The sequence below is a fragment of the Oncorhynchus gorbuscha genome, linkage group LG17, assembly GCF_021184085.1.
Source record: "Oncorhynchus gorbuscha isolate QuinsamMale2020 ecotype Even-year linkage group LG17, OgorEven_v1.0, whole genome shotgun sequence".
Classification (NCBI taxonomy): domain Eukaryota; kingdom Metazoa; phylum Chordata; class Actinopteri; order Salmoniformes; family Salmonidae; genus Oncorhynchus; species Oncorhynchus gorbuscha.
Window position 1 is genome coordinate 30,927,197 of NC_060189.1, and position 115,863 is coordinate 31,043,059.

Sequence of the window (115,863 nt, forward strand, 5' to 3'; positions counted from 1 at the left end):
AAGTGAGCAATACATTGATAAATATATAAAAATACATTTCTGGTCTAGTTAATTATCATTATTGTGTAACAATAATCAAAATACATATTGGTCAATACTTTGTACTGTAAATCTCCATGGCAATACAGTGTCCAGAACAGGAATGGGCATTTACAAAAAGTATGAAATATACAGCTTCCATTTATAAAACACATTCGAGATTCAAAAACCTCAATATCAAGTTGGTCGTAGCGAAAATAGCATCCGATGACTTCAAAGCTCATTAAACTAATCCTTAAAATACAAATAAAATCAGAACTCATCATCACTGAAAGAGGTTGGAGTGTTTATATTCTCAGTGACTCCTGGCGCTGGGAAATCAGATGCATTGGACACGTGGAAAGACTCTTCCAGCTCTTTGGACAGTCCACCACGATTGTCTTCTAGGTTGATTGTGATCCTCCTCAAGGGGCAGAGGGGTATTTTCACCAAGTGAAAGACAACAACCTTTTTCCCTGTCATAATCCTGCTCATCAAGGCCCTCTGTACCTTCATCAGCATCAGGTGAACTAATAGACAGACACAGAGTCAGTCCTCTCAGGAGGAGGGCTACCATGTAACGGTGTGGATACTGACAATGGAACGACATTCTCCAGCCCACCACTGTCCTTGTTACTAAACAATGCATAGGGAAAAAGGCAATTGTCCTCTTTGGTTTCTGATGGTGATCCTCTGTCTAGAGATTCCATACCATGCAGATGACTATGAAGAAGGTCAATCTCTGTCTCTTCACCAGTCTCAGGCTCTGCACCACAGGTAGGTGTGTTCGCTGGACTTTACAAGTCATTGCGCAAAGTTTCCAGAAGATGGCGCATTTTGTCCTTAAAAATAACTTATTGAAAAAATGTCACTGTGTGACACTGAGTAATTCTCTGACAGATCTCTAATTTCACGTACAGAATGTATCAGCTTGTTTGATTTCCTTTTTGCCATTTTGTATGTAGCATGAGTGTAAAAAAACAACAACACAATAAGGCTGCCAGTGCAGAATGCCCATGTAGAGTTGAGACACTCACCTCATCTCGTCAACGTTTGTTCTTGTCCACATGACGTTCAAACAACTGCTCTAAGACCCATTGGAAGAAGAAGAAATTAGTATCGATACCTACACGTGGTAACAACACATTCATATTCACAGGGACACAGAGACCAGTTAATCAACATCATTAATGCCCCTTTTTGAAGACCTATTACAGGTTTCATGAGGTGGGATTATTACGAGTAACATCACTTGGGATTTATAGCCCAGCATTAATACCATATGAGGTGCTGTCGATAAGGTCTCTCATGACCTGAGAAAAACAGTTAATATAAAAGTGGCATACACTATACAGAGCATTCAGAAAGTATTCAGAACTCTTCCCCTTTCCCACATTTTGTTACAGCCTTATCCTAAAATTGATTCAAGAAAAAAAATTCTCAGCAATCTACACACAATATCCCATAATGACAAAGCGGAAAACAGGTTTTTAGAAATGTTTAAAAAACAGAATTACCTTACTTACATAAGTATTCAGACCCTTTGCGATGAGACTCGGAATTGAGAATGGATGCATCCTGTTTCCAGATGTTTCTACAACTTCATTTGAGTCCACTTGTGATAGATTCTATTGATTGGACATGATTTGGAAAGGCACACAACTGTCTATAGTCAGGTCCCACAGTTGGCATTGCATGTCATTGCACAGTGACAGGATGCCACCTTTCCAATAAGTCAGTTTGTAACATTTCTGCTCTGCTAGACTTGCCCCGGTCAACTGTAAGTGCTGTTATTGTGAAGTGGAAACATCTAGGAGCAACAATGGCTCAGCCCCGAATTGGTAGGCCACACTGTGAAGTGGTAGGCCACACAAGCTCACAGAACGGGCCGCAGAGTGCTGAATTGAGCAGTGCCTACAAATGCAACAGTTCAAAACTGCTTCTGGAAGTAACGTCAGCACAAAAACTGTTCGTCGGGAGCTTCATGAAATGGGTTTTCATGGCCGAGAAGCCGCACACAAGCCTAAGATCACCATGCGCCATGCCAAGCGTCGGCTGGAGGGGTGTAAAGCTCGCTGCTGTTGGACTCTGGAGCAGCGGATGCCAGGAGAACGCTACCTGCCCCAATGCATAGTGCCAACTGTAAAATTTGGTGGAGGAGGAATAATGGTTTGGGGCTGTTTTACATGTTTGGACTAAGCCCCTTAGTTCCAGTGAAGGGAAATCTTAACGCTACAGCATATAATGACATTAGACTATTCTATGCTTCCAACTTTGTGACAACAGTTTGGGGAAGGCCCTTTCCTGTTTCAGCATGACAATGCCCCCATGCACAAAGTAAAGTCCATAGAGAAATGGTTTGTAGAGATCGGTGTGGAAGAACTTAACTGGCCTGCACAGAGACCTGAACTAAACCCCATCGAACACATTTGGGAAGAATTGGAAAGCTGACTGCATGCCAGGCCTAATCGCCCCACAAAATCAGTGCCCAACCTCACTAATCCTCTTGTGGCTGAATGGAAGCAAGTCACCGCAGCAATGTTCCAACATCTAGGGGAAAGCCCAGAAGAGAGGTGGCTGTTATAGCAGCAAAGGGGGGACCAACTCCATATTAATGCCCATGACTTTGGAATGTGATTTCTTTGACGAGCAGCTGTCCACATACTTTTGGTCATGTAGTGTAACTTTCAGAGTACAGGCACCTGGACAATATTTCATTTGTTACATTAGCAATACATTCAAGGTACATTAATTATTTCTCCCTGTAGAGAAAATAATGGAAAGCCGGAATGGTTACTTTACAGGGGAACTATGTACTGTAGGTGAGACTGCTAGGAGCTGCTAGGGCTCTGAAGTGATCTTGAATGTATTAAATCTAGCAGACTATTTCACACTTTACCATCTTCTCCTATATTTATAAAAGCTTTTAAAGCAGTAATTAAAAGTTTAGAAAAATCATTCTTACTCTGCAAAAAAGCCCTCTTCATGATAGGAGGTTTCATTATTTCTGGTGAAACCCTAGAAGACAACAATCAAGACAAAATACATACTTTTCCCCAGAAAGCACAGCATTAAAAACACAACAAATACAGTCTGAAACCAGTATAAACAGTACCTGTACGAGAAAATGAAGTGATCGCTGCTTCTGCTCCTGTTTCTCTTGCTTCGTTGTCCAAATGCTGACAGATTCATTGTATGGGACTCATCGTCTGTGTCCGAGCGCTCACGCTCTGTACCATGTCCATATAATAACAGAGTGAACAATTCATTCTGCTTTAATTAGTCTCCATGTGTTTAATTAAGCTTTCTAAACATTTACAAGTATAATTTGCTCAAAACTTGTTCGTTGTTAATGAGCTTTGGCGTCCCCCCCCCCCTTATTTAGACCAGAGTTGTTTACTCTACGTCTAAAATATTTGTGACTTCAATAATATTGACCTTGCATGCAGCACAGCTAGTGTAGTTCACCTCTCTCAATTTGAATTATTATGTTTATTGGATTCTCTTTCTTGCTACTCTCAGACAAACCAGGCTGTCAATATGATGGATGCTGCCTTAGTCATCTCCCCCTTTACTATTACCTTATGGCAAGACCTTGGCACTGCGTCCAGATTGATCACATTTGTCTCTATTCTAGCCAATCCTACTTCTTGTCCATCATATTCTTAGCATACCATACACCTCTTCAACCTTCTAATTCTAATGGATGCTGATCTTGCATTGTCTTTCCTTTGTGGTAGTTGCTATTAAATGATTTATTTTTTTGATTTCCTCTATTCATACTACTTCATACTCTATTTACCAGCAACACAACTCTATGAATTCTACCACACTTTTTCCCTAACTATATTGTATAATACTGCAATATGTTCCTCCAGTATTGAAGGGTTTAATCCAACCTCTGTGAATGTGAGCGGGATGACTGAGGACTTCTCTCAGAGCTGGCATCTTTCCTCAACTGTTACCGCCGTAACGAGTCATTGTCTGTGAATGTACACAACGATGATTAACCAAATCAGGTCATAACGCCTATGTGTGATTTTTTTCTTCTTGAATTTTGTGATCGATTTCAGGCCACTCTGGTAGGCCTACATTATGATCAAATATCCACAGTAGCCTACTTGGCCACGGATAATACTGTTAACCTATAGCGGGTACAGCCTCAGCATTCACAGTAAACATGTGCTGGAAGTTGCGCAGAATTTTCACAACTTTAAAGTTTGCGCTCAGCAGACCTGAAATTTGCTCAGTGCCAAACAAAATTAGAGGGAACATTGGCCAGTACATCTCTGGAGCCGAGCTCCATGCCATCCAGGTCCTCTATACCAGGCGGTGTCAGAGGAAGGCCCTAAAAATGTTTAAAGACTCCAGACACGCAAGTCATAGACTGTTCTCTCTGCTACCGCACGGCAAGCAGTACCGACGCACCAAGTCTGGAACCAACAGGACACTAAAACAGCTTCTACACCCAACCCATAAGACAGCTAAATAGTTAGTTAAATAGTTAACCAAATAGAATTAATTGTGGTTGAATTAATTGTTTGTGTGCTCTGATTGGTTGCAGCAGTTATGACTCTGAAGAATGCACCTCCAACGGTTTCCTACAAGATGGTGGTGCTTTACTGCGTTTCCTGCCACAGGACATAGAGGGAAAGACATGGCAGCGCTGTAATTGTCTCCAGACAGCTAGCAAGGTCATTCGTGAGAAGTGAAAATTGCATGTAAGTGGTAATCACTGAATTATTGTAGCAGTCCTGTTGTACTGAGTATTTTGAGACTAAACCTTTAAATAACCGGCCTGCTGTGGCAGTCCAAGCCCACCAGCATACATCCCTGATTATAAAGGGTAGGTAGTATAAACATAACCACTTGTAACATATGGATTTGCATTAGTATACGCATCAAAAGTCCCAAAACAAAGTTACACCTCACTTTTTGATTTTGGGGGTTATTACATAAAACAGATCTGAATTCTGAAGAATGCCGAAGTTATGTCTGAAAATGTTTTTCCTGGTGTGATGTAATATGGAGGACCCTGCAAGCCAGCTTATTCACTACAATATAAACAGGCTGAGTTAGCTACCAAAGCGAGGGGGAGGCAGGCGCTTCACCGGGCTGAGGGAGAGTCAGGGAAATCCAATAGCTACAGTGCATTCGGAAAGTATTCAGACCCCTTGACTTTTTCCACATTTTGTTACGTTACAGCCTTATTTTAAAATGGATTAAATATGTTTAAAAATCCTCATCAAACTACACACAATATGCAATAATGACAAGGCAAAAAAAGGTTTAGGAATTTTAGAAAATGTATTAAAAATAAAAAACAGATACCTTATTTCAAAAAAGTATTCAAACCCTTTGCTATGAGGCTCGCAATTGAGCTCAGGTGCATCCTGTTTCCATTGATCATCTTGCTCAGGTATTTCAACATGAGGCCAATGGTGACATTAAACCAGTTACAGAGTTTAATGGCTGTGTAGTTACTCCACAATACAAACCCAATTGACAGAGGGAAAAGAAGGAAGCCTGTACATAATAAAAAAAGATTCCAAAACATGCATCCTGTTTGCAACAAGGCACTAAAGTAACACTGCAAAAAGTTGGCAAAGCAATTCACTTTTTGTTCTGAATACCGAAGTGTTATGTTTGGGGTAAGTCCAACACAACACATTACTGAGTACCATTCTCCATATTTTCAAGCATAGTGTTGCCTGCATCATGTTATGGGTATTCTGTAATCGTTACGGACTGGGGACTTTTTCAGGATAAAAAATAAACAGAATGGAGCTAATGTAACAGCTGTCCAGTGAAGGCAAGTACGCTGGTCTCGGCACCAGTGTAACAGATGTAATCGTACTTCGTAACTTATTGCGTTGTGTTTTTAAAGAAAGGATTGTCAATCCAGCGATCCCAGTTGATTGGTGTTTTTTCTGACAATAGACACAAGGAAGCACATTAGATGTGCAGGACAACAGTATGTGGATGGTTGTAGATTCGTGATACAGTGCCTTGCGAAAGTATTCGGCCCCCTTTAACTCTGCGACCTTTTGCCACATTTCAGGCTTCAAACATAAAGATATAAAACTGTATTTTTTGTGAAGAATCAACAACAAGTGGGACACAATCATGAAGTGGAACGACATTTATTGGATATTTCAAACTTTTTTAACAAATCAAAAACTAAAAAATTGGGCGTGCAAAATTATTCAGCCCCCTTAAGTTAATACTGTAGCGCCACCTTTTGCTGCGATTACAGCTGTAAGTCGCTTTGGGTATGTCTCTATCAGTTTTGCACATCGAGAGACTGACATTTTTTCCCATTCCTCCTTGCAAAACAGCTCGAGCTCAGTGAGGTTGGATGGAGAGCATTTGTGAACAGCAGTTTTCAGTTCTTTCCACAGATTCTCGATTGGATTCAGGTCTGGACTTTGACTTGGCCATTCTAACACCTGGATATGTTTATTTTTGAACCATTCCATTGTAGATTTTGCTTTATGTTTTGGATCATTGTCTTGTTGGAAGACAAATCTCCGTCCCAGTCTCAGGTCTTTTGCAGACTCCATCAGGTTTTCTTCCAGAATGGTCCTGTATTTGGCTCCATCCATCTTCCCATCAATTTTAACCATCTTCCCTGTCCCTGCTGAAGAAAAGCAGGCCCAAACCATGATGCTGCCACCACCATGTTTGACAGTGGGGATGGTGTGTTCAGGGTGATGGGCTGTGTTGCTTTTACGCCAAACATAACATTTTGTATTGTTGCCAAAAAGTTCAATTTTGGTTTCATCTGACCAGAGCACCTTCTTCCACATGTTTGGTGTGTCTCCCAGGTGGCTTGTGGCAAACTTTAAACAACACTTTTTATGGATATCTATGAAATGGCTTTCTTCTTGCCACTCTTCCATAAAGGCCAGATTTGTGCAATATACGACTGATTGTTGTCCTATGGACAGAGTCTCCCACCTCAGCTGTAGATCTCTGCAGTTCATCCAGAGTGATCATGGGCCTCTTGGCTGCATCTCTGATCAGTCTTCTCCTTGTATGAGCTGAAAGTTTAGAGGGACGGCCAGGTCTTGGTAGATTTGCAGTGGTCTGATACTCCTTCCATTTCAATATTATCGCTTGCACAGTGCTCCTTGGGATGTTTAAAGCTTGGGAAATCTTTTTGTATCCAAATCCGGCTTTAAACTTCTTCACAGCAGTATCTCGGACCTGCCTGGTGTGTTCCTTGTTCTTCATGATGCTCTCTGCGCTTTTAACGGACCTCTGAGACTATCACAGTGCAGGTGCATTTATACGGAGACTTGATTACACACAGGTGGATTGTATTTATCATCATTAGTCATTTAGGTCAACATTGGATCATTCAGAGATCCTCACTGAACTTCTGGAGAGAGTTTGCTGCACTGAAAGTAAAGGGGCTGAATAATTTTGCACGCCCAATTTTTCAGTTTTTGATTTGTTAAAAAAGTTTGAAATATCCAATAAATGTCGTTCCACTTCATGATTGTGTCCCACTTGTTGTTGATTCTTCACAAAAAAATACAGTTTTATATCTTTATGTTTGAAGCCTGAAATGTGGCAAAAGGTCGCAAAGTTCAAGGGGGCCGAATACTTTCGCAAGGCACTGTAAATCTGGAAATAACTGTGAATTAGCAGGGAGCTAATGTGTCCATTACAATTAGAGCATGTTAGCTAACTCATCTCTTCCAGCAATAATTGTACAAAGCACATCCCAGAATGCCTCCAATATCTAACAGGTACCGTACACATATATAGACACATCAGGGCATGTACATAGTGAACTCATGCACATTGTAAATATGAAAATAGAATACAGTATTTCAGTATGTGACCTACCGCTTGCATGTCAAAATCAGACTGGACGCTTGCGATTTCCCCCTATCTGCAAGCATGACCAATGACATAACACCTTATTGACATCTGACTTGAACCAACCAATTAGAATACATAAACATAAAATACATATTTATGCAGTGTCAAGTGGAAAGATAACCAACCCTGTTACACTAAGCACAGTCAAAATCCAAGAGGAAAACCTGGTTCAGTCTGCTCTTCACCAGACACTGGGAGAGTAATTCACCTTTCAGCAGGCTTACCAAGCAGGCTTACCAAGAAGACAGTGAATGTTCTCGAGTGGCTGAGTTACAGTTGACTTAAGTCTACTTGAAAATCGATGGCAAGACCTGAAAATGGTTGTCTAGGAATGATCAACAACCAATTTGACAGAGCTTGAAGAATTTAAAAAACATTTATGGGCAAATGTTGCACAATCCATGTGTGGAAAGCTCTTAGAGACTTACCTAGAAAGACTCACAGCTGTAATCGCTGCCAGAGGTGCTTCCACAAAGTATTGACTCAGGGGTGTGAATACTTATGTAAATGAGATATTTCTGTATTTCATTTTCAATAAATAAGCAAACATTTCTAAAAGGATGTTTTATTTTGAATTCAGGCTGTAACACAACAAAATGTGGAATAAGTCAAGGGGTATGAATACTTTCTGAATGCACTGTAAGTACATGTTGATTTCAGAAAGCAATTACCCCATACCATTAACGGTATAGGCCTACACCAGTAGTCAATAGATGGGGTCATGCCAGACATGACATCACACACTTACAGTAAATGGTCTCGCTCAACAGCAACGGCCAATCAAAGATAAGGTGATAAATACCCCTTCTCCAAACACAAAGAAAAAAAGAAAATCTGATGAACACTATTTTGAGTACTCTTTGGTCAAAGGAACATGCTGTCAACAGCATATTGCTATTGCTGCCATGTTCCTTGTTTTGTTTAAGGGACCTTTTGACCCAGTAACGCCCATTATGAGCAAAGTATTATGATTTATTTTACAGCTGTGTGGTGAAGTACACAAGTGGGACAGATAACTCTCCCTCAAGGCTGGAGTGTTGGCAGTGTTGGGCAGCCCACTTACATCATAAACCAATGTTCTCTACTTTTACCAATTTGCTCGATATTTCCTCTCAGATTCCTGAGTAGTGGTTAAGTACATGAACCATAGGGACAAGGGTCATGTCAGCCATACATTTGTATTAATGACAACTTTGTGTACAACAATCTATCCTCAATGTGTACATGTCATTGACAAACGGTAGGCTATATGCAGGCAGAAACCCTCTTGTTAACCTCTTAAATGCAGATGTATTAATTCTGAATATTGTCCTCTGACATGCCCTAGTAGTTGTTCACCTCTAATTTTGCAGTGGGGTTTTGTACTGTGTATTTGAATATTGTTTTCTTACACATATTGTATTTCTACTACTGTACATTGTTTATTAGTTGGGCTTAGGCCTACACTGTTTATACACACCACATTGTATGTATATACTGGATTCTTGACGTAGCTCACTGTAATATATCTACTGCTGTCATTCTTCCTTTATCTTGTGTAAATTCATCCTGTCTGTATATGTGTAGATTGCATTTGGATTACTGTTAGTGCTATTTGGGTTGTTAATTTAATTCGTTATGACATTTCTTGATTTATTTTTATGTTTAAAAAAATATATATTTGTGCACTTGTTTGACGTTTTACTGCTTTGTTTGGGAGCTAGTAACATACGCTTTTCGCTGCACACGGTACAACATCTGCTAAACGGCGTGAGCGACCAACAAACTTTGATTTGATTTATTCACAAATCTATGCCCACAATAGGATGACTACGATAGTATATCACCAACCAATGGCTTGCTTTCCTTGCAGACAGTTTTTACACTTGGTATGCCAATTCTATTTCAGTTTAAAGTCAGACAGTTTAAAGTCAGACAGCTGTCTATCATAATTACTGGTTGAAGGTTCTTGGGGAAGCATTGTCTATAGCTACAGCCGCTCAGTGTTTCAGTGTTTCTGGGGGTGCACTTTTCTCATTGTGGAATACCATTGTAATGGTTTCTCTGGATAATTATACATTTGTTAAACAACAGTGAGATGTTCAATGAACTGTATCAAAATTAAATTAAATGATGATTTATCAATTTGTTTGTTTAATTTATTTTTATTTTTTAAGTATCCACTAGTGGTTGAATGATATGCAATTATACTACTCAAATGCATAATCCAACACATAATATGCAAATCATAGGACATTTTGATGTTATTAACATCACGGCAAGGTGCTTCGTTCAGCAAGGCCGATCCACTGCAAAAATAACAATAATTTGATTTAATTTCAGTAAAAAAAAAAAAAAATGTAGCCTGCTGAATGAAAGCGCGTGTTGTATCTTAAATGCATTCCAAGCATCCCTATGAAACAAGTGCTGTTTATCTTGAACCTCAAAATAACAGCGCAAGATTTAATGGCATATTTTTAAGGGGCACAGTGACAGTATTGCAGACATTACTGGTCTCGGTGTAGGCTATTGATTTCGATACATTATGTATGATTTCTCCAACATCGGATGATGTAATGTTTTTTTTAGTTGTCTATGCTTGAATACATCATTTATGACTTTTACTCCCGCGCCATGTGCCTACACGCCGGTACCCAATCGTGATTGGAGTGGAGTGGGAATTAACTGAAAAAGGAGGATAGACGCTATCCCTCCCTGTCACAAAATAGTAAGTAAACCATTTAGACATTTATTAATTAGCATGTATATAATGAGCCTACAGTATTAGTGGTAATATCATTAGTACTTTTAGAAAATCGTCCATTGATGGAGAGATAGACTACTATCCAAGAAGCGTCGTTCTTCCTTTGTTGGGGTTACATCCACATCCTTGTGTGAAGTTCGTTGTTCTAAATGCGTTCGTTGTCCACTTCTGTTCGGAGCCTTCTTCAAGTGGTCTGGCGTGCGAAATGTCTTGTAGCCCATAGGGTGGTCCTGAGTGGTGCGACAGACAGTACACATACATAAACCTCATTACTATCAACCGCTGGGGTGCACCCACCCATGTCAAGCTGAGAAGGGATAGGCAACATCTATGGCTTCAGACCCTGTCATTGCTCCAGACACATTTTCGCCTTACTTTTCGGGTATATTTTATCATGCCATTCGAAGCAACAATAATACATATTTGTGACAAGGGCGCTGGCACATTTGTTTTATTTTTATACATTTTCTCAAGCGCTATTGAGCAGATCTATGGTCTTTGTGTTTATTGAGAAGAACAATAGCTATGAAATTTCCACTGGAAAACCCTAGAAAACAAGTCAATTTGGACCCGGAACAACAAGGTTAGTAAATGTACATTTTCCTCTAAAAGTGGAGTTTGTGTAATGATAGCTTTGTGCAAGGATGTTCTATGTTGACTGAAGAACCTGGGTATACAGTTGTCTCAGCATCTTTACTGTGTGACTTGGACAAAATTAGTTACAATGTGAATATGTGCTATAGCTTTTCTTTCAAATAATTTATGTTGTGTTTATTTAATCTAAAATAGGAGCTTTAATGCCATTTACAATCATGCAATGTGCTTTTTATGACGCCAGGCGGTTGGGAGTGGATCTCTTTCTTCTCCATCCCTTATGTGCTCAGCTGTGTGGTAGGCTACAGTGTGCTCTTCGTTAGGGATAGATAGAGGCGGGGATAGGACAGCTGCTGGGGAGATGTCGTTCAGGCCAATTGGGAATTACTGGGCAGAGACAGAGCCTTTCTACTTACATTCCGCATGCTATTATCTGATTCAGTATTTGAATGTGGTCCTCCACTCTTAATCTCCATACTGAACCCACACAGACAGACTCCTTTCATGTGATGTTTCCCCATCTACAGCTGCTAGGCTGGATAAATCAATATTCTGGCCTCCCACTGTGCCACTTGCCTGGCTTCCCAGACTCCTTGTTCCAGCCAAACGCTACGCCACGCCCACGGATGTTAGCTTCTTCTCCACAATGAGTCTGGATCATAGATTTATGATAGACATCGCATCATTGTATCTGTCCAAGTATGGCGTATATGAGAGCATGGGCAGCGCCATTGAGGCCATCTCCATTTTGAAGTAGTACATTTTCTTCTTCTACTACTTCAATGACTTTGCAACGAAACTGAAAGGGTGAACACTGCCACCTGTGTATTGTGTTGTTTGAACAGGTATAAAGCCAAGGTTGGTGATTTACTGCCACATGCAGTTCTGGATTGTTTGCTCACGAGTATAATTAATTGGCCGATCCAAAGACAGTACAGTTTGAAGATAGGCATAAACTGCTTCCCCAATAGAACTGCCCAATCATGCTTGTAGGCGATGCCATGGCAACGCTGGCTAGCTAAGCTCATGCGCAGAAACACAAATTGGGTCTAACAGTCATCTCGTGCTGAACTGCACATGTACAGGCTATCAAATCAAAGGGAATTATTCAATATAAAGTTGGTTTTGACAAAAATGAAAACTTGTCAATTTTTCACTTTTCCAAAGGTTGGAGTAATAACACATTCAACTACCATTATCCCAGAAAACCTAGACCCACTCCAATTTGGATACCGTCTCTACAGATCCACAGATGATTTAATCTCTAATGCATTTCACACTGCCCTTTTCCACCTGGACAAAAGGAACACCTATGTGAGAATGCTATTCATTGACTACAGCTGAGCGATCAACACCATAGTGCCCTCAAAGCTCATCACTAAGCTAAGGAACCCTGGGACTAAACACCTCCCTCTGCAACTGGATCCTGGATATCCTGATGGGCCGCCCCCAGGTGGTAAGGGTAGGTAACACATCTGCCACGCTGATTCTCAACACAGGGGCCCCTCAGAGGTGCGTGCGCAGTCCCCTCCTATACTCCCTGTTCACCCATGGCTGCATGGCCACGCACAACTCCAACACCATCATTACGTTTGCCGACGACACAAAGGTGGTAGACCTGATCACTGACCTGAGCACTGACAATGATGAGACAGCCTACAGGGAGTAGGGAGGTCAGAGACCTGGTAGTGTGGTGCCAGGATAACAACCTCTCCCTCAACGAGATCAAGACAACGGAGATGATTGTGGACTACAGAAAAAGGAGGACCGAGGACGCCTCCATTCTCATCGATGGGGATGTAGTGGAACAGGTTGAGTTCCTTAGTGTCCTCATCACTAACAAACTATCATGGTTCAAACACACCAAGACAATCGTGAAGAGGGCACGACAATACCTATTCCCCCTCAGGAGACGGAAAAGATTTGGCATGGGTCCTCAGATCCTCAAAATGTAATACAGCTGCACCATCAAGAGCATCCTGACTGGTTGCATCACTGCCTGGTATGGCAACTGCTCTGCCTCAGACCGCAAGGCACTACAGAGGGTAGTGCATACGGCCCAGTACATCACTGGGGCCAAGCTTCCTGCCATCCAGGACCTCTATAAAAGGCGGTGTCAGTGCATGTGATGAATACAATTTTATTTTAAAGGGATACTTCAGGATTCTGGCAATGAGGCCTTTTATCTACTCCCCCAAAATCAGATGAACTCATTGATACCATTTTTATGTCTCCGTATCCACTATTTAGGAAGTTAGAGGTAGGTTTCGTGATCCAATGCTAATTAATGATTGGAAGTCTGTGGGTATCTGCTAGCATGCAATCAGATACCCATAGACTCCCAGTTATTACGCTAATGCAAATTAGCAATTGCGCTGGTGCAACTTCCTTCAAACAACATGCAGAGACATAAAAATGGTATCCACGAGTTCCTCTGACTCTGTGTAGGTAGATAAAAGGTATCATTGCCAAAATCCCGAAGTATCCCTTTAAGACATTGACTCGAACATATGTTGAGCAACTGGATGCATCCGGTTTTCAGAGGAAATGGAAGGAGAACCAGTGACACGACTTCCACTTTTGGGCATTAATAAAGCTACACTCTGTCATAATTCCTCCTCCACATTTACTGGATCGGTTCGTCAAGATCAGAAGTAATTAAATGCCGCTCAGGCGTTTCTTTTACACCTGCTATGTTAGGTTATGGAACGAATGCGTACACATTCGGGGATATCTGATTGGTCCAGAAACCGATGGGTTGGGCCAGTGCAAGAACACGTGGGTAAAGCGCTGGTTTGAAAATTCGTCATTGGCTTTGATTTTCTGATGGTTTAGAGATAATCCAATTGCTGATGACTTTGTTTTGTATAATGTCTCTAGTCACCACAAACGACTTCAATGATGGCAGTCTCAGACTAAAGTATGTAACGCATAGAGAATGATAGAGGCCTCTAGTGGCCAAAAGGCCGATTTAGCATGGGCAACGCCATTGAGGGCTTCCACCATTTTAATGTAGTTAACTGGGTGCAACTTCCAACTTTATTGGCTGATCCCTCTGAATGACCCCGTTGGAGTCATGTCCAACTGGCTCATCAGGAGGGATCAGCCAATCGTGAAGAAAACAATGGACTACTTCAAAATGGAGTTTGTCTCAATGGAGATGCCCCCTGTACTCACAGACGTCATAATGGGAACTATATAGGGATGCTCTACTATTCTTTGAGCTAACGACAGAGCGGCGGAATAATTGAGTTTGAGTAGTCAATTTGTAAGTCGCTCTGGATAAGAGCGTCTGCTAAATGACTTAAATGTAAATGTAAATGTAAATGTAGTCAGGCTACTGTGCCCCAACAGTATACAAAAAGTTTAGGTGTCAGATTTAACACTTGCACTTTGTGTGGCTTGGAATAAGATATTTCTGTTGTAAACATGGACAGGAGGTAGGAAATGATCATATCATGATCTCCGATCATCATCATAATGGCTTGTGGATGGCATCATCATATCCAGGATTTACCAGCCAATACCAGCCAATCAATCAAGAAAAAAAAAATCTTTATCATCCATGCAGTTTAATTTTGCTTTTCTTTGAAGATCCTCCAGTGCATCACATCACACTTATTTTTGTCCTGTCAGCTTTGTATTCCTCTGGTAATGTCTGGATGAGAGACAGAGAGCGGTGGAAGATGGGGAGGAGGAATGTATTGGATAAAAGCATTAGCCTACTCTCCTGCATAATCAAATCTTGTGAAACTATGGAACTCAACAGGAGGCGGGTTCAGTGCTTTGAAAACTATTATATATTTTGTGAAAGCTGAACTTGGAGCATAATATTAATTTCAAAGCCACAGTAGGTTTCAAATCTAGATCGCCATTACAACCAGGAGTTATGCTAATAATGATGGAACCATTTGTGATTGGAATTGAATGGCTATTTTTAGACGGATGCAGATTTAATGGTAGAGAAATAGCCCAACCCCTTTCATAGGGTACTCGTCCAAGTATGATAAACTGTAGTGCCCATTTATTCCATTCCACTCGTTTATCCCAAACGATGCAAACCAATTCATGGTTTTGTCAGAGGAGTCAAGACACTTGAATGGGTGGGCTGTAGAGTTGGATGTTCTATAATATCCATCAGCAGGCCCCTTTCTGTAGCTTGCAGGTCTGAAAATATTACACAGAATGTCTTCCTAAAAATAACCCCACCCACCTTAAGAAGTTAATTGTGAATTCCTTAATTGTGAAGTTACTCTTTTTGGGCCAGTTTCCCAAACTCCTAGTCTTGGACTAAAAAGCAAGCTCAATGGGGAATCTTCATCGAAAGTAGTTTTAAGTCCAGGAACATGCTTCATCTGTGTCTGGCAAAATGCCCTTATTGTCTTAAAAATAGCTTGAAAATGTTTTCCTAGGCACCGGTAATGTGGTAACTCAATGTGGCCACGTTGGTGTTGATGTTGGTGAATCTCCGGCTGTGTGTTCCCATCCTGATGACAGTTTGTTTTGATCAATTTAAACTGTGATCCATGCCAAAGGATGGACTAACATGATTCCGATCCCTGTAAGTGAGTGAAACTTCCTTGATGTCCTTGAGTCTTCATGACAGGTTGTGTTGGTGTTCATACTAAAGGATGCTAGACAGTTGTTACAGGAACATAGTATGTGGTAGTGTAGTAAATGTATAACACAGTAAAATACACAAAAAGTACAGTTTAAATAGAAAAATACAATTCTTCACAAATTACGCATATTATCCCAGATATGTATTAAATTAATACATTACATATAGTATGCAAAGTATGACATATCCTGCAAACAAGGCTTCTTGTTGCAATTACACAAACACATTTTTAGTACAATAAGATATTTGCTTCTAGAATACTGACAGGGGCATTTTAGATTGTGTCACACACAAAAATAAATACAAAATGGGCTAGCATGTTATATAGCCATATGGCCAGTCAATCTCTCAAATTAAACAAAGAAGCACCTCCCTATGAACAATGAGCTCTTTTTTAAAAACAGAGTGTTAGGTATTGCATCATGGTGAAACCCTGCCAGGCCCCTCCCACCCTCCCTGGGGCTCAGTCAGAACAATCTCCCATAGGAGGAGATCTAAATATGGATGCCTCCTTGACAAAGTCCCCCACCTTGGGTGACCCCACCCCCCTCCCCATTCACATGCATTTATTGCACACCCCATTCACAAAGCAATGACCCAGTGGCAGTTATCCCCCTCTCTTACTGGCCAAGCTTGTCTATTAGAGAGATTGAATCCGGCTTTCGGAGAGGAAAGCGTATACATTTTTTAAGCACACTCTTGTCAATGTTCTTAGTGACTCTGTGTGTCAACAACAACTTGTCCTTCCCTTGATATCAAAACACCCACCGCATAATGCCATTTAGATATGGCTGTGGAAATTAGAATCGAGGGTTGAATACAAAACAATTGTCACTGTGGTAACATTATTACATATCGCAATGGCCTGCTGGGATCTCAGAGAGAGAGAGAGAGAGATGAAACGCTATTCTACCCTAGGGTGGAATGGGGCATCAGTCCAGGGCTGCAGGCTGAGTACTACACTAATGGCTTCTATCATTAGTCTGCTCCGATAGATGAATACAGTTATCCCATCTGCCTCTCCGTTAATGTCTTGAACTGCAGAGGACAATGCAACATACTTGAACTTTGACTGTTTTGGGATATTATTCAGGGCAGGTAAGGTCAATGTCAACATTGTCAAAATGCCCTGTAATAACAACCTAAAATGCCATATTCCTAGAGGTTAATTAAAACAATAGTTTGCTAACACTATAACTCTCTCTCCTCCTGTTAGTGGCAGTCCAAACCAACTTGGTCCCTCCCAAGAAGGTCCAGTCAGGGATGGTCCAATCCAGCCCTGTCCAGGCCAGTGTGGCAGCCATGCAGAACCCGATGGGCTGTGATCCCAAGGGGGCCAACGGCCACTGCCCCTTACCCCGGCTCTCCGTCTCCTCCCGTTCCGCCAGCGTGGTGGCTAGCATGGACACCACCGGTGACCTCTTGGCCCTCCACTCTGTGATGAAGTGGAAGACGGTGGTGGCGGTATTTGTGGTGGTGGTGGCCTACTTGGTGGGTGGCGGCTTGGCCTTCCGGGCCCTGGAGCAGCCTTTCGAGAGCAACCAGAAGGACAGCATCACCCTGGAGAAAGCTTTGTTCCTGCAGAGGCACCGCTGTGTAATGCCTGCTGAACTGGAGGCACTCATCAAGGTGAGTGTTGGTGGTGGTGATGGTTCACTACATGTGGACACCTTCTTGTCAAACATCTCATTCCAAAGTCATGGGCATAAATATGGAGTTGGTCCCCCCTTTGCTGCTATAACAGCCTCCACTCTTCTAGGAAGGCTTTCCACTAGATGTTGGTACATTGCTGCGGGGACTTACATACATTCAGCTACAAGAGCATTATTGAGGTTGGACACTGATGTTGCACGATTAGACCTAGCTTGCAGTTTGCGATTAAACCAAAGGTGTTTGATGGGTTTGACTGTGCAGGCCAGTCAAGGCCAGTCTTCCCCACCGATCTCGAAAAAAACATTTCTGTATGGACCTCGCTTTGTGCACGGGGGCATTGCCATGCTGAAACAGGAAAGGGCTCTCCCCAAACTGTTGCCACAAAGTTAGAAGGACAGAAGCATCTAAAATGTCATTGTATGCTGTAGGGTTAAGATTCCCCTTCACTGGAACTAAGGGGCCTAACCCGAACCATGAAAAACAGCCCCAGACCATTATTCCTTCTCCACCCAACTTTACACTTGGCATTATGCATTCGGGCAGGTAGCATTCCCTGGCATCTGCCAAACCCAGATTTATCCGTCGGACTGCTAGATGGTGAAGTGTGATTCATCCCTCCAGAGAACGCATTTCCACTGCTCCAGAGTCCAATGGTGGCGAGCTTTACACCACTCCAGCCAACGCTTGGCATTGCGCATTATGATCTTAGGCTTGCGTGCGGCTACTCGTCCATGGAAACACATTTCATGAAGCTACCGACAAACAGTTATTGTGTGGAAGTTGCTTCCAGAGGCAGTTTGGAACTCTGTACTGAGTGTTGCAACCAAGGACAGACCATTTTTACGTCCCACGCGCCACAGCACTTGGCAGTCCCATTCTTTGAGCTTTTGTGGCTTAACACTTCGCAGTTGACCTACTGTGTAAATTGTTCCCTTACCTCAGTTCTTTTGAAGTCTTTCATAATAAACAAAGTTAAGTCTTGTTGTTGAAATCACAGCTAATATTGCGGAGAGGCTTGACATTTCTTTTGAAAGACTATGCTAAAAGAATTATGTTAGGACAGTGAGTGGATCTCTCTAGCTAACTGACACTGAAATTCATATATTCCTGCCCCAACGTGAGTAGTACTAGCCAGTTGGTCGATGTGTACTGACGTTTCCTCTTTCCAAGGGTTATCACTAGTTACCACAGCCACAAATGGAAAAACCCTGCCTTTTTCTAAAAGTTTTCTTAAATCTGACTTTAAACAACCTTAATCACACAGCTAACCTTATGTCTAAATCTAACCTTAAATTGAGACTAAAAAGCAGAACATGTTCAAGAAATGTTTACAATATAGTTAATTTTGACTTTGTGGCTGTGGTAACTAGTGACAACCCTTTGCAAGCGTGAGTGTCATGCAGTTTACACATCCGAAAATGTCATTATGTTAATGACTAATAATGAGTATATGATCCCAGAAATCCTTGTTAATGTGTAATCGAGAATATACGATCCCGGAAATACTTATTTTCATGCAGTGCATGGGAACACACCCTGCTGACTACCCCCTGGTCGGCTGTGTGTTCTGTCACGAACCGGCTCGTAGCCCTTAACAAAAAGGGAGACAACGCAGAGATCAAGGGATTACAAAAATATATTTTATACCTATATACAATTAATGATGACGTGTGTAGTCAGTAATGTAAATGAATGGTTTTGTGTATAGATGATGATAATGAGGGGTGCTAAGAGGTGCCAAAACAAAGGTATTTATCCCCGGGGACACACCCGAGCCCAGTTGTGTCCCGTTTAGCTGACGACCCGGCCAGCGCTGCCCACCGACATCCTATTAAGGAAAACAAGATCACAGAGAAAGAATTTGGCAGACTGAGTGCATCCACCCACAAGTTGAATGACAAATCCACGAGAGCAGCAGCCAGCACCGGAGTTGAGGTAAGCAACCTCTTTGCATCCCCAACAGCCTGTTGACAGAGGAGACCAGACGAGACCACCTTAGCATTCAGCAAGTCTGTCATCAGAGTGATTACGGTAGAGAAGTTCCTACAGAAACTACAGTAATAACCAATCATTCCCAAGAAACCCATCAGTTCCTTTTTAGTAGTTGGCGGTGGGAAAGCATCAATAGCTACCACTTTAGCCCGAACAGGATGCACTTCACCCTGCCCGACCACCTTACCAAGGTACGTAACAGTCGCCTGAGCCAACAAACATGAATCCAGATTGATAGTGAGGCAACCAGTAGCCAGGCGGTTGAACAAGGCTTGACTAAGAGACAGATGCTCCTCCCAGGTATCTGCATAAACCACTACATCATCGAGATAAACAGCACAACCGACCAGACTGGAGACAACCCTGTTCACAAGGCTCTGAAAAGTGGCAGGTTCATTACGCAGGCCGAAACTCATAACCAAATTAAAGTACAGACTGGAGGGTGTAATAATGGCAGAGATGCCCTCACATGCCCTACTAGTCAGTGGCACCTGGCAATAGCCCTTTAACAGGTCAAACTTGCTCACAAACTTAGATGCTCCGACCTGATCAATGCAGTCCTCCATCCGAGGAAGAGGAAATTAATCTGTTTTAGTGACACGGTTTACCTTACAATCGTCCGTACACAATCTGTTTGCCCAGAAGCCCAGCTGAAGAAAGAAGACTGCAATATCAATCTCAGCATCCAGACAATGCTGTTTCGCTCAAGAAACTACAGAACCGCTGACGGATGGAGTCAGCATCCCCAATGTCAATATCGTGTTCTATTAAGTTTGTACTTGTAGGTGTTACAGAAAACAACTGGAAAACTCAATCAGACCCACCAACTCGTCCCGCCTATCAGCAGGTAGATGAGCGAGAAGGCTATCCAAAACATCCAGTGACTGAATTTCTCAATCTACCCTGCAGTACGGAATCGTCAGGACCAGGGACATCCTCCTCACCATGCACGGATCTAGCATGACAAAAAGAAGAACCCAGCAATCCAACAGTACCAGCCAAAATAACAGGTTTACTGTTCTCTGTGGACTCTCAGTTCGGCCCCAGAGGAATGAGCATCATAGGGCTTTAGCAGATTTACAGTTGGCACAGTTGGTGCGCAGATGGCACAGTTGGTGCGTTTTCCTCCATTCCGGGAAAACTAGATAGTTTTGCTCAGTGCACTGGTGCACAATCGTATATGGACCTTGAAACATGACTTGAAAAGGAGAACGAACAATTGGCAGCAGAGCAAGAACCTGGTCACCTGGACTAAAGTGACGAGGCTCAGGTCACCGATCAAATATTCCTTTCATCCTCCCCTGTAAAGATGATAGCCATCTAACCAGCGGTGTACAGGCGTCGCCAGAAATCACACACAAGATATCAAGGACTGAGGTGGCTCAGGAGACTTCCAGTCATCCTGGAGGACCGCTCCTCCATCTCCGTACAATAAGCTCTCAACAAAGTGTTTGATGGAAACATTCCAGCGGTCCTTGACTCTGCGCCAAATTGTCTTTAATATGGAGCTTTTGGAGAACCTGAGCAAACAGGTTAGAGGTGAAATTAGAACCTTGGTCACTCGGAATGACCTTGGGGATTCCAAACAGCGAGAAACTGTGCCAAAGCTTTTAGCACAGACTTAGTCGTGATAGACCAGAGAGGATAGGCAGCAGGAAACCCAGTGGTCTGACACATCACAGTGAACAAGTAACTACTACCATTCTTAGAGTGAGGTAGAGCTCCAACACAGTCAATAATCAGATACTCAAAAGGCTGGCTGAGTACGGGAATAGGAAACAGCAGTACCTGCTTAATAGCTTGATTAGGTTTACCCATTAATTGACTGGTGTTACAGGTTGATGAAGGCAGAAACATCCCTCTTTAACCTAAGCATGTCTCAGTATGTAATTATAGGTTTTCCTCACACCCAGATGTACAACCACATCGTCGTGGGAAGTTAACGCCACCTCAGGAAGCTTAGCTGGAAAAACAACCAGACTAATAACCTCCACCAAATCTACTATAAGGCACCCACGTTCTCATCAGAACATTGTTCTGGAGAAAATAGCCATGCAACATCTCCCAACTGTTCCACAGCCACAGTTTGGTAATGAACTCTTCTCATGTAGAGTCAGCCTGTTGCTCCGTGTTTAGATCAGAGCGGGGCACAGATAACGGAATAACAGGGAAAGTAGTGACAGATTTCTTTGTAATGGTATCATTAGCCGACACAGTGACCAGGTGGCCACGGCTCATGGAACCCGTCACGTGCACGCAGAGAACACCTCTGCGTGGCTTAGTGGAAACCATCGGAAATGAAGACACGACAGGCCAGACACGCTCACCAGCCAAGTTATTCCCATGGATAACGTCGATTCCCTCAACAGGCAACGAAGGACACATCCCTAAAACAACCTCACCTTTCACCAGTTAAGAATCCAACATCAGTTTATGCAAGGGAATTGACAGCGTGTTCAAACCGATTCCCACAATTAAAACACTATTCCCCGAATGAAAACACTATTCCCCGAATCAGTCTCAGCAGATTGTACTAACCTCCTCGGACCACTGTCCCAACAGCAAGTACTAGATAGTGCCTTTTTGGATCATACAGCTGTAACACAGAAAATGTAACAGAAACATAATGGGGATATCGTATGTCAGATCATGTCAGGTTATTCGTCTTAGACAGCTCTTTTTCACTTTCAACTGATGAAACTGCAAATGTCACACTGTTTTGATGAGAGTCTGCTGAGATCTTTGTTATTATCTTGGAAACAGATGGTCGTTACGGTAATTTGAGACAGAGTCAAGGTTCTATGTGTGTTGACCCTACCCTCAACACAAGCTATGGCTGCGTGTTGATGTGAATCCAACCAAACCCCAACATACAGTTGAAGTCTGAAGTTTACATACACTTAGGTTGGAGTCATTAAAACTAATTTTCAAGCACTCCACAAATATATTGTTAACAACTATAGTTTTGACAAGTCGGTTAGGACATCTACTTTGTGCATGACACAGGTAGTTTTCCAACAGTTGTTATTTCACTTATCACAATTCCACTATCACAATTCCAGCAGGTCAGAAGTTGACATACACTAAGTTGACTGTGCCTTTAAACAGCTTGGAAAATTCCAGAAAATGTCATGGCTTTAGAAGCATCTGATAGGCTAATTTACATAATTTGAGTCAATTTGGAAGTGTACCTGTGGATGTATTTCAAGGCCTAACTTCAAACTCAGTGTCTCTTTGCTTGACATCATGGGGAAATCAAAAGAAATCAGCCAAGACCTCAGAATTTTTTTTGTAGATATCCACAAGTCTGGTTCATCCTTGGGAGCAATTTCCAAATGCCTGATGTTACCACGTTCATCGGTACAAACAATAGTACGCAAGTATAAACACCATGGGACCACGCAGCCGTCATACCGCTCAGGAAGGAGACGCATTCTGTCTCCTAGAGATGAACGTACTTTGGTGTGAAAAGTGCAAATCAATCCCAGAACAGCAGCAAAGGACCTTGTGAAGATTCTGGTGTAAACAGATACAAAAGTATCTATATCCACAGTATAACGAGTCCTATATCGACATAACCTGAAAGGCCGCTCAGCAAGGAAGAAGCCACTGCTCCAAAACCACTGTTTAAAAGCCAGACTACGGTTTGTAACTGCACATGGGGACTAAGATCATACTTTTTGGAGAAATGTCCTCTTGTCTGATGAAACAAAAATATAACTGTTTGGCCATAATGACCATCATTATATTTGGAGGAAAAAGGGGGAGGCTTGCAAGCCGAAGAACACCATCCCAACCATGAAGCACAGGGGTGACAGCATCATGTTGTGGGGGTGCTTTGCTGCAGGAGGGACTGGTGCACTTCCCAATATAGATGGCATCATGAGGTAGGAAAATTATGTAAATATATTGAAGCAACATCTCAAGACATCAGTCAGGAAGTTAAAGCTTGGTCGCAAATGGGTCTTCCAAATGGACAATGACCCCAAGCATACTTCCAAAGTTGTGGCAAAATGGCTTAAGGACAACAAACTCAAGGTATTGGAGTGGCCATCACAAAGTCAATCATATGGAAAATTTGTGGGCAGAACTGAAAAGGCGTGTGCGAGCAAGGAGGCCTAGAAACCTGACTCAGTTACACCAGCTCTGTCAGGAGGAATGGGCCAAAATTCCCCCAACTTGTTGTGGGAATGTTGTGGAAAGCTACCCGAAATGTTCGACCCAAGTTAAACAATTGAAAGGCAATGCTACCAAATACTAATTGAATGTATGAAAACTTCTGACCCACTTGGAATGTAATGAAAGAAATCAAAGCTGAAATAAATCATTCTCTCTACTATTATTCTGACATTTTACATTCTTACAATAAAGTGGTGATCCTAAATGACCTAAAACAGGGAATTCTTACTTGGATTAAATGTGAGGAATTGTGAAAAACTGAGTTTAAATGTAAGGTGTATGTAAACTTCCAACTTCAACTGTACATATGACATACCCACCAAGCAAGCCCAGGAGCCATGCTCTGTAATTCACGTGATGAATGAGAATAGCAGAGGCAAGCTTCACTTTTCTCTTCCTGAATAGGTTCTTCATTAGTCTCAGCTTTTAGGTAGTAAATGACCCCAAAGACAGAATCAACGCTGCTCCAGTGAGTATCGAGGTGCCTGTCTTTCTTTTGCCCGCTTTATTTATATTATTTCCACACCCAGTTACATTCAAATTAGTGGATCATCTTTTTCATTATCTCTGCAGTGGCTGATTTGAAAACAGGCGAACTAACCAACTGCTGTGTTTGTAGAAATCAATGGCAGTATTTCCTGAAGGAGGTGTTGACATAAAAAACATTTAGCATGGTGTGACTAGAGGCTCCATTGGGAATCTATTATTCATTGCATGGGCCGCCAGTCACAGACCTTCCCCATAAGCAGCAGCAGCAGCATCAGCCAGCTGCATCCACATCTGACCCAGCGGAGAGCATTGGGAATCTATTATTCATTGCATGGGCTGCCAATCACAGACCTTCGCAATAAGCAGCAGCAGCATCAGCCAGCAGCATCCACAGCTGACCCAGCAGAGAGCATTTCTTCAGCATTACCTGTGGTTTATAATGGTATTGAGCAACTATAGAGATTATTTGTGAGTGCCATAGTATCCAAATGATATCAAGGATTTGGAAGAAGTGATATTTTGCTTTTTTTGCTTCAGTATAAAGGAATACATTGGAAATATGAGGTTGAGTCAGGGCTGTTGCGGTGACCGTATTTTTAAAACATTTTTATTTCACCTTTATTTAACCAGGTAGGCCAGTTGAGAACAAGTTCTCATTTACAACTGCGACCTGGCTAAGATAAAGCAAAACAGTGCAAAAAAAACAACAGAGTTTCACATGGGATAAACAAACGTACAGTCAATAACACAATTGAAAATCTGTATACAATGTGTGCAAATTAAGCAAGGCAATAAACAGGCCATAGTGGCGAAGGAAATACAGTTTAGCAATTAACACTGGAGTGATAGATGTGCAGATGAGGATGTGCAAGTAGAAATACTGGTGTGCAAAAGAGCAAAAAAAAAAAAAAAAAATATGTGGATGAGGTAGGTAGTAGGTTGGATGGGCTAATTTACAGATGGGCTGTGTACAGCTGCAGCGATCGGTAAGCTGCTCTGACAGGTGATGCTTGAAGTTAATGAGGGAGATATAAGTCTCCAACTTCAGTGATTTTTGCAATTCATTCCAGTCATTGGCTGCAGAGAACTGGAAGGAAAGGGGGCCAAAGGGGTGTTGGCTTTGGGGATGGCCAGTGAAATATACCTGCTGGAGCGCCTGCTGCTGGTGGGTGTTGTTATGGTGACTAGTGAGCTGAGATAAGACGGAGCTTTACCTAGCAAATACTTATAGATAACCTGGAGCCAGTGGGTTTGGTGGCGAATATGTAGTGAGGACCAGGCAATGAGAGCATACAGGTCGCAATGGTGGGTAGTATATGGGGCTTTGGTGACAAAACGGATGGCACTGTGATAGACTGCATACAATTTGCTGAGTAGAGTGTTGGAGGCTATTTTGTATTACCACCACACCAGCAGGTGTCATATTACCACCACACCAGCAGTCATGAGTCATGACCGCAGTCTAATTCCAAGTGACCGTTGGCGTCATGGTAATCTCCTCCTCCTATGCGAATCACTCTGACGTCAATGCAAATGATATGTGGATCTTGTATCAAAGTTAAACACAACACAATGGCCAATTATTATCAAAGCATTTAAGACCTTGCATGTAGAACACGCATACGCATGTTGGAACTTATGCATACTGTATGCATAGGCCAATGAGCCCAAGCCTGAAAAAAAGCCTGAATTAAAATAATGATTGTGCCGTTATACAACACATAGCCTAATAGCCTACCACTTAATACGCACGGCAGAAAGACACTTTGGTACATAATTGGTCCAGCCTATACTCCAAAATTGATTAAACTGTAGTGATTGCTTTTGTGTGGACTGTATTATTATGTATACTGGATGGGCTGGTTACCTTATGCTACGCTCCAAACGTTCTATCCATATGGCTGGGATAGAATGTAGACCTTACAGGCCTTGGTGATGCTGTTGGTTCATTGATTGTGCAGGCCGGCATACTGAATTAGCCTACAACTATAGTGAATTTGTATTTGATTTTAAATTGACTAGTACTATTTTCTAAATGAATAGGCTGACATTTAGCTACAGAATATCTCACCGCCGTGCGTTTCCATCTCCTCCTCTCTCTCCTTCATTCCTTTATCGAGTGCACAGTTAGAGGGGCTGTAAAGAGTTTAATGAAAAATGTTTTGTTGTAAAAAAAAATTTATACTATCGATGTTCCTGAACTGATTACACTTAATTTACCAAATTAAGCGCTGGGTAGGTTGGCGAGCCCATGGCATACAGAGTTTTGGTGAAATATCACCTGTCACGTAGCAAAGGCTACTACTCAAACAGTGGTTGATGCGTGGTGTGAAATAAGGGTTCTCATAAGCCCAGACATTTCTATATGCAATCTGGTGTGAACGTTTTAATGGTAGCCACGAGAAAGAGGAGGATCCCAGCTGCTACTATATTTATTTCTCAGCTGCTAATATTAAGCACATTGCCTACCTGGCATGAGTGAAAAAGGAAGCATGGGAAAGTGCAGCCTCCATTCGCTATTCGAGTGCATACTGATGATGTCATGCTGGTGAAAGAGGACCCAAAAGCGACTTAACAGAAACAGAGTTTATTCAAGTCCAAACAGGGAATAACAGAAATCCTCTAGTCTGTAGAGGGGAATAACAAGAGAAGCGGCCACAGACTGCAGGTCGCTTCAGGTAGGCGCAGGCCGTAGTTGACAGAGACACCTGCTCACACGCAGCATCTGATGAAGGCAAAAAACACGACAGGACAGGGCGAAACACAATCACAGCACGGTGAATACTAAACAAGGAACCGACGGGACAGGAACGGAACACAAAGGAATAAATAGGGACTCTAATCAGGGGAAAGGATCGGGAACAGGTGTGGGAAGACTAAATGATGATTAGGGGAATAGGAACAGCTGGGAGCAGGAACGGAACGACAGAGAGAAGAGAGAGCGAGAGAGTGAGAGAGGGAGGGGGAGAGAGAGGGATAGAAAGAGGGAAAGAACCTAACAAGACCAGTAGAGGGAAACGAACAGAATGGGGAGCACAGGGACAAGACATGATAATAAATGACAAACATGACAGTACCCCCCCACTCACCGAGCGCCTCCTGGCGCACTCGAGGAGGAATCCTGGCGGCAACGGAGGAAATCATCGATGAGTGAACGGTCCAGCACGTCCCGAGACGGAACCCAACTCCTCTCCTCAGGACCGTAACCCTCCCAATCCACTAAGTATTGGTGACCCCGTCCCCGAGAACGCATGTCCATGATCTTATGTACCTTGTAAATAGGTGCGCTCTCGACAAGGACGGGAGGGGGGGAGGGAAGACGAACGGGGTGCGAAGAAAGGGCTTAACACAGGAGACATGGAAGACAGGATGGACGCGACGAAGATGTCGCGGAAGAAGCTAGCAGTCGCACAGCGACAGGATTGACGACCTGGGAGACACGGAACGGACCAATGAACCGCGGAGTCAACTTACGAGAAGCTGTCGTAAGAGGAAGGTTGCGAGTGGAAAGCCACACTCTCTGGCCGCAACAATACCTTGGACTCTTAATCCTGCGTTTATTGGCGGCTCTCACAGTCTTCCCCGCAGACAAAGGCAGACCGGTAATGAAGTCTAAGGCGATGTGAGACCATGGTCGAGAAGGAATGGGGAGCGGTCTGAGACGACCGGCAGGAGGAGAGTTACCCGACTTAGTCTGCGCGCAGTCCGAACAAGCAGCCACGAAACGGCGCGTGTCACGCTCCTGAGTCGGCCACCAAAAGCGCTGGCGAATAGACGCAAGAGTGCCTCGAACACCGGGATGACCAGCTAACTTGGCAGAGTGAGCCCACTGAAGAACAGCCAGACGAGTGGAAACAGGAACGAAAAGGAGGTTACTAGGACAAGCGCGGCGACGCAGTGTGCGTGAGTGCTTGCTTAACCTGTCTTTCAATTCCCCAGACTGTTAACCCGACAACACGCCCATAAGGAAGAATCCCCTCGGGATCAGTAGAAGCCACAGAAGAACTAAACAGACGGGATAAGGCATCAGGCTTGGTGTTCTTGCTACCCGGACGGTAAGAAATCACAAACTCGAAACGAGCGAAAAACAACGCCCAACGAGCTTGACGGGCATTAAGTCGTTTGGCAGAACGGATGTACTCAAGGTTCTTATGGTCTGTCCAAACGACAAAAGGAACGGTCGCCCCCTCCAACCACTGTCGCCATTCGCCTAGGGCTAAGCGGATGGCGAGCAGTTCACGGTTACCCACATCATAGTTGCGCTCAGATGGCGACAGGCGATGAGAAAAATAAGCGCAAGGATGAACCTTATCGTCAGACTGGAAGCGCTGGGATAGAATGGCTCCCACGCCTACCTCTGAAGCGTCAACCTCGACAATGAATTGTCTAGTGACGTCAGGAGTAACGAGGATAGGAGCGGACGTAAAACGTTCTTTTAGAAGATCAAAAGCTCCCTGGGCGGAACCGGACCACTTAAAACACGTCTTGACAGAAGTAAGAGCTGTGAGAGGGGCAGCAACTTGACCGAAATTACGAATGAAACGCCGATAGAAATTAGCGAAACCTAAAAGCGCTGCAACTCGACACGTGACCTTGGAACGGGCCAATCACTGACAGCTTGGACCTTAGCGGAATCCATCTGAATGCCTTCAGCGGAAATAACGGAACCGAGAAAAGTAACGGAGGAGACATGAAAAGAGCACTTCTCAGCCTTTACGTAGAGACAATTCTCTAAAAGGCGCTGTAGAACACGTCGAACGTGCTGAACATGAATCTCGAGTGACGGAGAAAAAATCAGGATATCGTCAAGATAGACAAAAACAAAGATGTTCAGCATGTCTCTCAGAACATCATTAACTAATGCCTGAAAAACAGCTGGCGCATTGGCGAGACCGAACGGCAGAACCCGGTACTCAAAATGCCCTAACGGAGTGTTAAACGCCGTTTTCCACTCGTCCCCCTCTCTGATGCGCACGAGATGGTAAGCGTTACGAAGGTCCAACTTAGTAAAGCACCTGGCTCCCTGCAGAATCTCGAAGGCTGATGACATAAGGGGAAGCGGATAACGATTCTTAACCGTTATGTCATTCAGCCCTCGATAATCCACGCAGGGGCGCAGAGTACCGTCCTTCTTCTTAACAAAAAAGAACCCCGCCCCGGCCGGAGAAGAAGAAGGCACTATGGTACCGGCGTCAAGAGACACAGACAAATAATCCTCGAGAGCCTTACGTTCGGGAGCCGACAGAGAGTATAGTCTACCTCGAGGAGGAGTGGTCCCCGGAAGGAGATCAATACTACAATCATACGACCGGTGAGGAGGAAGGGAGTTGGCTCGGGACCGACTGAAGACCGTGCGCAGATCATGATATTCCTCCGGCACTCCTGTCAAATCGCCAGGTTCCTCCTGAGAAGTAGGGACAGAAGAAACGGGAGGGATGGCAGACATTAAACACTTCACATGACAAGAAACGTTCCAGGATAGGATAGAATTACTAGACCAATTAATAGAAGGATTATGACATACTAGCCAGGGATGACCCAAAACAACAGGTGTAAACGGTGAACGGAAAATCAAAAAAGAAATAGTCTCACTGTGGTTACCAGATACTGTGAGAGTTAAAGGTAGTGTCTCAAATTTGATACTGGGAAGATGACTACCATCTAAGGCAAACATGGGCGTAGGCTTGTCTAACGGTCTGAAAGGAATGTTATGTTTCCGAACCCATGCTTCGTCCATGAAACAACCCTCAGCCCCAGAGTCAATCAAGGCACTGCATGTAGCACCCGAACCGGTCCAGCGTAGATGGACCGACATAGTAGTACAAGATCTAGATGAAGAGACCTGAGTAGTAGCGCTCACCAGTAGCCCTCCGCTTACTGATGGGCTCTGGCCTCTTACTGGACATGAATTAACAAAATGTCCAGCAACTCCGCAATAGAGGCACAGGCGGTTGGTGATCCTCCGTTCCCTCTCCTTAGTCGAGATGCGAATCCCTCCCAGCTGCATGGGCTCAGTCTCAAAGCCAGAGGAGGGAGATGGTTGCGATGCGGAGCAGGGAAACACCGTTGATGCGAGCTCTCTTCCACGAGCCCGGTGACGAAGATCTACCCGTCGTTCTATGCGGATGGCGAGAGCAATCAAAGAGTCCACATCTGAAGGAACCTCCCGGGAGAGAATCTCATCCTTAACCACTGCGTGGAGTCCCTCCAGAAAACGAGCGAGCAGCGCCGGCTCGTTCCACTCACTAGAGGCAGCAAGAGTGCGAAACTCAATAGAATAATCCGTTATGGACCGTTCACCTTGGCATAAGGAAGCCAGGGCCCTAGAAGCCTCCTACCAAAAACTGAACGGTCAAAAACCCGAATCATCTCCTCTTTAAAGTTCTGGAACTTGTTAGAGCAATCAGCCCTTGCCTCCCAGATAGCTGTGCCCCATTCTCGAGCCCGGCCAGTAAGGAGTGAAATGACGTAAGCAACCCGAGCTCTCTCTCTAGAGTATGTGTTGGGTTGGAGAGAGAACACAATCTCACACTGCGTGAGAAAGGAGCGGCACTCAGTGGGCTGCCCGGAGTAGCAAGGTGGGTTATTAACCCTAGGTTCTGGAGGCTCGGCAGGCCAGGAAGTAACAGGTGGCACGAGACGTAGACTCTGGAACTGTCCAGAGAGGTCGGAAACCTGAGCGGCCAGGTTCTCCACGGCATGGCGAGCAGCAGACAATTCCTGCTCGTGTCTGCCGAGCATGGCTCCTTGGATCTTGACGGCAGTGTAACGAGCGTCTGAAGTCGCTGGGTCCATTCCTTGGTCGGTTCCTTCTGTCATGCTGGTGAAAGAGGACCCAAAAGCGACTTAACAGAAACAGAGTTTATTCAAGTCCAAACAGGGAATAACAGAAATCCTCTAGTCTGTAGAGGGGAATAACAAGAGAAGCGGCCACAGACTGCAGGTCGCTTCAGGTAGGCGCAGGCCGTAGTTGACAGAGACACCTGCTCACACGCAGCATCTGATGAAGGCAAAAAACACGACAGGACAGGGCGAAACACAATCACAGCACGGTGAATACTAAACAAGGAACCGACGGGACAGGAACGGAACACAAAGGAATAAATAGGGACTCTAATCAGGGGAAAGGATCGGGAACAGGTGTGGGAAGACTAAATGATGATTAGGGGAATAGGAACAGCTGGGAGCAGGAACGGAACGACAGAGAGAAGAGAGAGCGAGAGAGTGAGAGAGGGAGGGGGAGAGAGAGGGATAGAAAGAGGGAAAGAACCTAACAAGACCAGTAGAGGGAAACGAACAGAATGGGGAGCACAGGGACAAGACATGATAATAAATGACAAACATGACAGATGACATGTCTTTTCCCCCTGCCCATTGCCCTGTCCATTTGATAATGGCCCATTCTAAATCCAAACTAATTTCACATATTAGTAAAGACAAGATTCAATTCAGAATAGTCTCATGGGTGAGAGTATTATTACTTGATGAGAGAACAGCGTGTGCAGCCTGACTGACGCAAGGAACAGAGCGCAAGCTTTTTTTGTGACTTTTTAAATGAATCAATATAGACACATCATGCAACCCATATGTGTTTTGATTTTTAAGACATTCTAAGGTTTGTCATTCACTCCTAAAGTTGCCTAATAGACTAATTGTAAATCTAGCGTATAGGACCTGTTTCAAATGATCACCTTTATGCTCAACATAGCCACCTCACTAAGGAATGTGAAGAATATCCTTTCTGTTTTAGTCATCAAAGTTGAATTATATTCTTCCCACTATAAAGTTATATAATATAAAATAATGGCTTGGGATTTATAAGCATATCTTGTCTGCTAAATGAACTAGCCTACAGCCTAGGCTGCCAATGGCATGGCAAATAGCCAGATAACATACATGTACTCACTGACTCAAAATATGCTATTTTGTTCTTCTGAAATACATTTTCTCCACATCATAATGTTTCTTTATACCTGCCTAAAATAAATAATGGATTTATTGTGATGGTGTATAAAAAAATATATTTAAAAAAAAAATCAAAATGCACACATCAGTGGCTCGTATATGTGGAGGCCTGGAGATGCTAAACGTGTTTATGTGAATTAACGGTCAATTAATGTGGGACCGGCAGTCATTTGCATGACAGTTACCGGCTGACAAAATTTCAAGACCGACACAGCCCTAGGTTGAGTCACTCCTTAATTGATGACGGAGCAAACAAAATGCATTGATTTCCAGTACATGTTGTCATGACGTGCCCCTTTTGGGTGAGGATCCTAGCCCCCCCCCCTCTCCCACCACAGGTTTATGATGGTTGTAAATACCGAAACTCCTTTCCCCACAAAGAGAGACACTTGGACATCAAAAGAATAAATAATTGAACAGTATTTCCGTAGTCCAAGCAGTTGGAGTGGTCCGTGGACACTTAAGGAACAGTTATGTCGAGTTTGTTTCATTTGGTGACCTCATGAAGGACAGGAAACACACATTACTGTTTCTTTTTTTGTATACACTTCTCAATTATCGAGTTTGCATCTGAATGTTGTATAAAATAAACTATTGTGTTATAGGAATACATTTGGAAAGATGTCATGTGATGTTAGTCTTCTAAATGAGAATTGTTTTTCATAGTAACTTATGATCAGTCAGTGGCCACGCCCCCGTGAGCACAGACATTTACATCGGTGTCATGGAACACCCCCTTTTGTACTCCAGTATCAAAAACACTTATGACAAAATTTACATTAGACAAGAAAACATGGAGCTGTCGCTACATGTTGAAATGGTTGGCAACTCTACCAAAGGACAAGACCAGAGAACGTGGAGATCATTCCCACTTTGAAATGGCTAAGAAATCGACAAACTACAGAACAATTATTCAGGCTGCAGCTGTTTAAGTACTTTAGTCTGGTAAACGCAACCAGTCAAACTGCTTAATGGTACTTTGATGTATCCATTATAACAAGCTAAAACTCCGAAAGACTTTGATCTCTGATGGACAAACCAGAGATTTCTGTCAACAGTTTATCCAGCAGACGGAATGGCAATCGCAGAGAGGGATAACAAAGGCATACACTCGTAAATATGTCAATTGCAATTTCTTTTCGAATGAGCGGTTGTTCATGTTCAAAGTATAAGCATTTCCATGACTGCAGTGTATGTACGGGGTTCCACTCTGAGTTTTCCGCTCCTGAGCTGGCCCCAACCCTTTCCTTTGTCTACCAAGCTGTCATAAAGGCTTAGCCCACTAGGGACTTTTCAGTGTATTATGTCCGTAATCAATGTAGAAGTATTGTGTGTATGTTTATGTAATTCTGTGATTAATTAGTTCGTTAGTAAATAAATAATTAAGCCAATTTGTATATCGCTGATTCATGCTTTGATGCTAGGGTTCGTGCAGATATCCAATGGTTTACAACATTCAGGAATGAGATTGATGATGTAATAATACATTGATAGAAGACTGTAATTGATAAGATATGAATATTAATTCAGGAAATAGAGACTCTAAACATTTTCCTGTGGTTCCCCGACATCCTAGTTAATTAAAGTTACATGATTAGTTTAATCACACAAGGAATAATTACACATAGAGAATTGATTTGATAATATAACAGTCTTGACATTTAATGATAGTCAACGCTACGACAATGTCCATCTTCTATAACAAGTCACATCTAGACATTAGCCTTCATTTGACAGATACATCCAAGTCTGAAGCTCAGCAAAAGGAGGCTACAGTAAAAGCAGTAACTCTGCCCACTTGAGAGATGTCCTGTGGGGCGTGGACTCTTAAAACAAGCACTCCATCAATATGACTGGGATTTATCTGTTCCCCTAACAGGTTCTATAGCCCGGCCATTAGTGCTGTGTCAAACATGTCATTCAGCCATCATTCATCCTGATGGCCATGGGCAGTAGCCCAGCTTTCGGTGTCTCACTGTTGTCATGCTGTTTGACAGGGGCGTCGGTTGCGAGATGGCAATTTCGAGAAGAGTGTGTGTGCATGCGTGCATGCATCAAATCAAATCGTATTTATCACATACACATGATTTGGAGATGTTATTGTGGGTGTAGTGAAATGCTTGTGCTTCTCGCTCCGACAGTGCAGTAATATCTAACAAGTAATATCTAAGAAATTACACAACATATACCCAATACACACAAATCTAGGTAGGAATGAATTAAGACTATATACATATGGACGAGCGATGTCAGAGCGGAACGGACTAAGTTACAGTAGAATAGTATAGAAAACAGTATATACATATGAGGTGAGTAATGCCAGATATGTAAACATTAAGTGACTAAGATACCGTAGAATAGTATAGAATACAGTATATACATATGAGATGAGTAATGCAAGATATGTAAAAATCAAGTGACTAAGATATCGTAGAACAGTATAGAATATGTGTGTGCGTGTGTTTGTATGTATAATAATAATAATAATATATGCCATTTAGCAGTGTGTCTCTGAAGTGTGTCTGCTGCCCACCCACTGTGTGCCCACCGGGACGTTGGGCCTAATTGGCAGTGCCTGGCAGGGTTGGTATGACTCAGTGTGTGTGGCACAATGGGACTTCATGGTGTCATCCACTCCAATCAAGACTTGTTGTTTTTCTTATCTAAGAGCTTTAGCTCTGAAATAGAGCTTTTGAATGTTATACTGTCCACAGGCAGTTGTTTTTTTATAGTAAATATATTATTTGCCCTAAACTGTCTTTACCGGGTGGAAAAGCTATAATTTACAGCACTGCTATAATGGTTTGTATTACCATATAATATAATGGGTTGTATTATATAATGGGTTGTTATAATGGGTTGTATTACCAGTTACTCAAGTGTTTCCTCCTGCAGGCATGCACCAACACACTCCTGCAACATTACAATGCCCTTGGTAAAGTTGCAGTCACTACCTGTTTGTGGCACTAGTCACTGATTAATTTGATTAGCAAAATAAGCAATTGATTAAACCCATGTTCAAGGTTAAATCCAGGTGGAATGATTGGTTACCTTATCTCTAATGATATGTAGGTTTAATGTAGGGTTAAAACCAGTGCTAACTAAGCATGCAGAGAAGCACATGTCTTAACAGTAAGGATATTCTTTTGTCACACTAATGTATTCCTTTCATCATACAAACATCAAGCCATACAGCTTGAATGATGTAGCTAGCGGGTTGATTAATCCAGGTGAGGTTTTGTGAGAACTAAAATGAATCAGGAAGACAGAGAGGAAAAGTGAATCATTTATATACTGATTGTATGTATCACTGTGTTAACTAACCTCCAGACGAGCTTCATTGCCGTACAACTCTCCTTCCGTGGCCTCCAACTGCTCTTAAATGCAAGTAAAACTAAATGCATTCTCTTCAACCGATCACTGCCCACACCTGCCCGCACGTCCAGCATCACTACTCTGGACGGTTCTGACTTAGAATATGTGGACAACTACAAATACCTAGGTGTCTGGTTAGACTGTAAACTCTCCTTCCAGATTCACATTAAGCTTCTCCAATCCAATGTTAAATCTAGAACCTGTTTCCTATTTCACAACAAAGCATCCTTCACTCATGCTGCCAAACATACCCTCGTAAAACGGACTATCCTACCGATCCTAGACTTCAGTGATGTAATTTACAAAATAGCCTCCAACACCCTACTCAGCAAATTGGATGCAGTCTATCACAGTGCCACCCGTTTTGTCACCAAAGCACCATATACTACACACCACTGCGACCTGTATGCTCTCGTTGACTGGCCCTTGCTTCATATGTTGACAAAACCACTGGCTCCAGGTCATCTATAAGTCTTTGCTAGGTAAAGCCCCGCTGTATCTCAGCTCACTGGTCACCATAGCAGCACCCACCCGTAGCATGTGCTTCAGCAGATATATTTCACTGGTCACCCCCAAAGCCAATTCCTCATTTGGCCGCCTTTCCTTCCAGTTCTCTGCTGCCAATGACTGGAACGAACTGCAAAAATCACTGAAAAAAATCAATCTCCCTCACTAACTTTAAGCACCAGCTGTCAGAGCAGCTCACAGATCACTGCACCTGCATCCAACTACGTCATCCCCATAGTGTTATTTATTTTATTTATCTCCTTTGCACCCCAGTATCTCTACTTGCACACTCATCTATCACTCCAGTGTTTAATTGCTATATTGTAATTATTTTGCCACCAAGGCCTATTTATTGCCTTTACCTCCCTTATCCTACCTCATTTGCACACACTGTATATAGACTTTTTCTATTGTATTATTGACTATGTTTGTTTATTCCATGTGTAACTCTGTTGTTTGTGTCGCACTGCTTTGCTTTATCTTGGCCAGGTCGCAGTTGTAAATTAGAACTTGTTCTCAACTAGCCTACCTGGTTAGATAAAGGTGAAATTATTTTATTTATTTAAAAATAAATACAATTTAGTCCTGAGGTACTCAGGCTGTGCTGACAAAGCTAAAACCAGACATTTCATGTCTAACCTTTTGTGCCTCTATAATATAGAGTGCCTCTCACTGATGCACTACCCTAAATGTAATGATGTGGAGATTGTAATGCACATTTAAGGAGAGAGGGAACTCATGCTTTCAATATGTGGTTCCACCTATAACAATAATATATGTTAGTAAAACCTGGACAGAGATTATATTCCAGACTGTGCCGCTAACAACAAGGGATATGCTCTCAAGGAATCCATTTCCTCTATGCTTCCTCTGTGTCACGGCTGTTGGAAGGAGCGGACCAAGGTGCAGCGTGGTGAGCGTACATTTCCTTTATTAATCCAAATGACTCCAAACAAAACAATACGCACTACAAAAACAAACCGTGAAGCTCACAAGCGAAGTGCTCTAAACAAAGTCAACCTTCCACAAACACAGGTGGGAAAAAGGGTACCTAAGTATGGTTCCCAATCAGAGACAACGATAGACGGCTGTCCCTGATTGAGAACCATACCCGGCCTACCACAAAGAAATAGAAAACATAGAACACAAAACATAGAATGCCCACCCCAACTCACGCCCTGACCAAACCAAAATAGAGACATTAAAAGGATCTCTAAGGTCAGGGCGTGACACTCTGTCTATTATCAGTTCTTTTGTTGCTCATATTGTAGATGTTTTTCTTCATACCTCTATTTATCGATGACAGGTGATTGAGAATACATTCTCCTTTACAATAACCTAGTGTATATATTCAACTGCTCAAGTGTGAAGTTGATATTGGCTTAGTCAAGAGAAGTAGGGAAATAGACAACTAAACTTACCTGGGCAGTGGAGCCTACTACTGTTTTAGCCTGGACAGCACCGGTATCATTGGTCACACTGAGAGTCTAAACCTCAGCGTCAGCGTTGCCTTATGCTTTATCCCTAATAAGGCTGCATTGCGTAAATCTGAACATGACATATTCAGACATACTGGGAGAAAATGTAGTTGTCGCGTTTGGTCTTGAAACATATGCATTTCTATCCTATATTGTGATGTTTGGGTGATGTCCAGATTCATTGGAGTACAGTACAAGTTATCTCAAAAACTGCATGTTCAATCATATGCTATCAAGGGAGGTGTTTCAGTCCCAGGGTCCCGAGCTTGGTGAAGAGCTTGAAGGGCACTTTGGTGTTGAACGCTGACTTGTAGTCGATGAACAGCATTCTCACGTAGGTATTCCTCTTGTCCAGGTGGGAGAAGGCAGTGTGGAGTGCACTTGAGATTGCGTTGTCTGTAGATCTGTTTGGGCGGTATGTCAGTTGGAGAGGGTTTAGGGTGTCTGGCATGATGGAGGTGATGTGTGCCATGACCAGCCTTTTAAAGCACTTCATGATTACAGATGTTAGTGCTAAAGGGCGGTAGTAGCAATCCAGGTAATCAGGTTTATAGAATACACTGGGTATTTATGTTTTCAATACTGAAAGCATCCCAATTAGATACACACCATACTTAATGTTCTGCGTCTTACTTCCAACACATGCATATATATTAGAGGGCATGTGCAATGATGTGTATAAAGTAGTGCTCCTCTGCTGAAGATGTGCTGTTGACTCCGTCTCTCTCTGTATATGTGACAGCAGGGTAGATAGATCCATATTCACGAGGGAGTACTCATCACTACCACCTGACAGCATGGAGGAGAAGTGAGGAGGTGTTTACTAGGCAGGCATGGGTTGGTCTTGTGTTTGTATATTCCCATCAAGAAGGCTACAAGTGCTGAGGAAATTTCATTCTAATCTACGATTCCCTCTTCTGAAATAGCTTTACTTCAGCAGAAGTGGAGAATTTAAAGGATCTTTGAGGTGGCAGGGTAGCCTAGTGGTTAGAGCGTTGGACAAGTAACCGGAAGGTTGCAAGTTCAAACCCCCGAGTTGACAAGGTACAAATCTGTCATTCTGCCCCTGAACAGGCAATTAACCCACTGTTCCTAGGCTGTCACCGAAAATAAAAATGTGTTCTTAACTTGCCTAGTTAAATAAAGGTACAATTAAAATTTGTTACGGCTCTCGTTGGTGGTAGAAAGAGTAGACCAAGGCGCAGTGTACATCTTCTTTATATTAGATGAAAACCCCAAAAAACAACAAAAGATCAATTAATGTAAAGTTGTACAGGGCTAGACAGCTACTGTGCAAAAACAAGATCCCACAAACTCAGGTGGAAAACAGGCTGCCTAAGTATGATTCCCAATCAGAGACAACGATAGACAGCTGCCTCTGATTGGGAACCATACCCGGCCAACAAAGAAATAGAAAACTAGAATGCCCACCCAAATCACACCCTGACCTAACCAAATAGAGAAATAAACAGGCTCTCTAAGGTCAGGGAAATATAAAAATATTTTAACATTTCTACCTTATTGTATAACGCACATAAACATTGTGATTATATAATGGAGAAAATGGAGATAATATACTACTTTGTTTGGATACTTGCTACAGTACAGAATAAGGAGACAATGAGAGGTAGCAGGAGACTGTAATTCTCTAACGTTAATGATCTGCCTCTGACAGAGCAGGAGAAATAAGTCAGGGACTTAATAAGACCTGAGATCGGAGAGAAAAAAAAAAAAAGTCTTCCTGTAGGTGACTGTCTCCGCGGACGTTTGCCGAGTGTAGGAGGAAATGCCAAAACACTAGTATTTTAAGCTTGGCCACACACACACAACAAGCCACCAGACACTTTGAACAGTATTTATGCATTCCTGTAATAATGTGCTAAGTATGGGGTTGTATGGTGTGAGCATCGACTGTGATACATTAATGTTGTTGATATTATGGGCTAATCCAACATTTGCTATGCAGCCATCTTTCATCCACCACTCAGTAAATACAAAAACATGCCCTGATAGTAATTATTACAAAGCAAGTGTTCCTTATGGATGTGCCCTGTGCCCGGACAGTGGCTATCCAACCCTTCAGATATACTGACTCTGACTCTCACACACCTGGCCAGTTCAGCAGTGCAGAAGTGCTGGGGCGGACCACGACTGCTGCCTGCCTTGCACGCCACAAGCACACAGCTAGCCATCTGGACAGTGGAAAACCCTGAACACCACCCCACCCTGCCCTGCCTGTCTCCTCAGTGCCCCCCCCCTCCATCCGTCTATCCGGCCCTCCCTCCCTCCCCACCATACATCCTCCTGCTACTGGTGACCTTTAAGTTTCATCTGAAGAGGTCGGCACAATCATCAGTCATTCGCTCTCAAGTACATTGCATAACCCATGCTGTGTATGGCACACACAGGGGGCGGCCGTTTATAGTGGCAATTAAATGCAGTCAAGACACATGTTAGGCCTATGGTTTTGTCTTTCCACCAGCTGAGGGCTTAGTGTGGCATGGTACTGTCCTCTTTACTGTATGTAGCATGTGTTGACAGACCAAAGACAACACCGGTTATTCCATTGGTGCCAAGATGTCAAAGGGCTTGACTGTGGTTGGTTCTGGGTTCATTTTGTTCACCATTTGTCTGTTTAAGCAGATGAACTGCACATTGAACTGTGTGGAATCGCTATGTAGCCTACCAGTTAAAATAACCAACCCTATACCCTGCCTGTTTCTCTCTTTGTTAGCATTCCATCGACGCTGTCAGTGCAGGAGTCAGTCCGATCGGAGACACATCTTACAACTCCAGTCACTGGGATCTGGGCAGTGCTTTCTTCTTTGCTGGAACCGTGATCACAACGATAGGTACTCTCCATCACCAACCTACGAACTCATTACTTGCTCCTCTTAACTGAGTAGAATAAAGCAATATCACTTTAACGTGAACGTTTATGAGGTAACCTACGGGTGCTGTGACTCGCTAATTCAAGTGCAGTTCTGTCAGCATTACACTACTGTAATGTACTGTGTGCTATTTATCATGAGCTTGCTGGGAAATGGATAAAACAAACGTCATTCACAGGATGTACTTTATGCTAATGTCTGTGTGTGTGTGTGTGTGTCTTCACAGTGCATTATTTACTGATGATAATAGCATCCTATCGGGAGGTGGGAATGAACAGTGCACCAGGGTGCCTTTTTAGCATAACATATGAATACCATTTCATCTGTTTACACAATTTGGAGAGGAACACACATCCCACCGTGCTGGTTTAGATGAAGCCGTGCCTTAGTCATCCCTGCCCTGTTTTGTCTCTCCATTCACTGCAAGTTGTAATTCATGTCATGTTCTCTGAGCCCAACCTGATTATTTCCTCTCTTAGTGCTTGTTTACCTCCGACCTCCAACTGCAGGAATATAACACAGGCTTTACCTAACAAAACACCACTGTGACAGGTTACGGGAACATAGCACCCAGCACGGAGGGAGGGAAGATCTTCTGCATCCTGTACGCCATATTTGGCATCCCGCTGTTTGGGTTCCTCCTGGCTGGCATCGGAGACCAGCTAGGAACCATATTTGTCAAGAGCGTCTTGAGGGTGGAGAAGATATACAGGGTAAATTGGATTACTTGAGAACTTTGGGTTTTGTTATGTGCGGGGGATTTACTGGAAACTGCATAAGCACATGATGCTTTCAGAGATAAGTCGGTTATAGTTAACTTTCAATACGTTTATTCAAATTAATTTAGACACACCATGTTTGATTACTTATTTTGTGAAGAAAGGGGTCTTTGAAAACGAGTATTTGGGGCATGTTATATACAGATGTAGGATCTTAATTTGAAGATCAGTTTGCTACATCAGGAAAATAATCCTGGAGCAACAGGACATTTGAAAATATTATATTATAATAGACAGTTTTGTAGGGCTTGATACATTTTTCATACACCAATATGCTACCCACAGTGAAAACCAGGCATATTACCTCCAACCTATAAATCACCCCATTCACCGTGAACAGCACAGCAAATAGGGTGATGACAGCGTGATACAGTCATCCCTGTAAAAGCTATGTCTGTTATCCAGGTATTATGCCAGGCTCAGTGAATGGTTGTGGACTCTTGTAGTGAGGGCAGAGGTGTTTGATGTAGTGTGGGAGCAGTGGAGGTAGAGGGCCAGGACCTGATTGAGATTCTGTGAGCAGGCTGTATGTATCAAGCATCTCAGAGTAGGAGTGCTGATCCCTGTCCATGTAATCTTGTTTATTGGGAGCTAAAAGCCAAAATGTAGAGCTAAGCCCCTCTTCAGACTACTGAAAGCCCCAGGGAACTTGAGTTTCTGTGACATAGGGGGAGTTTGGGAATTAGGATTTTCCTGCTGGATGAATGGAAGGGTGGTTTTGTATGGTTTTCTTTCTTGGTGCCTGGGGTGCTCTGGAGTGTTTTGGCTTAATGGGTATTGATACATGAAGTAATTGGTGAAACTGCATCTCTTCAAGCTGGAAATGTACTGTGTATAGCTAACTTAAAAAAAAATGTTTTGTTGTTGTTGACAACTTTGTTTTTGTTGACTTACTGTCGTCCTCTGACCATGTCTTGTTTGTACTGCAGCAAAAACATAAACAGATCAGCCAGACCAAAATCAGAGTCACCTCCACCATACTCTTCATCATAGCTGGGTGCATAGTCTTCGTTGGCATCCCGGCAGTCATTTTCAAACACATCGAGGGATGGACGACTCTGGATGCCATCTACTTTGTCATCATCACGCTATCAACGATTGGCATAGGGGACTATGTGGCAGGTATGATAGTGTTACGGTATAACAGGTTTATTATGTACTGTGACTCTAGTTATCTGAAATTATCCATTGGATTCTCCATCAACTCAAGGTTTTATTTGCGTGTGTTTTGTCGTGTCTGCATTACATTGACAATCCCTTGAATAATGATGCTAAAAGTGACTGCAGGTAATTATATCTCAGGAGGATTTATCTAGGGGAATATTATGGCAAGAATCATCCAAAATCATACTGATATAACATACATTCTCTTCAAATCCCAATTACAAATGTTGTGTTTGTCAAACTGAACCTTTCCACCTCCCTTGTCATACTAATCTGTCTGTAATGAAAATATTTTTTGGTTGGCAAATGTTTTATTGTTGACGATAACTTGGTGGTAACAGGCACATACATACACACACACATACACACACACACACACACACGCACGCACACATACATACACACACACGCACGCACGCACACATACATACATACACGCATACATGAAATGTAACAACTCTTCCTCTGTTGCTCCAGGTGGGGATCGGAAGATCGAGTACATGAAGTGGTACAAGCCTCTGGTCTGGTTCTGGATCCTGGTGGGCCTGGCCTACTTCGCTGCTGTCCTGAGCATGATTGGAGACTGGCTCAGAGTGCTGTCCAAAAAGACCAAAGAGGAGGTGGGTGCTGCTCATTAAATTACACTGCCTGTCATTACATTACCTAAAGCAGTGGAAACTAATAGGTCAGTCCTTACTACTCATCTCTTACCCTACCCACCTTTCTTCTGTGTCTGTTTTGCTATTATGCCTTGTCGATGCCCCTGTCTGGAGCCCTTGAGACACTCCCGACAGACAGCTGTGTGTGAGAAGTGGTTAGAGATGCAGTCATTAAATGTTCAGGCTGACGTGTTAACAGTGAGCTTACTAAAGCTATTTATTTGTACATACAGTATGGATGGATACTGTGGTATTGGCTTTCCATGGAAGGAGCTAGGCTTTTGTCTGAAGGGGAATTTGTAGAAGATCCTTTTGATGTAATGCACCCCTTCCACCCTCCTGTCTCTAATGACTCTCCATCTTTGTGTAATTGCAGGTGGGGGAGTTCAAGGTCCATGCGGCGGAGTGGAAAGCCAACGTGCGGGCCGAGTTCCGAGAGACGCGGAGGCGGCTGAGTGTGGAGATCCACGACAAGTTGCAGCGGGCCGCCACCATCCGCAGCATGGAGCGCAGGCAGCTGGGCCTGGAGCAGAGGGCCCACTCCCTGGACATGCTCTCCCTAGAGAGGAGGGCTGTGTTTGCCAGCCTGGACCAGGGCCGCTTCAAAACCTCCTCCCAGGAGAGCATCGACACCAAGCTGAATAACTTGAGGTCGAAAGGGGCAGGGGATCTTTGTTATGACCAGCGGAGAGGCAGCGAGCAGACACAGCAGGCCTCGTCAGAGGATAATCTCTTCAACCTCCGCTTCCGCTCCCTCACCAAGCTGGCCAAGAGACACAAGAACCGCGACCTGAAGAGGAACATTCCTGAGGACGTGCGGAGGGCCTGTGAGGCGATGGAGAGGAGGAAGGAGGAGGAGGGAGTGGAGAAGGAGGAAGAGGTGGAGGAGATGGAGGTGGAGGAGGAAGGGGGAGAGAGGAAAGAGGGCAATACCAGCTCAACAAATTTAGAGTATGCAGACGAATGCTGAGGCCAAAGAAAGAGAGAACGATAGAATGTTGAAAGAAAGAGAGCTTGAGCCGCAGAAAAGTCCCTATTTTGTTGTCTCAAATTGTGCCTGGTTGTTTTTTCTTTTCAGAGCACCCTACTTCCTATCCAACCCCACCCCACCCCCAACCGACAAAAAAGCAGACGCAATGTGGGATAGCTTCTCTTTTTTACCCAAGGCTTATGTGAGCAAGTAACCCAGTGAACTAGTGCAGAGCTTCCTAAACCCGGTCCTGGACCGAATCTACTCTTACTGATGAGGTTTTGATGGCCATTGGACCCAGTTCATTCTGCACATCATAGGAACGATTTATTAGTGTGACATTTCGTTACTTTATTCTGTCATTTTCGATTGATTATGAATTTCAGGTATTTTATTAATTGTATTTTACACAGCATGTCTGTGTTACAGTATCTATGTAATATCAATTTCTGCAATTCATTTTTTTTCACAGTAAAAGAGAATACAATTATATTTGTCCACCATACGCTACATGTATGTGTTCGTGTTTTTCCCTCACACAATCCGATCAAGTACTGCATTTACCTATACTGAGGCAGGAACTTTACCATATGGGTTGTAGCCACTTTACAGTTGGCTAATTAATGGTTTTGGTCCTTTGCTATGTTTTTGTCATTGATGTGCTTCCTAAAGCTTTACCTACTGGGCAAAAACGAGTTGAATTCATGATGTTTCCATGTCACTTCAACCCAAGAAAATCTACGTGATGTCATTGAATGAACGAGAAAAACCTGTTGGATTTGCAACAGTCATCAACGAAAGGGAATTACATATTTTTTCACTCAGCTTTGAACCTAAATCCGATGAAATGGTGACACTTGTTGTTGATTTTGAAACTAAACGTTGAACTGACGTCTGTAATCAAAAACACTAATTATGTGAATGGTGGTAACAACCTTTACTCTATCAAATACAATTACATGATGGTTTTTGGTGTGAATGAGCTAGCCTCTCCATTATTTAATAAGGGAACACATGATTATTGTATTTTTGGTAGTCTAGTTATGTTCCTCTACGGTGGAACATTGAATTCTGTCTTTGGTCCCTCTGGTCTTCTGCATAGTCAAAAGAAGGAACAGATGCTGTCGGGACTTGGGCTCACTCATCATATCAACAACAACAATACATATTAGATAGACTGAAAAGCTTGTAGTCCTGATAATGAATAGTGTAGGTACTGGTTGTAACCTCTATTTCTTGAATTCTATCATAAAAATGGCTTACCGTGATAATGACCTTTCTAAGAACCAGAATGGATTTTCCTTGCTCAGTCTTTTTTGTGCAAACATTATATCAAATGAAGTGAGTGGCTTTCTGGGAATAAATATCACTTAAGGAAAATTAAGCTGATGTTGTGAAATGGCTTCTTATCACTCGTGTCATGTGAGACTCCCAGAAGTATCTTAAAGTCCCCAAACTTGTAATTAACAGACTTAAAGAGACCATAATTCGATTTTCTGCTGAAGGAAATGATCAGATTTGACCATAGCCTATGCCTGATGTAAGTATACTGCTGTGTGTGAGGACTTTTTAAAGACACACAGACATGCTGTGTTTAGGGGGTGTTCCTGAAACACATTATTAATTGCAGTCTATAATCACTCGCATGCTGTACTGCATGTGAAAGATGCTGCAGAACAACATCTGCAAACCGAAAGGAGGGTCAAGTGAGGAACCAGAGAGAAAAAGTAGAGAAGATGGTTTGAAATGAATTCGCTCAGTAGCTTACGTTATACAAGTTCAGCCTTTACAAAACAAATGATAAGGGATCTACAAGATACCAGTTAAAAGAAACAGCTTAATGCTAAAGAAATGACAACATAATAATGTATAATATGTGACATAGGTAACGACAGAAAGAATATCTCCTGATATTGTGCAGAACGTCGCTAACTGCTGATAATACTCTGGACCCCAGGGCTCTGACGGTGTCTCTTACAAGCAGCTTGGGTCACGCGTGGCATCTCATGCTGGATCCAGTAAAACCGGTTGACTGCAACAGAAAGGGAATAGAATCGGGGGAGAAAGCCATACCTGGGGCAGCAGGTAGCCTAGTGGTTCGAGCGTTGGATTAGTAACCGAAAGGTTGCAAGATCGAATCCCCGAGCTGACAAGGTAAAAATCTGTCGTTCTGCCCCTGAACAAGGCAGTTAACCCACCGTTCCTAGGCCGTCATTGAAAATAAGAATTTGTTCTTAACGGACTTGCCTAGTTAAATAAAATACATTCTATCTAATAGAAGGGGTTGGGTTGTCAGAGAGGTGGGGGCTGCTGCTGCCTTCAAGTTTGAAGCGTCCTCCACTTGCCTGCCTTCCCTTGTCTCTGTCCCTCCACTGATAAACCAAGATGAATTGGCTGGTGCTCTTACAACATTTATTTTGTGTATTTATTTACGTCTTGAAACCGGTAATCAATGGTAACAATGAAGCAGTAGCAGGTGCCCCGACTACCCGGGGAAAAGTCAATGTGCTGACAGAACACAATCACCTTGTGGAGATTGCGGAGGCACCTTGGGGAGGCATTTGCTGATGTTATTGGCTGGATAAATAATCTATGGGTGTTAGATCCATTGTAATTATCTGATCATTACTGGTAGTAGTTGGCATATAGATAAATTTGATTATCAATGTCTGTCTGTTGTTTTGTCTGCCAATCTAACATTATCTTCTGGTCAGTTCCCTTTCCCTATCAGTTCCTTTGCTTTATCTAGGCTGTAGGCTTAGCTGCTGAGCATAAAGAAACCCCAGTGGTTCATGCTGGTATATTTAAGCAATAAGGCCCCAAGGGGTGTGGTATATGGCCAATATACCACGGCTAAGGGCTGTTCTTAAGCATGACACAACATGGAGTGCCTGGATACAGCCCTTAGTCATGGTATATTGGCTATACACAACAAACCCCCGGATGCAATTAAAGCAGTAAAAATAAACGTTTTTAAAATAAAAGGCCAAAGCCTCTGCATGTGATAAGCATACTGTGGCAGACTGGAAACAATGACAAATGAACTATTTAACTATTTCTTGAGACACAGAAAGTGCTTCAGACACAAAAAGCATAGCAACAAAGTCTTGGGGGTGGAATTGTGATTTTACAGTACCTGATTTTACAGTACCTGATTTTACAGTACAGTGCCTTCGACACAATCCCATCTCAGAGCTCTACTGACAATTCCTTGGACCTCATGGATTGTTTTTTGCTCTGACATGCACTGTCAACTGTGGGACCTATACAGTACCAGTAAAGGTTAGGACACACCTACTCATTCAAGTTTTTAGTGTTTTGTTCTTCTTCATTGCATAATAATAGTGAAGACATCAAAACTTTGAAATAACACATGTGGAATCATGTAGTAACCACCTCCACACTCTTGGTATTCTCTCAACCAGCTTCACGAGGAATGCATTTCAATTAACAGGTGTGCCTTGTTAAAAGTGCATTATTGGAATTAATTTTCTTGTTAATCCGTTTGAGCCAATCAGTTGTGTTGTGACAAGGTAGGCGTGGTATACAGAAGATAGCCCTATTTGGTAAAAGACAAAAGTCCATATTATGGCAAGAACAGCTCAAAAAAGCAAAGGGAAACAACAGTCCATCATTACTTAAAGACATGAACGTCAGTCAATGCGGAACATTTCAAGAATTTGAGCGTTTCTTCAAGTGCAGTCGCAAAAACCGTCAAGCGCTACGGTGAAACTGCATGAGGACCGCCACAGGAAAGGAAGACCCAGAGTTACCTCTGCTGCAGAGGATAACTTCATTAGAGTTACCAGCCTGAGAAATTGCAGCCCAAATAAATGCTTCACAGAGTTCAAGTGACAGACACATCTCAACATCAACTGTTAAGAAGAGACTGCCTGATTCACGCATTCATAGTCTAATTTCTGCAAAGAGACCACTACTAAAGGACACCAATACGAATAAGAGACTTGCTTGGGCAAAGAAACACAAGCAATGGACACTAGACCGGTGGAAAGCTGTCCTTTGGTCTGATGAGTCCAAATTAGATTTTTGGTTCCAACCGCCATGTTTTTGTGAAACGGAGAGTACGTGAATGAATGATCTCTGCATGTATGGTTCCCACCGTGAAGCATGTAAGAGGAGGTGTGATGGTGCTTTGCTGGTGACACTGTCAGTGATCTATTTAGAATTCAAGGCACACTTAACCAGCATGGCTACCACAGCATTCTGCAGCGATACGCCATCCCATCTGGATTGCGCTTAGTGGGAATGTATTTCGTTTTTCAACAGGACAATGACCCAACACACCTCCAGGCTGTGTAAGGGCTATTTGACCAGAAAGAAGAGTGATTGAGTGCTGCATTAGATGACCTGGCCTACAAAATCACCTGACCTTAACCCAATTGAGATGGTTTGGGATGAGTTGGACCGCAGCGTCAAGGGAAAGCAGCCAACAAGTGCTCAGCATATGTGGGAACTCCTTCAAGACTGTTGGAAAAGCATTCAAGGTGAAGCTGGTTGAGAGAATGCCAAGACTGTGCAAAGCTGTCACCAAGGCAAAGGGTACTTTGAAGAATCTCAAATATAAAATATATTTTGACGGTATTTTTAGTTTTTTAATAATAAAAGTTCTACATTTGCTTTATGAGTAGTGAGTGATCCTAGGGTGGCAACACATACAGTGCCTTGCGAAAGTATTCGTCCCCCTTGAACTTTGCGACCTTTTGCCACATTTCAGGCTTCAAACATAAAGATATAAAACTGTATTTTTTTGTGAAGAATCAACAACAAGTGGGACACAATCATGAAGTGGAACGACATTTATTGGATATTTCAAACTTTTTTAACAAATCAAAAACTGAAAAATTGGGCGTGCAAAATTATTCAGCCCCTTTACTTTCAGTGCAGCAAACTCTCTCCAGAAGTTCAGTGAGGATCTCTGAATGATCCAAAGTTGACCTAAATGACTAATGATGATAAATACAATCCACCTGTGTGTAATCAAGTCTCCGTATAAATGCACCTGCACTGTGATAGTCTCAGAGGTCCGTTAAAAGCGCAGACAGCATCATGAAGAACAAGGAACACACCAGGCAGGTCCGAGATACTGTTGTGAAGAAGTTTAAAGCCGGATTTGGATACAAAAAGATTTCCCAAGCTTTAAACATCCCAAGGAGCACTGTGCAAGCGATAATATTGAAATGGAAGGAGTATCAGACCACTGCAAATCTACCAGGACCTGGCTGTCCCTCTAAACTTTCAGCTCATACAAGGAGAAGACTGATCAGAGATGCAGCCAAGAGGCCCATGATCACTCTGGATGAACTGCAGAGATCTACAGCTGAGGTGGGAGACTCTGTCCATAGGACAACAATCAGTCGTATATTGCACAAATCTGGCCTTTATGGAAGAGTGGCAAGAAGAAAGCCATTTCTAAAAGATATCCATAAAAAGTGTTGTTTAAAGTTTGCCACAAGCCACCTGGGAGACACACCAAACATGTGGAAGAAGGTGCTCTGGTCAGATGAAACCAAAATTGAACTTTTTGGCAACAATGCAAAATGTTATGTTTGGCGTAAAAGCAACACAGCTCATCACCCTGAACACACCATCCCCACTGTCAAACATGGTGGTGGCAGCATCAAGGTTTGGGCCTGCTTTTCTTCAGCAGGGACAGGGAAGATGGTTAAAATTGATGGGAAGATGGATGGAGCCAAATACAGGACCATTCTGGAAGAAAACCTAATGGAGTCTGCAAAAGACCTGAGACTGGGACGGAGATTTGTCTTCCAACAAGACATTGATCCAAAACATAAAGCAAAATCTACAATGGAATGGTTAAAAAATTAACATATCCAGGTGTTAGAATGGCCAAGTCAAAGTCCAGACCTGAATCCAATCGAGAATCTGTGGAAAGAACTGAAAACTGCTGTTCACAAATGCTCTCCATCCAACCTCACTGAGCTCGAGCTGTTTTGCAAGGAGGAATGGGAAAAAAATTCAGTCTCTTAATGTGCAAAACTGATAGAGACATACCCCAAGCGACTTACAGCTGTAATCGCAGCAAAAGGTGGCGCTACAAAGTATTAACTTAAGGGGGCTGAATAATTTTGCACGCCCAATTTTTCAGTTTTTGATTTGTTAAAAAAGTTTGAAATATCCAATAAATGTATTTCCACTTCATGATTTTGTCCCACTTGTTGTTGATTCTTCACAAAAAAATACAGTTTTATATCTTTATGTTTGAAGCCTGAAATGTGGCAAAAGGTCGCAAAGTTCAAGGGGGCCGAATACTTTCGCAAGGCACTGTACATTCTAAGTGATTTCAATTAGGCTTTCTCAATTCTGATTTTTTTATACTGTTCAATTCAACTTCAACCGTAACAAATTTCAGCAGTTTATAATTTCTGCATTTTCTGCACACAACTGCAGTGGTGGAAAAAGTACCCAATTGTCATACTTGAGTAAAAGTTAAGATACCTTAAAAGAAAATTACTCAAGGAAAAGTGAAAGTCACCCAGTAAAATACTACTTGAGTAAAAGTATTGTTTTAAATATACTTAAGTATCAAAGGTAAATGTAATTGATCAAATGTACTTAAGTAGCAAAAGTAAAAGTATAAATAATTTCAAATTCCTTATATTAAGCAAACCAGATGGCCCAATTGTTTTTTTTTTTTAAAACATTTATTTACGGATAGCCAGGGGCACCCTCCAACACTCAGACATGATTTACAAACAAAGCATTTGTGTTTAGTGAGGCCTCCAGATCAGAGGCAGTAGATGACCAGGGATGTTCTCTGGATAAGTGCGTGAATTGGGCCATTTCCCTGTCCTGCTAAGCATTCCTGTCATGCTAAACTCGAGTACTTTATGGTGTCAGGGAAAATGTATGGTGTAAAAAGTACAGTATTTTCTTTAGGAATGTAGTGAAGTAAAAGTTGTCAAAAATCTAAATAGTAATGTACAGATACCAACAAAATAAAAAAGACTTAAGTAGTACTTTAAAGTATTTTTACTTAAGTAATTTACACCAATGCTCAATTGAGATAATTTCCACACTGCCACGTAGAGCTGCACGATATGGGCAAATAATCTAGGACTTATTTTTAACTAAATGCCGGGGTAGCCTAGTGGTTAGAGCATTGGACTAATAACCAAAAGGCTGCAAGTATCGAATCCCTGATATGACAAGGTAAAAATCTGTCATTCTGCCCCTGAACAAGGCAGTTAACCCACTGTTCCTAGGATGTCATTGAAGATAAGAATTTGCTCTGAACTGACTTGCCTAGTTAAATAAAGGTAAATAAAAATGTTGCAATTTGACTTGTGAATTAGAACAAAAATGTTGGAATCATGGAAATAGAATGACTATTCTAATTCTATAGTTACAATATAATAGTGGGCACTTTTGTATAAGTGTTTGAGATAACAATAAATTCAAATGCTTGGGAGGAGTAATTGTGACAGGGTAGGAACTAAAGCGCTGATAAGTGTTTCCTAGGGGTCCCTATAAGCTTTGGCTTTCTTCGAATCCTTAAGCTGACTAGGTGAAAAACCTGTAGATGTGTCCTTGAGCAAAGCACTTAACCCTAATTGCTCCTGTAACTTGCTCTGGATAAGAGCGTCTGATAAATGACTAAAATGTAAATGAGGAAAATAGGAGTTGGCCTACTGTATGTTGTTATCTGGCTATGCTTCATGCCATAGGCTTGTTCATTTAGCTGACATAATATGCTTATAAGTCCCGTGCCATTATTTTACTGTGCCTTCGGAAAGTATTCAGACCGTTTTACTTTTTTCACAATTTGTTACGTTATAGCCTTATTCTAAAATTGATAAAAAATAACAATTCTTGTCAAATCTATACACAATACCCCCTAATGACCATGCGAAAATAAGTTTTTAGATTTTATTTTTAAAAATGTACTTAGATATAAAAACAGAAATAACTTATTTACCTAAGTAATCAGACTCTTTGCTATGAGACTAGAAATTGAGCTCAGGTCCATCCTGTTTCCATTGATCATCCTTGAGATGTTTCTACAACTCGATTGGAGTCCACCTGTGATATATTTAATTGATTGGACATGATTTGAAAAGTCACACACCTATCTATATAAGGTCTCATAGTTGACAGTGCATGTCAGAAAAAACCAAGCCATGAGGTGGAAGGAATTGTCCATAGAGCTCCGAGACAGAATTGTGTCGAGGCACAGATCTGGGGAAGGGTACCAAAAACTGTCTGCAGCATTGAAGGTCCCCAAGAACACAGTGGCGTCCACCATTCCTAAATGGAAGAAGTTTAGAACCACCAAGACTCTTCCTAGAGCTGGCCACCGGGCAAAACTGAGCAATCGGGGGAGAAGGGCCTTGGTCAGGGAGGTGACCAAGAACCCGATGGTCACTCTGACAGAGCTCCAGAGTTCATCTGAGGAGATGGTAGAACTTCCCGAAGGACAACCATCTCTGCAGCACTCCACCAATCAGGCCTTTATGGTAGAGTGACCAGACAGAAGCCACTCTTCATTAAAAGGCACATGACAGCCCGCTTGGAGTTTGCCAAAGGGCACCTAAAGGACTCTCAGACCATGAGAAACAAGATTCTCTGGTCTGATGAAACCAAGATTAAATTATTTGGTCTGAATGCCAAGTGTCACATCTGAAGGAAACCTGGCACGATCCATCCCTGGGGTGAAGCACGGTGGTGGCAGCATCATGCTGTGGGGATGTTTTTCTTCGGCAGGGACTGGGAGACTGGTCAGGATTGAGGCAAAGATGAACGGAGCAAAGTACAGTGAGATCATTGATGAAAACCTGCTCCAGAGTACTCAGCACCTCAACTGGGGCAAAGGTTCACCTTCCAACAGGACGCTGACCCTAAGCACAAAGCCAAGACAACGCAGGAGTAGTTTCGGGACACTTCTCTGAATGTCCTTGAGTGGCCCAGCCAGAGCCCAGACTTGAACCTGATCGAACATCTCTGGAGAGACCTAAAATTAGCTGTGCAACACTGCACCCCATGCAACCTGACAGAGTTTGAGAGGATCTGCAGAGAGGAATGAGATAAACTCCCCAAATGCAGGTGTGCCAAGCTTGTGGCATCATACCCAAGAAGACTCAAGGCTTTAATCGCTGCCAAAGGTGCTTCAACAAAGTACTGCGTAAAGGGTCTGAATACTTATGTAAATGTTATATTTGCTAACATTTCTAAATGCCTGTTTTGATTTGTCATTATGGGGTAATGTGTGCAGATTGACGACACAAAAAAAACATTTAAGCAATTTTAGAACAAGGTTGTAACGTAACAAAATGTGGAAAACGTCAAGGGGTCTGAATACTTTCTAAATGCACTGTATATTATATGATTCTATAGTAAGAAGAATATAATTGAACTTAGCTGAATAAAATAGAAAGTATATTTTTCCCATTCCTGAGTAAGTGTGCATATGAAGTGGCTATGTTGAGCATAAAAAGTGATCATTTCAAACAGGTCCTATAGACTAGATTTAGAGTTATTTGGCAACTTTAGTTGTGAATCATACAAGCCTTACAATGTCTTAAATCTAAAAAAATATATGGGCTGCATGGTGCAACTATAGGCTATTGATGATTTGAGAAAGTAAAAAGAAGAAGAAGCTTACACTCGGTTCCTTGTCTCAGGCATCAGAGCTGTTCTCTCATCAAGCGATCACATATTCACCTATCAGACTATTCTCAATTTAATTTAGTCTTTACTAATATGTAATATTAGTTTTGATTTAGAATGGCCCATTATCAAACGGACAGGAAAAGGGTCAGGGGAAAAATATACGTCATCCCTATGCACGCGATGGCCACACGCTTTCCAGCAGGTCCGCTTCTCAATGATGCTGGATAACCTACTTTGGTTTTATCGAGGAGTATGAGCAGCTGAGAAATAAACATAAGGACACATCTCAGTCCACGCGTGAATCACTGTTTGAGGAGCATGCTTTCGCTGCGCAACAGGTGATATTCCGCCCAAACTCTGTTATGCCATGGGCTCTCCAACCCTGTTGCTGCAGCTACCCAGTGCTTAATTTGGGAAACCAATTGAAATCTGTTCAGGAATATCGACAGTAACAGGTTTTTGCAACGAAACATATTTCACTAAACTGTTGACAGCCCCTCTGCACGCCCGAGAACGGAATAAATGAGAGAGAGAGGAGATGGAAATGCATGGTGGTGAGATATTCTGTACTTTCCGACCTTAAGATCACTGACGCCATGATTTGAATTTGCCCCCCCCCCCCGAGTTTCCAGTTGGAAAGCACCTGAAAGCGTCATTAGTTCTTTACAATAATTGTGAACTTGCAAAGGTACTCGCGTGCGCACTCTGCAGGGAGGGACGTCATACCTAAAATGAGAACAGCTCGAGAGGCAAGCCTTTCGTATATACTCTATAGGGAACAATTTGGTGGTGGTGGAATAAAGGAAATTGCTTAAATACATTTAGCATGGAGAAATTCATACGTAATAGCCATTTTGTTTTTCATTACACCATTTACTACAGTAGGCTGCATAAAACAGATGAAGAATAAACAACATGTAAAGTAGGCTGCATGAGCAGGTCAAATGTTACAATCATAAAAAGCATATTCAAGTCTGTAGCACTCATTAGAAGTGAATTGTGATCGGGTTCAATGTACCACACAGCCAGGTATAGGCACTCTGTTCCTCTTCCCCAAGTGTCCTCTTGCCCACATGGTGAATTGCCTATAGGCATTCACAATCTGTAAAGACTGAAATATGCATAATGATTATTAAGTGCGCCCTTATTGTGAGAAATTCACGAGGTCCTTACAACAGAATGCTTGATTGTAACAGTAATCAAAAGTATGGTAATAAGATCATAGCTAATTATAGATTATCAGACTGTGCGCGATCTTGGAATGGATGCAAGGTAGCCTACAAAAAAAATAGGCACTGAAAGTGGATTGTGTCACGATCTGTAAAATGTCAAACTCTCCTGTCATTACAGTCGCCAGCAAAACACTTTAGAGTGGTTGTAAACAACTATCTAACTAACAGTCTTGGCAATTTGTGGAGTCGACAATTTACCAGACTTCACTTAGTTATTTCGCTAGCTTTCCTAGCAAACAAACTCACTGCCTCAGATTAGGTTTTGTTTACATTCATGTGCCGGTTATGACATCTCCACTTTCACTCAATCAATACACATCAATACAATCAAACAGGGCTGTGCCAATGCAGGATAATCTATATGTTGCTAGCTAACTGCCCGTACGTCCTTCAGAGATAGCATGGCCACCTCCAAAAGGACTCCCTCTTCACAGAGCATGGTGAAGAACCTGTGGTTAACAATACAAGGTAGTTATCCTGGCTCACCACCTACACCCGGGTCATGTAGGCTGGTTATTTGCAACATATCGACACTGTGACCGTGGGCATCGCAGTGCAGTTGACACAAGTGTACCACTCGCAATTGTTCAGCCTGCAGTGTAAACTGTCTACAACTACATTATTTTGCGCAAAAGGACCTGGCAGTAATACTAGGGGGGTAACGACGAACAGGTTGAAAGGAATATGCCAGGGCATGAAAATGGACAGCTTGGATGTGTCGGTCTTCTTCGTTTGTATTCTTCTTCTGCTTCTGTGGGTTTTATGGCGGACTACAACCACAAAAGATGCATTGCCGCCACCAACTGGACAGGTTGAAACCTAAACAAGGTACAAAGAAAATCCATACGTAATTGGGAAACTAACTTAATCCACCCAAATAAACATAGTACATTGACAAAACAAAACTCAAACTTCTTCCTTTCAAATCTCCATATTTTACTTCTCAGGATGTAGGGCCCGAGAGGGTGGTATAAATTGCTTGTGAATATATTCCATGTAGCTCCTTTACCGAAAATCTTTCAGCTCCAGGAATCGCTCCACCACATCCACAATAATTTATATCTTCCTGGACCTGCTCTCCACCTTGGCAGTGGCATTTATCACCATAGCTATAAAGGCCACCTTCTTAACCTTTAAAATGTCTGGCTCCTGCTGGTGAAAGTAAACCCCTGCAGCTTGCAGTGAAGGCTTATCCACCACCATGGACTCTCTTCTGGTGCACCTTTCAAACCCTCAGCCCGTTTAACAGCTGCTGCATATGAAATGCTCTGTACAGCCCTGACTTTGGCCACCTCATTCTCTTTCACTCTTGCGGGGCATTCGAAAGACGTGGTGTCATGGTTCCCACCACAATTGCAACATATCTCTGTAGTTTATATACCCCAACTGCATTTGAGTAGGGGAGACTCTAAAAAACTAAAAGATCAGATAAGATTCTTCAATTTTTCACCATTCACCACACGATTCATCCAAAGTGCTTCAATCACTCCAGGAATATTCTTCATTTCTTCAAAACGGACTTCCCACGAGATGCCAGATATAACCCCCGTGAGGGATGCCCTATTCCGAAGAGACACAAACAACACTTCAAACTTATCAAATTGGTTGAGACACAAAGCAAAAAAATCTAAACCAGCCCGCCTCTCGTGATCCTCACATTCTTCACTTTACCAAGCACCCTCTCCACCAGTTTAGATAACTCAAATGGTTTCTTCAAGATTGGTACTCTGCACAGCTGCTCCTCATTAACAAACCGTACTCCTAGATACAAAAGGTCATTCTCATCACTTATCATAATTGTTGCGAACGCCATTATACCAAAGAAGGGATGTGGGAGAGCTGGTGAAAGGAAAGATGGTGGAAGCGGATGATGAAGTGGATTCTGAATACAATGGCAGTAGAATCAAGGAGAATTGGAGTGTTGTCCAAAAGAATGGAAGACGAAGCAATACTCCAATTCTCCTTGATTCTACTGCTATTGTATTCAGAATCCACTTCATCATCCGCTTCCACCATCTTTCGTTTCACCAGCTCTCCCACATCCCTTCTTTGGTGTAATGGCATTCGCAACAATTATAGGTGCATTCCGCCACCTACTGTACAGATGGATAAAGATCCAAAAAGGAAAAATTGCAGGGTAAAAAAAATAAAAAAAATCCATACAAACGATCAATAATGAAATATTAATTCAACTAAATCAGTCTGCTTTTTTTGTTTTAATCAGCTCCCTACACAGACTATATAAATGCTACAAAATCCACCTTCTTCACAATGAGTGTATCCAGATCACTTGATTGACATACAACATTTACAACTGGTTGAGGTGCATCCACCACCGTATCTTCTTCAGAACTGTGACCCTTTGCCCCTATAACGCTCTTCACCACCTCCACATAGGACATTTCCTGTAGAGCCCTGATACTGGAGCCCTCAACCTCTTTCACCCTAACAGGCCACTCAGGGAATTTCGAAATATGATCCCCCCCCCACCACAGTTGTAACATTTTACATTCACAGACTCTTCAATAACATATTCCTTCAGTCTGCAAACACTTGACACATGGCCACACTTTTTACACTTGTTGCATTGCATCGGGTTGTGCGAGAACACTCTTACAGCGTATCTGGTATATCCCAACTTTACATAGGGTGGTAAATACTCATCAAACATCAATAATACCGTAACATCTGCTTCCAACTCACACCCTCAAACACGTAGATCCCCTGAACGCAGCTCACTTTCCAGCTCACACTCTCAAACACCTTGATCCACTGAACGCAGCTCACATTACATGTTCCTGAGTGGCCCAGTTACAGTTTCGACTTAAATCAGCTTGAATATCTATGGAAAGAGTTGAAAACGGCTGTCTAGCAAGAATTTTGAATAGAATAATGTGCAAATATTGTACAATCCAGGTGTGCAAGCTCTTAAGAGAAAGACTCATAGCTGTAATTGCCGTATTGACTCAGGGGTGTGAATACTAGCCGTTTCACATCCGTTACAGATGGATAAGAAATGGTTTAATCTGTCAGTAATGTGTGTACCTTTAATTGGTTCTATTGTTCTTATTTGAAATGTGTGTAGCTCAGTCCTTGAGCTGCTCTTGTCTTTTGATGTTCTGTATTATGGCATGTTTTATGTTCTGTGTGGACCACTGGAAGAGTAGCTGCTGCTTCAGCAACAGCTAATGGGGATCCGAATAAAATACAAAATACTAGGATATTTATCATATTATTTCTTGTAACAACATGACTCCAGGGTTCTGATATTGGCTTGCTAATGTGGCCAAAAATGAGACTGGAAGTTGATAATGGAAGCATGGGGTGTTATCATTCCCCATATGAAATGCCCATCAGCTCCAACTGTTGTGATCAAACGTGAATCGTGGAGAAACTGAGTCATCCACCTCGGATAGAAGTGATGCAAAGTTGAAATCCAAATCATTAAAAGTGGCACCATGCTGAATGAGTAAATACATATTTTCCCGGTTCTCCTTTTAGCCTTGACATTTATGCCAGTCAATAAATCTAATCCTGACGTTGCACATCTGAGATACTCTGAATAGGACCATGACACAAGGCATCAATGGCCAGACTCATTCACTTTAAATTGTGGTCAATTAGGCTATTCGAGTTTGTCAGCAGTAGTGGCAGTTCGCTGCCTTATAAAGAAGTGATGATCAATTGTTTATAGAACGCTAGTTCACATATTCCGTCTTGTATTTGAACCATTATCTAACAGCTTCTTTCAAATCCTCTCAGCTTTCAGCTCTGTTGAAATCCAGAGCAGTTTTAGTAAAATCACCTGCGACGATTACAGTCTTTTCATCCATCATCCTATAGAGCCTGTCTTTTATCGCAGTGTCCGAAGGTGTTCGAACGAGACAAGAGAATCACATTATCACAACAATCATGTAGTGTGTGTGCGTGTGTGTGTCTATGTGAGAGGGAGAGAAAGAGAAGCAGCTCCTGAAGGTGTGGAACCTGATCTTATCAACAGGGTCCTGTGGCTGCAGTGGTCTGTACCAGGAGCAGGAAGGTCTACACAGGTTTCTCTTAAACCCAAATCAAACGGAAGACGTGCGTCAACGGCGACATTATTGCGCGCGGAAATTTGAGCGTGTCAAATCACACTAGGCGCGCAATTACTGCACACGTTGATCTATTGTTGACGTCATTGTTTACAAATATTTAGACAGCCCTGCTGGGAATTTGCGCTGAAAACACTTCTTCATGGGTAAGTGAGAGTTCAACTCTGTGTAATACAAATTATGTCTTGATGATTATCTTTCTACAAGTATCTTTAAAAACAGAGCATGTATTTGTTAGCTAGCTAGCTGGCAATGGGTTCTGATAATACTAGCAAATCAGTGCCTGCCCTTGTGAGTAATACAAAAACAAGGAATAGCTACATAATAGTACAAACGTGATTAACATGGTACTCTTAAGTATTTCTGATTTAACCGTTTGTATATGAAATAGGATTCCTCTTCTTTTTTTAAACAGAGCAAATCTTGGCCGAAAAATTGAAGGTGTTATATCGGGTTAGGCAGCCCTAACCAACATCTCCAATCTCGTCTCATTAATTGGACTTCAGGTTAGCTGACTCCTTACTCCAATTAGTTTTTGGAAAAGTAATTAGCCTAGGGGTTCACATACTTTTTCCAACCTACACTGTGAATGTTGAAATGATGTACTCAATAAAGACAAGAAAAATACAATAATGTGTGGGTTATTAGTTTAAGCACACTGTTCGTCTATGGTTGTGACTAAGATCAGATCAAATTTTATGACTAATTTATGCAGAAATCCAGGTAATTTCAAATCGTTCACATACTTTTCTTGCCACTGAACACAATCCATGTCTCAGTTGTTTCAAGGGATAAAAATAATTCTTTAACCGGTCTCCTCCTCTTCATCCACACTGATTGAAGTGGATTTAATAAGTGACATTAATAAGGGATCATAGCTTTCACCTGCATTCACCTGGACAGTTTATGTCATGGAAAGAGGAGGTGTCCTTAATGATTTGTACACTCAGTGTATACCAAGATGATAGTGGCCTTATAGTGGACCACAATGCCACTATATTAATCATTTGGTGGGTGCTTCAAGTGTGTATTATACTCATGTCTGAAATGGAAATGTGTTTTTGGCATATCCCAACTCCCCCTGAGACACCCTCGACGAGTGGGGTCACAGCCACTACAATGTATGAGGATATCTTCGGGGCAAATAAAATGCCAATTTATAACCTGTGGGACAGTATATCATCCAGATTAAATTACATGATTCTGGTTGATAGCAGCTGTCAGGCAGCTTACCTTGTTTTAGAGTCTTTGCCTCCAGTGTGTAGTGGCTGCACATATAGACAAGAAGAGGGTGCCAAATACATACAAATAGAGATCCCACTGCTTTCCCAATGCTGCTACCTGATGGCTTCCGATACCACAGTTTACATGCTGCTCTACTGCCAGTGTTACATTTGACATGAATCAGCAAAAACACTGGCACATCATGAAGGTTGACAGTTATGAAGGTTGACAGTTATGACAAGGATTTGGTCCAATAAGAATGCTGACCGAGTAATGTGGTCCAGTTCTATTTTTGGTGCTATTAGTACACTTGGTCTCCTCTGAAACACTAGTCTGTAAATGTATTAAGAGCAAGACAAAACATGAAGTGAAAGTGGAATGAAGTTCATCCTTCTGTAGTGTCACGAGGAGGGATGAACGCAGTCACATTAGCCTTGAACGGTTCCTTTCAGAAAAACACGTCTTAGTACTGATAGCCTGGCACGATGATCCAAACCACAGCACAGTATGTATCCACGTTGGTATAATCTAACAGTCCTTCACATAATACATTTTGGAATGGAGTCTTGACAAAGCACGAGTCAATATTTGTCACTCACAAAACAGTATAAGTCTCTCTCTTAACTCCTCCAATGTTCTGGTTTGTGGTTGAGTATCACTACACTACACCACCTCCTGACCGGTCCCCTCTCTCCTCCTCTGGAGGAAGTGTACCACCTGTGTGACGTTGGCCTTGCCCAGTCTGGTGATGAAACAGTAGAGGAAGGGGTCAGCCAGGCTGTTTAGGGCTGACATGGCCATGCTGATCTTATAAGGCAGGAAAAGCCAGGAGGGTCTCCGACAGTGCTCCAGAAGATCCCACAGGAGCATAATAACGTGGATGGGTCCGTAGCAGAGCCCCAGGGTGAGCAGCACCACCCCCAGGAGTCTTGACACCCGTCTCCTCTCCTGCTCCTCCGTGGCCCGGTTGGAGCGGACCGCTACACAGATGCCCCGGCAGCAGAACGACACCAGCAGGACAGGAAACAGGAAACCCAGGACGAAGCGAGTCAAGTTGACCTGCACCAGCCTGTCCCTCAGAGGGTACATGTCGAAGACCTCCAAGTCGTACGAGTCTATCCAGGTGATTGTGGCCGCGTTGAAGGAGATCACCAGCATCCAGATAGCCACGCTGATCACAATGGCCGTGTTCAGCCTTCTCAGGACTGGGTATTTCAGCGGGTGGACCACAGCTAGGTAACGGTCCAGGGCGATACAGCAAAGCAGCCCGTCGCTGGTGTAGAAGTTTGTAAAGAGGAGGATGACAGAGATGACGCACACAGCCTCCCCGCGAAGCCAGACACCGCGCCAATGCAAGTCCACCCACAGAGACAGACCTATGGTGAATAGGAGGTCAGACAGGGCCAGGTTAAACAGATAAACACCCAGCTCGTTCCTCTGTCTGATGTGCTGCCAGGACACATAGAGGGAGAAGGAGTTGGATGGAATCCCGATGATAATGATGACCAGGTACAGAAAGAAAAAGTGTTTCCTCTCCTCGGGGTAGTCAGCTGGATAACACGGTTTGTCTGAGTCATTTGTGGTGGTGAGGCTGAAATTCTCCATTCCAGCAGTGAAATTCATTACCTTTAGGAAAACAAGGCAATACAACACAACGTGACTTTCTATTTCTAAAGTGTAGCAACAATCAGTTCGAGACTGTGCATTATTTACCCAAGAAAGTAAACATCCCCCTAAAAGCTTGCATATGGAACATAGCAAGGACATCTCTAAAGCCATGAAGAATCAGTCAGATTTTTTTCATAGAGAAAGCCATACTCACGGTTTATACAGGAGAGCAGCCGATTGGACCGCACTTCTAATGTAGATTAAAGTCATACCATTATCTGATGTATCTCCCAATCGATAACCCTCCACACAGACACAGTCCCCACAACACGAACTATAATTCAGAGGATTGCTCAACGAGCTCCGGCAAACAGGAAAAAGAAACCATTGCTTCCTGAGACCTTTACTACCGTATAGATATACATGTATATTGAGTTCAATCCATAACATGACAGACGGAGAGAGGTCTAGTGGACCACACTGTACCTATAGTTCTAATCTCTACGTTGAGCCATTAACTACATGCTCTCTCCCTACAGTATTGGTTTCACAGTATAGACTGGTTATATTAGTTTAGCTTGTCTTGACATAATTGTTTGCAGTGTGATAAAGGATTATGAACAAGCCATATTGGGAACTTCCTCATGATATTTATATTTCCATATAAAAGGCAAACAATGGTTAATGATCCAGCGTGTGTACATAGAGATACTTAGGTTTTCCATATTAAATAGTTGTAGAAAATAGGATACTATATCTTCATATTTAACAGACGCTATTTAGGCATTGCACCTTTACAGGAATATGTGTTAGGGTTTGAATAGCTATACGTTTGCATAGAAAACATTTGAACAACATTTTTTTATAGAGTAGTGGATGCTTAAACAACACGCGTACAGTACTATTTTAGCCTCACAAGGCATCAGTTGAATATGTTGCGGCAAATACGGTTCCTTAATTACTCTATCATGGAGGCTACTGTCTACAGTGTGAGGTAACACACGTATACAAGACATGCTACTTACAGGTCCCAATTCTGAAAAATTATTTCAAACAAGCATGCTAGCATAAAGCCATTTTTACAGTTTTATTTTTTAAAACAGATAAAGCAACACATCGCAGTACAACTCCTCTCCCCTATTTGACCTAGACAGTGTGTGTGTATGCATTGATATGTAGGCTACGTGTGCCTTTATGTAGTTCTGTCCTTGAGCTGTTCTTGTCTAGTGATGTTCTGTATTATGTCATTCTGTATTATGTTTCGTGTTTTGTGTGGACCCCAGGAAGAGTAGCTGCTGCTTTTACAACAGCTAATGGGGATCCTAATAAAAGGAGGAGAAGACCTGCAGCGCTCCCATGTGGTGAAGAAGGTAGATGTGGATAGACAGTTCTACACAACAAAGCGCTCACTGCCATTGCAGTACGCACCTGCGGTACCCAGTAAAGAAGGTAGACCAAGGTCAGTTAGCGATCCACTGAGATGCAGCAGGGGAGATCAGACCAAATGTAGAAACTATGGTACATCACCACAGACACTAGGCTACAGAGGGTGTCCCGTATGGGCTGACCCAGGGCCAGCCCCATCCACACCAGCACGGAGATAGTGTAGAGGAGTAGCACGGAGATAGTGTAGAGGAGTAGCACAGAGATAGTGTAGAGGAGTGTCTGAGATTGACAGGTACACAGCCAACTTGTTGCCTTTCTTCATTAGCAGCCATGCCACCTACAGAGACAGGCAGTTAGCCGGGGAAGCCTACGAGGAAGAAGAGGGAGTATGCCGCTGGGTATACAGTATGTGGCGGTCCACCCATTTTGTCTTTAATGCAAGAGTCAGAAAGGTTAGAATTGGTCTGATTAGTGTGGTGCTACTGTTGGGTCCGTCTTTGCCTTCTCTGAGTTGGATGACTCTGCATGCAGGCTGTAGTCAACTACTGTACTTGTATGGCTCAATGAGAAAGGGATGTTAGGAGCCCCTCTATTCCATGTGAATTCTATGCATGCAAATTTTTTTTCTGGAACTTGTGAGAATGTTTCTACCAGTGTTCTTAGGGCATACCCTACTTATTTTTTGAATCAATAACAACACTTTTTGTTCTACATTTAGAATATTGTTAAACTACTAGATGACAATTTAGTGGTTAGTTGAGTAATGGGTATCTAAATATATAAATACATACTGTAAGTGTTACGTATGCATTTGAAGCACATGCATATTTCCCTGTTCCTGTCCCCATGAAGACTTACCTGAAAAGGACAGATTGATAAGTAGGAATCTTATCCGGTTGATTTACCTCTGAAAAGACAGCGGCCCCACAAGCACACGTAACATAATGGTGTGCATGGATTGTTTAGGAGTGCATTTGTGGAAGGTGATGTTTTCCTCTTTTGTTTCATTGAGGTAGAGCGGACAAACAGCCTTACTGCATTGACCCACTGTTCTGTCTCCTCTGTCAACATTTGATCACACAAATTGTTACACTGAGACCATTTCCATGTACTCACAACAGGAGAGAAAAGTTTGGGAGAAGAAAACAGATGGGCCTTGTATTCTTACACAGATGCCTGTCCAACAGTAGGCATATTTCTCAGACATGTTTCGTTAGAAGTACATTAGGATACAAACATGGTCAAACAAAAATTGTGAAACCCTATTTGAATGTAAATAATGATAATCTGGATATTTTTTGGGGATGACATTTGCATCAAACATAATTTATTATTCTACACTGGAGCTATAAGCACATTTCTGTCTATAGGCATAGTTCAACCACAAATCAGGACACTATAACCTAATTTCCTTCATGTTTATGATATTAATCTCCTCTATAACGTTGGATGAAAAGAGAAAAAGCTTTCATTAGACATAATGGCAGATGTCACAAAGCGATGGTTTTGTAGACGGTAAACAAGGGGAAATTAGTGTGATCAGGGCTGTTTTAACTCTGTTGTCGCTGTTGGAGCTCCAGATGCTGATACCCCTGATGGTCCATATAGCAGATAATTGAATGTCATTTGCGTAGCAATCATGTCAACCCCTAACTAAATGTAAAACCCCTCCTAAATATTTTGTAAACTGAAAGGGGGGAGACTGTAACGGTTCTCTTTAGGTGAAAGAGAGTCAGACCAAAATGCGGCGCGGCTATTGCGATCCATGTTTAATGAAACAAAGTAAACACGAATCAAAAACAATAACCGTAACACAAAAACCGACACAGCCTAATACTGGTGCAACGTACCACAGAGACAGTAACAAGGACAATCACCCACAAAACCCAACACCAAACAGGCTACCTAAATATGGTTCCCAATCAGAGACAATGACGAACACCTGCCTCTGATTGAGAACCATATCAGGCCAAACATAGAACTAGACAAACTAGACATGTAACATAGAATGCCCACCCAGCTCACACCCTGACCAACCAAAACATAGAAACATACAAAGCAAACTATGGTCAGGGTGTGACAGAGACTGCGTGAATTTTATAGGATGTAATATTTGGCACTCTTACATCTGCTGTATGAAAATAAAATATTGGTAACATATTGTTCTTCTAGGTCTTTTTTACTTTTGCTCTCACACAATATTTCTTTCAGTGCCAAATTTCTGTCTCCATCAAGGAACATATTTGCACAAGGGTATTCTTCAGAAATGCCCTCATTCAAATGGTGAAAGTTCAACGGAGGTACTCTTGTGAGTAATGTTTTGATTAGTCCTTAACTCTATTTATGTATTTACATATTAATTACCATCATGCATATATATTACCTGTGCACAATGACAAATAGAACAACTGCTCCCCCAAAAATGCAAGAAAAAACCCATTTGCCTAAATGGTTTTAAAAGTCAAGATTTTATCAGGAATTTCATGGCTTTTGCTCTAGAACCTTTATTCTCTCAAGCACCAGGGATGTGACTGTTTAACTTAGCATCCTGAAGTGAATGTCAAACATTATTAGTCTCTATCATTACTTTGTCTTAAATGTCACATGAAATTAGCACTGTAGGTGAGAGAGAACTGTGTGCTGAGAGAGTGAATGGTGAACTCAACAATTAAACAAGGGTGGTTTGCAGTTCGTACATCATATTTATGTGCATAAAGCACACAACAAAGGAGAGTTGTTTTTCAAAGGTGACTTTGGGGACCTCATCAGTTGTTATGATGCAGTGAGAGACAAGAGTAGTGAGTACAACAGAATTTGTGCAAACAGTGGGCCACTCATGCAACAGGCTTTTAAGCTGTGCACAAATCTACGGGCCAATGTCTCCACGTCACCTTGTGAGAAATCTGAAGCTCCAATACAGCAGCTAGTTAGTGTAGTGGACACCAGCCCACAGATTCGTGCACAACTTGACTGCCTGTTGCATGAGTGGCCCACTGTTTTCACAAATTCTGTTGTACTCACTACTCTTGTCTCTCACTGCATCATAAGAGCTGATGAGGTCCCCATAAAGAAGGCCTACCTAGTGTCTTTGCAGAAGCAGGGGTTCATAGACAGACAGATCAGGGACATGGGGAGCAGTGGCAAGGTCAGATGTTCTACATCCCCCTGGGCCTCACTTGTAGTGCTTGTGAGGAAAAAGGATGGAGGAACAAGGTTTTGTGTTGATTACAGAAGCATCAATGCGAAGAACCCTTCTGACGCCTACCCCATGCCTCAAATTCAGGAAATACTGGAGTCCTTATATGGAACAATAGTATTCAGCACTATCGACCTCAAGAGCGGATACTGGCAGTTGGCCATGGACTGTGACAGCATCCAGAAGATGGCATTTGTTACTCTGGGGGGCTTATTTGAGTTTCTCGCTCTTCCCTTTAGTTTAAAAAATGCTGGAGCATCGATCCAAAGGCTCGTGGAAATAGCCCTTGAAGATGTGAAGGGGAAGTGTTGCTTTGCATACATTGATGACATCATGGTGTACTCCCGCTCAGAGCAACAACACCTGGAAGACCTGAGAGCTGTGTTCAGCAGGTTGCATAAAGTTGGACGCATGGTGAACCTGAAGAAGTGAAACTTGTTCCGGAGGAGCATTTCCTTCTTTGGACATGTGGTGGCTGAGACTGTCCAGTTTTCTCCAACACCTAAGTCAGTCAAGGACGTGGAGAAGTTTCTAGGTATGACAAGATGGTATTATCGCTTCATCCTTCACTACGCAGATCACTCTGCTCCTCTCAATGCTCTGAAGAGGAAGGATGTGCCAGAGGGCTTTCGAGGACTTGAAGGAGGCCCTAACAAAAGCACCAGTGGTCCTCTCCTCTGACTTCTACCTGCCCTTCAAAGTGTAAACAGATGCTAATGACATTGGTCTTGGTTCTGTTTTGACACAAGAGTTTGATGGCGGTGAGGGAGTTATCGCCTATGGATCAAGACTACTGAACTCTGCTAAGAACTACCCTGTTTCTGAGCATAGAGTACCTAGAAATCATTTGATCGGTGGAATATTGATGTCCTTGAAGGAGGAAGTTTGAGGTCGTTATGGACCACTCAGCACATGCTGGAGCAGGTTAGACCCAACGTCTCCAAAACTGAAGTAAAACAGGGGTGTCACTACAATTCCGAACGCCAACAAGTTGCTTTTGAGTACGATGATCTGGAGTGAATCAGATCTGACCCACTGTCCAAAGCTGATGCTGGTTTCATGGCTAAACTCGCTCCTAAGTGGAAAGGCCCAGCCAAGATACTTAAGAGGCTCGATCAACTACTCTGTAGCTCTCCATAGCAAGCCTAACAACAGTGATGTGTATCATGTTCAAAACTTTAAACTGTATTTTGGCCCCTCAGCATAACTATTGTTATTTTAGCATTTGTGATTTTTACTGTGTGTATTTACTTTGGACAATTTTTTATGAACTGTGCAGCTTGAACTGGTAAGATCAAGCTTTATTTTCATTTTCTCCCTCCTGGATTACATTTTTGGAATATCTTACCTGAACTTGAAACTGAACTGTATTGACTTTCATTGAAGGACAGAGACTATTTTCAAATCAAATCAAAGTGTATTCGTCACATTCGCCGAATACAACAGGTGTAGACCTTACAGTGAAATACTTACTTACGAGCCCCTAACCAACAGTGCAGTTTCAAAGAAATACGGATAAGAATAAGAGTAAAAGTAACAAGTAATTCAAGAGCAGGAGTAAAAAATAACAGTATATACAGGTGCCAGTACAGTGTCAATGTGCGGGGGCACCAGTTAGCTGAGGTAGTATGTACATGTAAGTACAGTTATTATGGTGACTATTTTGCATTCTTATTTGTGCCATACATTTGAGTTGATCTGGTTACTACATCACCACAGGCTATAATGTAAACTTCATTGTGGTGTAGAAACCACAGCTATTAGGAAAAGCAACAGACAAGACGTTGGCTCGTCTGCAGTTTATTGCTTGGAACGTCTCCACTGTGGTTACCCTGGGTGTGATCAATGACTTGACATCTAAAAATGGACTCCTACACCTACAGAATCAAAATAGTTGAAGAATGTAGTTGGAGGATGGTCATACACTCAAGTTAACATGCTATGTATACAAACATGAGCCAACAGAACCAGTCTGCAGAGGTGTCTTTTTTTATAGGGCATCATTAATATTTGTGTCAAGATACAAATATACTGAACAGAAATGTAAACACAACATGTAAAGTGTTGGTCACATGTTTCATGAGCTGAAATATACAAAAATGAATAAAATGCTTATTTCCTTGTTTACATCCTTGTTAGTGAGCATTTCTCCTTTGCCAAGATAATCCATCCGCCTGACAAGAATATCATGCTGTTTAATCAAGAAGCTGATTAAACAGCATGATCATTACACAGGTGAACCTTGTGCTGGGGACGATAAAAAAGCCACTCTAAAATGTCCAGTTTTGTCACACAACACATACAGTGGGGAGAACAAGTATTTGATACACTTCAACTGTGAGAGACGGAATCTAAAGCAAAAATCCTGAAAAACACATTGTATTATTTTTAAGTAATTCATTTGCATTTTATTGCGTGACATACGTATTTGATCACCTATCAACCAGTAAGAATTCCGGCTCTCACAGACCTGTTAGTTTTTCTTTAAGAAGACCTCCTGTTCTCCACTCATTACCTGTATTAACTGCATCTGTTTGAACTCCTTACCTGTATAAAAGACACCTGTCCAAAAGACACCTGTCCACACACTCAATCAAACAGACTCCAACCTCTCCACAATGGCCAAGACCAGAGAGCTGTGTACGGACATCAGGGATAAAATTGTAGACCTGCACAAGGCTGGGATGGGCTACAAGACAATAGGCAAGCAGCTTGGTGAGAAGGCAACAACTGTTGGCGCAATTATTAGAAAAAGGGAAGAATTTCAAGATGACGGTCAATCACCCTCGGTGGCTCCATGCAAGATCTCACCTCAATGATCACGAGGAAGGTGAGGGATCAGCCCAGAACTACACGGCAGGACCTGGTAAATGACCTGAAGAGAGCTGGGACCACAGTCTCAAAGAAAACCATTAGTAACACACTACGCCGTCATGGATTAAAATCCTGCAGCGCACGCAAGGTCCCCCTGCTCAAGCCAGAGCATGTCCAGGCCCGTCTGAAGTTTGCCAATGACCATCTGGATGATCCAGAGGAGGAATGGGAGAAGGCCATGTGGTCTGATGAGACAAAAATATAGCTTTTTGGTCTAAACTCCACTCACCGTGTTTGGAGGAAGAAGGATGAGTACAACCCCAAGAACACCATCCCAACCGTGAAGCATGCAGGTGGAAACATCATTCTTTGGGGATGCTTTCCTGCAAAGGGGACAGGACAACTGCACCGTATTGAGGGGAGGATGGATGGGGCCATATATCGTGAGACCTTGGCCAACAACCTCCTTCCCTCAGTAAGAGCATTGAAGCTGGGTCTTGACTGGGTCTTCCAGCATGACAACGACCTGAAACACACAGCCAGGGCAACTAAGGGTGGCTCCGTAAGAAGCATCTCAAGGTCCTGGAGCCAGTCTCCAGACCTGAACCCAATATAACATCTTTGGAAGGAGCTGAAAGTGCGTATTGCCCAGCGACAGCCCCGAAACCTGAAGGATCTGGAGAAGGTCTGTATGGAGGAGTGGGCCAACATCCCTGCTGCAGTGTGTGCAAACCTGGTCAAGAACTACAGGAAACGTATGATCTCTGTAATTGCAAACAAAGGTTTCTGTACCAAGTATAAAGTTCAGCTTTTCTGATGTATCAAATACTTATGTCATGCAATAAAATGCAAAATAATCACTTAAAATCATACAATGTGATTTTCAGGATTTTTGCTTTAGATTCCGTCTCTCACAGTTGAAGTGTACCTATGATAAAAATTACAGACCTCTACATTGTAAGTAGGAAAATTAGCAAAATCGGCAGTGTGTCAAATAGTTGTTCTCCCCACTGTAGATGTCTCAAGTTTTGAGGGACCATGCAATTGGCATGCTGGCTGCAGGAATGTCAGGAATACCATAAGCTGCCTCCAACATCATTTTAGAGAATCTAACCGGCCTCACAATCGCATAAAATTTTCAACAACACCAGCCCAGGACCTCCACATCTGGCTTCTTCACCTGAGACCAGCCACCCAGACAGCTGATGAAACTGTGGGTTTGCACAACTGTATAATTTCTGCACAAACTGTCAGAAACTGTCTCAGGGTAGCTCATTTGCGTGCTCGTAGTCCTGACCAGGTTCTTGACCTGACTGCAGTTCGACTTCGTAACCAACTTCACTGGCCAAATGCTCACCTTCGATGGCCACTGGCATGCTGGAGAAGTGTGCTCTTTACAGATGAATCCCCGTTGTGAACAGAGTGTCCCATGGTGGCAGTGGGGTTATGGTATGGGCAGGCATAAGCTACGGACAATTAACACAATTTCATATTATCGATGAAAATTTGAATGCACAGAGATACCGTGTCGAGATCCTGAGGCCCGTTGTCGTGCCATTCATCAGCCGCCATCACCTCATGTTTCAGCATGATAATGCACAGCCCCATGTCGCAAGGATCTGTACACAATTCCTGGATGATGCAAATATCCCAGTTCTTCCATGACCTGCATACTCACCAGACACGTCACCCATTGAGCATATTTGGGATGCTCTGGATCGACGCGTACGACAGCGTGTTCACTGTCCAATACCCAGCAACTTCGCACAGCCATTGAAGAGGAGTGAGACAGCATTCCACAGGCCACAATCAACAGCCTGATCAACTCAATGCCAAGGAGATGTGTCACACTGCACGAGACAAATGGTGGTCACACCAGATACTGACTGTTTTTTTGAGCCAAGCCCCCACCTTTTTTTGTAAAGGCATCTGTGAGCAACAGATGCATATCTGTATTCCCAGTCGGTTCAACAAATTGAAGGAAACGTACAGTATTATACAGAGTCATGAGTGCATGGAACTCCCTTCCATCTTATATAGCGCAAGTGAACAGCAAACCTGGTTTCAAAAACAAATAAAGCAACACCTCACGGCAAAACGCCTCTCCCACATGTGACCTACTTGTTATGTGTATGTACTGACATGTATGTGTAACTGATAGATGCACACACACACACTGCCTGTTCATGTTTGTAAATTGTAAAGTATTTTGTCTTTAATGTATTTTCCGTTATGTGTCAGACCCCAGTAAGACTAGCTGTCGTCATTGGCGTCGGCTAATGGGGATCCTAATAAATCAAATCAAAAATCAAAACAGATTAGGGCCTAATTTATTTATTTCAATTGGCTGATTTCCTTATATGAACTATAACTCAGATTTGATTATTTTTTAAATTGTTGCATGTTGCATTTATATTTTTGTTCAGTGTAGTATTCTCTCAAATGTGCTTAGAGTATATGAAATAACTTTATTGAAAATATGAATGGTAAAGGTCCAGCAAATGTGGGTACTGGTGAGAGAAATGTCATACAATGTTTAGGCCTTCACATAGTGGTGTTTGGCATTTAAAGGTCACCATTTATTGTAACAAAAGAAAAGATTTCGGGGGGCTATCCGGAATGGTGTAACACGCACACACCTATGTAGCATTTCAAATCTATCACCCCCATGATCTTCCCTGCTATAATCTACAATCTCTCTTGCTTGTCTCAGAGAAAGGACTGGAAAAGTTACATTCAGCATTAAAATTGACATTGTGACATTGTGAGAACACAATATACGCTTCAGGAAACTTCGCCATGATCTTACTTTTGAGACAATCGTTTCCGTGCAATCTAAATCTGATAGGTTTACATAATGTGGTTCTTGATTGCACACATTTGATGTGGATATATTTGATCAATTGCGTTATTCATTAAAAATGCCATTTAGTTGATATCAAATCACAAATGTGTAGGAAAATGCAGGAAGATATGTCTGTATTACACAGGTTTGATTTGATCAACCCTGTGGCAATAGGTTGATACACTGGCATTTCAGCTTTTAGTTGTTGTAGAGCCCCTGCGATTCTTAGTTTTCCTGTAGATGGCGCTAACTTTCTTCCAAACATACTGACCGGAAATTACACACAACACAGGGTTTAGGCTACTGTTCAGAAATGCTAGGTACATTGAAATGTGGGTTCCAATATCCAAGGTATGATCCCACTTCTTGTCCAAGACCTCTACTTCACACAGTATATCGAGTAGGGTGAAGAGTTGGAAGCCACTCCAACACACAAGGAACAGCAGCATCACGGCGCAAACGAGGACTGTGGCCTTCCTATAATTTCTATCCTCTATGTCAACACTCCCGCTCCTCTTCCACAGGGCTCTAATGATGCTACAAGTGCAGGAAATAATCACCACAACAGGTTGAATAAAGTCCACAATGTTCATCAGGAGGTTGTGGGCCAGCTTCCAAGATTCCTCAGTTGTCAGGATACTCCAGAATACACACCATTGTCTGAAGTTCATCAACAAACATCACCTTTACGTGAATCGTCACCAGCACCCCCATCAGCAGCCCAAACAGACAGGATTAGGCAGACCTCAGCCAACTGGCCCTTATGGTCCTCACCAGCGGTAAGTAGCGGTCCACACGAACCATTGCCAACAGGTAGATGCTGGTATAGACGTTGACCAGGATAGACTGACTCTGTGTCACAGGAAGTCTCCATACGGCCAGTTGTGGTCATTGAGGATCTTCATGACCTAGAAGAGCAGGCAGGCCAGGAGGAGCAGGTCAGTCAGGGCCAGGTTACCCAGTTATATCTCTGATATGGGGCACTGGCCCCTCTGGAGAAGGAAAACCAGAAGGATGAAGCCATTACCCAGCAGCTTCACAACACACAGGGTAAAGATGTAGGGAGGGACGATGCTGTAGACCAGGATCCATTCTGTTGTGGAGAGGAGTCTAGATGGTGGGAAGTAATTGTGCTAATGTTTTCTGACAGTAGCATTGCCACGGAGACCACCAGCTCTGCGATCATAGGAAAATATCTTATCTGTGCTTATTATTCACTAAGAAACAACAATATTCATGTAAATATTGTGACTCTGAAGTTGGATACTCTATTTGGCATGGAAATAGAAGCCAAGGGGGAAAACACTGTAATCAATCTCCTGAACATTGTAGCCAGATATCTTTCAAAAATGTATGCTGAAGTCCAAACTCTTCAAAATTCCCTTGTAGGGATACCGTATTCCAGTTAAGCTGTGGCTGCTTAAGTATGCAGAATCTACATACATGTTTAGTATTTCTGGTGTTGTTTGACAAGAGGGATTTAAGCATGGTGTTTTAATAAAGACACGACAGGAGTTCTTGGAGTAATCGATCACACTTTTTTTTATTACCATTTCTTCTAAAATGTGATTTAGTAACTCATGAAAGATTTATCATGTGCGACTTCTGAGTAGAACATTCTTAAAAATACAGATGGCTGATCAAACAACTATGCTTTCTTCTTGTCAAGTTGAATAACCTCTAAAAAGTGGCAGTCAGTGTTTTGGTCTATCAGTATTCATTTGTACTAAATTACTTTAGTCTCCATATAATTACTTTACTCAGATGCCTGGCTCACAAAGCCATCTTTTTGAATGTCATGTAATAAATTGCTTACCTAGTGTTAATTTAGTTTAGAAAGGAGTTTTGTAGTGTTGTTCATCTTTAAGCTACTCACTGAGTTAGGGAGAGATCTGCAGGAAAGTTTGGTTTTGTATACAACATTCTTTGACAACCTTGTCCCAACGTGTATGTCAACTTGTTTATAAGCCATTTTCAGTTTGCCTCCTGAAGGGCCAAAGGTTAGATCAGAATGTACAAATACTCAAGAGAGAACATGTATTTTGTCAAGCGAACAGCTTGTTTGCCAAGTGTACAAACCCATTTAAGTGTACAAACCCACTTTCCTTTTAGAATGATTTTAGAACATTATTATAACCTCTATAAAGTGGTCTGGAGCTTTTTGGCAGAGGTGTAAGAAAACACATACATAACTGTAGGCGGAGGGCCAAGTACAGCCTCGGTTTATATTTCATCATGAGTCATTTCAAAGTGAATAACATTTTATTTGTCCCATCCGCCGATTACAACAAGTCTAGACTTTACCGTGAAATGCTTACTTATGAGCCCTTTGCCAACAATGCAGTTAAAAAGTAAGAAAATTAACAAATAGATCAAAATAAAATAGCATCACAATAAAATAATGTTTCTGGATTATAGTGTCATGGTGATACATATTTTCACAGAAACGTTGTATCGGTACTATACACTGAGTGTATAAAACATTAGCAACACCTGCTTATTCCATGACAGACTGACCAGCTGAAACCAGGTGACAGCTATGATCCCTTACTGAGCTCACTTGTTAAATTCACTTCAGCCAGTGTAGATGAAGGGGAGGAGACAGGTAAAAAAAATATTTTTAGGCTTTGAGAATTTTATTTAGATTTTTTATCCATTATTTTACCAGGTAAGTTGACTGAGAACACATTCTCATTTACAGCAACAACCTGGGGAATAGTTACAGGGGACAGGGATGAATGAGCCAATTATAAACCAGGGATTATTAGGTGACCGTGATGGTTTGAGGACCAGATTGGGAATTTAGCCAAGACACCAGGGTTAACACCCCTACTCATACAATAAGTGCCATGGGATCTTTAACGACCTCAGAGAGTCAGGACACCTGTTTAACGTCCCATCCGAAAGACGGCACCCTACACAGGGCAGTGTCCCCAATCACTGCCCTGGGGAATTGGGATATTTTTTAGACCAGAGGAAAGAGTGCCTCCTACTTGCCCTCCAACACCACTTCCAGCAGCATCTGGTCTCTCATTCAGGAACTGACCAGGACCAACCCTGCTTAGCTTCAGAAGCAAGCCAGCAGTGGTATGCAGGGTGGTATGCTGCTGGCGTTGAGACATTAATTGTGTATGTGTCATTCAGAGAGGGAATTGGCAAGGCAACATAATTAAGTGCCTTTGAATGTGGTGAGTGCCAGGCGGTTTGAGTGTGTCAATAACTGCAACATTGTTGGGTTTTTCACACTCAACAGTTTCCCGTGTGTATCAAGAATGGTCCAAAGAATGGCCCAGGACATCCAGCCAACTTGACACAACTGTGGAAAGGATTGGAGTCAACATGGGCCAGCATCTCTGTGGAACGCTTTCGACACCTTGTAGAGTCCATGACCCCACATATTGAGAGTGTTCTGAGGGCAAAAGGGGTGCAACTAGGAAGGTGTTGCTAATTTTCTGTACACTCAGTGTAGGCCCATGCTTTAGGTCCACTTAATAGGTGTCCGTCTTATTTCACTCTGGTGCATTTCTACATAGACCAAAACATAGACTTTAGTGTACAGAACAGATATATACAGTACAGACTACACCCCTCTGATCTTTCCCTTCTTTGGCACTCCAACAACCATCAGTCATAGTCTCTGGAAACATACTTAACTTCTCAACTTAAAGGCTGGTCAGTTATACTGTATGGCCGAAATTCATCACAACAACCAATGTCTGTTTGCTGGCTAGACATCATCTTAGAGTTGAATAAGAATGTACTCTATATCCCTTTCTCACACATTATGACAATGTGAGGGTATATTTGGATTGTTACTCTGACCTGTCAATAACTACATTCAATCATTTCACATGGAATTGTGCATGGTAAGTACCAAACAAGTCATTGCAATCTTTGTGCAGTTTAGCTATTCAATAACTATTCCACAGTATTGGTCAGAAAAACATTCCCTTATCATATAAAATAGATTATTATCAAGGACTTTACAGATGTTTTATTTGTATGAATGTATAAAAATGTCTAAACCATATAAAATATCAAATCACTGAGAAACCTTTTTGAGATACAGGTATACCAGTGACTCGCTCAATAAGGAAGTGGTCAGATGACGCGGCTGCTACGCTACAGGACTGTTTTGCTAGCACAGACTGGAATATATTCCAGGATTCATCCAATGGCAGTGAGGAGTATACCACCTCAGTCATCGGCTTCATCAATAAGTGCATTGACGACGTCTTCGCCACAGTGACCATACGTACATATTCTAACCAGAAGCCATGGATTACAGGCAACATCTGCATCGAGCTAAAGGCTAGAGCTACCGCTTTCAAGGAATGGGAAACTAATCCGGACATTTATAAGAAATCCCGTTATGCCCTAAAACGAACCATCAAACATGCAAAGCGTCAATACAGGATTAAGATTGAATCCTACTACACCGGCTCTGACGCTCGTCGGATGTGGCAGGGCTTGAAAACTATTACGGACTACAAAGGGAAACCCAGACGCGAGCTGCCCAGTAACACGAGCCTACCAGATGAGCTAGATGCCTTTTATGCTCGCTTCGAGGCAAGCAACACTGAATCATGCACAAGAGCATCAGCTGTTCTGGATGACTGTGTGATAACTCTCTCGGTAGCCGATGTAAGCAAGACGTTTAAACAGGTCAACATTCACAAAGCCGCGGGGGCAGAAGGATTTCCAGGACTTGTACTCAAAGCATGCACAGACAAACTTGAAGTGTCTTCACTGACATTTTCAACCTCTCCCAGAGTCTGTAATACCTACATGTTTCAAGCAGACCACCATAGACCCTGTGCCCAAGGAAGCGAAGGTAACCTGCCTAAATGATTACCGACCCGTAGCACTCACGTCAGTAGTCATGAAGTGCTTTGAAAGGCTAGTCATGGCTCACAACAGCAACAGGATACCCTAGACCCACTCCAATTCGCATAACGCCCAAACAGATCCATAGATGACGCAATCTCAATCGCACTCCACACTGCCCTTTTCCACCTGGACAAAAGAAACACCTATGTGAGAAAATCTGTTCATTGACGACAGCTCAGTGTTCAACACCATAGTGCCCACGAAGCTCACCACTAAGCTAAGTACCCTGGGAATAAACACCTGCCTCTGCAACTGGATCCTGTACTTCCTGACGGGCCACCCCATGGTGGCAAGGGTAGGCAACAAAATGTCTTCTACGCTTATCCTCAACACTGGGGCCTCTCAGGGGTGTGTACTGAGTCCCCTCCTATACTCCCTGTTCACCCACAACTGTGTGGCCAAACACGACTTCAACACCATCATTAAGTTTGCTGACAACACAACAAGGGTAGGCCGACAACGATGAGACAGCCTATAGGGAGGAGGTCAGAGACCTGCCAGTGTGGTGCCAGGACAACAACCTCTCCCTCAATGTGAGCAAGACAAAGGAACTGATTGTGGATTACAGGAAAAGGTAGGCCGAACTGGCCCCCATTAACATTGACGTTGCTGTAGTGGAGCGGGTTGTGAGTTTCAAGTTCCTTGGTGTCCACATCACCAACGAACTATCATGGTCCAAACACACCAAGACAGTCATGAAGAGGGCACGACAAAACCTTTCCCCCTCAGGAGACTGAAAAGATTTGGCATGGGTCCCCAGATCCTCAAAAAGTTATACAGCTGCACCATTGAGAGCATCCTGACCAGTTGCATCACTGCCTGGTATGGCAACTGCTTGGCATCTGACCACAAGGCGCTACAGAGGGTAGTGCGAACGGCCCAGTACATCACTGGGGTCAAACTTCCTGCCATCCAGGAGCTATATGATAGGTGGTGTCAGAGGAAAGCCCATCAAATTTTCAGAGACTCCACTCACCCAAGTCATAGACTGTTTTCTCTGCTATCTCACTGTACCGGAGCGCCAAGTCCAGGACCAAAAGGCTCCTTAACAGCTTCTATCCCCAAGCCATAAGACTGCTGAACAATCCATCAAATGGCCACCGGACTATTTACGTTAACCCCCTCCATTTGTTTTGCTACTTGCTGTTTATTATACATGCATAGTCAGTTCACCTCTACCTACATGTACAAATGACCTCAACTAACCTGTACCCCCGCACACTGACTCGGTACTGGTACCCCCTGTATGTAGCCTCGTTATTGTTATGTTATTGTGGTACTTTGTATTATTTTTTACTTTAGTTTATTTGGTAAATATTTTCTTAACCTCTTGTTAACTGAGATGTTGGTTAAGGGCTTGTAAGTAAGCATTTCACGGTAAGGTCTACACTTGTATTCGGCGAATGTGACAAATAAAGTTTGATTTGATTTAAAGAAAACACACAAAAGCTAAATACAATGTAAACACAAAACACATTCACAAGTTGCTGTTACACAAAACAGTGATGCTAGTGCAGAAATATGTGCCTTAAAATGACATGGTTGTTTGGGGTTTATAAATCATACCTTAGTGGAGTCTGTGTACTTAATGGTGGAGTTGAGATTGACAATATGATAGGACTTCCTTCCCTTTCCACAGCACATCATCTGTCTACATACCCCTCTTGCCCTCTGCTTAAAGTGCTTCCCCACAATCACGTACAGAAAAGGGTTCAGTGAGCTGTTGCTGTAGCCCAGGTAGGTAGCCAGTTGAGTGCTGATTTCTAATACATCCACCCAGCCACAGCCAGAGATGACCTCATAGTAATACAGGGTATCCAGGAAGATGACGACCTGGTAGGGCAGCCAGCAGAGGATGAAGATGGCCAGGACGATAAGCACCAGGTGGGCAGCCTTCCTCTCCGTGCCTGCCGCCGTCGTGCTCCTCATCCTGCTCGCCTGGTTGTCCCGTAGGACACTGATGATGTGGTAGCTGCAGAAGGACACAACGGGTATAGGAACCAGAAAGCCCACTATGTTGACGGTCAGGTTGTAGCGCAGCCTCCAGCCGTCGTGGGGGTATGCCATGTAGCACGCCTCCACCCCCAGTTGGGGGAAGAACTGGACGGATCGGAAGAGCAGGGCTGGGAGGCTGAGAAGAGCACCCACCACCCAGACAACCAGGCAGATCCCACTGGCCCAGGCTGGTTTTCTTCCCCTGCCCTGGGACGACAGGGGACGTGCCAGCACCAGGTACCTGTCCACACTCACCAGCGTAAGGAACAGGACACTGCAGTAGTAGTTCATCCCAATGACAATGTTCACCAGCTGACACATAAGCTCACCAAATGGCCAGTGGAACTCCTGTATGACCGCCACCACCCAGAAGGGCAGGCAGGACACCATGAGGAGGTCTGCAGCAGCCAGGTTCCCCAGGTAGATGTCTGCCACTGTGCTGTGTCTCTTCTGGAAGCAGAACACACACAGCACGAAGGTGTTGCCCACCATTCCCAGCAGGCAGATGACGGACATGTAAACTGGCTGGATGGAGTACACCCAATTCCAGGCTGCTGTGTGGTTACACTCCATTAAAGGGTCCACCGACCAGTTTGAGACCATTTCGAGAGCTGTCTGAAGAGAGATTGTGTGTGTCAATGTTGGAGCACAATTTTATATTATAAAACATCAAAAAAGCTTTTAATTATGTCAATGCTACTGAACATGTGTACCACGACTTCTCTCATTTCAAAGTAAAGGAAACTGCTACCCTCTGGTTCAAAATAAAATTAATAATGCGCTAATGGACTGGGGAGGAAGAGAATGGAAGGGCTAATATTGATATTAGTAAGAGTACACAGGCTCTGCGTGCTGTTGCCTTGTGAAGCACACCTCAGCTCTTTACATAAACCACCGTGATGTACAGTCATCTAAAAGGCTCTGCAGGCAACAGATGGTCCTTCTCTCTTATCTGGATGACATGGAGCACACTCTCTGTGGACTGACTCTGTCTACACCTCCCTCCCTCTGTACTGTAAGTCGGCACAGCTTCACTCAGTGGAATCCAGAGAGTATGTTTTCAGTCTCCCAAGAGAAAGGTAAAAGTGCATGGGGTACTCGCTCTGTCTACACCTCCCTCACTGTACTGTAAGTCAGCACAGCCTCAGTGGAATTGAAAAAAGTGTGTTTTCATTCTACCAAGACATGAGTAAAAGAATGGGGTACCTTACAGTGAATGGGGGAGAATATTATTGTAGGTTACTCAGTATCACTCTTTTTGACTGAGGTACCTAGCTACCACAATTAGTTTGTCCCGGCAGCAAAATACTTTCCTCTCTGCTCCTCATCAATTACTTCACCCACACAATGGTTTCAATTTCAGTTTCTTGTTGTATTAGTCATATGTACATGATAGACATGGTATACAGTGGTACAATGAAATACTTTCTTGCAGGTTCCTTTTCGACAATGCAACAACATGAAATAATAAAAGATATGAATATGAACATAAAGTAAATGGCTCAGTAGAATAGAATAAACATTTGAACATAACATACAGGAAGGCACACTTTAAAGTACAATATTAACACATGTAAGAGGGGATTGGGGGGCATGTGTTTATGTACATGTAAAAAAAAAAACGAATATTTCTTGTCTCAGATATAGGACAGACACTTCAGAACAAACTGATTTTATTTTTGGGACTGACTATGTGTTGTTCCATGTATTGAATATGTTATTCTATGTGTTTGTATGGGCTAATAGCAGTAAGGACAAAACATGTTTTTCATCAAATTATATATTTTTAAAAATGTGATACTTCAAAGCGGTATTAAAATTCTCAAAACGTCTTTCTTTACTGCAGCGATCCCTCCGATGCTTCCTGAAGTCAACAATCAACTCCTTTGTTTTGCTGACGTTGAGATGGAGGTTGTTGTCCTGGCACCACAAATGCCAGTTCACTTACCTCCTCCCTATAGGCTGACTCGTCATTGCAGTCACACCTGCTCCTGCTCTTCCTCCCCTGGCGCTCGAGGGGCATTACGCACTCAAGACACCATCAGTACGCACACCTGCCTTCCCCCCGTCACACACATCAGCAATCATTGGACTCACGTGGACTCAATTACTTGTGTCATTACATTCCCTATATCTGTCTGTTCCCAAACTCTGTGGTGACGTCAGTCCTGGGTCGCTGCGGATGGAACCGGGGGTGCCTACTTCTACATCGGCGTACAGATTTCCATTATCAGCAACCATCACTCCTGTGTTCCAATGGCACGTTGTGTTAGCTTATCCAAGTTGATCATTTTAAAAGGCTAATTGATCATTAGAAAACCCTTTTGCAATTATGTTAGCACAGCTGAAAACTGTTGTCCTGATTAAAGAGGCAATAAAACTGGCCTTCTTTAGACTATGTGGTTTCAATTACAGGCTCAAAATGGTCAGAAACAAAGACCTTTGTTCTGAAACTCGTCAGTCTATTCTTGTTCTGAGAAATAAAGAAACAGAGAAATTGAGCAACAGATGCCTCACAAGTCCTCAACTGGCAGCTTCATTAAATAGTACCCGCAAAACACCAATCTCAAAGTCAACAGTGAAGAGGCGACTCCGGGATGCTGGCCTTCTAGGCAGAGTTGCAAAGAAAAAGCCATATCCTACAACAGGACAATTACCCAAAGCACAGCTCCAACCTATGCAAGAACTATTTAGGGGAGAAGCAGTCAGCTGGTATTCGGTCTATAATGGAGTGGCCAGCACAGTCACCGGATCTCAACTCTATTGAACTTTTGTGGGAGCAGCTTGACCGTATGGTACGTAAGAAGTGCCCATCAAGCCAATCCAACTTGTGGGAGGAGCTTCAGGAAGCATGGAGTGAAATCTCTTCAGATTACCTCAACAAATTGACAACTAGAATGCCAAAGGTCTATGATGCCTGCTCCCGGAGGACATCCAGGGCCATGAACAGGTGGAAGGGCACCCAGCAAAGCAGGAAGGTCAGGAGAACAGCCAGCACCAGCAGAGTGGCCTTCATCTCCGTGCCCTCCACCTTGAACCTCTTCATGGCCTTGTTCTTCAAGGCGTGGATGAGCTGACAGGTGCAGTAGGAGATCATCGACACAGGGATGGTAATCCCCAACACAATGAGCAGCACGTCGAACACCAGTCCAAGAAGCAGGCAGTCACCTGGAAGTCCGGGAACCACTTCACCACTCCGAAGATCATGGTAGGGGTGCCCAGCAGCAGGCCATAGCCCCACACTAAAAAAACAGGCCAGCTTGGCTTAGGAGGGACTCCTCATACTCCAGGGACTCATCGTATGCACCAATGCCACATAGCGGTCCACTCTGACCAGACCCAAGACATAGATACTGCTGTAGTCATTCATATTGATTCCCACGTTGACCAGGCGACACAGCTGGGGGCCGAAGGGCCAGTCGAAGCCATTGGCCACATTGACAGCCCAGAGGGGGAGGCAGGAGACCAGGAGCAGATCAGCGGCAGCCAGGTTGCTCAGGTAGATCTCTGCTACGGTGCAGGCCTTCTTATGCAGGCAGAACACCAACAGGACAAACACGTTATCCAGAATCCCCAGTACACTGGTGGCCAGGACGTAGGCCAGTTGCATGGTGTGAAGCCAGTCTCACTCCTCAGCGTAAGGGCAGTGGCTGGTGTTGGTACGGTTGCTTCCAGTCATGTCTATGGAGCTGGAGAGAATATGTTGTGTAAATGTAATTGTTCAAGGAGGGGGACATGGGTATATGGCAGATAGGGGAGTCCGGGGCACAATATTACACTTTCAGTCTTTTGCTTATTTATGAAAATATTATTTGATTTAGATTAATATTTTTATACAAAAACATAGATATCTCAGCTACCATTATACACTGTATTTCTGTTTCTAGGCCATACCAATCGTTTACAATTCAACCGAAAGTGTTGGAAGTCAAAATGTTACAATTAACCCAGAGAATAACTAGGTTAACGGTACCACTCTCTTCAGTAGTAATAAAATTGGTGTAATTTAAAATAAAATCAAATTTGAAACTGATACCGTAAAATTCCAATTAAACACAGCCTAAAATAGCCACTTGTCCCTTTTAATAGCCTGGCAACTACACACACTTCAGCAAATAAACGCCTGCTTCAAATAAATGCTGGGGGTCTAAGTTAATTGTTTAAGAGGTTACAATGAATTACCATTAATTGTTTAAGGTTTAATGTTTGATTCATTACATTAAATAATTCAGTAACCACTCTGAAAAAAGAATGAGATACATTCATTTTATCGCCAGTAAGAAACTGCTAGCCATTGGCGGCAAACTGCTAAGAACTGCTAGCTAACTGGCAAGCACAAAAACTATTCTGGGAGTACAGACCCGTAAAAATAGGCTAATTACCCTCTAGTGGTGAAAAAAAGAACAGACAAAAATGCACAGTCAAAGAGGAGAATAATTATTGTGTCAAAGAAAAAAAGAAGTTTTGAAATGGGGGGATACTAAGACAAAAGAAACGTGACACAGCGTGTAAATGATAACACATTAGTGCTAGAAATGAAGAAATGTATTAAAATTCTGGAAGTGAATGCTGGAATTAAACAATTAACTATGCAAATTTGCAAAAGTTGTGTGCATTAAGGAAATAGACGCCTAGCTCAAATAAGCACCTGTTGTGTTCAGTGATTTAAGGAAACACACGTAAGGACTATTCATTTAAGTTTTACGGTATTTAAATGAAAATACACTAAATTGAAAAAATATGTTTTATTTTGGGTATGTCATATTGACAAAAACACTGAGAAGCCAAAATGTATATATTTTCATTATTATTCCACTTATAATTCACTGTATCAGAATTCAAGTGGGTCAGAAGTTCACATACACTAAGTTGACTGTGCAGTTAAACAGCTTGGAAAATTCCAGAACATTATGTCATGGCTTTAGAAGCTTCTGATAGGCTAATTGACATAATTTGAGTCAATTGGAGTTGTACCCATGGATTTCTTTCAAGGCCTAACTTCAAACTCAGTGCCTCTTTGCGTCATACTGCTCAGGAAGGAGACGCGTTCTGTCTCCTGGAGATGAACGTACTTTGGTAAGAAAAGTGCAAATCAATCCCAGAACAGCAAATGACCTTGTGAAGATGCTGTAGGAAACAGGAACAAAAGTATCTATATTCACAGTAAAATGAGTCCTATATCGACATAACCTGAAAGGCTGCTCACTGCTCCAAAACTGCCATAAAAAAGCCAGACTACGGTTTGCAAATGCACACGGGGACAAAGATTGTACTTTTTTGAAAAATGTCCTCTGGTCTGATGAATCAAAAATATAACTGTTTGGCCATAATGACCATCATTATGTTTGAAGGAAAAGGGGGAGGTTTGCAAGCCGAAGAACACCATCCAACCGTGAAGCACGGGGGTGGCAGCATCATGTTGTGGGGGTGCTTTGCTGCAGGAGGGACTGGTGCACTTCACAAAATAGATAGCATCACGAGGAAGGAAATGTATGTGGATATATTGAAGCAACATCAGTCAGAAAGTTAAAGCTTGGTCGCAAATGGGTCTTCCAAATGGACAATGACCCCAAGCATACTTCCAAAGTATTGGCAAAATGGCTTAAGAACAAAAAGTCAAGATATTGGAGTGGCCATCACAAAGCCCTGACCTCAAACCTATAGAAAATTTGTGGGCAGAACTGAAAAAGCGTGTGCGAGCAAGGAGGCCTACAAACCTGACTCAGTTACACCAGCTGTGTCAGGAGGAATGGGACAAAATACACCCAACTTATTGTGGGAAGCTTATTTATGGAAGGCTACCCGAAATGTTTGGCCCAAGTTAAACAATTTAAAGGCAATGCTATGTAAATTTCTGACCCACTGGGAATGTGATGAAAGTAATCATTGCTGAAATAAATAATTCTCTAATATTATTCTGACATTTAACATTCTTAAAATCAAGTGGTGAGCCTAACTGACCTAAAACAGGGATTTTTTACTAGAATTAAATGTTAGGAATTGTGGAAAACTGAGTTTAAATGTATTTGACTAATGTGTATGTAAACTTCCTACTTCAAGGGTATATGATTAGATACATGGGGAATATTCCAGCGGTCAATCATTTAAAAAAGAAAGGCGGCAAGAATATTTAGAAAACAAACAAAACATTGTCAGTAAAATAACAATTATTTATGGATTTAAAGGGGAACTTCACCCGCTAATTTGGCCTCTTTTTTTTTCTTCCTCCTCAAGAAATGCTGACGGGCATGACAGAAGCCAAGCGTGAGTTGGATTGGGAGTGTGGTTTGATGTGGGTGTTTCTTGGGTGTGTCCTTGCCACCACCAACACACACACACACACACACACACACACACACACACACACACACACACACACACACACACACACACACACACACACACACACACACACACACACACACACACACACACACACACACACACACACACACGTCAGAACCTTGCCTGCAGCTGTTTTCCCTCATCCAATCACAACAAACAACCCACTGGGCAAAAACTGGTTGAATCAACATAGTTTCCATGTCATTTCAACAACAAAAAATGTGGAAAACTGATGAGATTTTTTTTTAAGTCATGAACATAAGGGCATTTTGTATTTTCATTACCTAAATCCAATGACATGGTGAAATGTTTTGTTGATTTAATGTTGAATTCACATTAGTTGACAACTCAACCAAATGTAAATAAAAACTAGACGTTGAACTGGCGTCTGTGCCCAGTGGGAAACCTCCTGCAGGTTGAGTTCAATAACTACAGGCAGATGTATGGTGAGATGCTTTGAATAGGTCAGTAGCCTCCTGAATGTATGTACGTATTATAAACAAAGTGTTTTAATAACTTTCAAATGTAGTAGCAGGTCCATGTAGAACAAACAACCCTTTACATAATACCATAGACGCAGTGTTCTGCTAATTTAACTAAGTGACCTTTCACGTTTCATTGTCATTCCCAGACGATACAGATACTGTGCCTATCGGCATTTTGTTAGGTGGTAAGTACCTTGGCAAACATGTCAGTGGCCATACCTTCCTGTGTGGTGTCCCTGTATACAACAGTTCCCTGATCATGGTGCAGAATACACAGGGTTTCTCCCTCCCCATATTGACTGACACCATTCAATTCAATAACTTAAAAAAGACAATGAAAGTAAAAGTTGTGTCTAGTAAAATGTTAATGCCGAGTACCAGGTCTCTCTCAATTCAGTGACATCAGTATAAAGCCTGTCTGTCAGTCTGGACATCATCTTCCAAGTCTCTGTGCTGGCTCTTTTTATTTTTCTGAGAACACATACACACATAGTCACTGTTCTATTACCAATGGCAGTTAGGATGGGTAATATCTGACACACAAACAGGTACTATGTTGATGTTTGAACAGGTCTGGCATTTGGCAAAAGCATTTGTAGCATCTGTAGAAATAGGCAGAGTTGAGGAAACGTTAATCAGTGACACATATAACGAAAAGGGTGTTGCAAATGCTGGACATTTCTGCTGTACTGTATTCTTAGTAATCCCCTTCAGTCCCATATTGTGGATGTGTTGCATGCCAGGTCTCTCTCCATCCAGAGACATCAATATCAAGCCAGTCTGAACTTCATCACATCATCTTGCAAGTCTTGAAGATCTGTCTCCATAGATGTATCTGTAAACACATACACAGGCCCTGTTTTATTACCAATGGCAGTTAGGATAGGTGATATCTGACAAACAAACATGGACTACGTTGAAGTTTGAACAGGTCAGCCTAAACATACTTAATTCTGGTCCTCCCATCAACGACCGTTGGTGAGCAGGCAGGAGGTGAGGCTGGAGGTAAGAACTTTGCCAGTGCCCCCTTGATGGGCATGGCAGAGTAGCTCCTGGCCTCTCATCAAAGATACTGGTTTGTCACACACAAACACACACACACAGTGCACTGCTTACGTTATCAATGGTGGTTATGATTAACATGGTGGAACCAACCCGATTGCTGCATTCATCTTTCTATTTCACTTCCGTTCTCATGATATGTGAAGTGAGAATGGTAAACATAGCGATCAGAAGGTGAATTGGGACAAACTATGACCAGGTCAAAGATCACCTACCTGATTCAAGTGTCCTTCCTGTTCCATTTATAGCAATGCTGAAAGTGAGGGCATGTCTGCATGATGCTGAGGGTCCCCTTGTTGCGTGTTCAGCTGCAAACGGAATATCTCCCAAACAACTGTAGCAGGCAATCCTTATAAACAATGCACTTCCTCATATGAGGTGGTGTTGACTGGGAGGGGCTGTGACAGGGTGATACAATAGACAGCCAAGTGATAAATGGCATTTTGTTGAAAAGAAAGGACAAAGTTTTTCGATAATGCACTTCACAACCAAAATGACTATATTACTTGTATCTGCTTAGCTGTGTAATTAACCTACTAGATTATCAAACCAGGTGTTTTTTCAATACAACTTTTCACATAACACACATTGTTGATGTAGCCATCTGTGTCATCAGGGCAGTAATTTGAGTCAAGCAAATTCTAGGTCGTCACTAGTTACGACAGCCAAAGTGATTTTTTTTGTACCTATATTTAACTAGGCAAGTCATTTAAGAACAAATTCTTATTTACAATGATGGTCTACCAGGGAACAAACAGTGGGTTAACTGCCTTGTTCAGGGGCAGAAGCACAGATTTGTACCTTGACAGCTCAGGGATTCAATCCAGCAACCTTTCGGGTTACTGGCCCAACGCTCCAACCACTAGGCTACCTGCCACACCATAAACCACCCCTATTTCTAAAATGTATCTTCTTAAAATGTGATTTTAAATCTAACCTTAACCACACTGCTAACCTTATGCCTAACTTTAAAAAGTACATTTTTGTTTTCATGAATTTTTACAATAGAGGCCATTTAAGACTTTGAGGCTACGGTAACTAGTGGAAACCCCTAATTCTATGCTTTAGAGATGTAGACTGATTGTAGCTCCAGATCACAGAAGGTTGGTGGCACTTTAATTGGGGAGAACGGGCTCATGATAATGACAGGAGCGAAGTGGGTGGAATGGTTTCAAATACATCCAAAAACATGGTTTCCAGGTGTTTTATACCATCCCATTTGCTCCATTCCGACTATTATTTTAGCCGTTTTCCCCCAGCAGTTTTCTGTACTCCAGATTGGATTAGATTCAGGCCGGTGACAACGCTACGGTTTGTTGATCCGAGTTTACTGTATTATTTAGACTCAGACATGAGTTCGCTACTACCATAAATTAATCCATTATTTAGTTTTGGCCTAGACCATACAGAATACACTTGCATGAGCAACGAAATAACTTGTAAATCCAACTTGTAGGCTAACACTAGCTAGCATTATCAAATGATAACGTGACATAACCAACAGTATCTAGACAATACACAAACTTGTATGCGCTATGACCTAAATTGTAATGCTAAAGTTAGCTAAAACGTTAACTAGCCTGCCTTGCTTTATCAAAAGATGTCTACCTACATAACCAGCAATAACGTTATCTAATGTTATTAGGTAAATTATACCAGAGGTCATTATATTCCAGTAACTCTGGTTATACTCACCACCCCCAGTCGTTGCATACCAACTTTGCCTTACTGGTTCAAACATTGGGACCGACGAACTCCTACAAGCCATTCCCGATTCTCCGGTCCTTCGGCAAAGAATGAAAACCATAGAACTTTGGCTGTGGAGTCATGGTCCATCCTTACAGGGCTTTTCAGTCTGCTTTCTTTTGAACGCATTGGGAATTATGAAACAACTGCGCCCCATTCAATGAAGGGAAGCGGAGGGGCTATTTACACATGGAACTTGGCATCACAGTTGACCTATTTGCTAATGGTTTTTCCTACACCCAATGACCTGCTTTTTAAATTATATGAACAAAAAAGATTACATTTTATTTGGAACGGCAAGCCAGACAAAATTAAAATGTCCTATTGATATAAGGAATATGAATTCGGAGGGCAGAAATGATTAAAAAGCATTAGACCTCTCACTAAAGGCATCAGTCATACAAAAGTTATACTTAAATCCAAACTGGTTCTCTAGTAAATTGGTAGGAATGCCCTTTTACCCTTTATTCAGATTACACCTGCTCACTTTCAGTTGTTTGAAAAGACGATCATTTCCAAAATATCGTTATTTTTTAAACACACCGTAGAAAGTTGGTTAACATTTCAGTTTAATCCACCTAAAAAGACGGAACAAATAATACAGCAGATTTTGTTGTTAAATATACTAATTGATTAAAAAAAACATTTTTTGAAGACATTTAAAAAAAAGGTAGAATTTTAGTGAATGATAACATTAACATGAATGGTGGAGTTATGTCACACATGCAGCTAACACAGACATATGGAAATGTCTGCTCTACCCAAAATTACAACCAATTAATTGCAGCATTACCACAAAAATGGAAGAGGCAAGTAGAAGGGGAAAAAGTAAGGAACTTGTATGTCGGCCACGCATTTTTAAAAATGTTATTTATTTCACCTTTATTTAAACAGGTAGGCAAGTTGAGAACAAGTTCTCATTTACAATTGCGACCTGGCCAAGACAAAGCTAAGCAGTTCGACACATACAACAACACAGAGTTACACATGGAGTAAAACAAACATACAGTCAATAATACAATAGAAAAATAAGTCTATATACAATGTGAGCACATGAGGTGAGATAAGGGAGGTAAAGGCAAAAAAAAGGCCATGGTGGCGAAGTAAATACAATATAGCAAGTAAAACACTGAAATGTTAGATTTGCAGTGGAAGAATGTGCAAAGTAGAGAGAAATAATGGGGTGCAAAGGAGCAAAAATAAATAAATACAGTAGGGGGAGAGGTAGTTGTTTGGGCTAAATTATAGATGGGCTATGTACAGGTGCAGTAATCTGTGAGCTGCTCTGACAGCTGGTGCATAATGCTAGTGAAGGAGATAAGTGTTTCCAGTTTCAGAGATTTTTGTAGTTCGTTCCAGACATTGGCAGCAGAGAACTGGAAGGAGAGGCGGCCAAAGGAAGAATTGGTTTTGGGGGTGACCAGAGAGATATACCTGCTGTAGTGCGTGCTATAGGTGGGTGCTGCTATGGTGACCAGCGAGCTGAGATAAGGGGGGACTTTACCTAGCAGGGTCTTGTAGATGACCTGGAGCCAGTGGGTTTGGCGACGAGTATGAAGCGAGGGCCAGCCAACGAAAGCGTAAAGGTCGCATTGGTGGGAAGTATATGGCGCTTTGGTGACAAAACGGATGGCACTGTGATAGACTGCATCCAATTTATTGAGTAGGGTATTGGAGGCTATTTTGTAAATGGCATCGCCGAAGTCGAGGATCAGTAGGATGGTCAGTTTTACAAGGGTATGTTTGGCAGCATGAGTGAAGGATGTTCTGTTGTGAAATAGGAAGCCAACTCTAGATTTCACTTTGGATTGGAGATGTTTGATGTGAGTCTGCAAGGAGAGTTTACAGTCTAACCAGACACCTAGGTATTTGTAGTTGTCCACAAATTCTAAGTCAGAACCGTCCAGAGTAGTGATGTTGGACGGACGGGCAGGTGCAGGCAGCGATCGGTTGAAGAGCATGCATTTAGTTTTACTTGTATTTAAGAGCAATTGGAGGCCACGGAAGGAGAGTTGTATGGCATTGAAGCTCGTCTGGAGGGTTGTTAACATAGTGTCCAAAGAAGGGCCAGATGTATACAGAATGGTGTCGCCTGTGTAGAGGTGTATCAGACTCACCAGCAGCAAGAGTGACATCATTGATGTATACAGAGAAGAGAGTCGGCCCAAGAAATGAACCCTGTGGCTCCCCCATAGAGACCGCCAGAGGCCCGGACAACAGGACCTCCGATTTGACACACTGAACTCTATCAGAGAAGTAGTTGGTGAACCAGGCAATCATTTGAGAAACCAAGGCTATCGAGTCTGCCGATGAGGGTGTGGTGATTGACAGAGTCGAAAGCCTTGGCCAGGTCAATGAATACGGCTGCATAGTATTGTTTCTTATCGATGGCGGTTAAGATATCGTTTAGGACCTTGAGCGTAGCTGAGGTGCACCCATGACCAGCTCTGAAACCAGATTGCATAGCGGAGAAGGTATGGTGGGATTCGAAATGGTCGGTAATCTGTTTGTTGACTTGGCTTTCGAAGACCTTAGAAAGGCAGGGTAGGATAGATATAGGTCTGTAGCAGTTTGGGACAAGAGTGTGTCCCCCTTTGAAGAGGGGTATGGCCGCAGCTGCTTTCCAATCTTTGGGAATCTCAGATTACACGAAAGATAGGTTGAACAGGCTAGTAATAGGGGTTGCAACAATTTCGGCAGATAATTTTAGAAAGGGTCCAGATTGTCTCGCCCGGCCGATTTGTAGGGGTCCAGATTTTGCAGCTCTTTCAGAACATCAGCTGAATGGATTTGGGAGAAGGAGAAATGGGGAAGGCTTGGGCGAGTTGCTGTGGGGGGTGCAGTGCTGTTGACCGGGGTAGGGGTAGCCAGGTGGAAAGCATGGCCATTGGTGACAGTGTTTCCTATCCTCAGTGCAGTGGGGAGCTGGGAGGAGGTGTTCTTATTCTCCATGGACTTTACAGTGTCCCATAACGTTTTTGAGTTTGTGTTGCAGGAAGTCAATTTCTGCTTGAAAAAGCTAGCCGTGGCTTTTCTAACTGCCTGTGTATATTGGTTTCTAGCTTCCCTGAAAAGTTGCATATCACAGGGGTGGTTCGATGCTAATGCAGATCGCCATAGGATATTTTTGTGTTGGTGAAGGGCAGTCAGGTCTGTAGTGAACCAAGGGATATATATGTTCCTGGTTCTAAATTTCTTGAATGGGGCATGCTTATTTAAGATGGTGAGGAAGGCAATGATAACCAGGCATCCTCTACTGACGGGATGAGATCAATATCCTTCCAGGATACCCCGGCCAGGTCGATTAGAAAGGCCTGCTCGCTGAAGTGTTTCAGGGAGCGTTTGACAGTTAGGAGTGGAGGTCATTTGACCACTGACCCATTATGGATGCAGGCAATGAGGCAGTGATCACTGAGATCTTGGTTGAAAACAGCAGAGGTGTATTTAGAGGGCAAGTTGGTTAGGATGATATCTTTGAGGGTGCCCGTGTTTATGGCTTTGGTGTGGTACCTGTTAGGTTCATTGATAATTTATGTGAGATTGAGGGCATCAAGTTTAGATTGTAGGATGGCTGGGGTGTTAAGCATGTTCCAGTTTAGGTCGCCTAGCAGCACGAGCTCTGAAGATAGATGGGGGCAATCAGATCACATATGGTGTCCAGAGCACAGCTGGGGGCAGAGGGTGGTCTATAGCAGCCGGCAACGGTGAGAGACTTGTTTTTAGAGAGGTGGATTTTTAAAAGTAGAAGTTCAAATTGTTTGGGTACAGACCTGGATAGTAGGACAGAACTATGCAGGCTATCTTTGCAGTAGATTACAACACCGCCCCCTTTGGCCATTCTATTTTGTCTGAAAAAGTTGTTCAGAATTTTTGGTGGTCTTCCTAAGCCAGGATTCAGACACGGCTAGAACATCCGGGTTAAAGAGCATTAAAAGTATTAAAGAACATAAATGGTTAAAGAAAAGTGTGATAAATAAAAACATATACCACTTTCATTTAAGGACTAAAAAACTGACAGCTGTGCCATATAAATTGCAAAATAGTTGGGGAGAGATTTTCGATGAACACATTCCATTGCACATGGTTTATGAATTGACACGCAAAACAACGCCGGATTCAAAACTTCAATTTTTTCTATTTAAATTACTATACAAAATTCTTGCAACCAATAGAATGTTATATATATGGGGATACAATCAGATTTTGCTGTGAGGAGGCAGAGTCATTAAATAATTTATTTTGGTATTGTCCATGTGTAGCTCGTTTTTGGTCACAGGTCCAGGAATGGCTGAAGAATTGCAACATTTGCCTAGAACTAACGCTGCAGATAGCAATACTGGGTGATTTGAAAAGACATAGTCAATCAATCAATAATATAATTATTATTTTAGCAAAAATGTTAATTTTGAATGTACAATCTGTAGAAGCTATGAGAATAGAAGGTTCAGTACTTTTGTGAAACATCACAGCACAGTTGAAAAATATATGGCAAATAGAAATCCAAAATTGATGGTGTTAAGAGAAAGATGGGAGGGTTTAAATGGAGCTGAAGGGTGGGACTAATAACAAGATAACCAATGTAAAACATACAGGGTCTGTAAAATGTATATAGGTTCAGAAATGTTGTGAATTAGCACAGTTACAAATATAACTCAAACTGGATGGACATCAGAAATTGAGGATGGACTAAAAATACACAAAATATAACTATAGTAAAATAGATTGTGTCTGTAAAATGTGAATAAGATGTATAAACGGAAGGTAGAAGTCTAAGTGTTTATTAGTTCACTCCACTCTGACCCACAATTCCAGTGGGTCAGAAGTTTACATATACTAAGTTGACTGTGCCTTTAAACAGCTTGGAAAGTTCCAGAAATGATGTCATGGCTTTAGAAGCCTCTGATAGGCTAATTGAGTCAATTGTAGATGTACCTGTTAATGTATTTCAAAGCCTACCTTCAAACTCAGTGACTCTTTGCTTGACCTCATGGGAAAATCAAAAGAAATCAGCCAAGAGATCAGAAAATAAATTGTAGACCTTCACAAGTCTGGTTCATCCTTGGGAGCAATTTCCAAACGCCTGAATGTACCACGTTAATCTGTACAAACACTAGTACGCAAGTATAAACACCATGGGACCACGCAGCCGTCACACCACTCGGACGGAGACTCGTTCTGTCTCCTAGAGATTAACGTACTTTGGTGTGATAAATTCAAATCAATCCCAGAACAACAGCAAAGGACCTTGTGAAGATGCTGGAGGAAACAGGTACAAAAGTATCTATATCCACAGTAAAACGAGTCATATTTCGACTTAACCTGAAAGGCCGCTCATCAAGGAAGAAGCTACTGCTCCAAAACCACCATAGAAAAGTCAGACTACGGTTTGCAACTGCACATGGGGACAAAGATCATACTTTTTGGAGAATTGTCCTCTGATCTGATGAAACAAAAATATAACTGTTTGGCCATAATGACCATCGTTATGTTTGGAGGAAAAAGGGGGAGGCTAGCAAACTGAAGAACACCATCCCAACCGTGAAGCACAGGTGTAGCAGCATCATGTTGTGGGGGTGCTTTGCTGCAGGAGGGACTGGTGCACTTCTCAAAATAGATGGCATCATAAGGTAGGGAAATGATGTGAATATATTGAAGCAACATCTCAAGACATCAGTCAGGAAGTAAAGCTTGGTCGCAAATGGGTCTTCCAAATGGACAATGACCCCAAGCATACTTCCAAAGTTGTTTTAAAATGGCTTAAGGACAACAAAGTCAAGGTATTGGAGTGGCCAACACAAAGCCCTGTCCTCAATCCTGTAGAAGATTTGTGGGCAGAACTGAAAAAGCATGTGCGAACAAGGAGGTCTACAATCCTGACTCAGTTACAGCAGCTTTGTCAGGAGGATTGGGCCAAAACTCACCCAATTTGTTGTGGGAATCTTGTGGAAGGCTACCTGAAACATTTGACCCAAGTTAAACAATTTAAAGGCAATACTACCAAATACTATTTGAGTGTATGTAAACTTCTGACCCACTTGGAAGGTGATGAAATAAATAAAAGCTGAGATAAATCATTCTCCATGCTATTATTCTGACATTTCACGTTCTTAAAATCAAGTGGTAATCCTATCTGACCTAAAACAGGGAATTCTTACTAGGATTAAATGTCAGGAATTGTGAAAAACTGAGTTTAAATGTATTTGGCTAAGGTGTATGTAAACTTCCGACTTCAACAGTATATATATATATATATATATATATATATATATATATATATATATATATATATATATATATAAATCTCATGTACGGAGGCCAAATGCTCACTGGCTTCCCATGCATTCAGTACTATGGGCGGTAACCATGTCATACTCTTTCTGACCAGACAGCATCAGATATGCTGCACATACTGAGACAAAGGGGCTCTGTTTCATTCGCTCGGATGCTTTCTTTGGTGAGATTTTTTCAAATGCATTTTTAATTGAACCTTTATTTAACTAGGCATGTCAGTTAAGAACAAATTCCTATTTACAATGACGGCCTACACCGGCCAAACCCGGACGTCGCTGAGCCAACCAGGGTGTCTGTAGTGATGCCTCAATGCAGTAGCCTATTTTACATTCAGAAAGCAAACACAGGCGTGCATCTCTCCTCCAATAGGCTATTAGTAGGCCAAAGGAAACAAGTCGAAATAAGTGTCCATCAAGCTTTTGTAGTCTGGCTTTTCCTGGGACTCTACAAGATTTAAAAGAAATAGCCGTGGCAGTGGAGAGAACAGTAAAGACAGACAGGCTGGAGATGTAGCCACAGCCGACCTGCTCATTGGGATTAGGCAGCCACTGTGGCGGCAGATTGACGAGGACGTCATTTTCTGAGCTAAACTGATCAAGACACCCCCAACAACAACACATAAAACCTCAGATAATTCTTCCCACGAAACAATGACAATTTCTCTCAACCAGTGGTATAAGGGCTTTTTAGTTGAGTGTTGATGCCGCCCTGTGATAAGCAGTGCCCACTTTGTCAAAAGCTGAGGCAAAAAAAAAACATTTTGCTTGTCCATTCCCAGCGAGCCTCTCCAGGGTGCTGCTGGAGAGATGCATCGCTGTAGCACTCCAGCAACGTTTTGTCCCAAAAAATGTAGATAAGGTTTATGAATGGCAATGTAATGAGACGGACACTTTTTTACATCCTGCAGGTTTCTCCGATCAAATAGCCTAACCTAAGACACGTTTTACATCCTGCAGGTTTCTCCGATCAAATAGCCTAACCTAAGACACGTTTTACATCCTGCAGGTTTCTCCGATCAAATAGCCTAACCTAAGACACGTTTTACATCCTGCAGGTTTCTCCGATCAAATAGCCTAACCTAAGACACGTTTTACATCCTGCAGGTTTCTCCGATCAAATAGCCTAACCTAAGACACGTTTTACATCCTGCAGGTTTCTCCGATCAAATAGCCTAACCTAAGACACGTTTTTACATCATACAGGTTTCTCTGATGGCGCCCAATCAAATAAAAAATGCGCTGTCATGTTATTAACAAACAATATATCCTAAAAACACGACAGGTCAAAGTAAAATGCACAATATGGGATGGACAATCACAACTGTTTCAGGAGTTTCACCCCATTGTAACAATCAGTGGTTTCAAGTTTGTATCTGTCAATTTTTGACAAGCTGATCATAGCAAAAAGAAAATACTGCTACATTTCCTGCTGTGTAAACACATTGCAAATAGGCTCATGATAACTCCTGATAAAGTTGGGTAGATGATTGTATTAGAGCCTAAATAGAAAAAGTGATTAGTCATAGGAATCAGGACTAATAAAGCCAATGCAATGGCCTGTTTCACAAATGGTGGGCCTACCATATGGATGGGCATTCATAAAAGTACATGTCTGGACATGGTAGGCTACACCAAGTAAGCACAAGCCAACATCTTTTCTTTGGTCCTGTCCAGACCGGACATCTTTTTTTGATCTTTTATAAACAGTAGGGCTACTACATAGATGGGCATTTCTAAAATAAAATGTTGAGGAAACACTGTAGGCTACACCTCAGTAAGTGCGGACAGATGGCGACGCCTTTTGGACATCTTTTTTGGTGCGGTCCAGACCGACCTTGATTTCAACTTCCGGACTGGACCAAATCTGAACCAATCATAGACGTCTATGTTTGGTTCAGATTTTGTTGGGTCTGGGCCACCCTTGATTTGGCCCAAACATAAACATCTATAAATTATGTTTTTTCAACTTTGATTCAGAACCAAAAATTTGCCTGATTCAACATCTGGAAAATACATCTTTTCAACGTATGGAAAATACATATTTTCACAACCGGACAATAAGTATTTTTAACTTTCATTCAGAACCGAAAATAAACCTGATTTCAACTACCCGAAAATAAGTATTTTTCAAAATCTGGAAAGAAGCCTTTTCAACGTTGTGGAAAATATGTATTTTAAAAATACAGTACGGAAAATAGGCATTGTCACCTTTCATTCCAAACCTAAATTGAACCTAACTTTTTCAGTTTGCTTACTGGGACTATTCTAATTTAACAGGGGCTGCATGTTTTGGCCTCACCTAGGGTGGCAGAATGGCATGGAACGGCCCTGGATGTAGCCTATGGCCTAAGTTAGAAGCTTATGCATATTAGCCCATAATTAATAAGCTCAATGTTAGGCTTAATACTGCAGTGAATATATTCAGTCAATTTACACAGCGAAAGAAAATCATAGGTAGCCTAGAATATGTGCACTCCAAAACTACCCTATTGTTTAAGTTTTTTAGGGACAAGAAATCATCCTACCGAGGCTACAACAACATAATGTAATGAAGAATGTTATTGTTTTCAAGTGAGTACAAAACTCTAGTCTAGACTATAAACTGCAGTGAAAAGTCTACTCTATGTCATTTGAATAACCGCTCAAAAGCCTGTGTATTTTGTCAGGATGTATTGAATTTGGTTAAAAGGACAGTGAATTTCTTAATACTTTGAAAACGTCTTACCAAGCTCCTGTGTGTATCACACACACAGGTTGTTCTCTTAGCGATTATTCTGAACTTTAAACACGTGTAACCACGTTAAGTAAGCCTATTGGTGACAGTCATTTACTCTGTGTTAATCTGTAATGTATCTCATGTACACTGTAATTGTTTGAGTGTTACTTATTTTGTGACTAACACATTCTATTAGTTGAACTGGGTAAATGCATTCCTCATTTTACAGGGTCATTATTTGATTGACTATATACTTATAATTTAGTAGGTCTATTGGAAGTTGTTATATACACTGTACACACAGCACATGCTTGGGAACTACCTTGACATCCCTGATCTGCTTGCCTCAATAAATGATTGCTAGAACATTGGTCTCCAGGATTAGGTATTTGTATCTAGTCTCTTAATAATTGCATAACGGTGCAATTTAGGCACATGTTCATTATAGTCATACTGCCAGTTGATGTAAGGCTCGCTACCTTGACTAGATTCCTCCGGAGACGCACAGGGCCTGTTGTATTTATTCACATAATAATGGAGTCAGATTAATAAATATTATTATATTCAAAATAATTTTGACATAATGGTTGGAAAATGTCCATCCCCCTACAGAGGAAGGCCCTAACAATTGTCAAAGATTCCAGCCATCATAGACTGTTCTCTCTGCTACCGTACGGCAAGTCTGGGACCAAAAGGCTCCTGAACAGCTTCAACCTCCAAACCATAAGACTGCTGAACTGTTTATCAAAAGGCTACCCAGACTATTTGCATTGATCCCTTTTTTTTTGCACTGGCTCTGTGCACAGTCACTGGACTCACTCTACTCACACACACTCACACAATTCCTTCAGAAAGTATTCACACCCACTGACTTTTTCGACAGTTTGTCGTTACAGCCTGAATTTAAAAGGGATTCAATTGAGATGTTTAGTCACTGACCTACACACAATACCCTATAATGTCATAGTGAATTTATGTTTATTTTTATTTTTTACATTTGTCAAATTAATACAAATTAAAAGCTGAAATGTCAAGTCAATAACTTTGTATCAATACACCCAATCACTACAAAAATACAGATGTCCTCCCTAACTCAGTTGCCGGAGAGGAAGGAACGATCAGGGATTTCACCATGAGGCCAATGGCGACTTTAAAACAGTTAGAGTTTAATGTCTGTGACAGGAGAAAACTGAGGATGGATCAACAACATTGTAGTTAATCCACAATACTAACCTAATTGGTGGCTGCATCATGTTATGTGTATGCCTGTAATCGTTAAGGACTGGTGAATGGAGCTAAGCACAGGAAAAATCCTAGATAAAAACCTAGTTCAGTCTGCTTTCCACCTACACACTGGGAGATGAATTCACCTTTCAGCAGGACAATAACCTAAAACACAAGGCCAAATCTAAACTGGAGATGTTTACCAAGAAGACAAAGGTGCTTCTACAAAGTATTGACTCAGGGGTGTGAATACTTATCTAGATTCGATATTTCTGTATTTAATTTAATACATTTGCAAAAATGTCTAAAAATATGTTTTCGCTTTGTCATTATGGGGTATTGGTGTACAGTAGATGGGTGATCTGTGTAAACCATTTTGAATTCAGGCAATAACACAACGAAATGTAGAATAGGTCAAGGGGTATGAATACATTCTGAATTCACTGTACCACACACAACATATGCTCACGCATACAAAACACACATGCATGTTGACGCCACACACACACACACACACTTTCACACGCTTCACATACGCTGCTGCTACTCTGTTTATTATCCATCCTAATTGCCTTGTCACTCTTACCCCAACCTACATGTACATATTACCTCAATTTCCTCAACTATTTTGTACCCCTGAACATTCACTCGGTATAGGTACTCCTTGTATATAGCGTCATTATTGTTATTTTATTGTGTTACTATTTCCTTTAAAAAAATGTATTTGCTAATGTTTTCTTACTTTTTAACTGCATTGATTGGGGAAGCATTTCATGGTAAAGTCTACACCTGTTGTATTCGGTGCATGTGACAATACAATTTGATTTGATGATCAATATATCTTGTTATGGAAACATTTGGGAGATAAAACACATTGTTCAATAATTCTCCGAAGCATTATGATACAAGCAGCTAATAAGCTTAACCATGATCCTATTATCATTGTTTCACATACCAGTATCCTCATCAGCAGTGACTTATGACAAAACAGACAAAAGTAAAATAAAAATCTGACAAAATAAACATTCACACAGTCATCTTCTCTTTTGTAAGATGCGCTCTAAAATAAGAGGAGGCGGCAATTCAATGATGTTTACCCTAAATATAATCTGAACTAACAAGTTATTGTGATTTATAGAAGCAGTTCTTCAACATTTATAAATGTTCTTACACTAGGGAAAAACACGAGCCTATGTTTGACATATACATTTACAGTACTTAATCTTACAAACCTTGTCGGCTGGAGTGAGAGTCCTCTAGACTATGTGTAAATCCAGAAGTGCCGTGCGTCTGGTCAGTCCAGTCAAGACGTTTCCCCACAGTGTTCCTCTACCCTGTGGTCGGCACCAACTCACTCTCTTAAAGGAGGAAGGAGTCCATAATGGAAGTGATGTCACTCCATCTGTGCACTTCTTTTCTTCCATTTTTCCCCATTTTGTTTTACATCTTATATTCAAACAAGATCACGTGAGTGTGAAATATGAAACCACTTGAAATGATCTGGTTTGTCTTGTTGACCACTTCGGTCGAGCTTTAAATGACGTACAGCTTCATAAAGCCTTAGCAAAGCAACACTAGCAAACATTTAGCTAGCTAGCAGGTTCAACTAAATAAAAATCCCCCTAGATCGTCCATAAGTTGTTGAAATTCTGGATGCCCAGATAGATACAAACAATGACCAGAAACTGCTATGTGGGGAATCGTAAGTGATTTGTTTTTGCTAGTTTCATCTCTTTCTTGATAGCTTGTCTTGTTTTGAGGTGTTTCGACGTATTTCATGTGGCTAAAATATGCTAGCTAGCTAACCAACAACTGTAACGATGTATTTGAGAGAAAAGAAGTGCTCATTGTGCAAATGTATTTATGTTGTCAATAAACGTTGGAGACGATATATAGTTTATGCCGACAATTTAAAGGCGAAATCAAACAATGCTTTTTTTATGCGCGTGAATGAGTGTTCACACTGGAATTAGAATGCACGGTATTGAAAGAGAGAAAACAGACAGCCGTGAGAGTCATGGTAAAGTGAGCAGATAAATTTGAATACAAAAAAATACAAAATTTACTCTAGGGTGTAGATGAGCTTTAATATTGCAGATGGTTTGTGGCTTCCATCAATGTAATGGTCTGCATCATTTCCAATCTCCCATATATATATTTTTGTCTGCATATGAATGTATATATATGTATATAGTACCAGTCAAATGTTTGATGCACCTACATTACTTATTCAAGGGTTTTTCTTTTCTTTTTTACTATTTTCTACATTGAAGAATAATGAAAACAATATTGAAGACATCAAAACTGTAAAATAACATATGGAATCATGTAATAACCATAAAAATGCTAAACAAATCAACCCTTTGCCTTGATGACAGCTTTGCCCACTCTTGACATTCTCTCAACCAGCTTCACCTTCAATGCTTTTTCAGCAGTCTTGAAGGAGTTCCCACATACGCTGAGCAATTGTTGTCTGATTTTCCAACTCATCACAAACCATTTCAATTGGGCGAGGTCGGGTGATTGTGGAGGCCAGGTCATCTGATGCAGCACTTCATCACTCTCCTTCTTAGACAAATAGCCCTTACACAGCCTGGAGGTGTGTTGAGTCATTGTCCTGTTGAAAACAAATGATTGTCCGACTAAGCGCAAACCACATGTGATGGCGTATGACTACAGAATGCTGTGGTAGCTATGCTGGTTAAGTGTGTCTTGAATTCTAAATAAATCACTGACAGTGTCACCTTCAAAGCACCATCACACCTCCTCCATGCTTCACTGTGGGAACCACACATGTGGAAATCATCCATTCACCTACTCATCAGACCAAAGGACAGATTTCCACCGGTCTAATGTCCATTGCTCGTGTTTCTTGGCCCAAGCAAGTCTTCTTTTTATTGGTGTATTTTAATAGTGGTTTCTTTGCTGCAATTCGACCATGAAGGCCTGATTCACATAGTCTCCTCTTAACCTCTTGAAACTAGGGGGCACTATTTTTATTTTTGGAAAATAACGTTCCCAAAGTAAACTGCCTATTTCTCAGGACCAGATGCTAGAATATGCATATAATTGACAGCTTAGGATAGAAAACACTCTAAAGTTTCAAAAAATGTAGAAATATTGTCTGTGAGTATAACAGAACTGATATTGCAGTCGAAATCCTGAGAAAATTAAATCAGGAAGTGACCCTTATTTTGAAACCCCTGTCTTTCTATGCATCCTTATTGCCCATTGAAAGGGACATCAACCAGATTCCTTTTTCTACGTCTTCCCTAAGGTGTCTACAGCCTTTAGACGTAGTTTCACGCCTTTATGTTGAAGAATGAGCGTAAACGAACACATTGTGTAAGTGGCCAGCTGAAAATACTTATTTTCCACCATAATTTGCAAATAAATTCATAAAAAAATCCTACAATGTGATTTTCTGGATTTTTGTTCTCATTTTGTCTGTCATAGTTGAAGTGTACCTATGATGAAAATTACAGGCCTCTCTCATCTTTTTAAGTGGGAGAACTTGCACAATTGGTGGCTGACTAAATCCTTTTTTTGCCCCACATACATACATACATACATACATACATACATACATACATACATACATACATACATACATACATACATACATACATACATACATACATACTTTTAGAATATACCTTTATTATTCCCCGCAATCCCTACCACCCTACCCCCAATTGGAATAAACTAATAAACAATGACACAGGCTTCTACCTTCAGTTTGTACATATTTTACAGACACAATCTATTTTACAATAGTTATATTTTGTTTGTTTCTCTATTTTGTTTCCTCTATTTCTTATGTCCATCCAGTTTGATTTCTATTTGTAACTTGTGCCATTTCACAACATTTCTGAACCTACATATACATCTTACAGACCCTGTATGTTTGACATTGGTTATCTTGTTATTAGTCTCACCCTTCAGCTCCATTTAAACCCTCCCATCTTTCTCTTAACACCATCAATTTTGGATTTCTATTTGCCATATATTTTTCAACTGTGCTGTGATGTTTCACAAAAGTACTGAACCTTTCTATTCTCATAGCTTCTACAGATTATAAATTAAAGATACATTTTTGCTAAAATAATTATTATATTGTTGATTGATTGACTATGGTGGCTTAGTTAGTTCTAGGCAAATGTTGCAATTCTTCAGCCATTCCTGGACCTGTGACCAAAAACGAGCTACATATGGACAATAACAAAATAAATGATCTAATGACTCTGCCTCCTCACAGAAAAATCTGCAGAGCTGGGAAGATTGTATCCCCCATATATATAACATTCTATTGGTTGCAATAATTTTGTATAGTAATTTAAATTGAAAAAATCGTAGTTTTGAATCCATAAATGTGCGTGTCAATTCATAAACCATGTGCCATGGAATGGGTACATCAAAAATCTCTTCCCAACTATTTTGCTATTTTTATGGCACAGCTGTCAATTTTTTGTTCCTTAAATGAAATTGGTATATGTTTTTATCTATCACACTTTTCTTTAACCATTTATGTTCTTTAATGCAGGGCTGACATACAAGTTCCTCACTTTTTTTCCCCTTCTACTTGCCTCTTCCATTTTTGTGGTAGTGCTGCTGTTGGTTGTCATTTTTGGTAGAGCAGACATTTCCATATGTCTGTGTTAGCTGCATGTGTGACATAACTCCACCAGTCCTATTTATGATATCATTAACTAAAATTATACCTTTTTTAAACATTTAATCAAAACATTTTTTTATATTTGAGTTTAACCACAATATTTCTTGTATTATTTGTTCTGTCTTCTCAGGTGGATTAAACTGAAATTGCAACCAACTTTCTAAGGCTTGGACTTGGCCTTTTACCAAATACAGTTACCTTCTTCAGACCACCGATACCTTGTCACCACATGACTGATTGGCTCAATAAGGAATTTATTTTCACAAATCAACTTTTTACAAGGCACACCTGTTTAATAGGAAAGCATTCCAGGTGACTACCTCATGAATCTAGTTGAGAGAGTGCCAAGCTGTCATCAAGGCAAAGGGTGGCTACTTTGAAGAATCCCAAATATATAATATATATTTGTTTAACTCTTTTTGCTTACTAAATGATTCTGTATGTGTTATTTCATAGTTTTGATGTCTTCACTATTATTCTATAATGTAGAAAAATTGTCCAAATAAAGAGAAACCCTTGAATGAGTAGGCGTGTCCAAGTTTTTGACTGGTACTGTGTATTTTTTTGATACCTAAAGGGCCCTAAAATTCTAAATCAAATAGCTAAATGATCTTTGGTATGACCATCATAAAACAATTCCTTGTGTTAGCTCAGGACTCACAAACATTTCCCAAACCCCATGCCCACTAACGTTGCTTCTCTGTATGGAGCGATCGATAGAGCAGCAGAATTCAATTGTCATAACCCTTCCCATTAATCTAATAATAAGGGCTCAGTTAATTCTGTAATGTTTAAGTATTACAGATTCCGCAATAGAAATGTAAAAGTGATTTCCGATTGAGCCGACATGCAGCGTTTACCGTGAACGCAGTCTCCGCTAAAGCGGAAACATTGCCTTAAAATTTCAATCAGGCTGTACAGCTGAACTTCTATGATGCGGATTGAATAGAGCCATAAGTGCTTTTCCACATGGAATTTGCGCGGTTCTTTATCCATGCATGGGCACCAAGCAGACTAAGACTAAATAGGTTTGATATTGACCCAAAGCAACGTGATCTTGGTATTTCTCCGCCTCAATGCTGCTGCAGCACTTAGTGCAAATATAGCCATCAATTAACGTAACCACTGATTGTCTGGTAGTGGTCTCTAAGAAAACAATGATTTATGGGTGGGTTTAAAACAAATAAAAATGTCAGATGCCATTTATATAGATGGATGACCTATTGTGTCACCCAATACTTTTTGTTGAAGAAAATGTGCAAATTAAAAGCTAGGGTCGACCTCTGCCGGATATCAGCTTAATGAGGAAGGATGAAAACGTGAGGGCGTTCAATACCAACTGGTATCAAAAGTATAGTTGGTTAACCAAGCCGCCTGTATTGCTGGCCTTGCCTGCTTTTTGGAAAGTCTGCAACCTTGGTCGAAAGGTGGGTACAGTGACCTGAAGAACATCGATCATTCAGCTAAACTGCAAAACACATGTAGGGAGTATATAAATGCCCACATCAGATTCAAGTTTCTGGGAAAAAGCTGCATCGATCATGACGAAGGTCTGCGTTTTCAAACCGCTACCAAGCTGCTTATCAACACCACGGCGTTTTGGGGCATGCAATCATTTGCTTTTAGAGGACATGACGAGAGGAAAAGCACTGCCAACAAGGGCAACTACAAGGAGCTTGCAGAGGTAGTTGTGCTTTACTTGCTGAACATATGGAACTTACGACTGTCTTTTCTGGGATGTTGAAAACAATTCCGAATGTTTTGATAGCTTCCATTGCATCATCCAATAAAAGTTGGATTAAAGAGCGAGGTTGACGCAGCGCATTTTTTTTTGTGTGCGCTCAAATAGACTTTCCACCTTCCTCCGGTATTTATTTAGCAAAGATAATAACACACAATCACTCCGGACAGACGCAAGCAAAAACTCATGACATAAAATGTTGCAGCAGCCTAGCTTACACCTAAACATTAGAAATCTGACATGCTGTATGGGATGAAAACAATACTTTTTTTCAGGCTATTAATAAGAGTAGCTGCATACAGCCTATGCGCCCCGTCTATCTGGTCAGGATAAACTAATTGGTAACATTATGTATTTATAGTCCATTTGTGTGTCAGGAGAAAATGTGAATGTGATTCAATTTAGTTTATATTCACAATTGGGCTGGCTAGGCTGCCTATACGTCCAGTATGATTAACTGGAATGAATCAATCAACATAATAGTGATGACATTTTTACAAGGCCTACAGTTGCATAGGCCTGCATGATGCAAACATGCATAAAGCAAGCTTAGTTAGCCCTGTGAGTACTAATGCCTATCAGTTGTTGTTTGTGTCTGGTAAGAGGAAATCCCCCTCCTAATATAGTCTAAATATAATGTATATGAACAAATGTAAGGTAGCTGCAGTTTGACAGGGTTTTCATTCCACCCCCAGGGCCAGGAGTTTTTTTCAGGAGTTTTTTAAAACCATGTGACCTGATTAGGAAACACTGGTCCCATCATAGCCAGTATAAAACCTTTTTATAACTGATTAATCACTGTCATACCTTATAGGATCCAGTGTTTTCCTAGTTAGGTTAACATATAAGGAATAACTGCAGGGCCCATGGTGTAAAAATTGTCCCACCGCTCTGGGACCTATGGTGCCACCAGTCTGCTTGCAGTTGTCAGTTATCGTCAGGTATGTGAATGATCAGAGCTTTATTCAGGAATGTTTCTTGGGCTACTTTGATGTGTCAAGTGGGTGAGATGCGTAGTCTGTGTTTGACTTTATGAAATTTGAGATGTCTTGAGTTTAAGTTCATAGAGAAACTTGTTGTCCAAACCTACGATGGCGCAGCTGTAATGGAATGTATCTGTTATTTGTATTTGCAGCTAACTCTCCTCCTGTTCCCTGATTTTTAAGAGGTGATGACTACTCCACTCCACTACCATTGTCAACTTTCTCCTTACATTAACTGAAGCCACGTCTCATGTGCCCTTATCAATTTTCTCTCATTACTGTATGTAGAGTCAATCACATACACAGTCACATTATTACACATCAGTGATTTGACTCCTTGCTTGGACTAACTCATTCTTAGCTCTTTTATCTAACTGTGTAGTGTCTTGTTATTGTTTTTTGTCTTCTCAGTCAAATCCTGTCCGGCACTTGTCAAGCCTCTGAACACCTCAGCTCATGCCCCATACCCTCATTCAATCACCACTGTGATCCCTTTCCACCACTGTGTACATTACCCTCTCATTCCCATTCCCCATAATATTGTACTATGAATGTCTTTATTAAATGCTTTAGGTTAAAAATCATTTGTCTTTGATGATTTTTGAAACACAATTTCTCATCCCAGTGCATTCCGAGCCTATGCCGTGGGTCTCCCATCCTCCTCAATTATTCAAGTCACCAGTCTCCAATGGTCTTCACTATTATTCTACAATGTAGAAAATAGTAAAAATAAAGAAAATTCCTTGAATGAGTAGGTGTGTCCAAACTTTTTGACTATTTACACATTTTTCCATATGTGATTCTGTTATTCAATGCGTTTCAATGGGCTAAAAGTAGTAATCCAGGATTCAACAAAAAATAGACAATGCATATATAGGCCAAGGGTTTCAAGCTTTGGTTGATTTCAAATGGAATCTACAAATTCATAAAAAATACAAAAAATGGATTCACGTCTCCAACCAAAAAATGTAAAGAATACAACTAAATCAAATCAAACTGTATTTAAAGTGCATTTAAAGTTTGATTTGATTTAGTCCTACTAATTAAGTTAGAATTTTGGTTGAAATGGAGGTGTGAATCCAACGAATGAGTTATTAATTTGTGGAAAAGCTGGAATTAAAGCCAGACCCAGTGGTACAGATAAAACTATCTAAGGATCCATCTCCTTAAAATGTGTGTATGTGGTTGCATTGACAACCAAATACAATTAGCTTTTGCAGTACAGTAAATAGTCTAACTTCTCGACCAGTTATATTATATGTTGGATTTAGTTTTCCATCTCAACAAAAAACAAGGCAACAGTAAACATGTCGTTCCCACGAACGATGCAGTGCCCCCCATTGGGCCAATTAGGAGCTAGCGTGTGACTAACATATTTCAGTTCATTGCTATAGCTCCCACCTTGGGCCAATCAGTGTAATTTGGTAAATCCCGGATCTCTATGACAAGATGCATTATTCACCCACGTTTCATCAAAATCGGACCAGTGCTGTCTGGGATATTGCATGTGACAAATGTATGAACAGACAGAGACAGATCCACAGTCCCCTCCCTGATTTCATAGTGTATTAGGCCAGTGGCTCATGTGGAACTATCCAAGCAGTAGATACATCTCCTTTTAAATGTTGATATTTGGTTGCGTTGTCAACCAAACACAATTCAACATTACATTTAGTAATACAGTAAAAAGCCTCAAGTTTAGGCTACAACCTAATGTATGTAATGTCCCACTGTTAAGATTGCTTATGTTTATAAGAACTGAGGTCGGGGCGCCCTTGTACTTTAGTTGAACTTTACTCCGATGTATGCTGGTATTACATAGTTCACATGGCATATCACTTCCGCTGTCTGGCTACTGTCAAATGCGGAACTGGAATCCCACAGTACGAATACACGAACTGGATTATGGCATAATGTTCACTACGTTACATTTTAAAATCATTTATTCAATTTACAAATTAGTAACACATCCCTATCCACATTTTGAGGTTACTGTAACAAGACATGTCTTATGTAATCATGGAAAGTGTGCATGTTCAAGATAGCATGCAAATGTCACAGGTCTGTGGAGATTTTCACAATTGCTATAACAATCTGCGCAGAATCTCAAACGGCATTGATCACTTGCACCATGTACTTAAATAATCTCAATTACAATCCAGGTCATTTGGTTGTGCTAGTACATGAAGCACAGTAATAACACATTAAGTTGTATAAATAAACAAAATATCTAACATTGTATTCCCATCTGAACTTTGTGGTGACAATTAAACAAAGAATCTGACATTGATTTTCCATTGGAATTTGGTTGTGCTTTTAGATGGTTGAAAGCATGGTAATAACACATTCACATTTAAACATTTTAACTGTATTTTTGAGTAGGTGAAAATAGGTTGTAATCTATTACCTGGCCTGATGACTCCTTGCTGTCCCCAGTCCACTTGGTCGTGCTGCTGCTCCAGTTTCAACTGTTCTGCCTGCGGCTATGAAACCCTGACCTGTTCACCGGACGTGCTACCCTGCACCGGACCTGAGACAGCAGGAGCAGTAGAGATACTCTGATTGATCGGCTATGAAAAGCCAACTGACATTTACTCCTGAGGTGCTGACCTGTTGCACACTCTACAAGCCATGTGATTATTATTATTTGACCCTACTGGTCATCTATGAACATTTGAACATCTTGGCCATGTTCTGTTATAATCTCCACCCGGCACAGCCAGAAGAGGACTGACCACCCCTCAGCCTAGTTCCTCTCTAGGTTTCTTCCTAGGTTCTGGCCTTTCTAGGGAGTTTTTCCTAGCCACCGTGCTTCTACACTTGCATTGCTTGCTGTTTGGGGTTTTAGGCTGGGTTTCTGTACAGCACTTTGTGGCATCAGCTGATGTGTAAAGGGCTTTATAAATACGCTTGATTGATTGAATCGCATTGATCAGCATATCAACCAAATAATGACCCAATTTTCCACATTGAAATGACGTGGTGTGCCCAGTGGGACCTTATTTCCCTTCCTCCCGTCCAATGCTTCCTCCATTTTTTTTTCTGGCACTGAGCTAATTTCAGGTCTGCTGCGTGCAAACTTGAACATCGGAAAATCTGTGCAACTTCCGGTGCTCGTTTACTATGAACACTGAGTACCCGGTTTAAGTTCCAGTTTTCACAGTGGCCAAGCAGGCTACTGTGGCTATTTGATCATAATGTAGGCCTACCAGAGTGACCTACCATCAAAAAACAATGGAGAAAATGCATCCCGTAACATTTTAACATGGAAACGTCCTTTTTAAGACATGAAAAAAAAAACTCTCCACCTGACTTGCTTTTCAAAGATGGCTAGAAATGCACACATTTTGTGCTCTTGTAGAAAACAACCACTCCCCCATTGTTGACAATAAATGAGCTATAACTGGGTTAATAACTCACAAACTACTAAAGAAAATGAACTAATTTTCACAGGTGGCTACATGCAGTTCTCGCTTTGATCTCAAAACAAGCACATCTACTCAAAACCGCTCATGCTGTCCAGTTCAAAGTGAATGGCACAGATCCTTATCTGGCAATGTTTATATGCATACAGTCCTATTGCAGCTCTGATTTGGTGACGGTGCACCAAGTCTTGCATGTCAATGCAATAGAATCCTACTCCAATGCAGTTGCCTATACGAAACTCTCTTGCACAGTGAGTTTTGCATACTAAGTCTTGCATAGTGTTTTGGTAAGTTACATTGAAACGGGCTAATATTGCGTTGATTCGAGCACAATTCCCACAGCAGAGCGAAACGTTGATAGTGTTAATAAATAAAGGGGAAAACTCTGGAAAGTTGAGTGAAATTCAAACTTGTGCTTTTCTGCAAGCTGATATTTCTTCTGGGTGGCAGTCCCCTGTGTACTCGTGCAGCTTAGAGGGAACATTGCTCCTGTCTCATATGACAGGTCCTACATGTGGTGGGCCCACAGTAGGCTTCAACCCATCATCGAACAATGTAAAGACTTCCTGGTCTGTCAACCATTTCCTCCACTTTTCTCAGCCCTTTCCTTTCAAAAATTAGATCATCACAAAAGTTGACGGAAACCTGAAAATCAAACTCTCACATTCTATGCCAGCAACTGCAGTGAGTTGATTGGAAATCCTCTTAAGACGCTGATCATAGTTTCAGATCAGGAAAATGCCCATCTTTGTCTAAGGGTTTCTCAAGTAGTGAATTTCAATCAGTTCATCCATTGACTTTCAAAATGACCACAATAACGAACACTCTTCATCATTGCAAGACAAGTCAATCAACTGTGCTTAGTGCATGCTCTCAGTGCATCACAAACACCCATTGGAGCACCGTGCTTTAGGTGCTGTCAATAAATGCTAAACCTTGCAAGGGAACGGACACTCATTTCCCTTTAACATTTGTCCCGTCTATTTTTTCCACATCTATTCTCAGATATTGACAAATGCAGCAACCGCATGACACTTCCCTTTATTAGTCCCACTTAAAAATGAATTAGCAATCTTTGTTGAGATCAACCGGCGACCTTTTTTCAGCCCCCTTATGTTATGATGTTTGTTTTGGGACCGCGAGCACATCTGAAATGGCTAACAAGTCTTCCATGTGCAATATGATACAATTATATTTATGTTTGCACTCTGCGGGTGACCATATGGTGCCCATGAGTAACACAGTAATAAAACAACACACATATGGTATGTGGTGTGAGAAAAAAAACACTTCAACACTGCATATATCAACTGGGAAAAACATTGTCTGAATAACAATGTCCTAGAGAGTGCATGTCTCAAACACCACACTGTTGCACTAAAATGTCAAAGGGTGACTCAAACCTTGTTCCTGTGAAGTGCTACCCTTTTATCAAGACAGTGTTTGAAACAGATGGCAGAAGCCACAAGGTAAATGGTGCACTTCCATGGATAGTGTACTCTAACTCTATGCATTGACACTGGTATAGAGATGCAGTACTTTCATACAGACTTACAAGCAGTTGCACAAATAGACACATGATACACTATGTATACAAAAGCATGTGGACACCCCTTCAAATGAGTGGATTCGGCTATTTCAGCCACACCCCTCGCTGGTGTATAAAATGTGGCACACCGTCATGCAATCTCCATAGACAAACATTAGCAGAAGAACGGTACTACCACACTCACTACTGAGTTCCAAACTGCCTCTGGAAGCAACGTCAGCACAGTAACTGTTCATCGGGAGCTTCATGAAACGGTTTTCCAAGGCCGAGCACACACAAGCCTAAGAGCACCATGCGCAATGAATGCCAAGCGCCGGCTGGAGTGGTGTAAAACTCACCGCCATTGATCTCTGGAATGGGTTTACCATCTGGCAGTCCAATGGACAATTCTGGGTTTGGCGGATGCCAGGAGAACGTTACATCCCCGAATGCATAGTGCCAACTGTAAAGTTTGGTGGAGGAGGAATAATGGTCTTGGGCTGTTTTCATGGTTCAGGCTCCTTTAGTTCCAGTGACGGGAAATCTTAACGCTACATGACGTTCTTGATGATTCTGTGCTTCCAGCTTTGTGGCAACAGTTTGGGGAAGGCCCTTTCCTGTTTCAGTAAACCTTTGATGTCACACTGACACTGACTCTTACTAAACTAGAGACTGCCATTGTCTTTATATTACTTATCAGCATGTCTTATTTGTTGAAATCATGGCTATTCATGAGTGCCTTTTAATCACGTATGCTGTGTGTTGTTTACATTGAATGCCTTTCACAAAATTTCTTACATTCTCACATGTGAAATCGAATTGAATCGCATGGACTGTTTTGCTTACTTGCATGGTGTGCCGTGATTCCACAGATTGGCATGGATGAAAGTGACATTGATCAGCTGTTGCCAATTCCCTATCACCTCCTCCCTCTCCAAAATACGTTTAACAAAAATATAAACACAACATACCCCCTTTTCTCCCCAATTTCATGGTATCCAATTGTATCCAATTGTTAGAATATCTGGTGTAACAACCATTTGTCTTCTGCAGCGCGACACATCTCCTTCACATGGGGTTGATCATATTGTCCCACTCTTCAATGGCTGTGCGAAGTTGCTGGATATTGGCGGGAACTGGAACACGCTGTAGTACACGTTGATCCAGATCATCCCAAACAGGGTCAATGGGTGACATGTATGGTGAGTATGCAGGCAATGGAAGAAATGGGACATTTTGAATTGTGTACAGATCCTTGCGACATGGGGCCATGCATTATCCTGCTGAAACATGAGATGATGGTGGCGAATGAATGGCACGACAATGGGCTCCAAGATCTCGTCATGGTAGCTCTCTACATTCAAATTGCCATCAATAAAATGCAATTGTGTTCGTTGTCCGAAGCTTATGCCTTCCCACTGCCACCATGGGGCACTCTGTTCACAACTTTGACATCAGCAAACCGCTCGCCCACACGACGACATACATGCTGTCTACCATCTGCTCCGTGCATATGAAACCGGGATTCATCCGTGAAGAGCACACTTCTCCAGCATGCCAGCGGCCATGGAAAGTGAGCATTTGCCCACTGAAGTCGGTTACGACGCCGAACTGCAGTCAGGTCAAGACCCTGGTGAGGACGACGAGCATGCCGATGACAGAAATTCTTCAGTTGTGCAAACCCACAGTTTTATCAGCTGTCCAGGTGGCTGGACTCTGACGATCCCGCAGGTGAAGAAGCCGGATGTGGAGGTCCTGGGCTGGCATGGTTACACGTGGTCTGCGGTTGTGAGGCCGGTTGGACGTACTGCCAAATGATGGATGGCCGGCAATGAGACGGGAGGAGAGGTGGGCCTGGAAACAGGAGTCAAATGGCTGTGAGGCAAGCGCTTAATCCTGGACACATGAAAAGTGGGATGTATACGGAGGGTACAGGGCAACAGAAGATGAAAAGCAGTGGGACTAAGGACTTTAGAGATGGGGAAAGGACCAATTAAAGGGGGGTAAAGTTTACGGGACTCCACCCGGAGAGGCAGGTCCCGCGTAGACAGCATACCCTCTGCCCGAGACGATAGCGGGGAGCCAGAGTGGAGGTAGAGGTAGTCTTGAGGAAAGCAGACCGAGCTCTCTTCCAGATACCCTCAGCCCAGGTGTTCGTCCGCCGGCGTATGTTGACCTCTTCTTCTTGCTTCGGGAAGATCGGGGGCTGAAGGGAGAGAGCCCAGTGGCCGAGCAGGCGTACCCCACCCACACAAGTTGTCGGCTCCAGGTCGTGGGGTTGGTTGAGACGAGACACCTAAGTGTTGTCTCCAGGTCTTGATTGGCACGCTCAGACTGGCAATTGGACTGGGGATGAAATCCAAAGGACAGGCTGGCTGACGACCCAATGAGGGTGCAGAACGCCTTCCAGAATCAGGACGCAAATTGAGGACCACGATCAGAGACAATTTATTTTGTTTCACCTTTATTTACCAGGTAGGCCAGTTGAGAACAAGTTCTCATTTACAACTGCAACCTGGCCAAGATAAAGCAAAGCAGTGCGACAAAAACAACAACACATTTACATACATTTACATTTAAGTCATTTAGCAGACGCTCTTATAACACAGAGTTACACATAAACAAACGTACAGTCAATAACACAATAGATAAGAAAAATATAAAAATCTATGTACAGTGTGTGCAAATGTAGAAGAATAGGGAGGTAGGCAATTATTAGGCCATAGAGGCAAAATAATGATAATTTAGCATTAATACGGGAGTGATAGATGTGCAGATGATGATGTGCAAGTAGAGATACTGAGGTGCAAAAGAGCAAGAGGGTAAGTAATAATATGGGGATGAGGTAGTTGGATGTGCTATTTACAGATTGGCTGTGTACAGGTACAGTGATTGGTAAGCTGCGCTGACAGCTGATGCTTAAAGTTAGAGAGGGAGATATAAGACTCCAGCTTCAGAGATTTTTGCAGTTCATTCCAGGCAGCAGAGAACTGGAAGGAAAGGCGGCCAAAAGAAGTGTTGACTTTGGGGGTGACCAGTGCAATATATCGGCTGGAGCGCGTGCTATGGGTGGGTGGTGACCAGTGAGCTGAGATAAGGCGGGACTTTACCTAGCAAAGACTTATAGATGACCTGGAGCCAGTGGGTTTGGCGACGGATATGTAGCGAAGGGCCAGTCAACGAGAGCATACAGGTCGCAGTGGTGGGTAGTATATGGGGCTTTGGTGACAAAACGGATGTCACTGTGATAGACTACATCCAGTTTGCTGAGTACAGTTTTGGGGGCTATTTTGTAAATGACATCGCCGAAGTCAAGTATCGTTAGGATAGTCAGTTTTACGGGGGTATGTTTGGCAGCATGAGTGAAGGAGGCTTCGTTGTGAAATAGGAAGCCGATTCTAGATTTAATTTTGGATTGGAGATGCTTAATGTGAGTCTGCAAGGAGAGTTTACAGTCTAACCAGACACCTACAGTTGAAGTCGGAAGTTTACATACACTTAGGTTGGAGTCATTAAAACTAGTTTTTCAACCACTCCACAAAGTCGGTTAGGACATCTAATTTGTGTATGAAGTAATTTTTCCAACAATTGCTTACAGACTATTATTAATTTATATTTCATTTATAATTCACTGTATCACAATTCCAGTGGGTCTGAAGTTTATATACACTAAGTTGACTGTGCCTTTAAACAGCTTGGAAAATTCCAGAAATGATGTCATAGCTTTAGAAGCTTCTGATAGGCTAATTGACATATACCAGCTCTGTCATTTCGGGAAGCTTGTGGAAGGCTACTCGAAACATTTAACCCAAGTTAAACAATTTATAGACAATGCTACCAAATACTAATTGAGTGTATGTAAACTTCTGACCCACTTGGAATGTGATGATAGAAATTAAAGCTGAAATCAATCATTCTCTCTACTATTATTTCACCTTCTTAAAATCAAGTGTTGATCCTAACTGACCTAAAACAGCAAATTTTACTAGGATTAAATGTCAGGAATTGTGAAAAACTGTGTTTAAATGTAGTTGGCTATTGTGTATGTAAACGTCCTATTTCAACTGTAGATGAATAGTGACAGGTTGTTTCTCCTCATACACTCACACACTTAAAATGTTTGAGAGAGAGAGCAAGCGAGAGAGAGATAATGGCTAAAATGTTGAGTGTATTGATACATATTGTGTTATTTCTTATGTTATATTGTATAAATAGTTCCCCCCAAAAATTCTCACTGTTTTTGTGCATAGATTTCATAACATATTTCATAACATTCAGTGCCCTCTACAGGTCAAATAGTCAATTGCATACACATCCTCATGTACATTAACACATACTTCTGTTTGTACACATATACACATGCACACACACGGTGGACACACACACACAAATTGCCTGGTCATCTGTCAGCATTGATTTCATTTATTTCAAAATGATGAAGTGTGATTTGTTATGACTGAGCATGAGATGGTCAACTAAGTGAACAGATTCGATTTGATCTGCTGGTGGCGTCAACGAACTGTGACAAAACAACAAACTGTAGCGCTACATGAAAAAATGTCATACATTACATTTTATAACACCTGAGCTGTGCTTTTATTGCAAACAAATTAACGTACACTCCAATACATCAAAAGAATGAGATTGGAACTGAAAACACCAGAAAACACAAAACAGTCACCTTGGTTGACTTCCTAATGCTTCATTAGGCAGAAATGACTGATATCACAAACAATCAATCTTT

The 115,863-nt window shown here is 42.0% G+C and overlaps 3 protein-coding genes, 2 long non-coding RNA genes and 2 pseudogenes across 7 annotated transcripts; 2 read left to right on the plus strand and 5 right to left on the minus strand.

Moving 5' to 3' along the window:
• The first annotated feature begins 10,492 nt into the window (after nt 1–10,492).
• On the plus strand, nt 10,493–45,314 carry LOC124002030 (potassium channel subfamily K member 10-like). 2 transcript variants are annotated; one of them, XM_046309241.1, is made up of 7 exons: nt 10,493–10,618; nt 17,086–17,498; nt 40,242–40,359; nt 40,951–41,111; nt 42,107–42,299; nt 42,819–42,961; nt 43,377–45,314. In XM_046309241.1, coding segments are annotated over exons 1-7 (1,623 nt in total). In that variant the 5' UTR covers nt 10,493–10,617; the 3' UTR covers nt 43,971–45,314. The 2 variants fall into 2 exon arrangements, with proteins under 2 accessions (XP_046165197.1, XP_046165196.1); XM_046309240.1 differs by lacking the exon at nt 10,493–10,618 and adding an exon at nt 10,982–11,237.
• Nucleotides 45,315–60,828: 15,514 nt separating this feature from the next.
• LOC124001403 (psychosine receptor-like) lies at nt 60,829–61,788 on the minus strand. The gene has a single exon (XM_046308146.1). It carries the CDS (start codon nt 61,786–61,788, stop codon nt 60,829–60,831), a length of 960 nt encoding a protein of 319 aa, XP_046164102.1.
• Nucleotides 61,789–72,205: 10,417 nt separating this feature from the next.
• LOC124001405 lies at nt 72,206–73,799 on the minus strand (annotated as a pseudogene).
• Nucleotides 73,800–78,464: 4,665 nt separating this feature from the next.
• LOC124001406 (B2 bradykinin receptor-like) lies at nt 78,465–79,502 on the minus strand. Its single transcript, XM_046308147.1, has one exon. The coding sequence runs from the start codon at nt 79,500–79,502 to the stop codon at nt 78,465–78,467; it is 1,038 nt and encodes a 345-aa protein (XP_046164103.1).
• A 2,193-nt stretch (nt 79,503–81,695) lies between these two features.
• LOC124002242 lies at nt 81,696–83,688 on the minus strand (annotated as a pseudogene).
• Nucleotides 83,689–85,869: 2,181 nt separating this feature from the next.
• On the minus strand, nt 85,870–88,698 carry LOC124001130. The gene is made up of 3 exons (XR_006832742.1): nt 88,487–88,698; nt 86,677–87,189; nt 85,870–86,564 (listed from the first exon to the last, which is right to left on the minus strand). It is a non-coding gene; the product is annotated as an uncharacterized LOC124001130 (long non-coding RNA).
• Nucleotides 88,699–104,705: 16,007 nt separating this feature from the next.
• On the plus strand, nt 104,706–106,792 carry LOC124001215. 2 transcript variants are annotated; one of them, XR_006832751.1, is made up of 4 exons: nt 104,706–105,126; nt 106,045–106,124; nt 106,319–106,351; nt 106,578–106,792. It is a non-coding gene; the product is annotated as an uncharacterized LOC124001215 (long non-coding RNA). The 2 variants fall into 2 exon arrangements; XR_006832752.1 differs by lacking the exon at nt 106,045–106,124.
• Nucleotides 106,793–115,863: the final 9,071 nt, after the last annotated feature.

What these genes read in the sequence shown, in the direction of transcription:
- LOC124002030 (XM_046309240.1), top strand. Translation starts at nt 11,180, where the DNA reads ATGAAATTTCCACTGGAAAACCCTAGAAAACAAGTCAATTTGGACCCG. An exon ending in AACTGGAGGCACTCATCAAG is followed by an intron (nt 17,499 to 40,241) that starts GTGAGTGTTGGT and finishes TCTCTTTGTTAG; the next exon opens with CATTCCATCGACGCTGTCAG. An exon ending in GGGTGGAGAAGATATACAGG is followed by an intron (nt 41,112 to 42,106) that starts GTAAATTGGATT and finishes TTTGTACTGCAG; the next exon opens with CAAAAACATAAACAGATCAG.
- LOC124001403 (XM_046308146.1), bottom strand. Translation starts at nt 61,788, where the DNA reads ATGAATTTCACTGCTGGAATGGAGAATTTCAGCCTCACCACCACAAAT.
- LOC124001406 (XM_046308147.1), bottom strand. Translation starts at nt 79,502, where the DNA reads ATGGTCTCAAACTGGTCGGTGGACCCTTTAATGGAGTGTAACCACACA.